This window comes from Miniopterus natalensis, chromosome 17 (assembly GCF_054644295.1).
Source record: "Miniopterus natalensis isolate mMinNat1 chromosome 17, mMinNat1.hap1, whole genome shotgun sequence".
NCBI classification, from domain to species: Eukaryota; Metazoa; Chordata; class Mammalia; order Chiroptera; family Miniopteridae; genus Miniopterus; species Miniopterus natalensis.
In genome coordinates, this window is record NC_142097.1 from 44255979 (window position 1) to 44394279 (window position 138301).

General features: G+C 62.5%; 2 protein-coding genes across 3 annotated transcripts; one reads left to right on the plus strand and one right to left on the minus strand.

Annotated features, from left to right (window-relative positions):
* The first annotated feature begins 1174 nt into the window (after window positions 1–1174).
* ENGASE (endo-beta-N-acetylglucosaminidase) lies at window positions 1175–9598 on the plus strand. The gene is made up of 14 exons (XM_087826390.1): window positions 1175–1257; window positions 2423–2490; window positions 2636–2837; window positions 3407–3555; window positions 3980–4137; window positions 4645–4793; window positions 5067–5232; window positions 6097–6200; window positions 6508–6616; window positions 6834–7024; window positions 7537–7685; window positions 8165–8270; window positions 8597–8711; window positions 8909–9598. The coding sequence occupies exons 1-14, from the start codon at window positions 1175–1177 to the stop codon at window positions 9317–9319; spliced, it is 2160 nt and encodes a 719-aa protein (XP_087682516.1). The 3' UTR covers window positions 9320–9598.
* A 5161-nt stretch (window positions 9599–14759) lies between these two features.
* On the minus strand, window positions 14760–105016 carry RBFOX3 (RNA binding fox-1 homolog 3). 2 transcript variants are annotated; one of them, XM_087825705.1, is made up of 13 exons: window positions 104950–105016; window positions 82505–82542; window positions 28600–28854; window positions 23765–23902; window positions 23002–23055; window positions 22171–22263; window positions 20612–20672; window positions 18814–18867; window positions 18499–18631; window positions 17869–18049; window positions 17111–17169; window positions 16434–16512; window positions 14760–14804 (listed from the first exon to the last, which is right to left on the minus strand). In XM_087825705.1, the coding sequence occupies exons 3-13, from the start codon at window positions 28819–28821 to the stop codon at window positions 14760–14762; spliced, it is 1119 nt and encodes a 372-aa protein (XP_087681831.1). In that variant the 5' UTR covers window positions 28822–28854; window positions 82505–82542; window positions 104950–105016. The 2 variants fall into 2 exon arrangements, with proteins under 2 accessions (XP_087681831.1, XP_087681830.1); XM_087825704.1 differs by lacking the exons at window positions 82505–82542; window positions 104950–105016 and adding an exon at window positions 62518–62622.
* Between the last annotated feature and the right edge of the window lie 33285 nt (window positions 105017–138301).

The window sequence follows — 138301 nt, forward strand, 5'->3', positions numbered from 1 at the left end:
GGGATCACTGTGCCCTGCTCCTGAGTGACTGGTCCTCAGGCTCCACGGCCAGGGCCCCTATTCCACAATCTTAGTCATCTTCCCATCTTCCCACGCTCGGGTTTATGGAAGCTTTGGGGCCTCGTAAAGCTCAAAGTCCACTCGACCTGGCTGGGGCGGCAGCTGGGACACTCCCAGTGGCAGAGCCCGTGGGGCTGGGTGAGGGGACACTGGGCCGGCCCAAGGGTGGCTCTGCGGGGCCTGGCAGGCCCTGTCCTCCTCTCTGCTCAGGCCCCCTTCTGTTGCCTTTACTGTGAACTCCTCTGTGCTCAAGATGTGGGGGCGATGCCACCTCTGAGATACTTCCAGCCGTGGGCGCTCGGGGGCCCTCAGCGCGCCCTGGGAAGCAATGCACCACGGACTCACCGCACACCCTTGCTCTTCTGTGAACCTAGCCTCTCCCTGTCTTTTTTACGAGGTGCAAACTCAGGTGTCCAGAGGTCCAGGGACCTCCCTCACCCCCACCCTGTGGAAAAACGAGTTACCCGTCTCAATATCCCTGATCTCGAAACCGATCTCTTTCTCGGTTGTCTTTTGAGCAGGTTATGACACGCCTGGTTCCTCTGCTAACAGGGGAAGGATGCCTTTCACACTCGTCCCTGTTCCTACCTAAGTGAGGATTACGGCCTCACCTTGTTGTGAAAATTACCTGTAAACAGGGGTGGGATGAACCGAGAGTTCAGATCTCGCCTCCATGGCTGTTTGCCTTCGTGACCTTCAAAAGCACGCTCACCTGGAGCAGCAGGCCCGGGACGACCGGGCTCGTGCAGAGGAGCCTCAGGTAACCTGGGCTCCGAGCCGCCCAGGCCCCGCCCCAGGCCCCGCCCCAGGCCCCGCCCCAGGCCCCGCCCCAGGCCCCGCCCCCAGGCCTCCCTCCGCTGGTAAGGTCGGGGCCGCGCGGCCATAAGCCCTCCCAGGCCCCGCCCCCAGGGCCCCGCCCCCAGGCCCCGCCCCAGGCCTCCCTTCGCCCGCAAAGTCCCGGCGGCGCGGCCACCAGCCCGCCCGGCCCGAGTCCGCGGGTCGGTCCGGGGGGGGGCGGGGGGCGCGGTCCCCATTGGCTGGAGGGCGGCCCCGGGGCGGGCCCGGGCCTGCGATTGGCCGGCGGCGGCCGTGGGTGGCGGCGCGCGGCGGTGTCATGGAGGCGCCCCGGGTGCGGCGCGAGCCCGGGCGGCGGGCGCGGGCGATCCCCGAGGAGCAGCGGGAGCCCAAGCGGAGCAGGTGTGCGGGCGGGCGGCGGGCGGCGCTGTGCGCGCCTGGCCCGGGCCCCGGGGGTGACCGGCAGGTGGGCTGGGGCGCAGGACGGCGGTCTGCGGACCCCCGCCTCCTGTCCACGCGGGTCTCGCACAGGAGCTGGCGCGGGACAGGCCCCGGGACCCGGGTGCGACGCGGGGCGGAGGGGCCCGCGGCTGCTTGTCCGCGAGATGAGCGCACCAGCGGCCTCCCCGGCCCGGGTCCCGGCTGCTGCCCCCGGGCCGGCTGGTGCACCCACGCCCGCGCTGGACGGGGAGGGGTGCTGGCCGGAGCGGGGCCTCTGCGCGGGATCTTTAGGAAGAGGGCGGGCCCAGCTGGAGGGACCACATGGACAAAGGCAGAGAGGCGTGAGCGGGACACCGGGACGGACATGCCCGTCTGGGCCGGGGCCTCCCTCCCTGTCCGGCCGCTTGCTGACCTGGCGGATGGGGTGGCCTTGGACGCTGTAGATTCAGAGAACCTCCGCTCTGAGGCCCAGGACCCATGAATGGCAGCGCAGTGTCCTCTCACTGCTGCCCTAAAAGGAATAATAATGATTTAAAAAACGAAAGCTGTTTAATTTACTTATCCAGCGTTTTCCAACTTAAGGCACCAAAGGTGTCCTTTTCCCCAGAGCGAACCTCCATGGCAACCCTAGGCTACACCCCTTTACAGCCCTCCCCTGGGGAGCTGGGGCTCCAGGGAACACACCTCGGGAAACCTGGACCGCAGAGAAAGCTTGGCCCCTGCTGTCCTAGGCCCTTAAACTTTCTAGTTCTTTGAGGTGCCCTGCTCCTTGGCTGTAGCAAAACCTGCGAGATTTTATGTATATATATCTACAGATACAGATATATCTGTAGATATATATACACCTTTGGGCTTTGCAGGGCGATATTTGGGCGGCTGTTGTGGAGGGTAAGGTGTTGGTTCACTGCGAGGGGAAGGGGTCACCCGCCTCACGGTCCAAGCCTGTTGCTGTCACAGGCTGCTGTCCTTGGTCTGATGCACTTTTCCACGGTTTGCCTTAAAAAAGTAAGCCGGAGACTCTCCCTCCACGTGTCTCGGTGGGGCCTGGCCCACGTGCTTCTGAGTGTTTTTCTGTACCCTTTTATTTGGGTGGGGGAATATGCCCCAAAACTCCCTCTTTGCTTAGAATGGAAGACAACCCACAGGAAGCAGTCTTCCGCGAGGTGGTGAGTTTCACCCCGGATCCTCTGCCAGGTAAGAAGCGCCGAGGCCCTCAGCACCGTCACCGAGCTCACTCCTGGGGCGGCCGGGCCAACCACTTCCTGCCTCAAGCTCTCTGAGTTATGGTCAGAGCGTCATGAATGACCCCACCATTTCCACTGCTCCCTCTCCTGACCAGCTAGATACTATGACAAGGACACCACCAAGCCCGTCAGCTTCTACTTCTCGTCGCTGGAGGAGCTCCTGGCGTGGACGCCCGCCGTGGAGGAAGGCTTTAATGTGGCCTTGGTGCCCGCCCAGTGTCGGCAGCCCCCCCTGAGCAGCCGGCGGCCCCGCACCTTGCTCTGCCATGACATGATGGGCGGGTACCTGGATGACAAGTGAGGACATTGCAAGGGCTTCGCCTGCTTTTCTTTTTGGCTTGTTTTCATTTGGTGGCTGGAGGGGAGGGGGAGGGAGGGGACCGCACGGCAGAAAGAGCCCTGGATGGGGTGGTGGGAGACAGGCAGAGAGCAGCTCTGTGCTCCACGTGGAAGAAAAGGGGGTGGGCCGGGGGTAGCCACGGCTCTGTCGGCTCTGAGACCTGGCCCGGAACTCGGCTCTTCCCCCGATACCTTGCTTTTCCTTCCTTACCTGGGCTCTGACTCCACCTCGGCCCCTGGCTCTGGCCTTGGATGCGTCAAGCTATCACAAGTCCCTCCCGCTCCCAGCCAGGGACATTTGCCCCTGAGTGGCACCCGTATCAGCTCACAGATCTCCACTGTCCAGAAAACAATCTTGGACAGACGGCGGGCAGGAAGGCTCGCGTCCGAGCTGGCCACCCAGGTGGAGGCGGAGGCGGCAGTGAAATCTCGGTGTCTTACGAGCGGGGCTTGCTGTCTCTACCTGGAGGTCACTGTGCCTCTGTTCTGCTCCGTGGGTCCTGACTTGGCTCTGCTTCTGTCCCCAGGTTTATTCAGGGCTCAGCGGCGCAGGACCCCTATGCCTTCTACCACTGGCAGTACATCGACATCTTTGTGTACTTCAGCCATCACATGGTCACCGTCCCCCCGGTGTGCTGGACCAACGCGGCGCACAGGCACGGGGTCTGCGTGCTGGGTAAGAGCCGAGAGGCGCCTCCCACTCGGCCACGCTCCTTCGCACCCCTGCCCGGTGACCCAGCGATGACAGGGCTGGAGAGCAGAGTAAACGTCTTGAGCTTTGCCGGCCACTGGGTCATAGTTTAGCTGCCGAGGAGACAGTAGCCTCCACAGACAACAGGCGAGCAAACGGTGGCTGCGTTCCAGTAAAATCGTGTTTACAAAACCAGGCGGGGGCTGACCCTGGGCGCAGCCGCGAGTCTCAAGCCCGCGCCTGCATCGGGTCCTTTACTGGCTTGGCTGACACCCACGCCGGCTCCACCCGGGTGTCTGATTCACAGCTGGCCCGGTGATGCCCGGCGCAGGGACCGCACGGCCGAGGCGGAGGCGGAGGTCAGAAGGGGACGTCCCCACACCCAACCTCCTGCTCTCCTGCCCCGCAGGCACCTTCATCACCGAGTGGAAAGAAGGCGGACAGCTGTGCGAGGCCTTCCTGGGGGGGGACGATCGCTCGTACCAGGCGGTGGCGGATCGGCTGGTCCTCATGGCTCAGTTTCTGCGCTTCGATGGCTGGCTGATCAACATTGAGAACTCCCTGAGTGTGAGCACTGCCTTTCTCGTGGCGCCGGTCCAGCCCAGCCCCTGCTGCCACGGGTGTCCCTCCACGGCGTCCTTGGCCTCGCCTCGCCTCGCCTGCACCCAGGCCCGCTCCCTGTTACAGCAGCTGGGGCCGCCTCTTGCTTCCCAGTGACAGCCAGCGCTTGCCTGCGTTACCTGGAGAGCCGTGTCCGGGAACCACGGGTGGCCAAGCTTTGCTCCTCTGACTCCTTTGAGGGGACACCTGTCCTCCGCCTCTGCTCGGCTTGGGCTGTGCGTGTAGCTTCCTCTCCTGGCGCACCCTCTTCCGTGGCGTTGATCTTTCCCCGACTGCTGTGCCCATGTCCTTCCCGCTTCAGAAAGGAGAGTCGGCACCTGGCTGGACCCCCAGTCAGTAGCTGTGGGGTTGAGAGGCTTCTGGGGCCACGGCTTTGTTTTTTTTTGTGGGACTCAGTGTCCTGTCTGTTCTGCACGGGACACTTGTGACAGACACCTTTGGGCCTCTCTCCAGGTGGCTGCCGTGGGGAACACGCCCCGTTTTCTGCAGTACCTGACCACTCAGCTCCATCAGCAGGTCCCGGGGGGCCTGGTGCTCTGGTACGACAGTGTGGTGAGCAGTGGGCAGCTCAAGTGGCAGAATGAACTCAACGAACACAACAGGTGAGCCCCCAGGACGGGCGCCACCTGCAGTGATGAGGGAGAAGGCAGAGTCCTCCGGTCACCTGGCCATTAGAGGTGGTTCGTGCCTGGTCACCGGGTGCTGTGCAGGGGCCTGTAGGTATGGGAACGGGCTGGGCCCCTGCTCTCGGTCCTGGAGGCAGCCCACGGCCTGTGGTCGTGAGTGGATGCAGGTGCTGGGAGGGGGAGGAAGGCTGAGACCACAGGACAGGCGCTCGGCCCCTCACCTGGGTCCCCACCCCTCGCCCCTCGCAGGGTCTTCTTTGATGCCTGCGACGGCATCTTCACCAACTATAACTGGGGGGAGGAGCACCTGGAGCGCATGCGGGGCCCGGCCGGGGAGCGCCTGGCCGACGTCTACGTGGGAGTGGACGTGTTCGCCCGGGGAAACGTCGTCGGGGGCCGGTTCGACACCAACAAGGTGAATGGTGGCCCCGGAGGCTGCGGTGTGGCCCAGCGGCCCATGCGCCTCCCACGAGAGGCCTCCTTTGCTGTGGGCCTTTCATCCCAACTCCCATCAAGGGAAAGAGGCGCCGTTATCCTTCCCAGAGTGGGGAAACTGAGGCACCAAGGAACATCAGTGATCTGCCCTGAGGCCAAGCTGTGCCCCAAAGTCCTAACATCCACCCATTTCTGCGGTCAGATGGTACTTCCTAGAGGTGCCAGTGCCCAACGTGGGTCTCTGCCTCCTTTTTGATGACACACTTCGGAGGACACTGAGCTGGCATCTTAAACCGTCGGGTGACTTCCTTTCACAGGCAGCTCAGGGCCAAGGACAGAGGTGGATCTCCAGCAGTTCGGGGGCTGCTAGTGCAGTGGCTACTGAGGTTTTCTGGCAAGTTGAGCCCCATTGGCAGCGAGGAGAGAGATGGGCCTGGGCTCCAGGGCTGGTGTACCTGTGTGGGATAAATGAGGAGTCACCCTGACTCCTGGGCTGTCGATCCTGCTCCTTGCGGGGGGCCACAGGGACATTCTCACTCGTTAGTGGAGCTTAAGTGATTAATTTAATCCAATAACTGAAGTCTCTTCACCCGCCATGAGTCTGACGGCATAGTGGGACGTGTAGTGACAGGTGGCTGTGAGCGCCCCACCTGCAGGCTCCTGCTTACCAGGCCCTTTCCTGCTGTAGTGCCCACTCTGGTCACCTGTGGGACCAAAGGGAGTCAACCTCAACTACCAGGCCAAGCTGGCAGGGAGAGGGCAGCCCTGGCCTCCTCTCTAGGCCCCGTCTGGACCCTGGTCCGTCCTGGTGTCCCCAGCATCCCCCTGACTGCTGTCTCCCCAGTCCCTGGAGCTGATTCGGAAGCACGGGTTCTCGGCGGCCCTGTTCGCGCCTGGATGGGTGTACGAGTGTTTGGAGAAGACAGATTTCTTCCAGAACCAGGACAAGTGAGTCCTGCCCGGCGGGGGCTTTTGAGTGTGGCTGATGGTGGCGAGAGGTCTCAGGCGACTACTCTGACTTCTTGAAGCAGCTCAGGCCTTGCTCTCCGGGGGGCTCAACCACCTTGCCTGCTTCCAGGGGGGAGGGTCCCAGAGACCCTGAGGGGCTGCATCCCACACGTGCGCCTCCCACACATCTGTGGTCTAGGGGTGCAGCCACTGCAGGCGGTGCGGGAGACCCGTGTCGGAGAGTTCGGGGTGGTCGAGCGCCCTCCGCTCCAGACTCCAGCTGCGGCCTCCACGTGTTTCTCTGTAGGTTCTGGAGTTTGCTGACTCGCTACCTGCCCACCCACAGCATCTGCTCCTTGCCCTTTGTCACCTCCTTCTGCCTGGGCATGGGAACTCGCAGAGTCTGCTATGGGCAGGTTTGTGGGCCACCAAGCTGGGTGATGGGGGCAGTGGGCTTCCTGACTGTGCCACGTGGTGGCAAAGGAGCTGCTTTTTCTCCGAGTCTTGGGGCCTTGCCTGGGAGAGGTGGGAGGGGCCTGGGTGCTCTGCGGGGACGACGGCGGCTCTGTTCTTCCTGTCACTTTTGTGCACTGTCTGCCCGCAGCTCACCTCCAATCCTGCCTCTCTCTCCAGGAGGAGGCGGTGGGGCCCTGGTCCCACCCCAGTGCCCAGGAACTGCAGCCCCTGTTTGGGGAGCACAGACTGGAGGGCACTGGGCAGGGCTGGGTGAAGACGCACAGCTCCCTGGCGGACGCCTGGCACGGGGGCAGCTCCCTGCTCATCCAGGGGGTGATTCCGCCCGAGGTCAGAGACGTGGCCGTGAGGTAGGTGCATGAGCCGGGACGGGGTGTGTGGGGGTCACCAGCTCTTCCCACTGTCCATGTCTGTCCGCTTGACTGGGCAGCGGAGGCCAGAGGATAGAACCACGATTTTTTTATTGCCATACAAAGCCGTGACACAGTTTATCGGCTCTGAGTGTACAGGAGTGTGAACTCCGCTTGCTGGTGTGAGCCTCCAGCACTTCTCATCCTGCACAACTGAAAGTGTCCCCAGTGGAAACCCGCCTACCCCAGCCCTGGCACCTCGCCCGCGCCCTGTCCTGTGACTGGACTACTTTAGCTTCCTCGTGTGTGGAGGATTTCAGAACTGAGACTTTTCAGCCACAGGGGGATCTGGCCTTGGGGGAAGGCTGTCCCCCACGTGGGCGGGACTGGGGCGTGGCAGCCTCTGCCACCTAAATTCCCCTTCCCTGGAGGGAGAGGGCGGCGGTGCAACCTGGCCACCTGGTGTCTGCTCGTGTCCCTGTGGCCTCTCATCCAGGACCTTCCTCCTCCAGGTTATTCACCCTGCATGTCCCGGTGCCCCCCAAGGTCTTCCTGTCGCTGGTGTACAAGCTGGAAGGGCCTTCAAGTGTCAGGGTGGCCTTGGAGCTCACCACGGGGGATGCGGGCAGCTGTCACGTTGGTGGCATCTCAGCACTGAATGGTGAGGGGACAGGGTGGCTCCTGCCTTCCTTCTAGGCCTCTCCCTTCTCAGGACACCTGGGGGGCAGGGGAATCCTGAAAGGTCTTTGGGGGGTGTGCAGTGTGGGCGGTGTTGGGCAGTTACGCCTCCGCAGTTGATGGCACCACTGTGGTCCGCTCTGGACAGGGAGGTTCGCTTCTCTGTCAAAACCTTTGGCTTGTAGTCCCCTTTGGGGAGCAGGCCTCCTGCCTGCCGTGGCGTTGACAAGGAGGATACCCCAGGGGTCAGGGAGGTGGCCAGTCCTGGGCATCCTTCTGCATACCCGCCTCCTCTCCATCCTGGTCTCCTTCCCCTGTGGCCTCAGCCTGTCCTGGACGGTCAAGTGCCTGGGCCACCAGGGAGTCTCGCCCAGCTCCCGGGCCCCTGCTCAGCGACTCCTTCTGGCGTGGCTTCCTGTGTATTGTTCTCTTTCTCAAGTCCTGTGTCCCCTTTCCCGGCAGAAACAAGCTCCAGGCATAGACCCCGGCCCCTCCGGGTGCCCCCTACCAAGCTGGCCAGATGGGCGGCCCGCTGTGGCCAGCAGCTCAGTGGGGGCTGGGTCCAGCGGTGAGTCCCTCTCCTTCCTGTCGAGTCGCCATGGGGGATGGCACTGTGCTGGGGATTGGGGAGTAAGGGGTCCTCTGTTGAGAAACCCCAGAACTGGAGGGATGGCGGGGCACGGGACTGAGCCCCAAGTTTCAGGCAGCTCCCACAAACTAGCTCAGGACACTGGGAGCAGTCACTGTCACTGAGCCTCAGGTCCGGAGTTCCTTACTGACCACAGGGTCCACTTTGGGATGGGTGCCTTCCCCCCACACTTGGCGCCTCTGACCAGCCAGCTTGATGGCTCCGAGCGGGGTGGCCCGTGACCAGCCCGTTCCATGTGCCTGCAGCTGCTACGAGCTGAGCCTGCGGGGCTGCCTCCTGCAGGACCTCTTCGTCAGCTTCTCCCGGCCTCCGGGCAGCCAGGGCGAGGAGACCTTCGTCTGTCGCCTTGGAGAGATCCAGGTTAGGTGCCCGGGAGACACCTCGTCCTCGCTGGGGCGTGGCTGGGGCGTCTGTCCCGCTGCCGAGCAGGCAGAACGCTGCCCGAGCTGGCACCCTTGTCCTCTCCCCTCTGGTTTAGGGAGGTGGGGTGGGGGCGTCCGGGGCGCACCTCGGGCCTCCGGGGCTTTCCGGCCATGCCGAGCCTTCTCTCCTGCCAGGTGGTGGACGCCGACAGCCTGCTGAGCCCCCTGCCCCAGGTGCAGTCCGTCGCCGTGTCCAGGGCGCGCTGGCAGCGGGCGGCCCCTGAGGGGGGCCTTGAGGCCGGGCTCCGGCTCAGCTGCACCCTGCACTGGTCCTACCACCTGCCCCAAGTGCGATGCTTCCGGATCCACTGCTGCCCGGGGACAGGAGGCGGCCCTCCTGGGGGGCCGGGGCTGGAGAAGCCCACGCTCCTGGGCCTGGCCTTTGTCAACCAGTACCGGGTCGTGGACCTGGCGGTGGCGGAGCCCGGGCCCGGCCAGGACGGCCGCGTGGAGTTCCTGGTGGAGCCCGTCCCCAGGGAGGGGTTCCTGGTGCCTCAGGCCGAGTGGGGCAGGGTGGCCGTGCTCTACTCCATGCCTAGCACGTGAGCGGACTCTGAAGTCGGTGCCCACCCCCTGGCTAGGGCGCCTTCCACGCTGGGGCGCAGACTGTGCAGATGGCAGCAGGAGACCCCAGGTCCTGTGGCTTTCGGGGCGGGAACATCGGTAACAGGCCAAGGAGTTGGTCTGCTGGGTGCTGATCCCCTGAGGTGCGCGGAGCCTCGTCTTTGTCTAATCCCTCTCTGTAGTACTCAGTCCCCAGGGAAAAGTGGAAGGATTGGGGAAAGTCGAGTCCAGAAAACTCCATAAAGGGCATTTCCTAACAGGCTAATGCTGAGAATGGTGACCTTTTTTTCTGCAGACGGAACAAATAGAAACGAGCTAAAATCATGGCAGGGAGGCTTTGGAGCAGGGCCTGGGGACATTCCTGCGGGTGCAGACAGCTAGCAGACGCCCCGTGGGGGTGCAGTGAGGGGGGTGCTGGGTACTCCAGATGGTACCTGGGGACCGGCCCGCTTCCCCTTAGCAGGGGGAGCCCAGTGCCAAGCCCCGTGAGCTGCACTTCCACCTGGGGAGGTGGGTTGCCGCCATCTGGACCACCTTGTGCTGTGGCTCTCCCAACTTACTGTCCCCCTGGGCCGGGAGCCTTCCCATTGGCCCATGTCCTGCTATCTCTCTCCAGGATTGTACATATGGGCGGAACTGGTGTGGAGCAGGCTGCACTGGGCTTGGCTTCTGTGGGGTGAGGGAGAGTCCAGGCTTGGGGAGCAGGGGGCCCAGGCGGGCCCAGGTGTGCAGCCGGCCCACAGCCTTCCTCGCCTCTCCAGGGAGGGTATGGGGTGGCAGCCTCTCTGCTGCTGTCTCCCAGCGCCTTCCTCCTCCCCTGAGTGCTGAGGGTGGCAGTGGCTCTGCTCGGGGAGGAGAGGGGGTGAGCCTGGAGGTGGCTTCTCCAGCCACACAGCTCCCCTGCTGGCCCCACTCCTGGGCCTCAGGTAATCCTCTCCAGTGCCCGAGAGGGGACAAAGGCCTGAAGTCCCTTGTTCTTGGGGTCTCTTACCCCAGGCCTCCTGGCAGTGCATCCCTGTTGTCCTCGACCCCTGCCACACGATGGGAGTGGTGCTAAGGACCAGGACACTGGTCACCTCCTAGCTGCCTGTGTCCAGGCTCCCAGTCCGCAGACCTGACTGCGCTGCAGTGAGGGGAGAGGCCACCAGGTGGCAGTGCAACCCCTGCCTCTCCCCCCAGCCCAAGGGCACCGGGAGGGGGGCAGGGGCGCAGGGTTGTGCAGGCAAAGTCAGAGCCTGCGGGACAGCCAGAGGGGGCGCTCAGGGCGACCGGGCTCCATCTCCACCTGCCCCGCCTCCCGGTGCCCACACCCCCCTTCCACAGCACAACACAGGAATCTTTCCCTGTCTTTCCCAATTGGGCACGTTCGCGTCTCAGGCCCCACACGCGTGGCCCAGCCAGCTCGGGGGCGGGGAGGGCTCCTGCGGGACAGAAAGACACCTGGGCGGGCTCGGCTTTTCTCGGGTTTGACAATTCCCCTGAGTGCTCTGGCCTCCCGTCCTTGACCGGGGCTCCTGGCCTTTGTCCCGACCTGGGAGCCTGCGGGCTGGGCGGGCCGGGCACCTGAAGCGGGCCACGCAGCTGGAACCTATCTCACGGAGCCCATTCTTTTTAAAGTGCGGGCTCCCCCGGATATTTTATGCAGAGGAGGGAAAATTTATAGTGGCAATTATTTTCACACAGTCTGGTGAGCAAGCAATTAGAAGCAGGGGCTCAGCCGAGCACCGCGCCGCAGAGGCGCACAGCCCTGCTCCCCAGGAGCGCGGTCCCTCCCGCCGCCGGGCAGGGCTGGAGCGCAGGATAATTAATACGTCGGCACTTAAGCCCGCCCCCGCCCCGTGGGTGTAACTGCTCCGAAATAAATTACCCGACCTCGTGAAGATGAAGAACTTGAGTCCGGGAGATGGGGCGCGGGTTCGGGGGGCGCCGCGGGCTCCGCAGTCTGGCCCTGTCCCAGGCCCCAAGCCCAAGGCGCGGAGCTCTTGGTCTGGTGTCTGCCGCTCCCCCTCCTGGCTCCCCCTCCTCTTCCGGGGCGGTGGGAGGGTGGTCATGCCCGTCTCCACGCCCAGCCCTCCAGGGACGGGGCTCACACGGGCTGGAGCCTCTAGAGGGCTACCCCAGAAGGGCCCCCCTGCCCGCAGCTCCACCCGCACACCAGCGGCGTGCGCTGTGGGCGGACCTTAGAGCCCTCAGGCCCCAGCGCTCCTGACAGTGCCCCTGACAGCGCCCAGAGCAGCCCACTCCCCGGGACACCCAGCTGGGCCTGGGGTGAGGGGTGGGAGAGGACGGTCTGGAGCAGAGGTCCGGACGCTAGAACCTTGCCCAAACTCCCCGCGGGCCACCGGGGGTCAGCGCGGGCAGGCTGTCTCCTGGGACAAGCTGCCTGCCCTCCAGGGCCCTCCACCCTTGTGCCCGGGAGCTGCCCAATCAGAGAGTTGTCCTGATTTGAAGAAAGAAATCTTTATTAATAATCTTAATAATAATACTGCGAATTTGAATGGTCACACCTGGGAAGCATACAGAATGGTAAGAAAGGAAGCCAGGGCCTAGCTGCAGTCCTGGGCTGGGGCGGACTCAGCGGCTGCGAGAAAAGGGGCCAGCTCCGCGGGGCTCTGTACAGGGGCGCGCTGGGCAGGGCTATGTACACGGGACTAGAAAAGGAGACTCGCTCCAGGAGCGGATGCAGATACAAAGTGAGGTGTCGGCCTTACTTCTGAAGTTTCACGAGACAGTAGTGGAGCCCTGTTGGGAGCCTGGGTTTGTTTGTGGTTTTTTTGCTGTTGCCCCGACTCCAGCTATCTGCCTGGCCAGGGGCTTTTCCCTGTTACTGCCGTCTGCTGCCCCCTCCCCCTGCGGCCCTCCTCCCCCTGCTCTGGTCTGGCCTCTAGACCCATAGCACCGTGACTCCCAAGCTTGCTGCGCAGCCAGGCGCCGGCCCGTCCCTTGGCTCCCTTGCGGCACTGGGCTCTCTGCAGGAGAGTGGCGGGGAGGGCTTGTCCAAGCAGGCACCATGAGGTCAGCTGTCCCTCCCACAGGCCAGGCTCAGGGCCTCCTCCAGAAAGGGAACCGGGCACGGCCAGTCCGAGCAAGTCATTGGCCTGGAGGCCCCCACCGTCCCACGTTCTTAGGTACAGGAGTCAGTCCTGGCTGGGAAGTCCGGGAGCCCCTTCCCGAGGAGGGAGGGATGCCTGGGTGCCCCCCCTAGTTCTGGAACCACATCAGCCCTTGGTGTTGGGGTTGGACCCCAGGGCTGCTGGTTGGACAGCCTTGGCGGCCTGCCAACGCCTTCCCTGGGTTTGCAGGACATGGGCGTTGTTGGCATGGAGTGAGGGTGAGCTGGGTCCCAGAGAGCGCGACACAGGGTGACTGGGCAGGGGCCGAAGCCAGAGCCCGGGAATGAAAAGCTGCCCCCCTCCCTGTGCCCACCCCGGCACAGCGTCCCCTCCACTGGCACAGTTGGCGACAAAGGTCAAGTCCTGCGGGCTGGCTCTTCCCTGCGAGGCCTGAGGCTCCCCCCCTCGGGCCCCACACCGCCTCTGGATTGGGGGCCAGGAAAGGAAGACTGTGTAGGAAGCCGAGGCCCTTTCCCCTCTCGCTCGCCCCCTGGCCCGGTCGGGAGGGGCGCGGCCGGCTCGCCTGGGCCTGGGCCCGAGCCTGGGCCGGGCGGACGTGCTCCTTGCTGCGGTGCCCTGGCACGCGAGACCTGGACGTGGCGGATGCGTCTTGGTTTGGTTGGTTTTGTTGCTTGGATCTTAACATCTTTTTTTGTTTTGTTTTTTGTTTTGTGATTTTTTTGTTTGTTTTTTTGTTTTTGCCCTTCGCGGTCCGAGAAGGAGACGGTGGAAGGTTTCACTACAACAGAAACAGAGAGGGTCTTGCACTTTCGCGGAAGCAACTGCTGGTGCGTTGGAAGGACAGGGCCCGAGACCCGCAGGCGGGCGCCAGGCATGCGCCCTGGGCCCCCCGGCCACCCACACCTGTCCCCCGCCCAGCTTTGGGGGCCCATAATCTCGCGTGAGCTGGAGTTGGAGGGGACATCTGCTCCCAGGGGCCCGAGGCCTGGCTGGCTCTGGCACTGGCAGGAGGGCCATGTGGGCGGGGTGGAGCGAGGCAGCTGGGAAGGAGGTGCTCCAGACCGCGGGGGGTGCGGGGCTGGCACCTGGGCCTGACCTGCCTACCCCACCAGCAAGGAACCTGCACCCTGTCTGGCGGGGGCCCACCCCTCCAGCTGGCCGGCAGCCCCGCGAGCCCAGCCCTGGCACCTTTGCTGCCACCCCAGGGCTTCCTTGGCCCGTGCCATTTTTTCCTGTAAGGTGCCTGTGGCAAGGACCTGGCCTGTCTGGGCAGATTCCTCCAGAGGCTCCTCGGCTGCAGCCCCAGCCAGCACCTCCTCCCAGAGCTACATGCCCTGGGAAGGGTGGGAGCAACGGGGCCGCAGCACTGAGCTCCGAGCGCCTCTGGATGAACGGCCAACGCCGAGCACTGTGCCCCAGCCTGGCCTGAAGTGGACGTCGCCCGCTCCCACCTGCTCTCCTGCTCAGGCCCTTCCCCTCTGAAACAGACCCTGGTTAAAAGGCCTTCCTAAGCTTGGGGAAAGGAAAAAGGTCCTGCGGCTCCAGTACCAACACCAGGGCCAGGCTGGCCAAGACCCCATCTCAGGGAGGACGGTGGGAGGTGGGCCTGCAGGGGAGGGGAAGCAGCTGTCTGGCCGCCAGGCCTCCTAGCGGGAAGATTCCTTCCTTCACTTTGGTTTCTTACATCAGAGGCTAGGAAACCTCTGAGGCTGGTGTGGCTCCTGCAGGACTAGCAGGAAAAGTCAATAAAATGTAATCAGCCATGTTAGTGTCAGCTGGGTGGGAGAGGCAGGTGGAGTCGCCACTCCTGGACCAGTTGGGTCCGGGAAACATTGGGGAACATTGTCCAGGCCTCAAACCCACGGACTGCCCCCAGCACCCCAGGGGAGGAACAAGGGCTGTGGCCGGGGCTGGCTCGGTGGCTTCCTGGGCGAGGCATCTTCCGTGGCTCTGTGGACCCCGGGGACGGGACGGAATGGGTCACCCTTGTGGGTGTGGCTCTATGGCTAGCGCTTGGGGAGGGGTCCTCTGCCCAGCCTAGCCCCTCCCCCTAAGCACATACCGTACCTGAAATGGCTGGGGTTTGGGGGGACACACAACATCAACAAAGTCAAAATAGGAACCAAGGTTTCAGACATACGGGGTAACCAGGGTCAGAGACACACACGCCCTCGTGGGGGGAGCCCGCCCGGCTGCTGGAGGTGAGACCTATGGACTCTAGCGTCGCAGGGGTCAGCGGTGTTGCTGACCGGGGCGCACTGTCCTCCTGTGGCTGTGCCTGGCTTTGGACTGCTGGGGCTGGTGGGTACTAGACAGCCTGTGAATGCTGTTAGGGGCTGGGCCTCTTGCTAGTAGGGGGTGAAGCGGCTGTACCCTCCTCGGCAGAGGCTAGCCTGCAACATCAAAGATGGAAAACAGCCAATCAGTACCACCTCTGGGTGGGGGGAAAGCAAAAAGGAAGAAAGTAAGGAAAAACAAGAGAAACCGCTAACTCCCGCTGTTTGCCCCACTCGTGGTTTGCCTTGGGGAGGATGGGGGGGGCTGTCGTGGCAGCGGGGGGGGGGGGTCGGGGTCTGTGGCCTTTGGAGTCCCGGATAACAACGGACTAGATGTCTCCTGGGGACGCTCTTGGCCCACTGGGCCCTTCACTGTACGCTTCTCCTTCATCTGAGTGAGAGCCCGGCCTCCTCAGCGCCCCAGGACCGCTGTGGGGCAGGACGGAGCCCCTCCAGGCACGGGGAGGGGGAAGGGACCTCCTGTCAGGGCTCCCCTGGCCTTGGCTCCGACAGGAGGGGCTGTGCCTGTTTGCCCAGCTCCAGCAGCCTTCAGGGTCACAGGGGCCCTGCTCCTGGTCCCTCGGAGTGGACAGCTCTCTGACATTCTTGTTGTCTCCGGCCCCAGGTCAGGGCGGCCTCCACAGGAACCTCCCACCCCACCCACCGGTTCTAGCAGAAAAGGCAAGAGAACGGCAAGCGCCAGAGAAGTTGGGGTGAAAAAATAGAAAATCTTAAAGAAAAAAGAAAAGAGGGAATCCTCTGTGAGTCCACGAGAGGGCCCTTCGCTAGCAGCTGTGTGGAGGGGCCCACGATCCGCTGCACCAGGGCCTCCATCCTGCGGGGGGTGGGCCCCCGAGAGGCCTCCCCCTGTGGCTGCGTGGGCGTGAGGCTTGTTAAAAAAAAAAAAAAAAAAAACACGAAACAAAAATCGGGAGGGAGGAATCAAAACCAAAGGAGATGAAAAAACATCCACGCTGGCTCTGAGTCTCCTCCCTCTTACCCCCAAACGTTTTCATCTTTGATGCTGGGCGCCAAGCTAGCTACAGACCCCGGGTGGGGCAGGGCTGGGCACAGGAAGGAGGGGTCCACTGGAAGCGGATTTTGGGGGACAGAGTGAGCTGGGCTGTATGTGCTGACAGCTGGACACATGGACGCACACACACACACACTGGCCTGTCAGGAGGGTGCCCCCTCTCCCCCTGGAAGCTGCCAGAGGGGGGGAGAGCAGCCCCATTTCCCCAGGAGAGGGGCTCCAGCCGGCAGCCAGAGGTGTAGGTGAGAAATGGGGCAGCCCTGGTCCCCACCTCAGTGGGAGCAAAGGTACAGCAGGGGGTGACAGGACACGGGGAGGGGGGAACCATGGCACAGACACACCCACACGAGGGGAGGGGAGGGGGCCCTGCCTGCCTCTGGAGCCTCTGCTGGGAAGGTCTGGCGGGTTTTCCTGGCGGGACGGGGGGCCGGGCTGGGCTTTAGCTCCACACCCGGACACTTCAGGGGACCAGATATCCTCACTGGGCAGCTGACTGTCCGGGCAGACCTGTCTCCTCCTGACCCCACGAGAGCACAAAGGGGCAGTCCCCTCCCCGCAGCTCAAATCCAGGCCTCGATCCTCCCAGCCTCCAGGCCCGGGGCGCTGGTCTGAGGTCTGGGGTGGTTTCTTACGGGCCCGCCCGCGCACCCCGGCCCAGTGCCATGCCCGCCTCCTCGCGCCGGCGCCCAGGGCCGGGCCGCCCGCCTCCTTACCATGGTTCCGATGCTGTAGGTCGCCGCGGGGCCGATGGTGTGGTGGTAGGGGTCGGCAGCCGCGTAGACTCGGCCGTAACTGGGGAGACAGCGCAGGGAGGGGGTGTGGGGCGGGGGGCAGGTGAGAGGTGGCAACAGGTCTCCCGCCTCCTCCCAGACACTTCCTGACTTCAGAGCACACCAGTGCCAGCCACTGGGCAGAAGCCACCGCTCTCCAGTGTCACGCACGCCCCAGTCCTATCGCACCCGAGAGGCGGCGATGGGCACAGTCCACGCCCTTCCTTCCCAGGGCCAGAGAGTCTCCGACCTGGGAGCTCTGAGAACAGCAGAGGCGCTCAGGGCCAAAGGGAAGCCTCGGGTTACTTCTCACTTGGGGCCTCCAGAGCTTGGCGGGGAGCTCTCTGCTCCCTGAGAACTGGGGGCCACAGCCTCCCCCCACTGTGCACGCAGGAAGTGATTACAGAACTGGGGGGGCTTGCTTGCTGTTCTGGGGTCTCCAAGCCCATTCAAACCCGCTCCCCCCTGTCCAGACCCTGCACCCACTAGGCGGAGCCATCCTCAGGCCCCGAGCCTTGGGTCAGGCCTCCCGTGTGTCTGAGCCCAGCCCTGCTGGCAGCAGCTGGTGGTCATCTCCCCACTTGGCTCCCTGCCCCAGGTGGCGGCTGTCCCCGTGGTACCTGTCGCTGTAGGCGGCTGCCGCGGCCGGCTGAGCGTATCTGTAGGCTGCATAGCCTCCCTGCAGGAGGAGGGGAGGGAGAGACGCACGGGGCTCAGTGGGGCGGGCACAGCCTCTCAACCTTGGCTGGTCAGCTGGGGAGGTCTGGGGGTGCCCAGCCAGCGGTCTAAAGGAGGTCTGAGGACTGCACACCGCCCAGCAGCAGGGTTCGAGGGTAGGTGGGGTGTCTGTTCCCTTTATTTGTTCATTCACTCCTCCACTCAGCCACACCCTGCTGCCCCATCACACAACGCCTTGCAAAACGGGGATACATGGCCCAGGTGGCGTGGCTCAGCGGTTGAGCGTTGGCCTAGGATCCAGGAGGTCACGGTTTGACTCCCGGTCAGGGCACAGGCCCCAGTTGTGGGCTCAATCCCCAGTCGGGGGCGTGCAGGAGGCAGCCGATCGAGGACTCTCTCATCATGGATGTTTCTCTCTCTCTCTCCCTCTCTGAAATCAATAATTAAAAAACATTAAAAAAAAATGGGAAGACATGCCTGTGGCTCACTGGGCTGTTAGGTGACCCCTTACTACTCTCAGCGTGTGCATGGGTCCCCCAGATTTGGCTGTGTGAGGTCCCAAAGGTGCAGTGCCCTGGCCCACGGGAGTGGTCGGGGGTAGTGAGTGGGGGGAGTGGGGCGGGGGTAGGAAGGACACTGACTGCTCCTGGAAGCGGACCAAGGCCTAGGTGCCACCCTCCCTCCCCGGGGCTGCACTTACGTAAATCTCGGCGCCATAAAAGCCATCCTGATACACGACCCTGGAAGCAAACGGACAAGAGAGTGGTGGGAAGGCTGGAGAGGCGGGGTAGGCCGGCTCCGGAGTCTGCTGAGGAGGGAGGGGGCAGGGTGCCAGCCCTGCCCATGGGACTGGCATTTTAACAAGCGTTTGCTCCAGTGCCCTGTTTTGGTATAACAATAGAGTAACACCCTTGCTGGTCAGCTCCTTTCTCCCACAAACCCAGGGGCCCAGAGGCCCATCTTGCTACCCTCCCCCCGCCCCCCCCAGGCAGCTGTCCCCCCACTGAGGTGGAGGAAGGCACAGCCCCAGGGAAATGGTCCGGCATGGGCTGAGAGGAGGCCCCCGCTGAACTCCAGGCCCAACGGGGATCCCATTTAAGCATTTGGCAGGGGCTTAAATGTCCCCTAAATGCCAGTGGCCTTTGGTCCCCTGTGGCAGGGTGGGGTTGGGGTACTGCAGAGCAAGATGTGACTGCAGTGCCAGATCTGGGGGTTCCCACAAGCCTCCCGCAGCCCTGGAAAGGCTGCCTAAGCCCTCTGGCTGCCCCAGGCCTCCCACACCCCCTGGGCCTTCTCCATGCCTCCCCACCCATGCTCCCCAGGTACTCACGCTCCGTAAGCTGGGATGGGGGGCGGGGGGGGCGCAGCCCGAAACGTGTTATACACGGCCCGGCCCCGGCCCCGTAGGTGCGCACCCCTGTAGGCAACGGCTGTGCCCGTGGTGGGGTAGGGGAAGCCCGTCACTGCAGGAGAGGGGACAGTGGGAGTGGGAAGGCAGAGGCAGGGTGAGGGCAGCCACACTGGCCTTGCCCATCTGGTCACACCCACCTTGGCCCCACCCCCACCCGCTTGACCGCAACACCTGCCTGGGCACACTAGCCCGGCCACCTCCCACCATCCCCGCTCCACCCCTCCAGCCTTTTACCTGCATAGAATTCGGGCCCGTAGACTGCGCCTACAACGGGGTTGAGCTTCCAGCCTAGATCAGAAGCAAAGGATCCCATCACCATCTTCCCACCACACACTACACCTGGGGACCGCCCTCCCCGTGACACTCCAAGGGCCTGGAGGAGGGGGGACACAGACCCTGGGCCCCTCTTCCAAAGCTGCAGCCTCACTGGCTGAGCTCTCTGCTTCCTAATCCCAGGGGCTGGATCACTTCCCACGCACTGGCTGGGTGTTTTCTCGATTCTTTCTAAATTGTGGCCCTCCCCAGCATGCCGGGAGGGCACCACCCCAGCACCCTGGGGTCTGAGATCTCCGCAGGAGCTTTAGGAAGGGAATGTGGGGCATGTTAGGTAAATGTGTGCCGCGCCCCCCCCCCCCCCCCCGCTGGGATGAGGGGTTCTGGTTGCAAGACAGAGCCCAGTCCTGGGAGTGTTGTCTCCTAGGGGCACTGGGCTGCCTTCCTGAGCACTTTACATGTACCACTTGTTTGGAACCTGCCCACTGAGGTCGGTGTCCGCCCTCCCACTTTACAGATGAATAAGTGGAGGCCGAGAGGCACAGCAGCCTCTCGTCCAGAGCTGGTGCGTGGCAGAGCCAGACCCAGGTTCCTGACCGGGCCCTGGCCCCAGCTGTAATCTGCACCGGCCTCTCCCTCTCTGTAGGTGGCTGCTCCAGGGCCAGCATTCCTCTCCCACCAGGGACCTCACAGTCTGATCCTCCGGGGGTGGAAACCAGCCGGCTTTGAGTGGGCTCTGGCCCCAGGCAGATAGTGTGTCCCACTGCAGGCAGGTGGCCTTGTTCCTCCAGGGCCCATTCTCCACACTCTCCACGAGCCTGGGGGCTGTCGTCACTGGTCCCCATCGCACCATCGCACAGGTGTTTGTGTCTGAATGCTGCTGCTGGGGTCAGGAATCTCAGGTGAGGAGGGAGGAAATGTTCGGTCTCCTGGGAGGACCTCCAGGCCCAAGAACAGAGTCTTCTGGGTGGTAATTCACGACGGAGCAGAGTCCCAGAGGAAATACCTGAGCCCGCCTCCCCAGCTTCTACCCCAGGGGCTCTTCTGGGTCCACTCTCAGATGGCTGGGCACCTCCACCTGCTGATTCTGGACTCCTGGGTGCCTCCACCTGCTGATTCTGGCGCAGGGCGCTGTCAGGGACCCCAGATCAGAGGCAGCTGGGGACCCACCTGGGCAGTCTCTTGTTTTCCATAAACAGTAACACCTGTTCCAACTCGGTGAGTTTGTTTTCCACAGTGAACTTCTCTCAACGTCTCTTTGCAACCAGCACTCAGCATACGCTGCTTCGTCCTCGAAGAGGACCGGCCACTTGTGCTGATGGTCAGGTGCACAGTGTGACAGCTCGGCCGGGCCAGCAGGACTCACTCTGGCGGCCGGACCTCCCAGTATTTCCAAGGCCTGGGGGACTGCCCCGCCCTCACTAAATCCTGAGCCTCTGGCCCAGGCCCTTTCTCAGCACTTGGAAATGAGAAATGCTCCAGGAAGTGGCCACTGGGCCACCATGCCTGGCCCGTCCTCGTGGCCTCCGGGTGTCACGTACGCATGGGAAAGCCCAGGAGTCTCGCCAACTATGCACGTGGGGGTGGGCAGCCCCGCTCTCCTTCTGCTGGCCAACCTGTCCCCCTCTGACAGGAGAGCTGGGACACTGGGGCACCCAGTGTCCAGGGAGGCCAGCCTCCGGCAGCCTGGGCTCCTCCAGGGCCTCCGTCCTGGCCGGTGGTGGACCCTACAGCCTCCCAGGGGTCCCGGGCCCCTTACCATTGGTGTAGGGGTTCGAAGTCTTCTTGTTGGTCATGACTCGGGCCGTGGCGTTGTTGACCTGCCCAGAGGGGAGAGGGGGAGGGGAGAGTGAGCCTCCTCAGGGGCCTGGGCTGCCCCAGTCCTGCCCTGCACTTCTCCATGGCCCCTCAGAGGCGGCGGCTGAGGTGGGGAGGGAGGTTCTGGGGCACCTAGGCAGAGGCGTGGGACAGCCTGGCCTCCACCCTGGCCTGCCCCCCTCTCTTGTCTGTGCCGCCTGCCTCCGGGAGCCTTGGCCGCCGCTGCTCCCAGCACTGGCCGGTGCCTGGCCTGGCCCCGGCCCTGGGCTCAGGCACTGCGTTCACACTCACTGGCTCTCGACCCTCACACGGCTGTTCTACAAACCAAACTCCACCCGGCTCTGGCAACCCAAGGTCGCTGGAGAGGCTGGCTGGTGGCCGCTCATCCAAGTGCTCTCACGCCAACTAACTGACCTGCCCCAAGACAGTCTCCACTCCGGGTGGCTGTAGGCAGAGACCTCCTAGCTGTAGGCACCGAAAGGGCTACCCTTCTGCCCCATTCCCCCCAGGCCAGATCTTTCTGATGTGCCCACAGGAGACCAGGCCAATGAGGGAGAGGCAGGCGGGTGCCATGGGGGTGAGTCCTACTCTCCAGACCTCTAGGCCCCTGGCCACTGCCCCGGGGGCCCGATGGGGTGGTAGGAAGGAGGGAAGAAAGAAGGCCTCTTTGGAAGAGAGCAGAGAACAGGGCAGGTGGCTGAACCCAAGGAAGGGGCCAGGGTAAGCCCCTGGGGCCTTGGGCCACAGCCTCAGGTGCCACCAAGTGCTGGGCCAGAGCCTGGCCAAGGTCAGTGCCTCCATTACTCTGCCCTTTGGGTACCCTCCCCTCAGACCTCTCCACTGCCCCTCCTGTGGGCTTCATGCCAGCCGCTGGCCCCCCTCCACTACCCCTGGCTGCCCTGCCATGGGGGAGCCCAGCTCCCAGGCACCCAGAGCCACCTCTGGCAAGGGATGTGCAGCCCTCTGGGGAAGGGACAGGGAGAAGGCAGGGGTGTTGGGGGGCCTGGCCTCCTTCTTGCTGCTCCTCTGGGCTGGGTGCCATTCTAGGCCCCGGTCACTTGCTGCTGGCCCTTTGGGGTGAGGGCAGGGGGGAAACCTCAGGCAGGCAGCATGGGGGGGTCAGGGGGCAGCTGCTGCTCCCTGTGAAAGGAATCAGGGGGGACCTATGGCCCCCTCCTAACTGGAGTACAGATTGGGCTGGCCACAGTCCTTGGAGCTCCCAAGCCTCAAACACACAATTTCCAGGGTCCTCCCAGAATCTGGCTGATGCCCCCAGCTGGGGGTTCTCCCTCAGGAAGGAGAGGAGAGGCAGGCGTGGGGGGTCCTTGGGCAGGCCTGAAGTCTAGACCCAGAGGGGTGGCAGGTGACGGGCTGGCTCTGCCCTGCCCCTGCCCAGCTTCCTGTTCTGGGGGCCTTGGCCTGGTGCTCTGCAGGGTGGTAGGGAGCTGGGTGGGGGACCCGGGGTGATGGGTGTCCCCGCCGCAGCACTTATCTGAGCACCTCAATTTTCCGTCCCTCTACGATCGTCCCATTCAGCTTCTCCCGGGCTCGGTCAGCATCTGAGCTAGTTTCAAAAGTTACAAACCCAAAGCCCTGTGAGCAGAGAAGGACAGACACGGAAAGAAAGACACAGGATGAGAGAAAGAAAAACAAGGAGGCATGGGGGGGGCAGGGCAATGGGGGGGAGAGAAAGGGGGGTTGAGTCAGCTGAGTTGAAGGAGAGGCTCAGGCAGCCCAGAGGTCTTCCCGGTGCCCTTGGCAAGGTGCCCAGGAGGGGTCCGGCCTTTGGCTTGGCCTCAGCCCGGCCTGAACTCCAAGGGGATAGTCAAGGCTGCCAGGGACATTGACCCTGCCAGGGTCCAGGACTGTTGCCCTAACGCCACCTGGGGGACCGGAGGCTGGGTTTCAGGACTTGAGGGAGGCAGCCCCACCCACCTTTGCCCTAGAAGCCTGGTTGGGGGGGTGGCAGTGTCTTCTTTTCCTAGAGTGGGAAGCAGGGCTCATCTTTGCGGGCACCTCCCAGCCGCCAGCCCCGCAGCCCCTCCCCCACGCCTCCGGGCTGACCCAGGAGGCCCCGGCCCGGGAGCGGCCCAGGCCCGGTGCAGAGAGGTCCCGGCAGCTCAGAGAGAAGGAAGCGTCAGCAGCAGCAGCAATGACAACGACACAGACAGTGGGGTGGGGTGGGGGGGGAGGAGGGGAGTACAAGCACCCGTGTAGCTCAGGGGTCCTCGGGCGCGAAGCTCTCCAGGAAGGAAACGCACATTTCACAGGTTAGCCTGGCGGGACCTACAGCCGGCGCTGTAATGGTGGCGGCCTCTGGGCGGCACCCACCTTGGAGCCCCGCTCGTTAAAAATGATCTCCACGTCTAAAATTTTTCCGAATTGCTGCAGAGACAGAGAGGAGATAGATGGTGGGTTAAGACTGTTGGCCTGGCAGCCTGCTCCTCGGACGCTCTCATCACTGGGTGGCACAGGGCAGGCAGGAGGGCGTCTGGGGTGACGGAGGGCAGGGAGGCGTGAACACGGGCCAGGCCCAGGTGTCCTCCGTGGCTGGGGCAGCCGGGAGCCAAAGGGCTCCACTGCTTTGGGCCGAATGCCTGGCTGCTGCCCACTCACCCACCAGGCAGCCCAGCGCCCTATAGGTGTCAGCACCTGCTGGGTGCTCAGTCAAGTGACAGAATGAAGTAACCACAGGACTAGAGGGCTCCCTGCAGCTCCCATGACAACCCCACAACTGGCCGGAACCCTACAGCACAAAACCTACACAGCAGGGGCAGGGGCTGGAGAGGCTGCTGGGTGGGGCAGGAGGCCGGCTGCCCCTCCCCAGGAGCTCTCCGAGGAGACAGGGGTCCTGGAGCCCTTGCCAGGGTCGGCAGCAGATTAATAACCTAACGGGCACTGACCTCGGCCTCCAGGGGACCCTGTGAAGCCTGAGGACAGGTGGTGGAGGTGGTGGGCTGCCCCGTCCATTCCTCCCTCCACCCCACAGGCTCAAGGGAGAGCTGGCTGGACCAGCAGGCAGGAGGCGGCCGGGGCAGGAAACCCAGGGGAGCCACCGTGGCACCTGGGCCGCGTGCCGGGGGCCAAGACTCACCCCGAACATTTGCCGCAGGTCGGGGTCCCTGAACCGGAAGGGGATGTTGGAGACGTGGAGCCGCTTGGGTTGCTGCTTCTCTGTGGGGTCGGAGGGGTGGAGCGGCTGGCTGTCCGTCTGTGCCGCTTCATCTGTCTGCTGTGGAGAGAGGGCTGCTCTCAGCTCCCATCCCATGGGGGTGGTGTCTAAAGACCAGGTTTCCGCACCTCTCGGACTCCCCTCCCAGGGCCGGGACCCGCCGGGGAGTCTGGGCTGAGAATGCTCACAGGACACGGCCCAGCAGCACCTCAGCCCCAGCGCTGCCGCCTCTGGGCCTCTGCCCAGCTGTGCCCGACGCCAGCGCGAGGCCCCCTGAATCCCTGCTCTCTGCTGCCTGGCCCAGGTCTGACCACGGTCCCCCAGCTCCAGGGACTGTCTGGTTCTTGAGGTCCCGAGTTTCCCCCTTTCCCCGATGGGGGACCATTCTGGCCTTCAAGGCCTGATGACAAAGTGGACATTTTTCAAACCCGCCACCTGGCACACACATCGATAGTGGTGTTGCCTCACCCCACGGCTACCCAGGGCTGCCTCTCACTCTAGCCCCACTCTGCTGCTCAGCACTTTGGGGGCCACACACAGGGTGACCAAGTCCCGTCCTTTATAGCTGGTCCTCATTTTAAACCCAAACACTCTCGAAAGAAATCTTGGGTCTCAAGAAACAGGGCTGCCACTAAGTAGGGACCTCACCCCCACCAGCCCCCCATGAAGACCGGACTTGGAAGAGGCCATGGGCAAGGCTCCTCAGGGGTGGAGCCCCTTCTCCAGGGACGGGCCACCAGCTCACCGCCAGGCTGGCCTTTAGCCTGTGCCAGTCCCTGAGGACTCTCCGATGCCAAAGGCCCGGGGCAGGTGTTCCATCAACGCTGGCTGGGTGATGACTGGTTGCTGACCCAGGTGTCTGGCCAGCTCACTGTGACTGTCCACCAGAGCCCGAGGCCCTCTGTATGCCACTTACAGGGACACCAGAGCCACCCACTGCCAGCCGGTGACCACTCTTCTGGCCTAACCCACTGGAGAGGTGAGTTGGAGCGTAAGTGTCCAGCAGCTGCCTTAGTTAGTGGTGGCAGACAGGGTGAGTGGACAGATGCCAGGCTCCCTGCCACAGGGCCCCTCTGCCCCCAGACCCTCAGTGGGGTTGAGCTCAATACCACGGGTATGAGACAAAAACAAAACTTCTATTTCCTCCTTCCTTCCCTGTTGGTTCCTGACTCCCCTCCCAAGGTTTTCTCTGGGTCACCTCCCCAGGACACTGCTTGGACACATCCTTGAATTAGAGTCGGCTCCCAGGACAAGACCCCAGCTGAAAGCATGGGGGGCCATGGCTCCAGCAAAGCTACCTGGTCCTTTCCGCTCTGCCTGGAGAGAGTGAGGGAGGAGAGTAGGTCCCCTGAGCCTGTGGCAGAATTGGCACAGATGGGTGGCCGTGGTGTCCCATGCAGCAGGGAGAGGGACATGCAGCGCTGACTTCCAGCCAGCAGAGGGCAGTGGTTAACTTGGCTCGTAGGCCTGGCTGTCACCCAGAGACGGGGGAGCTGTACATGGGGAGTGGGCGGAGGACCCCAGGAGACTGAGCCCACTGAGTGTCAACAAGATCCAGATCCCTCCAAAGGCCGAGGGTGAGCAGCCGAGGGTGAGGTGAGAGACATGGGGGTGAGGGGCCGGGGGGGGCGCTGAGGCTCACGTGGGGCCAGGACACCAGGAACGAAGGAGCCCTGGCCCCGAGCAGCTGCACACACAGGCAGATAAATGGGCTCAATGGCTGTAAAGTTGTAAGATGTGCTGAGCAACCCCAGAGTGTAATGGCACTGGCTGCCCGAGGGGCGGCGAGACCTTCCCGCCATTTATCATGGCTGCCCAGGCAGCCTGTGCTCCTTCGCCAGGGGCTCCCCGTTTTAAAAGCACTCTTTGCTTCAGTGCCTAAATGCACGAAACAGGAAACACCACCACGACACCCCTTCCTTCCCACAGCCAGTCTCGCTGGCTTTGCTTCTGCGCCTCCCCATCGCTGTGTCCCCTTAGCCATTCCCCCCTCCACACACACCCTCCCCCCTCCAAGGCCAGGAGCTGGCCTGCTCGGCCAGGCGTGGATGCCCTTCCTACCCTCTGAGGAGCCTGAAGCCCCCTCTGCCCAGGCCACCCCAAGCCCAGCAAAGGGAGAGGCCAAGAGGGCCCTGGGCAGGGGCCGTGGGCCCAGGGGCTCTCAGGTAGCAGACGAGGACCCCAGTGCTGGGATGCAGCCAAGGTTTGCTGGCGTGAGACAAGATGCAGTCTTGCCAATTCCTTTCTCTGCAGCCCTGTCTCCCCTCACCCCACCCCCTCAAAGCCTCCTGGGAACTTGCGTGATGGCCACCGGCCACTTGCCCGACACGGCTCACCCTGTGGGCAGCGGGGTGGCCTTGGAGGAAGCGTGTTCTGCCTGTGGCCTCCAGCCGTCCATTCGTGATGTCTTGTTCTAACCTGGGGGCACTGGGCAACCCCTCCTCAGGCAGAGCTGGGTGTCCACCATGGGCTCTGTTTGAACACCACCACCTTCCAGGTCTTAGGGGCCGCCGCACGCTGTGTGCCCCACGTTGCCTTTTGCCAGAAGAATGTAGGTGACAAGGGGATCCACACAGAGGAGAGGCCAGTCTGGACAAAAGCCAGGGGCTCGCACGGCCTGCGCCCTGGCATCCCCAATCCGAACACGGGCTGCCTGGGGTAGGCCCACGGAGGCTGGGTGAGCTGGTGGAGCAGCACTGAGGATGACAGGACAGCCGACCAGTGCGCAGGTGCTCAGCCTCCAGGTGGCAGCGCCAGTAGCTTCTCTGGAGGAGGCGGCGGCTCCTGGACTCTCAGAGCAGGACGGGTGTGGGTCACCCTCTCCGGCTCCGCCCGAGGTGGAAGGCTCCACTGGAATACTCAGGGCCAGAGTGCTCACGCCCAAGGCGGGGGCCAAGGCCTCACCGACAGCTCTGGGTCGCCTGCTAGCCAGTGATTTCCACCTGCATTGCTCATTCCGCCCAGGGGCTGGGGAAGCACGGCCTATCCTCCCGGTCCCCAGACAGGACCCTGAACAAGACTTGGAGACCTGAGCTGAAGGAAGAGAGGTCAGGCTGCCGCCCCCTAGGATGGGCGCTGTCCCTGGGAGCCTCTCACCGCTCTCTGTGGGGACTTCTTTCAGGGACTCTGGGGTCCCCTCAGAGCCCACGGACTCTCACAACCACAGAGGCCACGATTGACACCCTCAATTTTATGTCTTTGGCTGGCCAGACGCAATGGCCATCATGGGGCAGGGCCGGTCACCGCTCCTGTGTATTCAGTGCTGTCCAGTGCCTGGCGCACAGCAGGTGCCAACAGATATCTGCTGAGCGAAGGCAGACTTGCCACGTCGCGGTCAGGCTGCGCCTGGGCCTGGTGTCCAGGAGGCCTTGGCTCTTTCTGCCGCACAGGCGTCAGCTGTTGGCCCCACTCTGATCATCTGGTCTCCTAACAGTGCCACTTCCTGGGCATATCCGGGCGAATCCAGGCTCACCATCTGTGAGGTCATGAGCCTGACCAGAGGCCCCCTGGCCACCGCAGTCCATCAGAAAGGGACCAGCAGCTAGTGGCACATCCATGGCGTTCGCAGCAAGCCCCCTGGCTCCACCCACCTTTTCAGGGCGCGCAGGTCATGGGTTTGCGCATCAGAAGCAGCGGAAAGCACAGTTGGCTCCCAGGTCTGAGGCCATGAGCCTGGCTCTTTCCATCTGCAGAAACCCTGGGGGTGTCTGGGGGAGACACCGCACCCAGCACGGCAGGGCGGGGAGGAGTCTGATGGCTTCGAGAAGACTCGGGCTGGGCAGCACTCGGAGCAGGAAGGAAGGGCCCTGGCCGGCCCAGACCAGGGTCGGGCCCCTAGCTGGGTGGGCTGTCTCTCCAGAGGGCTTGGCTGATGCCGCCCACACGGGGAGGGAGGGCAATATTTGTATCCACGCAGCACCGTGGGAGTCCGGCTGGATTCGGGGGGAGGGCTGAGAGCCTGGTGGAGGGTGCACCCACTGGGAGCTGACAGGGCTGCGCTGCTCCTGGGCAGCTCGGAGCTGCTGGCCCCTTGCCCAGCCCAGGCAGCCAGCACTGGGGCAGAGCCAGCAGGGACGCTGGATGACCCCGGAGGCCCAGCGCAGAGGTGGGGTGGGCACCGGGAGCAGCACCGGGGCGCACAGATTGGGGCGGGCAGGCTGGGTTCTGGGCCTGGCCGCTGGGTCTCAGCCACTCCTTCCCACACTCCTTCCCAGCAGGAAAGTGCCAGGCTCAGCCCTTTCTCCTCGGAGCTGCATTACAACCACATAATTGAAGCTATCTGATTGGAGGGCAGCCAAGCAGGTAGATTACAAGTGATTAGAAATGATAGGCCCGCCTGCAACCGAGCCAGCTCGGAGGCCCCAGCCTCGCTCCCGCCGCCCCCCCTCGCCCCCTACACCAGGCCCCCAGGCCGCCGCCTCCGCCATTTCCCTTGCTGCCCATGAGTGGGTCACTGGTGGCCGGGGACACGCTCCACCTCCCAGAGGGGGTGAGAGTTTGGCTGAAGTCTGGCTCAGGAAGCGGGGGCAGCTGGAGGGGGTGGGCCTGCTGTGGGCGGGTCACCCTGCACCCCGCTGTGGCTGGCTGAGCAGGTGCCACTAGGAAGATGCCTGCTGTGAGATGATGAAGAGCGGCAAGGCTGGGACCCCCATCATGGCACCTGCCCCTCCACCCAGGGGCTCGCCTCGCTGCCCTCCTGAGCCACCCCCCTGGGTGAGCCCTGCTCCCTGAGGCTCTGGGCCGCAGGGGCCCCTTACCGGCACGGTCTGGGCGCCAGCAATGGGCTGTGAGCTGGCCTCGGTGCCCGGCTGCTCGGGGTGGGTCTGTGCTGGTGTGTACAGGGTCAGGCCGTGCTCCGGGGGCACTGGTGTCTGGCCCGAGTAGTCCTGCGTGGGGTGTGGCGGGGGCGGGGCGTACTCGGCTGGGATCCCGTTCTGTGGCGGAGGGGGATACTGGGCGGGGGGGTAGGGCTGAGCCATTGCTTCAGGCGGAGCCGTGGCGTCCTGACTGCCCTGTGGAGGGAGAGAGAAGGCTGGTTAGGCTCCAGGAAACCTGGACACGATCCCCTGGGAGCCGTCAGTGTGGACTCTCAGCATCCCCCCGACCTCCCCTGCTCCGCAGTCTGGGTGCTGCGGGAACCACCGATGTGGGGCATAAAAGCAGCCCTGGTGGAAGTCCTTCAGCCTCAGAGGAGGGACTGGGTGGTGGGTGGTGTTCTGGCTCTTCCCACTCCCCATCCCTCACCAGAGATGCTCGCCGAGGGCAGGCTCGCAGCAGCCCCTCTGAGCAGGTGAGGCACTCTCTGGCCTTCTGAGGATGTCCTAAGGCGACAGAGTGCCCCTCACCTGTAAGGACAGGTGCCAGCTCTCACTTGAGCAGCCTGGCTGCAGAAAGGACCCTCGCACAGGCATGGATAGTCAGACACTCATGACTGCTTTCCTCCCTGCGCCTCGGGAGGACCCCATGTGCGCTCCCAAGCTCCCCATCACACCGGGACTTGCTCTCTTCTAGCCTTTATTCAGTTGTGACTTACTCACCTGACACCTGTTCACGGGGAGGCTGGGGATCGGGGCGGGTAGCCCACCTCTGTGGGGTCTACAGTCCCGTGGGAGTATATTCAGTCAATTCCCCAGAAGTCGAATCAGCTGTTAGAGCTTGAGGTCCCCAGAGAGGCCTGGCCACCCCAGGGCGATGGTGAGTCAAAGACCCTGCGGATGCTCTGCCTTTGGGCCAGGCCCCCCCCCCCCCAACCGGCAGCCTGCCTGCCTCCCTTGTAGATGAAGGCCTGAGGCCAGCTCTGTGCCCAGGGCCCAGCCCCACCCTGCTCTCCAAACCCCCAATGCCAGCCTCCAGTATCTCAGTGCTGGACACCCCTGACTCCTAGGGTGACCCCTGACAGCCGGTAAGCAGAAGTCCTGTCCTTGTGTCCTTCCCTCTCTCTGCGGAAACTGGGACAGCGCTCGAGCTCCTGACAACCAGAGGGAACCAGAGGGCGGCCCAGGTGTGCACGCACACACATGCACTCCCCATGCAAAGCCCGTGACCCGCTGTTAGCAAACGTGTTGGCGATGCCCCCCAGCTCCCAGTTTAGAGAGAAGGGCGAGAGGCCCCTGGCAGGGGGAGCTGGTCGGGGTGGAGGGGCACCCGGGGTGGCGAGGAGGGAGGGGGCAGGAGAGCGGGGAGGAGACTGTGGGTGGGATGGCGAGGGGGAGGGAGAGGCGGCTCACGAGATCAATTAACTGATAAATATTTGATTAGAACCTTCACTAACTGAGGTCTCCCGGCGCCCCTCCTCCTGCCGCCTCCGAGGCTCCGCTCCCATCTGCCTCCTTCTCACCCCACCCCAACTTTTCCCAGTCCCCTCTTCCTGGGGTCCCCCTCGGGCTGAGTGACAGCTGCCAGTCACTCTCACTGGTGGAGCCTGGAGCCCAGCCTGCCAGGGAGCCTGTACACAACGCAAGGGGGGGTCACTCGGGTACTGGGTGTTGGCGTCCCAAGGGTCTGGGGTACGCACGAGGAACCGCGAGATGGGACAGCTGGGGACATCTGTGACGTGATAGACACCTGAGCACACCCCGCTGACTGCCCTCTGTGGGCAACAGGAGGGCCTGTCCGGCGCACCGGCCGCCTGCCTCGTGTCCCCTCCCGCCCCGGGGATGGACAGCCGCGCTCCGGTCCATGACCACCCGCCTCCACGGCAGACCGGGGCCCAGCCCTCTCCCCAGCACGTGCTCCCAGCTCAGCCGTCTCCCCGAGCAGGAAAACCCTCCTGGAGCCAGAGCCGCCAGCCCACGAACCCGCTGCACCGCCTCCCCGCAGAGCCAGGTTTCTCGAATGTGCTGCCTGGACCCTTGACCCCCCCCCCCCCCCCCCCGACTCCCATCCTCTTAAGCCCACTCCAGTTCCTGCGCGCCCTCCCGGGAATGCTCTGCAGGCTTCGGAGGGTGCCCCAGGGGCGGGACCAGGTCCGAGGGGAGCCAGCCGCTCGCTGGCCGGGAGGGGGCTGGAGGCTCCGAGGCTGGGGGGGAGAATCCCCCGAGCGCGCGCCCCTCCCGTCCCATCCGATCCATCCTGCTCCTGGCAGGCAGCTCGATATCTTTTATTAATTAGGGCTGTCGGGTGGCGTGTGAACCCCGTATTACTTCACTCGGGGACCGCGAGGTCATGTGTCCGGCAGCCTCTGGCCCCAGGTCCCTCTCCTCCTCCACGCGGGGTCTGGCGCCTGGGCTGCCCACAGACCGGAGGGCAACGGGGGGCTGCCTGTCTGCTCCCACTCCCACCTGAGACCTAGAGGGGCTCCAGGGGACCCCCAGGCAGAGCCCCGTGGGGGGGCAGGACCCAGAGTCGCCCAAGTGTACGATCCTCCACCGAGTGCTGTGTCCTGCTCTTCCTGTCGGTGACGAGGGGCAGGCGTGACCAGGCTCCTGATGCCTATCACCAGCTCCCCCCGAATCTTGAGTGTCCCCCACTTTTTTCGCCTTTTCCCCTGGGCCACAGCCCCTCATTTTCCCAGCTGGGCCTCAAGCCTCTGCCACACCGCGTGGGGTACCGGGCTGCTGGTGGGTGACAGGCTGCGTGGGTGGGTGAGGAGCCGGGTCACCCCAGCAACGAGCCTGCCCCGAGCACGGAGCCCTCTTCTCCAAACACAGAGCACACGGGGCGGCACCCGGGTCCCCACTGAGACCCCAACATGGGACCGGTCTCTTACGTTTTCAATCCTCACCTGAGGATATTTTTCCCATTGATTTTTTTCAGAGAGCGGAGGGAAGGGAGGAGGGAGAGAGAGAAACATCGATGTGAGAGAGACCCGTGGACTGGCTGCCTCCCGCACATCCCCTGACCGGGGCCTGCGATCAAACCTGCAACCCAGGCACATGCCCTTGACCAGGAATTGAACCCGAAACACTTTGGTCCACAGGGCGATGCTCTAACCACTGAGTCACACCGGCCAGGGCTGGGACCAGTCTCCTGACAGCTTCCTACCCGTGACCCCAGGGTGATCCCACCCAAGACCCTGTCACCAACGGAGACCTCAGGTCCTTCTGACTGTGCCCGGGCCACACACGCTCACCCCAACCCCCAACCCCGGCTGGCGAGCAGACCCAGCCTGGGCCTGGCTGTTTCACGCGTCAGTAAAGAAGCCACGGACATTTCACAGGCTCTCTCTTCTGATAAATGTATTTCAATAAAAATGGCTTTCTCTGTAATCCTGTGTAGTTTATTTTATGCATTTAATACCATTTTGGGGGAAGGGGTCCATGTGCTTCACCAGATGCTAAAGGGGTTCGAGGCATAAACAATGGTCAAAACCTCGGGTCCCCGATGGACCGCAGGGGCCCTCCCGCTCCAACAACCAGCTGAAGGATAGACACCCCAGGACGGAGCATTGCAGAGCCCACCCCCCTTCAGCCCCTTCCTGCATTGGCGGGGCTCGGATCTCTGCTGAAAAGCCCCAGGCAAGGGAACGGATTTCACACGATTAAGCCCTAACTCCCTCCAAGCTCACTGCACACACATAAATAACGTGGCCCCATAAATCCTGTCTCCCTCAGCCTCACCTCCCTGCCACTCTCCGACCTGCCCGAGGAAATCAGCAAGGAGCCACCTGCCTGATGGGACTGGGGAAGCAGGGGCCGGGGGTGCTGGGGAGCCGGCCCTCCTCCGCTGTCAACCAAGGGGAAGGAAATGCCACCACCAGGTCCACAGTCGCAGGCCCAGGCGGGGTCTCTGCAGGGCAGGTGGTGAAGCTGAGCTGGCTGGGGGCTGCCAAGGGAAGGGGTCAGGAAGAAGCCTGAGGACGCTTCGGAGACAGAGATGTAAGCTGGGGAGCCCGAGGGAGGGGGGCCCGGGCCCAGCCTCAAACCACCAGTCTCCCGGCGGCTCCCACGCGGCTCGGCTGGGCGTCACCTCCCCACTCCCCCATCAGGAGCTGTTTGCTGAGCACCTCCTGTGTCTGGGGCACCACAGTGCAGAACATGGCCCAGGCTGTGCTCACGGGCAGGCCCTGTGCAGGGATTCTCTGCTGTGAGTGGGCCTCTTCCCTCCTCCACTGGTATCCTCCACACTGGGAGTGCTCAAAACACCTCCTCTGGGAAGCCTTCCAGGATGCCCACACCCCGTGGTGTCCATCTCGCTCGGCCCCTCCATCTTCCCCCGAGGCTCGCTGAGATGTCACTGTGCGTTTCCAAGCAGGTGTACACAGGACACCAGGTTCCCACTCGGTGGGGTGGAGGGAACATCACCGGGGCCAAAGCTCCTTCCAAGGCCTGTGAGGACAGAGCTATGGACAGCTGTCAAGGTGACCCTGGAGCAGGAGTGCCACAAGAACCTATCCATCCTGACCACGAGGCTGGAGAGCAGCCCGCAGGGCACTGTTCCCCAGGGTCCAGGGCAGCTGGCTCTGCGCCCTGGGACAACCTCTGCCACCGGAAGCTGTCCCCTACATTTTCATTAAGAACTATTAGCATCATTAATGGCCCGTGGCCTCCATTTAGCAAATGGAACAGGGTATTAAGCATGGTGCCCAGGACATGAGGTGGGCAGGAGGGGGTGGGAATGGGGGGGGTAGAATGGGCACCAGGATTCATCCTTGGGTGCATCCCACGGTCTGTGCCCGGTGGCTTCGGGCTCCAGACGTCCCACCTCCCTCCTACGGTGCCCTTGTGGCTGCTGTGAACTCTGGGGAGGCGGATTCACATGGAAATCCATGGAATGTAATTAGGGAGGTAAATTTCCGGGCAACCAAGGTTACATAACTCGTCCCACAGTCAACGCCATGGGGGGGTGTCTGACTTGAGAACGGGGATCTATCCTTGTTTGCGGCCACTCCCCTGGTGGCCCCTTTCATGGGGGCGCTTGAGAGTTGGTGGTTGGGGCACTTGGTGAGGACAGAGCCTCTTGGTGGGACTGTCCCGTGTGGCTGCTCTGCAGCTGGACACAGTGGGGTTGTGGCAGTGGGCCTGGGGGCCAGCAGCATCCCTGGGTTCTACCCGCTAACGCCAGCAGCATCCCCCCAAGTTGCGACAGCGAAAAATGTCTCCCTGCACCGCCACACGTCCCCGCTAGGGGCAGGATCACCCTCGGTCGAGCCCTCTTGACCCCGACACTCCTGACACCACCCGTCACTGGAACCTGCCTCCACGTGACCGCGCTCACAGCACCCCCTCCACACGCCTCGCGCCCCAGCCCACCCGTGCCCGGCCTGGGCCCCTCTTCGCGCCCGCCGCTGGCGCCTGGCCCCAGGCTCCGGGGGAGGCCGCCGGCTTCGCTTCCCGCTTGGCGCCCGCCTGGCTCATGGCAGCGGCAAGCGTGGATCTAATCTTCAGCTGATTAAATGTCCCTCATTAATGAGTTTCTTTAATTAATGAAGTTTTTGGGTCTGCTCCACTTGCTTTATTCCAGCCACACTCTGCCTCCTCAGCACAAACGGCCGTTTCCTCCGGGTAATTGAGGGAGCCGCGGCCCTTCCTGCCGACGCTGCACTTTGCTGATTGCGCCTGTCAACTCGGGGCTGACAACTCCATTTTTAAACATTTCTTCTCCAGAATCCACGGGCACATGTGTGCTTGCAGAGACAGGCCGCAGCCGCCCTGGTCACGGCGGCACATGCATGCACATGCACACATGCAGGCACGCACGTGTGGCCCCGTGTCATCTCTGGGGACCCTGGGTGCACGTGGCTGAGCGCACACACCAGGCACACTCTCGTGTGGGGTACCCTGGAATGCACATGACATGCCTGCAGACCTGTGTGCAACACATCACACTCACAAGTGATGCCTGCACATAGCACGGGCCCTCACTCCGTGCACACTCACTCCTGAGGCCATGCACACCCACACACCACGTCACACTGTGTCCAGCGACCAAGCGGGCCCCACGCACACCTCGCCCACACGCACACACTCTCACAGTCCCGCCTGGGTGCATGCTCATGCCCACGTTCACATTCACGCCTCCCACGTGCAGTGTGCACACACCCGGGCCACACAGCGCCAGCGGGGGCCGGGAAAGCACAAACAGCAAACCTATGCCAGGCGACCCCTCCTGCCTCGCCACGGAAGAACACACCAGGTGGCCCCGGCCCCATGTCCACCTGTTGTCCCAGTGACCCCACCCGGTTGCCCCTGGGCTGCCGGCTCTGCTGTGACCAGGTCCTAGCTCTGGGCTCCGGGGCCTGGGAAGTGATTCACTCCCTTTCATCGGGTCAGGAAAAGCTTCCTGAATTAAAAACATTTATCTTCTCCTGCTGCCGAGAATGATGGTCGGTACCCATGAGGCTGGGCAGTCAGGGGTCACTGCTCTAGAGCCAGGGAGGGGGACGAGCTGCCCTCCTGACCTCCCTGTGGGTGGGGACAGGATGGGACAATTCTTTAGGACCAGGACTTGGCCCTCACAACCAGGTGAAAGCAGCAGACCCTCCCCCAAGGTGGAAATAGGACCTTCTGGGACCAGGCACCGGCCTGGAGAGGCTGTGGCCAGGGCGGGACCAGCGCTCTGCAGTGATGACGCCTGGGGGGGGAGGGGCGCACAGCCTGTGTCCCTCGAGGACATCTGACCAACTCTTTATCCCAGCTGGACAAGGTGGGTGTCATTGTCCCCACAGTACTGATGGGGAAACTGAGGCCTAGAGGAGCAGAGTAAGGGTCTCCTGGCCCTCTGCTGGTAGGTGGGGGTGGGCTCTGAGCCAGGCTAATCCTGAGTCCCCTGCCAGATTGCTCCACCTGGGGCCTCCCTGCGGGTCCTGGTCTCCCTGGAGGGAGGGGGCTCTCCCCACCCAGTTCTGACAGCCACGCACGTCCACGTACCAGATCCTTCCTGCCTCTATTTCACAGGCTCCTCACTACACTTGAGAGGCTCGCACCACTGCACCCATTGTACAGGTGAGTAAACTGAGGCTCGGTGAGTTTGAGACTTGCCCACAGTCCCACAGCTCCTACACGACTGAGCTTCCTGTCTCTCAGCCCCAGCGCTGGCCCCAGAGGGTGAGGTCAAGGTGCCAGGCACCAGGTGCACAGCTGTGTCCCCAATGTCTGAGTAGACCAGCAGTGGGGACCAGACATCGATTGGTTGCCTCCTGCACATGCACTGACTGGGGCCGGGGATCAAGCCTGCAACCGAGGCACGTGCCCTTGGCTGGAATCGAACCTGGGACCCTTCAGTCTGAGGACTGATGCTCTAACCACTGAGCAAAACCAGCCAGGGCGGTTTTATGATGCTTTTGAAATCCTGCCTGGATCAGGGAAATTAAATATTGCAGCTTTTAACTGCAGCCACATGGAAACACAAGCCGGCAGTAAATAAAACTCGGCTCACCACCAGGACACTTTCATTTAACAAAGCCCCGCGCGCCTCATTGTAATTATTCCCAAACTCGGTAAAGGACGGGCCCCTCCACGCCTGGGCCCCTCGATCCATCATTTCCCCTGAGGCTGGGCCCACGGGTGACGGTGGCTCTGTCCGGAGACGGGAGGGTCTAAGTGTGGCTCATTATGATTGAGATTAAACTGAAAAATCAATTTTTAATTGAATGTATTCTCTGAACAGGCCCTGCTGCCCATGGCTGAGCACTAATGGAATTTCCATCCTAGGCAGCCCCTTCTCTGTGACACCCCTCCCTGACCTGCTGACCCCTGAGGACTGACCAGGTGGCCAGATCTCCTGACACTAGGGCTGCAACCCGACAGCTTCAGAGGGCTAGGTGGCCAGACCATTCTCTGAGGAGTGTGCAGGTGGGGAGGGGTGTGCAGGTGGGGAGGGGTGTGCAGGTGGGAGGGGAGTGCAGGTGGGGAGGGGTGTGCAGGTGGGGAGGGGAGTGCAGGTGGGGAGGGGTGTGCAGGTGGGAGGGGAGTGCAGGTGGGGAGGGGTGTGCAGGTGGGGAGGGGTGTGCAGGTGGGGAGGGGAGTGCAGGTGGGGAGGGGTATGCAGGTGGGGAGGGGAGTGCAGGTGGGGAGGGGTGTGCAGGTGGGGAGGGGTGTGCAGGTGGGGAGGGGAGTGCAGGTGGGGAGGGGTGTGCAGGTGGGGAGGGGTGTGCAGGTGGGGAGGGGAGTGCAGGTGGGGAGGGGTGTGCAGGTGGGGAGGGGTGTGCAGGTGGGGAGGGGAGTGCAGGTGGGGAGGGGTGTGCAGGTGGGGAGGGGAGTGCAGGTGGGGAGGGGTGTGCAGGTGGGGAGGGGAGTGTAGGTGGGGAGGGGTGTGCAGGTGGGGAGGGGTGTGCAGGTGGGGAGGGGTGTGCAGGTGGGGAGGGGTGTGCAGGTGGGGAGGGGAGTGTAGGTGGGGAGGGGTGTGCAGGTGGGGAGGGGTGTGCAGGTGGGGAGGGGAGTGCAGGTGGGGAGGGGTGTGCAGGTGGGGAGGGGTGTGCAGGTGGGGCGGCTCTGGCTGGTGGAGAGCCTGCCTCTCCCACACAGACTGGCTGGTGGGGTTGCCTGGGGTCTCCTGAACAGGCCAAGAGCAGTCACTTCCTGACTCAGGCTGGGTCCCTCACAGTGGGGTCTGGGCACTGGGGGGAGGGCAGGGTTCTCACAGTGCTGGGTTCTGCCTCTGGACCCTCACCAAGGGGCAAGTACCAGGACAGGCGACAAAAGGGTCCCAGGGAACGCTGCCCCTCCCGGACCCTGCAGGCCCCCTTCCCTACATCTCAGCAAGAGCCTCCTCCCGGTTCCACAGAGTCTGGGCCTGGGCGGGGCGGCAGGGACACCTGGAGCAAAGGGGTCCCTGCCCCTGTCTACAGCGAATTCACAACACACCTCCCAGGACTAGCTCACGTCAGAGGGATGCAGCCCATTTATTTTCCTCTTTTAGGGCAGCTGGCTGGGTCTGGGATGGGCTGAGCCAGGACGTGGTCCCCGGGCCTGCACCTTGGAGAGTCCCACCTCCGAGTTGTTCCGAGGCTCCAAGTGAGAGGAGGTGAGCCCACCTGCGGAGACATGTGACCTGGGGACTCGGAGCTAGGATGTGAGCCCAAAGTCTGAAGCAGCTGTACAAGGTGGAAGGGCCGGTCCCCACCCCCTGGAGAACCTTCTCTGAGCTGTGCACCAGGAGAGGCCCGAGAGGTAGGCCCTGGCTTGAAATCAGGGAGCGCTCACCTGGGGACCCTGGGGCCCCCTCTCAGGTGAGGCTGGGGGGGGGGCACTTCTGCTCCTGCTCAGGTGGGAGGCAGGTTGGCAGACCCGGCAGCACTCAGGGCTACCGGCCAGCCCTCCACACCCCTGGCTCCGAGCCTGCGGGGGACCCTGTGTGCCACCCTACGTGGGTGTCCAGGTGGGGCCCCAAGCCCTGCCTGTGACAAGGGAGCAGCTCGTCCCCAGCTCTGACAAGTGCCTTCGATCCGGCCTCCCGCTCATGCTAATGATAGTCAACATGAAACACGGGCTGTGAAGGGGAAGAAAATTACTCCCTGAAAAGGAATTGACTGATCCCCATCATTTCTCAAGGAGTCACTGACCTGTGAATATTTCATTACCCAAAATGCTGCGCCGTCCATACAAAGCAGCCGCCACTGCGGCACAGCGGGCTGGGGCCGGGTGGGTGTGGCTGCTGGGACCACCCCCAGAGCCGCAGCCAGCTGGCACCTCCAGGAGCACATCCTCGGCAGAGAGGCGGGCAAGGCCTGCACGCAGTCAGCGGGGCTGCCCTCCGTCCAGGGAGCAGTGACCACCCACGCTCCTTGCCCTGTCCGCCTGCAGTCTCCACCCCCCCAGCTTCCCAGCCTGGGTCCCTCCCGAGCCTCACTCGGGCAGCCTCACTCTGAAGTGCTTTCCTGGTCTCGGGTGGGCCTGGTATAGATGATTCTAGACGCTCACGCTGCCAGCTCTCGGTCTCTGTGGCCCAGGGGTGGGGAGCAGCGCTTGGCCACGTGACCGCCGAGCCTCACTGGACTCTGAGGCCAGGACAGAGCTGTGGCAGGAGGACCCCTCAGCCCTGGCCCCTTCCGTGGGCCGCTCAACCTCTCTGGACTAAAAACTGAGCCCCCAGACAGGTGGCTGAAGGCGAAATAAGACACGAAATTTAATCACGGTGCCCAGGTGGACAAAGAGTCTGCCAACTGGAAGTGATTTTACCGGAGACACTGTACCAGGGGCTCAGGCGCAGGGTCTGAGGGCAGAGGGAGGGAGGGAAGACCGTCCCACTGCGCTCCCAGAACCTCTGGGGGCCTCCACAGGCTGGGAAGAGTGGACTCCCCAGAGGACGGGAAAGGATGGAACCCTCGGCTCCTGAGTTTTTAAGACCGTGGCAGGCAGAAGGGGCAGTCTGGGGCTTTCTCCAGGAATTTCAAGGGGCTAAAAAAAATTCATTTGAGAAACACTAACAAGAATCCCTCCCTCCTTGCTGCTCTGGGCTTTGGGAGGGTGGATCCCAAACATCTGGCCTGCGGACACCAGCTGGTGACAGGGCACCTTAAAGCACCAGAGGAGACTGGTCAGGGCTTGAGGCTTCCCAGCCCCAGGGAGGCTGCTGGGGGTGGGAGGGCTTGGCTGTTATGGAGGGGGCTACACTGGGGGGGGGTGTTCCGAATCCAGCCAACACTGAAAGGAGGTGGAGGCCTCCATCTGGGACTCAGAACAGGGAGGCAGGGCGCGGGCCCTCCGGGCGTCTGGCTGCAAGCCGCAGGCAGTGGGACGCTGGGTGGGGCTGGGTGGCTCCAGCTCAGCGTGGTGTGGGGACCCCACACCGGAGGGCTGGGCTCGGGGAAGGGAGCGGGGCAGGAGGGCTGGGCTCGGACTGCAGCTCGAGGGACGCAGGTTGTCTGCATGGAGGAGCTCGAGGCAGCGAGGCGTGTGAGACACTGGGAGGCGTGACTCGGGGGCGACCGTGGAAAATTTCTGCCGCAGAACCTCGCACAAGCCTCCTTCCCCTGCCAGCCAGGAAAACCCCCACACGCTCCAAGGGCTCTGGGCGCGGCCTTGTGCTCTCTGGAGCCTTCTCCCATCCGGCAGACTCCCAGCCCCAGCCCCCGGCCCGGGACACTGTGGGGTCGGGCGGCTCCCAGGAGAGGCCAATCCTGGAGGAAGAACTGGCACGACGGCTGCCATCTGTCACCATGCACGTAGTGTCCACTGGGCATCTCTGCAGGCCAGGCCACTGCAGGAGGGGGCGCCATGGTGGCGGGAAGCCGCTTTCTTAGGGGGAAGCCTGGCGGGGCGGTCATTTTCCAGTTGCTGGGGCCCCCGTGGGATGAGCAGGATCCTTCTGTGTTTCACATCCCACAAGGGCCTGCCCGCACCCCTGCACAGGTCGACAGAGACCCCGGGGGGCAGGAGGGGCAGAGGGAAGGGGAGGGAGGGGGAGGAAGGGAAGGAAACACGCGAGGCCCAGACAGAGGGAGCAGAGGGGAGGCGGGAGGGCTGCGGCAGGAGCTATGGAAACAGTAATGAAGTGAGCGAGGCGGGCATGGGGCAGAGCAGCGCGGGGGCTCAGGCTCCAGCTCCCCCCCTTGGCTGCTGTGGCCGCGCTCGCTCGCCTGCGTGTGATTTTGTGGGCCCCCTGCCCCTTGCGGCAGCCCCGCCGAGCTCAGGGATGCGCCTGGCCCTGCTCGGGAGGAGGGGCGGGAGGGGGTCCGTGGGTGACTGGGGTTGGGGGGGCCTGCTGCCCCACACACTGTACCCCTGCTGACTCTGCCCACGGGGGGCTCGCCCCTCCCTGTCCCCATCTCACCCCCACACCTTCAAACAGCTCCCGCTTCCTGCCCCTGTCCTGGAGCCCCTCCCGTTTTGCAGAGCTGTGCACACCCCAATCTGGAGCAGGCTGGGGTGGGGGGTGGGCACAGCAGGTGAGAGAAGGGCCATAAGCAGCAGACACCCCGGCACCCTGTTTCCCTGCACTCAGTCTGGCAGGGAGGTGCCGAGGGTGTGGTCGGGGGCGAGGGCCTTCTAGAACTTCAAGCCTAATTGAAAGAATTTCCAAACCCCCTCAGCTGGGAAGTTGTCTTTCTCCACAAGAGCTGGCGGGTGGGGCTCCCACAGGTGACTGAAGCCGACAGGCCCTGTGGGTCAGTGCTCCTGGGGAGCAGAGCCCAGAGAGGCCGAGGAGCTTGCCCTAAGACACACAGCAGCAACGAGCACAGGGGCCAGGCGCCCAGATTTCCCGTCCAGTGTTCTTTCCTTTTTGCTTCCTCCCCATCATCATTTGTAGCACAAACATTGCTAACACAGAGAAGAAAACGGAAAAGGGAAATAATCCCCTCTGGCCCAGAGCCTCGGCCTCAGCACACGGCTCTCCACCTCCTCCCGGGACCCACCTGTTTTCCGCCGAGCTGGGACTGTGGACGCTGACATTGTGTACCCACGGTTGGGGCGCTGCCCCCTCCCACCACACCCCTGCCCCGAGGGGCAGACACCTGCTTGCCTCCCTCTTTCCAAGCCCGCCTTGGGCACCTGGCTCCAGGCTCTGGGGCCTTCTTTCTGCTCTTTGAACACACCCAAGCTCCCTCTGCCTCAGGGCCTCTGTACATGCCACTCCTTGTGCCAATAATGCTGTTCCCTTTACTCTTTCCATGCCCAGCTCCTGCCAGTACTTCAGCTGAAAAGTCACCCCGTCTAAAGCAGGTCCCACCATTAGCCTTCATCTCGGGGCCCTGTTTTCACAGCACAGAGTCCAGCTTATAAATACTTTCCTGGTTTCTTTGTGTGCTGTTCCTGGGTCTCGGGAGACTGAAAGCCGCGTATATTGTTCTCGGCTGTAGCCTCAGTGCCGTCACCATGCCTGGCACCCGGCTGGAGCTCGATAAACGAGTGAATCAGTAATTGATGGGTAGAAGGGATGCTGGGTGAAGTAAGTCTGGCACCTGCACTGAAGGACCCAGGACCTGAGCAAGGAGGCCTCCTAGGGCCGAGGTGATGGGAAAGGACATCACAGTGTCCAGAGCACGTGGGGACAACAAGGAGGCATTTCTCCAGAGTCGCCACGTGGCCGAGAGCCTGGGGTGGGGCCCGGTGGGAGTCATGGCAGCTGTCCCATCGACCGGTCCCTGCTTTGATGAGGGAGGGCAGGCTGGGGGTGGGGACCCCGAGGGGTGGGGGCTTCACACTGCTCAGCTGGCAAGGGGCAGGGCCTCTCCCACGGCTTCCTCGGAGCACCCGCATACTTCCGTATCATCCGCACGCAGGTGCGAGCGTGTGCGTCCGCACACACACACGCACAGTCCGCCGCCCCTCTCCCAGCGGGCCCTGGCCAGCCCCAGCCAGTGCCGGAGCATTATGGGAAATCGGCCAGCGGGTGCCTGGGGTTCCCGCCCCTCCCCAGGGCTCTCTGCCAAGCTAAGATTTTATTCCAAATACTCAGCCCGCAAAGTGGGGGTGTGGCTGCCCCAGAGTAGCTCAGGGCCCACTCCACGTCCCCAAGCCCCCACAGCTCCCAACAACCACCGGACCCTTCGGCGTTAGTGTGGTGCCCCCTTCTCGGGTGACCCCAACTCGGCAGAGGGGCCAGCTCAGCCCACTCTCGGGCAGGAGACAAATGGGCAGGGAGGTCCCGGGCAGCGGGCTCCCAGCTCCATCAGATGGACACCTCGGAGCGAAGAAGCCAGCATGAAATATTCATGCAGTAAATGGTGCAGTTTTGTCTGCATTCTGCCAACTTCATGTATATTTCAGAGTATTATGAAATGATATCGTGCAACAGAGGCCCTGGGGCCGGGCGGGCCTGGAGGGGGGAGACTGGGGCGTGGGGGTGGTGAGGAAGAGAACGGGGGTACACACCAGCTCCCCAGTGGGAGGCAGAGAGGGCTGTCAGGCTGTGGGAGCCCCTGAGTGCTGCAGAACTGGGAAGGAGCCGGCCCACCCTCCACTCCCTGGGCAGAGGCTCCTAGGCACCCTCTTGTCCAATGGCTCCCCACTAACACCTCTCCCCTCCCTGGCCCCAGGAAGCTCTGGTTTCAGCCAATTCAGCATCAGCGGCTCCCGGGCGCACAGCAGCTGGCGCCTCTGGGGGTTTCAAGCTGGTCCTGCAAAGAGGCCCCAGTGTAGCCCCTCTGGGTCCACACCTCTCAGGACCTCCCCCATCTGGGTGACAGCAGAGCCAGGCCAAGCCCTCCTCTGGCCATGGTCTGATCTGGCAGCTGCTCTGGGGAGTGGCCGACTGTGCGCGACGTCTCAGAGGAGCATGCCTGGCTCACTGTACGGCTCTGAGACACTTCCCAGGCCCTCAGACTAGCTCTAGGCCGCAGAGAGCACCCAGGGAGAGAACAAAGTGTCTGTCTCCTAGGCCAGGGCTCAGGTTCGGGGTCCCACCGTGGCTGTCCTGGTCTCCACTCTTCATCCACCCAGGGCCAGTCTCCCTGGGTTGCTCACCAGAGGAAGAGCCCCTGGCTGGGAGACTCCCCATCCTAAGGGACAGAAACCACAGAGGGCTGGGGCCCCATGCCCTGCCAAGAGCAGGGCACACCCTCCCCTTAGCCCACTGGGTTGGTGACTGGGTTTCCGCCCCCCCCACCCCTTTTGGGCAGGCCTAGGGTACCAAGGTGGGTGGGACCAGGGGTTGACAAACTGGAGCCCATGGGACAAAGCTGGCCCCCTGCTTGTTTGTGTAAATAAAGTTTTATTGGAACCCAGCCACATCCATTCACTCACTGTCCATGGCTGTTTCTGAGCCGCAGCGGCAGAGCTGAGAAGCCGTGACAGAGACAGTCGGCTGGCCCAGCTTAACCCATGGACCTCCTGGCCCGTCACCTGATTAAGGTGCAGGTGCCTGACCCCACCTGGGCCCCTGTGCTGGGCCGCAGGACCAGGTGTGCTGGCTGGTGGGATCCCTCAGCTCCTGTGGATGGAAAATGGCCCTTCGACAGGAGCTGAGAGGACACAGGGCACTGGGCATGAGCAGGGACTCCGTGCCCTTGGCTGGCAGCGTCTGACTCCACTGTGGTCACTGGGTGAGAATGGATTTCATTCCTGGCGAACCACAGAGCCACACTGTCTGGTTTGCAGCCTCTGGGCAAGGGCAGCCTCCTCCCCTCCACGGGGGCCAGGGAGGTGGGGAGGGGGTGAAGGACACCAGCCCTGCAGGGCCCCCAGGACCTGGGGAGACCCTGTTCTGCCCATGGACACTCCCCTTCTTTCTCTCCAGCTCATGTCCAATCTTGGTCTGTTCTCACTCTCAGTCTCCATCCCACACCCCCGTCTGTCTGTCCTCACGCTCTTTCTCGGCTTCTGTCCTGGCCTGGCCGGGGCTGGTGCCCATTAGCACCTGGGCACTGTCCAGTCTGCAGTTGGCCCTTGCGGCTTCAGAGTCCACTGACTCCTGGCCAGGAGCTTTTCTGCTGGCTCTTGGCCAACAGAGTCCTCCACTGTGCCACCAGCCTGCCCCTCCTCCTCTCCAGGCTCCAAGAGGCCACCAAGCGCCCACTCACCCATTCTACACACAGGGACAGCACTGTCCCCCCACCCCGAGGCCGGAGGCACCCACATCAGAGACCCCGAGGGGACCCTACTGAAGTGCAGATCCCCGACCCCACCCAAGCTGATGGATCAAACTCAGAGTGAGAACCAGGTCGCGCCATTTAATGATGTCCCCGAGGACTCAGCACGGTAGCTTCTGAGGACCCGGTGCAGGAGGCTGTCCCTGAGGGCGCAGATGCACGGGGCCCAAGCCCCACGAGAGCTGTCTTCCAGGGGAGGCCATCCGGTGGCAGGGCAGAGGCAGGGCTAGGAGTGGTCCTACCCAGGCACTTGTCACGGGGCCAAGCTGTCCGCCTCCACCATCCCTGGAAGTTGAGGGCAGCCTTGCTTTCTCTTGCTGGGCACACCATGGCCAAGATGACCGAGGGCACCTCCACGCACCGGCCATCCAGCCCTGGACGTTTTTGACAATTATTGCTGGTTTTGATAATAACTGCACGACACGGGAGGCCGTGCACGGGGTGCCTCTGAGCTCCGGTGCCTTGCAGCCCCTCTGCCACTGCTCTGGGCTGAGCTGCATCCCCTCCAGTTCCAGGTGTTGGAGCCCCAAGCCCAGCGCCTCAGAAGGTGGCTGCATGTAGAGATGGGCTTTGAAGGAGCTAACTAAGGTTAAATGAGGTCACGGGGTGGCCCTCATCCAATCTGACGGGCGTCCTCGTGAGAAGAGGCGACCAGGACACAGACACGCACAGAGGGACGACGGAGTGAGGACCTGGGGACAGGACGGCCGTCCACAAGCCAAGGAGAGGCTGCACCTCAGAACGACCCTGCCGACACCTTCATCTCAAACCTCCAGCCTCCCGGCTGAGATGATCGGCTGCTGTTCAGGCTGCCTGGCCTGTGGGGAACCAATTTTACAGACACTGCCGGGCAGGCTGCTAGTGCCCCCCCCATGCCTGTCTCCTGGACTATAAATGGGGTGACAGGGTGCCCCCCTCGAGGGGCTGTGCAAGAGTTAAAAGGTGTAATAAAGGGCTCTGGCCAGGCAGGTACTGCTCTTCCCCCACCAGACTCCACGGCCTGGGCAGGGGCACCCAGCGCCTGCCTGTGGCTCTCACCCCCCGCAGGAGCCCCACAGAGCCCCTTTCTCAGGGCAGCCCCTGGCACTGAGGCTGGAGCCACTGTCTGCTGGCAGGAGAGCGTGAACTGTAAGTGAATAAAGGCTCCTGAGGCTGGCCGGGGGCGCGGCTTCAGGCCAGGACTCAGAAATTACCGAGCTTAGGTGGGAAGGCGCCTCGGCCCGGCACGCAGGGGCCTCTGCTCTAGCATCGCCCTGGGCTCCCAGGGCAGGCACCCAGGCACCTGGGGCAGATGATGAACATGGGGGGGGGGGGTGACGGTCCAAGGCTTCTCCATTTTCCACCTCGCAGACAGTGGCTGTGGTGGCCACGGACCTGCTGAGTCTGCACGTCCCAGGGTGGGGGTGGGGGTTTGGGGGAGAGGGGACAGAGGACAGGGGCAGACAAGTGCAGGAGGCAGGCGTGGAGAGGGGCAGTGGGAGTCCTTGCCCCGTGCCAGCAGCGGCTGCCGAGAGCAAGCCTGGGCCAGGGTCTCCTGGCCAAGGGCTGGGGGAGTCTCTCTACACGCCAGCCCGTAACAATGGGGACAGAGCCGGCCTGCCCCAGGACGGCCGCAGGCTCCGGGGGCTTTGCTCCAGCGAAACAAACACAGGCAGGAACGAACCTCCACTCCCAAGCCCACCCAGGGAGGCTCACACACGCGTCCTGGGCGCTGCGCCGTGGTGGGCCCTAGTCTGCCGTCGTTCGTGGAACCAAAGAAACAGAGGAACTAATGAGCCGACGGGACGGGACACGCCCCACGCCCAGCACTCAGAGCTCGCCTGGGGCCCACGTTGCCTGCTCCGCGGCCTGGGCGTGCATCACGCTGGACACCCTCTCTCACACTCACGTGGTGTGCAAGTCACTGCCATACGCACACCCAGACCCGCCACACGCACACCCCCACACACTCCGCGCCCGCACCCACCCCCACCCACGCGCCCAGGAAGGTGCAGGTGGGCCGCATCCCACCCCTCACGGAAGGGCTGACAAGCCCCGGTTCAGCCGCGGGGGCGCGTGTATTCACACGTGTGCCCGCGCTTCTGCGTGTCCGCAGCGGCCCGGCCCCCACGCCCGCTCTGCAGTCTGAGCAAACAGCTAATCCCCGGTGGCCCCAGCCTGGCCCTCGGGCGCCGCGTGAGTGGTGAGTGAGGGTCCAGCGCTGGCCCGGGGACTCTGCAGTCCGAGGCGGGCAGCTACAGCCGGGGATTAGGAAACGCGGTGCAGCGCCAGGCAGGAGAGCTCCGCGTGGGACACCCTGCCACCCCCTGGCCGCCCCGGCACACGTGAGGGACAGATGCAGAAGACGAACAAGTGAGCACGACGTGGGCACAGGGACCTCGGGCTGCAGGGGCCAGAGCGGGACGGACCCTCGGTTTCCTGGGCGGGCTCAGGCCTAGGTGCTCAAGTCTGGGCAGTCCCGGGGGCACTTACCCTGGAGCCAGGACTGCCCCCACCCAAGCCCCTTGCCTCCCACACACCGCTCCTCTTTGGAGACGGGGGGGGGGGGGGGGGGGCCCACGGACCAGTCAGCAGGGCAGAGGCGGAGAGCCCCCCAATTCACCCTTTTTATAAACATCTCTCGGGCGGGGCGCTGAAGACATCTGCTAGGCCCCTGCCCTACAGAACCTCACAGCTTAGACACAGGCCCTCTGCGGACAGCCTGCTGCTGCGGGGAGACAGGACGCACCCTGCTGCCACGGGGCGCTCAGGGTGGCTCCCTGGAAGGGCTGGCTCAGCCAGAGCTTTGAAGGGTGCACAGGAGTGCGCCAAGGAAGGAGCAACACAGGGACCGGCAGAAGTCACGGAGGTGAGGCCTAAAGATGTGCTCCTGGACCCAGAGTGCAGGTCAGGTTGGGGGAGGCCCCCAAGGAGCCCCGAGAAGCCGGTCCCTTGCTGCCAATGAGTGCAGGAGACCCCGAGAGAGGCCTGGACACACCCTATAGCCTGGCCCTTGCCCCACTCCTGTTCTATCAGAGCCAGGTGTGACCTCACCCCTTCTGGACAGGAGTCCTCCTGCACCCCAACCCCGCCTGGGGTGTGAGGGGGACAAACGGTTTTCTCCCCAAAGCTGAGCTTTGCTCTTCCGGCTGCAGGTATGGCCCCTCCCCCATCCACATGCACACTGGGGGGGACACACACGACAGGCCTCCTGCAGAGCTGACATCAGCCACAAGTCAAAACCCATAGCTGCCCAAGGACACAAGCCACCACACGGTGCGCCCTTTGGGGGCGGAGAGCGGAGGACATTCCCGGGACCAGGCAGATCAGAAATAACTCGCAGCCTCCTCCCCAGAGGCCCCCGCCGGGGACCGGAGCTGGCAGAACCGGGACGGACCTCGCCGCCGCTCCCGCTCCCACTCCGGCAGCCCCAGGCCCATGAAGCCAGCTGCACAGTCCCGGCTTCCCCTGGCAGAGCCGGGCATAATGGGGCATCAGCATGGAATTGAATTTCCCTTTAATTACAATGGCCCACAGATATTGTTTAATTTGTAATCGGGAGCTAATGTGGTTTTCCCTCCTGCAATCGGGGGGGCTGTCTGCACACACATGTTCTTCCCCTCGGGGACAGGGTGGGGCCGAGACCGGGACCCCACCTGAGGCCTGCCCTCCGCGGCGCCGACACAGGACGCGGGGCCTCCCGCCCGTCTCCAGCCAGCCCTCGGCCGAGCCCACCGCACGCAGGCGGACCGTGTGGCCGTCACATGCCACGCAGCTCGCACATGCATGAACTGTCCTAATAGGCAGACAGGAGTGTAATTTTTCCTCTAGTTACATATTCAGCACTTCTGAGAAAATGAGGTTTTAGTAATTCAATTGGACTGAGAAGCAGGGCTATAATAAAATGAAATTTGTAACAATCGTGCAGTTAAATTAGTTAAATGGAGAGGAAGGAGCTGTGGAAAATTGACCCCGCGATCTCCTAAGGACTAATCAGACATCCGAACTGAGTTGTGCTAACAGAGCCCTGGGGTGTTTCGGGTGGGGAGGGTGGGGCGCCACTGGGGCAGGCGCGGGGGCCAGGGCCCTGCAGGTGAGGCACGGCAGGGCAGGCGGGTGGACAGCAGGCCCGAGTGCCAGGCCATGCAGGAGGGCTGGGAGCAGAGCCGGGAAATGCAGGTGGCTGGAATGGAAAATCCCAACCGCCCACTTTCCGGATCTGGTGGTTCCCAAACTGCAGTGTTTCAGAGCGTCCCCTGGTGCCACCTGGAACAGGAGTCACCAAGGGGATCCTAGGCTCACGCAAGAGAGCTGGTGCAGGGCTGGCGGGGACTGGCAGAGGGAGAGACAGTCAGGGACGGAAATGGCAGGGTCCCCATGCTCCTCCAACCCCTGAACCCAGAGGCTCAAGCTGAGGGAGAGAGAAGCAAGGTCCCCTCCTGCCCAGCGCACCTCTGTTCCGCCTCTCCCCCCACCTCCCGGCCTCTCCAGACGCCTTGGCCCTCCTCAGAGCCCCTGCACCACTAGATCGGGAGTCAGACGTCTGGGTGGGGGGTGGTCAGGGGCTCCTTCGTTGAATACTGAGCTGCAGCCTTCCCTCCACCAGAGCCCAGGGTGAGTGGCTGCAAATGAGATTTTGTGCATTGGCCCTTTAAGAGGGTGCCAGTTGTCACTGAACTGGGGACACAGAGTTTTGAGGGGTAGCAGCAGGCCGGGGCCTTTCTGGGGGAGAGAGGACACCTGGCTTGGTCCTGTGGGTCAGAGCTGGGCGTGGACCTTCAGTGCCTCGGGGTGTCTAGACCAGGTGTTGACACCAAGCTTTCAGGGAACCCCAGATCCTGAAAACAAGGCTGCAAGTCTGCTCTGTGGGTTCGGGTGCAGCTCTGGGCGGGGTGGGAAGAGGTGGGGGCATCCCACAGACCCTCTGACCCTGACCAGAGCCCTCTGTTGTCAAACGCTACCACCCAGGGGAACAGCCTACGCGGAGGAACCCAGGCCAAATATTAAGTCACTGGAACACGAGAGGGGACAGTAGAGGGTTTGAACAGAAAGAAGGGAGCCCCTCAGCCCACTGGAGGGGCCAGCTCCTCCCTGCTCGCGCCCACATAGTGCTGGGCCCCTCAGTCCCTGTTGGCCAGCCCGTCGGGCCTGCTTCCCATCCAACTGATGCAAAAGCCTCGCAGACAGGGCGCCCCACTTTCCCCAGACTGCCGGGGACCCCAGATGCAGAGCCTGTCGCCCCGTGTTCAGCTGCTCCTCGCCCAGGTTGCTGCGAGTGGCTGCAGGCCAGATGGCGTCCAGACGAGTCCACCGCAGCCCACCCTGCCCGGCCTCCTCTGGGCTTTTGCCAAAGCCTGACCCTTCTGCTGAGCCATGCAAACGGGCAGGTGGGGGCGCAGGACCCCGAGGGCGGGTGGCACCTGTGACCTGCCCCCTGCCCCAGACCTGAGCATGGTCAAGACAGTCAGCAGAAGCAGCTTCCTGCTCCCCTCTGCTGGCAGGGCCACGGCGAGGCCCTCACCCTTCACTGGGATGGAGGCAGAGGGGAAGTCACTACGGAAGCTGGAGGCGGTGGCATCAGGAATGCCCCCGAGTCTGGTTCTGGCGAGGGTGAGACCGGGAGAAGGACAGAACTGGCCTGGGAGGGTGGGCTCAGCTACAATCCCCAGGTTACCCACCGGCTGGCCCTGCAGGCCCCGGGGCAGGGGCTACAGATGGAGAGCAGGCAGGGGGGTGTCCAAGCCAGGTCTAGGGGGGTAGGCAGGCCAGCTAGCAGCCCCTGGCCAAGCTTGTTGGGGGCAATACCACTTGACCTTCACATTCCCCCATACCTACATGCTGGCCAGCCCTGATCCCCTGGAAAGGCAGGCAGCTGGGGGCATGGCCCTTGGAGGAGGGCAGACAGAGCCCCCCTCCGCCTGGTCAGACACCTCCTGGGGGTGGGCAGCATTTCCCTTTTCAGTCTGGAGGGGCGGCTTTCAGTTCCCAGTGGAGGGCAGAAGGTGCTTAGAATCAGGGCCGCCTTTGGGAATGAATGGCCACCTTGGCCAAGCAAGGAAAATGGTGCTGGGGGGGGGGGCAGGGCAGGGGTCAAAACACAGATGGCACCTGGGCTAAGGGATGCGAGCCCATGGTGGGGGTGGGGGGGGGATGTGTGGGGTCAGGGCTGCATGAGGGTGGGGGTCTGGGAAGCAGGCAGGGGGCCAAGCGGATGGGCTGGGCTGGGCACGCCCTAAGTTCTCTCGTCCCTCGTCTTCCTGCACCCATCTCCCTCTGGGGACCCAGTGTCCTGCTCATGTTCCACGCCACGCTTGGCACCAGGAACCAAACGAGCATTACCCGCTAGGACCCGCCACACCCTGGAGCCAGAATGAAGGGTGCCCGGCAGACGGCGGGAGGGGCGGCACCCCACCCTCACCCCCAGGCTGCGGCAAACCACCCGAACATTCGAACATTCGCCCTTCCTTCGCTCTCCAAAAGGGGGACAGAGTGAGCAGCAGAGAGGGAGGGAGCAGGGAGAAACAGCCAAGTTCCTCATCTGAAAGTTAATTAGTCTAATTAGGTCCTAATTAAGAGCCCCCAACACAAGGCAGCTCACAAATGAACTTCAGTCTCCGTCTCCTGTGGCTCTCACTGCAGACTGAGTGCAGGGAAGCCTGGCGGGGGCTCCGAAGGCGCGGGGGACACGGGCGGGGCCCCTCTCTTGGGGCAGGGGCCTGGGGCCCACTGAGGCACAGGCGGGATGGGGCCTTCCCAGGGCGCGGTGGGCGTGTCTTGCCCACCACTCCCTTCTCGGTCTACTAGCCGGCTCGGGGTCCAGCAGGGATTCCGGCTTTGCCCAGGGGGTCCCTGGCCCTCCTTCGGCATCAGCAGGAGCCCTGCCTTCCCGGTGACTTGGGGGTTTGCACTCAGATATCCCCCTTCCCCTCCCAGGTTCTGCGGGCTTCCAGAAGACAGGCGAGGTCAGAAGGTCATCAGGGCTGAGTTCTGGCTTGGGGAGGAACCATGGCCACAGGGCTAGGTTTACAGACAGGGAAACTGAGGCCGGGGAGATGGTGAAACGTTGCAGGTCTCCGTACCCAGGGTGCACAGAGCTACAATGGCACTCTGGGTACCCTGGGCCACAGACCTGGCCTTTACCCACATCCCTGTCCTGCTCCTCAGACGGTGGACAAATCCTCACCCCAGACAGAATGTGGGAGACCCGCGGGGGCTGCACTCAGGAAAGGAGGTCAAGGCAGGTGCCGGGGGCCCGCCGGGAGGCGCTGGCCGCCCAGGGCTGCGGTGCAGCCCAGCAAGGCGGCAGCAGGAATGGCTGCAGGGGACGATTTCTAAGCCAAGATCAAAAGAATCAAGTAGGCTTACCCCCAGCCATGGGTGAAGGGGGGCCTGAAGCCACCCACGGGGAGCCAGGCTGCAGAAAGGGGTAGGGGGCTCTAAGGGGGCAACTGTACACCCCTGGGAAGTCACTGCCTCCCAGAGGCAGACTTCACGGCATGCAAATTACACCTCAACAAAGCTGTTAAAGACAGAAAAGGGAAAAGACTGCAGTCCTTGCCCCGTGGGAGCCTAGAAACGCCCTCAAAAAAGCGACCACGTGGGAACCTTGGGAGTCAAGCTTTGGGGAAGTGGGTTTGGGTGGGGACCCAGGGCCAGCTGTCCCTCAGGGAGGGTCTGGCTATGGCCACCTGGGCAAGATGGGCATGTCACCCTACCGAGTCTTAGCCTCTCTGTGCCTCAGTTTTTCTCTTCTGTAAAATGGGCAAGTAGCCTACATCTGGGGATGCTGGGAGACTCGCGTAAGGCCCTAGCAATTTCCAGGGAGGAGGGTAGAGGGAGGAGGAAGGTAATGACTCTCCGACTGAGGATGGGCAGGGTCCCTGGCTGGATGTGAGCCGGGAGGAGCTGGCTCTGCAGGAGGGATGGAGGCAGCAGCTGCCCACTGGCCTCAGACGTCTGGGATGGGGCACCCCCTCTGCTCGGGGCCACAGCGTTTGCTCACTGGGCAGCCATCACTGACCTGTGGCTCGCGTTATATCAGAAGCCACAGGGTCTGGGTGCCTCTTCCCACCCACCCTAGGCAGGGGCAAGGCTCGGAGTGAGATGCTAGGGTAGCAATAAGGAAACAGAGTTGGGGAAGGTGAGGGCCACCCCGGGCTGGGCAGGGGTCCCTTCTCTTCCTCCCCACCCTTCTCACCCGTCGGCCCTTTGACATGAGGCTGACCGTACATGGCACACCCGGCCCAGGACCAAGAAGCCCCTGCGTCCAGGTCTGCGGGCCTCTGAGGGCAGAGCGCACACCTCACAACTTCCCGCCAAGGGAGGCCACGCTGCAGGGCCCACGGAACTGTGGCCCCGTGTTGTAGGATCCCGTCTCCGTTACATGTCCAGGACAGGCGAGCCACAGAGACAGAGAGCAGATTGGTGGTGGCCTAGGGCTTGGGGGGAAGGGGAGTGACGGCTTAGTGCACGTGGAGCTTTTTGGGGGGATGAAACCATCTGGAATTAGATAGTGGTGGTGGCTGCACACCTTGTGACTCTATGAAAAACCACAGAGCTGCACCTTCATAAGGGTGTATTTTATGATACGTGAATTATATTTCAATAAAATGCCCACCGATATAAACTACACAGTTAAAAAAGGAGGGCAGGAAGATTCAGGGGACCCCCTGATTGACCTGTCATCCCCGAGCCCCTTTCTTCCCAACCCCCTTCCCCCGCCGGGCCCCAGGCCTAGACTAGCCCAGCCTCCTCCTGTGAGACCTTCCTCGGTGGTGCAGATGGGAGCCGACACCTCTCCCTGTGACCTCCCCACCCTCCCACAGATGCACCTGGTCCCCTCGCCTACCACCCAGGAGGCACTCACCAAGGCCACCTGCCTCTACCCTCTACCCTGGTGAGGTGTTAGTGAGAGTGGCTCAGGGATGCTGGGGCTGGGGCTGGGGAACCACCACCCCCTCTGGAGCAGGAGGGGGGCGGTTCTTATCCCATCTACCCTGCAAATGAGCTGTGGAGAGCTTTCACTTTGGGGACGGCGGGGCCCAGGAGGGGCTGCCTCGGCCGCAGCTCAGCTTGGACCAGATGTTAAGACACAACAAGAGGCGAAGGTGTTTAGCCTCCAGAAGGGTGTAGCCAGATGTGCACATCTGCTGGGGCACTTGCCCTGGTCCAGCCAAACAGGCTGGAAAGGAGGCCAGCGCAGGGGGCAGGACTGAGGGTCCCTGCTGGGCGTGCAGCCGGCCTGGTGCCCGTGGGAGGGCTCCCGGGCCAGCGGGGAGGGGGGGCCTTTTTCCACCAAGGAGCCGGGGCCAGGGTTGGGGCCACAGCCACCTGAGCAGCTCACCGGTCACAGGCCAGCTCCAACCTCAAACCAGAGATGACTGATTCCGCATGGACCCTCCTCCACACCCGGGGGACACCTCTTCTGCAGAACTGTAGCCATTTACCCCATCTTCCCCCAACTGCCCGCCCTGGGCAGGCCCCTTGAGCTCTTGTCCAGGCCTCTGTCTGGGCCGCTCCCTGGTCCGCAGTCTCCTTTTCCATCCCGGTTAATCTTCCTCACATGCAGATCTGATCTCCCACTGCCCTGCTCCAGGACCCTCCGTGGTCCCCACTGCCTACTGAGAAAAGTCTACATTTCTCAGCTTAGACCCCGAGACATCCGGTCACCACCCTCCCTCGCACCCCAGGTACCAGCTGATCCAGGAATCTGCCCTGAACCCACTCAACTCTAGGTCTCTCCATATAAGCTGCTGCCTCCCTGCAGGATGGTCCTGGCCACGGACTCCCCTGCCTCAGGGCGACGTCCAGCTCCTCCAGCCATCCCCCCGATCCCCCCTTCGGAACCAGCCCCATTCCTTCTAGACCGAGCAGCCGCCAGCCACACATGGCTCCTGAGCATTCAGAACGTGGCTGGTCCGATGCGCAAGGGGCCGCGAGTGGATTTCAAAGATTTTGCATGAAAAAAGAATGCCAAGCGCTTCCATCACCTTGAGAATGGTTGAGTGATGCAATGAAAAGATTTAGGGTTGGGTGAAGTAATAAATCGTTAAAATGCATCTCATCCATTTCTCTTCACTTCGGGAGGTGTGGCTGCTGGGAACCCAGTGTCACGCGTGGTCCCTGTCGCACCTCCGAGAACAGGGCTGCTCTGGGCCAGGGGTTTGCAAACCTTGCCCAGAAAGCTGGCAAACTCTCCCAGCAAATATTTGGGCTTTGTGGGCCATATGGTCTCTGTTGCAACAACTCCGCTCAGCCACTGCGGCGTGGAAGCCGCCACAGACGGCACGTGAGCGCACGAGTGTGGCCTTGCGCCAAGAAAACTTTTCATAAAAAACGGACCGTTTGGCCTAATGATCTCTGCGAGAGAGCACTGGGCCCAGGCTTCTATAAAACGCATTTTCAGGAAGAGGGAGGAAGGACAGTGATTCGAATCGCCAACCTTTTATTTTACCAAAGACGGACATTAAAGGAGGAACAGTGGGTATCACTGCCACTTAGCTAAAATGGACATTTCACACACACGACGTGAAAGGTTTCTCTTTAAGAAGAAAACGACCGCACTCGGGTTCTGAGCTTTCCCACTTGGCCGCGGTGGGCGAAGGCGGCGCCTGCAGCCCGGCGCCGGGGGCCAGCCCCTGCGGTCGGGAAGCATGTCGGGGCTCTGAGAGCCTCGGGCACAGGCGGGGTCTCAAGGCCACCCCGTTCACCCCCCCGACACACAGCATGTGACGCCCCCACTTTGAGGGGGAGGTTTGGGGAGCCCGAGGGCCTGCGTTTTGCTGGTTTTCTGCTGCTGCGCCTGCCGACTGGGCTCCGAGCAACAAGGCCTAGAGCCGCGTCGTCCAACAGAATTTTCTGCGACAATAGAAATGCTCTGGATCTGCCCAACTTCTCATCGCCACTCCGCCTGAGCCCACGCCAGGCTCAAAGACTCAGCACAGAAACAGGAGCGTGCCAGTTCCCATCAGCCGGCACGGCAACGTTTGGTCTGTACGGGGTTAAAGGAAATGGGCCCTTGAAATCAACCTCATCTGCTTTTCTTCACTTTTTTTAAGTGGCTACGAGAAAATTGAAACTTTCCTACTGGCTGGCACTATATTTTTATTCGACAGCATTGCTCTAATCTAGAGCCTCTGAGACAGAGACAGCCAGCCTCTATTGAATTCCTCCGGTAACGGGGAGCTCACCACCTCCCACAGTAACCAATATTACAGTTGGGAGATGACAGAAGACAGTCCGCAGGGATCTGGGTTGAAACCACCCTCGCCTAGTCATGGTGTGGTCTGTCAGGACCACCCTCTCCCGAAAATAGGACCCTGGAAAGACCCCTGGAACGGAAAACATCCCCACGCACACTCTGTATTTCTAACTCTACTTGCCAGCCTGGCCTGGCCCTGGCTCGCTCACTAATGGAGGAACGAGGCCCAGGAGGAAAGCGGCGCGTGGGGTGGAGCTGCGATCAGAACTCAAACATCCCTGAACCCCCTGCCCATTGTGGATCGGTACCCGGTACCCTCACTCTGCAGATGAGAACACAAAGGTCCCCAAAGACCAGGAGCACACTCTGGGCCACAGGGCTGGTCCCCAGAGGGCGCAGGACTGTCAGCCCCTCCCACCACACTCTGGGGGTGATGCTGTAGGACCCACAGCTGTCTGGGCTGGTGGGGGAGGACGCCTCTCAGGACCACCCTGTGTGGGTGTTGGCTGGAGTCAGCCCTGCTTGTCCCGAGTAGGAGCCATTCGTGACCTCAGGGCAGCCCTTGATGGAACCGCACAGCGATCTGACCACAGGCTGGCAGGCCACGGAGGGGCGGGGGGCCCCGCAGGCTGGCCGGAGCGCAGGGGTGAGGAGGGGCTGGAACCCCTGGGAGGAAGTCGGGGTGACGGGAAAAGCAGAGAGGAAATGAATGCGGGAGAGAAAGTAGGACAGGTGGGAAAGCAGGAGAGGCTGAGTAGCACAGAACCTTCCAGGGCCGACAGCTGACCCGCAGGCAGAAGCTAGAGGTGGAGGGCTCATCGGGAAGTAGAGACAAGTGCTGGAGGGGACAGGGACAGTGTCACTGGAGTCCCCAGAGCCTGGGGTGGTGGCCACGCCCCATCCCTGAGGAGCAGAGGGGGTCCCTTCTGCAGGCTCACAGCAGGGCCACTGCCCCCCAGGGCCTGGGTCAGACTCCACCTGATTACAAGGGGCCCCTGAGGCCCCCGTGGGTCCCACAGTGCCAGGAACGGTGACCTCCCTCCTGATGTCCTCCCTGCCCATGGGACCTCCGCTTGTGACCCAGGGGTGACAGACACCACCCAGAGCTGGCCTGAGGCCCTGCCAGGCTCCTGCCTTCCCCAGCAACCTGATCCTCTGCTCTGAGCAGCCTGCCAGTGGGCGTCCCAAGCTGAGGACAAGAGACAGAGGACACTGGGGCTGGGGCCTCGGCCTCGCCGCCTCCAAGGACCATGACACCGTGTGGTTCCTAAGTCGTGCTGCTTAGCACCTGCCCTGCGGGTGTGGTAGGCAGCGGGCACCTGGCTGTGCCCAGGGAGAGGGAGGCCACGGGCAGTCTGCCGGGCTGCGGGTTCTTCCCTGCCCTCTGCTGACCTCCCGGCACACCAACCGGCTGCGGGCTCAGCCCCATGCCCGCCATGCCTGCTCCTCTGCCCCCGGCCGGCCCACTCGGCACCCAAGTCCTCAGGTGGGAGGGCAGGTTTTCTCTGTACCCCACAAGGTCCCAGAGAGCCTCAGTGGAGGGGGGCCCACCTCCCAGACCTACTGGGGATCCCTGGGGCGGGGGTAGGAGGATGGCTGAGCCAACAAGTCACTCGTGTGTGATTCCGGGAAACAGGTATGTGACCCAAACCGTAGTCATCAGCCTTCACCCTGAGAAACGGAAGCAGCCTCCTTACAGGACCCGGGAAACCCCACCAGGGCTGCCCGGAAAAGAGTCCGCCGCTCCCCCCTGCGGGGAGGACTCGGACTGTCCCCCCCCAACCCTCCAGGCCCCCGTCATGCAGGTCAGGACTCAGAATGCAGCGGCTCAGGCTCAGGGGTGGACCCTGTCCCCAGCCCCACACACCCAACCTCCAGGCAGAGACGCCCACAGGGCAGCTGGGAGCCCGAGGTTGCTCCCCGACGTGCAGCCTCCAAGCTCTGCCAGGTCTCGGCGCAGAGCATCCTGCCGCCCTGCACGGAGCCCCCCTCCACCTGTGCCCAGAGCCGGAGCTGCCCCTCGGCCGCCACTCTGTGCCCTTCTTGTCGCCCGCGTTCATCATGTGTCCAGCCAGGTGATGCTCTAATTCCCGGCTACGCGGAGAAACCCACGCACCCCGCGGAACACGAATCGAGACAGGCCGCGAGGGTCCATCTGAAACACGGTGAGGTGTCGGGGACACACGGCTCACATCCCGCAGGGAAGCCGAGCGAGTGGCGGCCACGCGCGGGCTGTGGGGGAGCCACGTTTCCTTGGAGGACAGAAGCCGAGTCCCGCTCCCAGGAGGCGAGGACCTGAGCCTGCCGCCCGGGCCGCATCCAAGCTCCGCTCGCCGGCCGCCGTTAGTGTGTTACCTAGCCTCTCTGTGCCTCAGTTTCCTCAACTGTAACGTGTGCATGAGCAAACCCTCAGCAGACTCCAGGCCAAACATGAACCTCCAAGGAGCGAACACTGGGAAAGAACCCGAGGAACTAACCAAGTTGCTGTGGCAACGCAAACGCGGCAGGGTGTCGGGGTCTCCCGTAAGGACGGACAGACGGACATTCAAGGCACAGGCGGCTAACACAGTGCTGGTCCCTAAGGATTCCCGTGAGGTGGGGAGGGCTCCCGACCAGCTGGGTCAATTTAGAACGAGGGTTGTGTGACCTCAACTACTTATCTGGTTAAATTCTCTATTTCATAGAATAATTAAAAAAAATTTTTTTTTTGTTAATCTTCACCCAAGGATATTTTTTCCATTGACTTTTAGAGAGTGGAAGGGAGGGAGGGAGGGGGAGAGAGACACATTGATTGGTTGCCTTCAGCACTGGCCCCGACCGGGGGCCGGTAATCAAACCTCCAACCCAGGTACGTGCCCTCGATCAGGAATCAAACCCGAAACCCTTTGGTCCAAGGGCCAAGACCCTAACCACTGACCCCCACGGGCCAGAGCTCATCGGATGATTTTAAGGACAGGGCTTGGGACAATGGACCAGGCTGAGCAGCCTGGACTTCTGAAGGTGAGGGTGGGCCAACCGTGTTCTGTCGCTGTCCCTCCGTCAGGGTGCACTCACAAGCACCTTATGTCACCGAGGGACAGTGTGTCCCAGGCGGGGTTCCTGGGGTCACACCCCGGCGACACGCAGGTGCGCGTCCTTACGGAGGGCGTTACCTTCGCGGCTGTAATTAACCCGTATTGACCGGCCTGCGATGAGCAGCTCTGCTTCCCCGAAGCGCCGCCGTTAACAGGAGCAGAGCCTCCTAATGAGTCTCAGAACAGCCCCGAGAGTCCCGGCTCCCCGAGCCTCTGGGCCCCACACCCCGCGGGACCGCTTCTGCCTCCGAGGACTCCAAGGAACGATCCACCCCGCACCCCGAAACCGGATAGAAATGCCACAGCCTCCCAGAAACTGTGGTGACTGGGAACCAGGGCTACCCGAGCTTTCATCTTGATCAAGAACATAAAAATGACACGATCGACAGAACTCAGAACACAGCCCCCAGGGAGGCCCCAGGAGCTCACGTCTCCAGGGCCGGCGACCCCCTTTCTCCCCCACCAACCGACACTCCTTTCCACAAACTTCAGGCACTCGGCTCTCTCCCCTGGAGCAGCTTCCCGGCTTTCCGTGTAGGGATGAGATTCCCTTTTATAGGGCACTGCAGCTTAATAGTAAGTAATTACCGTGACAAAGCCCCGTGCTGTGGGCTTGGGGTTTTTTCTCCCATTCTCTACAACCGTCTCCCACTGGAGCCCAGGGAGGGCCTCACCGGGAGCCTTGTCCATGGTCTGGGTTTCCAGGCAAGGTCCCTCCTGCCTGGAAGGGTGACCAGCATCAGTCCTACTCCTCACTGGCCATAATGCAGCAGGGATAGCAGCTTCCCAAGTCCCCTCCTCCAGGGTCCCCCCGAGGGCCAGATGTGGGGGGACCGATAACCTGGGCTGCCCTGGAAAGGGGCCCAGGTACTCACAGGGAGCCTCGCCTCTAGGTGGGCGGGCAGGTGGGGAAACCAAGGCCGGGCCTTGCGGGGTGGGACCTGAGTGTAACCAGGGCCATTCTGGTGAGCTCGTAACGAAAGCCAGAATCCACACCGCAGTGATGCCCCCCGGCACTGGGGGACCCGAAGTCGTCCTGCCTACGGTTAGAACTCTGAAAAATACCAGCGTGGCTGAGTGGCCGAGAGGAGGCCGTGTGCGTGACGACACGCGCCTCTAATTAATTACAGAGCCGCAGTGTCTTGGGGGGACGCAGCCGGGTCTCCGCACCCTCGGGGTCCAGACCACACAGCAGGAGGTTGGTGCTTCCCCGGAGAAGATGGAATTCCACTGGCTGGCGTTTTATTTTCTAATTTCCAAAGACTCCATTTCCAAAGCTGGCCTGTCTCAACGCTGCGTCTCCCTGTGCCGCAAACCACGTCTCCTGTCTTGCTTGGTTTCCCGTCTCCTGCGCCTGCGACCAGGCTCGCTGTTGAGACGAACGCACAGCCTGCATCCAGCACCTGCCGCCCTCCCCAGGAGCCTGCCCGGGAGGGAAGCCCGATGCCAGGGCCCAGCGGGGGGGCCCCCCAGGCCCCCCTCTGTGCTGCCCACGTCCAGGTGACACGGAAGCCTCTGTCTCTCTCCAGAGGTGGTTTGGGATGGCCCAACTCCTGCACTATGTCACTGTCTGTTCTGTATTAGCCCTGGGCCACTGGAGCTGCATGTGCTCCTACACAATTGCGCCCTACGAAGAGCCAGGAAGCGGCTGCGTTCTAGAACTTTCCCACCCTGCGGAGACACACGGCACCCTGCAGACAGCGCAAGGAAACGAGGTGCTTCAAAGCCTGGCCCGATGGGCACGCGCCAGCTTTTCCAGAAGCAACTGTTCACGGTTGACTCCCAAATGGGATGGGGATGCTCCGAGTGCCACCCATTGGGGATGCATTCACCCAGCCCTGGAGGAATTGGGGTGCCCTCCCCAAGCATCCTGTTGGTGCCTCCACCCCAACCAAGGGCACTGACTCCATCAAGACAGCGGCACTGTCTGTCTGGCACTCTATGGAGGCTGTCGTCGGCTTCATCTGACCTCAGCCCTGCCGCTCGGTCCGGGAGGTCTGCAGGCTTCCGCCCTCTCTCAGAAAGGGAATTGACTTGCCTAAGACGGCACAGCCGATATACTGGGGGTCAGTCCCCAGTCCAAACTCTGCCAGGGGACCTGGAGCCTCTTCCAGCAGCCCAGGCATTCCTGCCGGGTGGGGGTGGGGCACACCCAGCTCCACTGACTTCACCTGGGAGCCTGTCAGGAATGCAGATCTCCAGTTCCCACCCCTGACACCCCCACATGATCCTTGCAATTGTGGACATCTGGGAGGTGCCAGAAAGCAGACCTGCGGCGAGGTGCACCCCGACTGTCTGCAACTCAAATGGCAACGGGGAATTCTGGGAGTCAGCCTGGCTCAGTGGGTCTGGGGCCCCTTAGTCGCTCTTGCTGCCACCGAGCTGTGTCCAGGACTGCCCAAATGTCACAGGTGGTCCTGGGGACAGTGAGACCAAGGGCTCTGGGTTGCCGGCCACTCCTGGCCACCCCTGCTCCTGTCGTGCAGTCCCCTGGACCTGCCTCTGCAGTTGCTGACATGTTTGGCAATTCTGCTGCGTGAGTCCTTGTAACGGGCGAACCAAACGCTGGGGCCCTGGCTCAGCGCTGAGGGCCCATCTTTGTCCACAGCTCCTCCTGAGCTGCCTCCCGTGGTTCCTTCTTTTTGGGTTTTATGGAGTCCTCAAGGGGCATCAGAAGATAAGAACCCACCACCCAAAGGCCCAGCCTCACCTGGAACCTCTCATCGCCTCCAAAAAACACACTCTGCCTGCGTTCCTTCCTCCCAACCTCCACACAGGGAGAGGTGGAGCAGAGACACGACCACCTAGACCACCAGGCCCGGCCTGACCCTGACCATCAGCCTCAGGGTGGCACCCTACCTCCCATCTCCATGCCCAGCCCAGGGCACAGGCCAGTCCTACGGGAGCATCCCTGCTGGGCCGGGCAGGCCCCAGGACAGTCCATGTGAAGCTCTCTGGCCTCGATGTTTTCCCCCTTCAGACTCCAGGCCTCCCCAAGTAGCCCGCAGCCCCTGCAGACCCACGCAGAGGTTGAAGGCGCTAAAGATAGAGGAGGCAGCCCCACAGCCCAGAAGGGAGGGAGGGAGGGAGGGAGGGGGGACAGGCCAGGAGGGTGGGCAGCCAGGGTACTGCAGCCCCCGCAGGCTCTGGCAAACCTAGCACCGGGAACGCAGACCCAAGAGGCCAAGGGGCCTGGGGAAGGCGAAGCCATCCCTGGTCCGTCCCCAGCTCAGGCCTAGGGCCACACTAATTCTGCACTGGGTGGGATGGCAGGGCCCCCGCCCCCCACACCCGGCCAGCAGGCAGGCGGCAGCCGATGCTCTGTGCGCACCTCCCCGTGGAGCATCCTGGGGATGTGGGGGCTCAGAGTCGCCGGGTTTCCTGCCCTCCTGGCCGGCCGAGCTTCATGCGCAGCCCCCGCACAGCCCCGCATATTGCAAAAGTCCGGCCCCAGCCCCCTTCCCTCTGGAGCTCCCCGGGCCTCCCTCGCCAGCACCACCAGGCGGGTGGCCCGCCTCCCCGTAGGCCCAACGCGCAGTTCCCGCTGCAGCAGAGCTCGGCGTCCCCGCCGCAGCCGCCGCCGCCTCCGTCTCCGTCCACCCCTGGCCTTCCCCGCTCCGCTGGAGAGGGGCCGTGCTCCCCACCCCGCCCCCCCCGGCCGACGCGAAGTTCCCCAAAGTGACCAGGGCGCCGAGAACGCCCTCCCCCTCCCCTCCGGCTTCCCCGGAGACTCCGCCCGCCACCCCCTCCCGCGCCTTCAGAAAAGTTGCAAGCGAAGCCCCAAACTCCGGTCCCCCAGCCCTGCGCAGTGCGAGCCCCGGGCGACCCCCACGCCCGGCCGCGGCGCAGGGGCGCAGCTTCCCCCACGGGGACCCAGCGCCATGACGCGGGAAGCGCAGCAGGGGCCCAGCGCGCCGTGGGGACCGAGTGCGGGTGTGGGCGGCGGGGCCGGGCGCACGTGCGCGGGGCGGGGGGCGCGCGGGGGCGCTGGGCCCCCCGGGCCGGGGGCGCTTACCTGTTGGAGGTAGAGGAAGGTGGGCGGGCAGGGCACGGAGTGCGGGAGCATGCTGCCGGAGTTGGACAGCAGGAGGCAGCCGGAGTTCGCCATGGAGCACAGCATGGGGCGGCAGGGGGGCGCCCCGCGGCGGAGGCGGCTCTGCGCTCGCTGCGCGGCTCGCACCCTCGGCGCGTCCCTCGGCGTGTGCGCGCGCCCTGCCTCCCCGGCGCCCTCGCGGGCTCGGTCTCCTCCTCTTCCTCCCCCGGCCCGCCCCTCCCCCTCGCGGCGCGCCTTCGGAGGCGGGCACGGCGGGGAAGCCGCGCGCCCTGCCCGGTGCTCCCCTGCCCGGGCGGGGAGGCTGGGGAGAGCGCGCGCGAGAATATGGCAAGAGAGGATCCACGCGCGAGAGGACGGGCGCGGGGAGCGGGGGAGGGAGTCCGTCACTTCGGAGCGCCCGGAGCCCCGTCTGCAAAGAGTGGTGCGTGTGCGAGTGCGCGCGTGTGCGCGCGTGTGTAGCGGTGGGAGGGGGAGTCCCCGGCGGACTCCAACAGCGCACGGAGCCCCGCGCGCCCCGGGGAGAGCCCCCGGAACGACGGCACGACAGCTGAGCCCACGCTTAACCCCTTGCCCGCTGGCGCCTGGGCGCCGGCCTCGCCCCCTCCCGCGGCCGCGCCGCCCTCCCCCTCCTGGGAACCCCGCGCCGGCTCTGGGGTGCGGGGTCTGGAATCTGCCTTTGCGCCCTCCCCCCGTTCCCTGGCCACTGCGGAGAGGAGCTGCTCTGCCTGGTCTGGGCGTTGGGAGAAGCTCCTCTCCTACGGGAGGCCGGCCTGGTGGCGGGTATGTCGGTGATGTAATGAGGCCATCTACGCAGAGGCTTCCGCGCGGGCCCCTTCTCCCGCTGTCCGGGGCTTGGAAACCCAACTGGAGCTCCTGGGCATCTCCCCAGACCCCCGTTAGGCACCCTGCCTGCCACAGGCACATGGTCTTGTGGATCCTTAATATGGGGGAGGGGGCAAGGGGCGCTGGCTACAGTGCATCCCCCCCTCCCCACACTCAAACACACTGGACCTGTGTGCACACATCCACCCAGCAGGAGTGCAGGGGTACCCACCCCTGAGTCCTGATAGCGCTTGGCACAGGTCTTGGCTGTCCCTATACACCACTGTGGCAGGTGTGTGTGTGTGTGTGTGTGTCCACAAACATCTGCAGCTTCACAAGCCACACCCCCCCCATGGGCCTGCCATGCAGTGACACCTGCCAGATGCCCACTGGCCAAGCTTGGTTGACCAGGCCCAGCCACAGGTGAGCTTGGCTGTGGGCTGTGAGGGGGACGGTCTGCCACTCGCCGTGGTTAGAGGCAGAGACATGGAGAACACACCCAGCCTCTCGCCCCACTTATGCACACATCTCCCAGGAAAGGGGCGAATCTCAGGTGCCCAGCAGCAATTCCGGACTCGCCTGTCCTACCTAGAGGCACCTGGGATTCCCCTCTTCTCACTTTGAAGAGCAGGCCCTGCCCTGGAGGGAGGTAGGGCTGGAACCCACTGGTAATGGGCAGACCCCCCGCCTTGGAGTCCCATGGAGGCCCCCTCGTGTGCTGTGTGATCTTAGGAAAGCCGCTGTGCTCCCTGGACTTTGGTTTCTGCACCCAACTGAGAGACCACGTCTGAAATGCCCCATGACCCTCCCTGCAGGCCACGTGGATGCTGCCACTCAGGAAGGAGCAGAGAGGAGGGCAGCGAGGGTCTGTCCGTGGCTCACTGTAGACCCGGGCGGGCAGGTGCGTGCCCCCTGGATGCCCTCCTCTCAGGACCCCACGTCTCTCAAACAAGGCCGCTCCCAGTTCACCTTTCTCTTGGAGGGAGAGGGGTGCTGTCGGGCAGGAGGCGGATAGAAGGGACAAGAGTCAAGGGAGAGACCGCAGGGGGAGAGCTGACCGCCTGGCCACAGTGATGGCACGGCACACAGCGGGGGTGGGGACGCCTGACTGTGGGCCGGGGAGGCCTTCCCCTGCCTTCAGGTTCACGGGTTATAACCTGGTCACTCAGAGGAGGTGCCCCTACAGCCTAAGACGCCCCTACAGCCTAAGACGCCCCTCCCCTCCAGCTGTGCAGCCTCCCCCCTTCCTTCCCGTCGCAGCCCCCGTCAGTCATGGCTGTTCCTGCCCCGGAGGACACTGTGGAATTTGGGGAAACGTTCGCCCTCAGCCCCGGCTCCCAGTCCGCCCTGCCCGGGAGTCGCTCACTCACTCGCTGGCTGCCCGCTGTACCTGCACATCTACTGAGACCCAGGCTGTACCCTCCCGCCAGAGGCCTCGGGAGCGCACCCCGAACAGTGCCCGACACAGCTTCTTGTTGAAAACCCACTGTGTGCAGACACTGTACTGGGGTGAGCACGGTCAGGTGGGGAAACCAAGCCAGCACACCAAGACTGCAGCCTGCTCTGCTGGGAGCTACAACAGTCAGGAGAGTGGGAGCTCAGATATGGGGTGTGGTCAGGGGAGGTCTCCTAGAGGGGACCCCTGAACTCAGCCACTGGCCCCGAAACGGCCAGAGGAGTGGCTAACGCCAGATCGGTTTCGGCACCTGGTCATCTGCGGGCCTCTCAGCCCAGCCACCTGCCTTCAAGTCTCACCTCCGGAGAGTGTCAGGCCCAGGAGCATGTCTGGACACCTGCCTCCATCAGCAGCTAATCACACCCAGGCTCCAGGGAGACCGAGAACAGCAAAACAGAAGGGAAAGAAAACCTCTTGAACAGCGTGTGTGTCTGGCTGATTTCTCAGGACGGGGGCCGCTGCCTCCGTGGTGTGTCTGGATTTATGACTTCCACTAGGAGCCAATTCCTAAATGGCAGAGCGAGGGAGGCCTCAGTCCACTGGGAGGCATCTCTGGTGGGTCAGGCCGTGGCACAGCTCAACTGCAGCCCATCTGGACTCCTCTTGGTCTCCCCTCCAAGAGTCCGCGTGTCAAGAGGGAGCAGGGCTCGCTGGCTGGCCCACAGTGTCACCCGGTGCCTGGCACAGCTCCTGGCAGGGGCACGAGTGGCTGGGCCTGTCCTCCAGTTTGTCCCAATGGTGAGCTGGCCGCTGCCGGAGGGTCCAGGAGGCTCAGGCACTGAGGCGGTGCCGTGGCAAGAAGATCAGCCCCTGGGGTAGACGTCCTGATGCCTGGGTGTCAGGACCACCCCCTCCTGCATGGACTGGGCAGAAAGGAGAGTGCTGAGTGCTCCTCCAACAGTGCTCCCAGGCACGCCCCAGGGGCTCGGCTCTGTTTTCCGTGAGTGTTTCTGTGTCTGTCCATCCTCAAGGCCAGGAACCTTGTCCTCACCTGGACCTCCAGTGCCTGGCACAGGAGTGGCACATTAGGCCGTGGGGTACAGTAGTCTCAGCCCCCCTTCCCCCCCGCCCCAGCCCTCTAGAGACCCTGGTGCCTCCTGGGCCAGGTGGGCAGCCTGAGCGGCAGGTGGGGAAGCCGGGGCCCGGGGCGCTGCGGCCCCCGCTTCTGGGGTGAAGGAAGGCTGTGAGGGGAGCCGGGAGGAGCTGTCATCCAGCACTAATATTCACCACTTAAAAAAAGAGCCAGGGGAGAAAATACCCCGTTCACCCTGAATTTGAGAAGGGCCTTGTTAGGAGGCAGGAACCGAGCTGCAATTATTTCTACGCTCCTGGGCACCACTATAAATACCAGCCAAGGAGCGCCTCACACGGCCCAGCTGCTTCCAAGGCTTCCGAGAGCTCCTGGAAACTTCCTGCCCCACCCCTGTCACCTTCCTTCCCTGCAGGAGTCTGATGGGTGCAGGCACAGCCGCCCACCCTGCCCCTTGAAGGGCAAGGGCAAGGCCTGGCTTTCCCGCCCTCCCTGGGCGAGCCTGCCCGGGAGACCCAGGCCCACGGAGCTGTGCACACACCTTCCGCCTCTCTGGTGTGCACTTCTGTGACATGACACAGGAGACCCCGGGAAGAATATGGGCCAGAAAGTGTTTAAATGGCCTATGATTAAAAAAAAAAAAAAAAAAAAGTTGGCAATTCTGTGGCCAAATGACTTGGGGGAGTGTTGCCTCTGACGACACCCCACCCCACCCTTTGGAAATTCCCAGGCTGTACACTGACAGCTTCCAGCGGGAAACAGGAGGCTCTGCGGCCCCTTCAGGGGAGGCCGGGGGGGGGGGGCTGAGTTACTCATGGTCCTGCTCCTTCCTGTTCTGAGTGCCCAGGCTGCCATCCTTGGGCTTCGCCAGGCTGAGAGGACAGCATGGGGCCTGGCAAAGGCTTGCCAGGACAAGGGGTGAGCTCACCGTCTCCGGTTGCAGCTGGGCTAAGATCTACAGATACACTGTGCTCCCGGCTTCCCGCAGAGCCAGGCCTCCTGCCCAGCTCCAGGGTATTTGGCGCAGGCTAGGGACAAGCCCTGGGGGACCAGGGAGGGGACAGTGGCGGAACTGCAAGTGTTATCTCCACGGGGGCCAGGCTGGGGTGGGCACAGCTCATTGCACATGTGTGAGGGGGTGTGGGGTGACCCCAGAAACCTCTATTATGTGAACCAACCAGACACCCCCACCACCAACTGCACACTCTCTGGGGAGCTCATGCCCCAATTCCACAGTGAAGGGGAAAGGAGCGGAGCGAGGAGGAAGCGGGGTTCTCGGGGTGCCTCCCACAGACACAATGAGGGAGAGGTCAGGTTGAGGACAGGGAGAGCTCTGGCCTTCTTGAAAAATATAGGGACCCCTCAGACCCCCGCAGGCGGTGGCTCCCTTATCTTGGGAGTGGGGGGCTTTTCTGCTTCACCCTGGTGTGTCTAATTCCCCCAGAAGAGCAGGGGAGTTGGCCAGGGAGTCCCTGCAAGGAGAACTGTGGACAGGACGGGAGTGAGTGGTCCAGCAGGGGGCCCACCCACACCCCCAGGGCCTCCCCTTGGAGTTCAGGCCTGGGAGGAGCGGGTACTGGGGGCGCTCCCCACCCCCGGGCCCTGGTGCATCCCTGAGACACCAAGTGCTCATCAAGGTGGAGCGGAAGCCAGGCCCGGCCCAGGCTGCCGGGGCTGTTCCACCCTGCTCTTCCCTGCAGCGCCGACGCTGTCCCTATGGCCCCAGCCCACGTCGCAGCAAAAGTAAAAATCGGCGAGAAAGGAAGTTTATTTATCTGTTTAATTAAGAGGCGTTTGCTTCGGATCCATCCGTCTCACTTACAACCATGTCCCAGCAAAATTAAACATAATAAATACCGGAAGACTGAAAGCAAAGGGCAGGCCCGAGATTACGGGCAGACCAGGACTGCCCAGGCTGCAGCTGTAAGTCCACCTTCCCCTGGCAAGTCCCTCTCCCCGGGCCCGGGAGCTGGGCAAACGTACTCAGGAGAGCCACGGGTGCTGTTCCACCCTGCTCTTCCACGCGGCGCCGATGCCAAGCTTTATTTATTTTCAACGAGCCCCAGGACTTCTCCCTTCTCCTGGAGACAGGAGCAAGCCCAGCACAGAGCACAAAGAGCCTCTGAGACGAGCGGCCGGTGCGGTGCCGCTCGGCCGGTGGGCGAGAAGCCTCGGCAGCCGCCGCCCTGGAAAGCTCTCTGAGGGCTCCAGCTGCATCTGGGCCACGAGCTGCTGGCGAGGAGGCGGCACGGCCGGGAGAGCCACGGAGAGGCAGAGCTGAGCACTTGGGTGCCAGCTGTGGCCAAGCCGCCATTCGGGATCCTGGCCCCAGGACCCACGGGGGCCAGAGGAGGAAGGGGGCAGACTTTGACAATTTTTTATTATTTTTAAAATACGTCTTTATTGATTTCAGAGAGAGGAAGGGAGAGGGAGAAAGACAGAGACAGGAATGATGAGAGTCATTGATCGGCTGCCTCCTGCACGCCCCCAACGGGGGGTCGAGCCTGCAGCCCTGACGGGAATCGAACAGCCATCTCCTGGTTCATAGGTCGATGCTCAACCACTGAGACACACCGGCCAGGCGGGAGGGACTTTTCTCAGAGCCTCAGAAGCCGGACTGTTTGCTTAAACTTCACAGGAGGGACAGTGTGTGGGGGGAGGAACCGGCCACTTGGGACCCTTACCGCCTGCTAACTGGCAGCACCGAGCGCCGCTCGCCGCTCTCCTAACCTTCCCAGCCCCACCGAGCGCGCTTCGTCTCGCTCAGTCCTCTCCAGGTAGATGGGGAAGGTAGAGGGATGACACTCTGAGGGTCACAGAGGCGGCCCGAGGTCACACGTGAGCGAGGGGCAGAGTTTAGGCTACAGAACACGCCCGGCTCACAGGCTCACGTGACTTTCCACGTTGCTTCCTGCCACCGCTGTGCGTGGCCGCTGTGTCCGGGGAGGCACCCCCGCCGTTAGCCCTTGGCTCCCTCTCTGAGCAGGATCGGCCTGAAGCCCAACCTGTCCGCGTCATCGGGGTTCGCGACAGCTCGGGCACCTGCGGGCCCCATCGATGACCGTGAATTCCCTCAGTGGGAGGCTGGAGAGCGCAGCAGGGCTGCCGGCCGGTGGCGGGGCCGCGGGGGGAAGCTGCCGCCGCAGTGAGGACGCCCTTCTGCGGGGCTCCTCGTGGATCCGCCACGAGGTCCTCAGTTCCTGGCTCCTCAGCCCACACTCTGAGCCTGGCCCACCCCCGGGAGCGCTCCTGTCCCACCCACATTTGTGCGTGTCTCCGTGGCATCCCGGGGCACCACAAATGACCACGAAAAAGAAAAGAGTCCTGAGAGGCACAGGAGTCGGCATATCGATCTGGAGGTGGCGCTTCGAGCCGTGACCGGCTCACAGATGAAATGCCCTTAATGTGCGACCATGACTGGTGGCAGCCACGGCCCACGCCAGCGCAGGCCTCATGTTACAGGTTTATCGCTGGCAGAGGTTGTGGGGCCACGGAAAACCCACGTAACTCACTGCTCCGCGTGGCCCACCGAGGGGGCACCTTGAGCACTAAAATTGACCTTGGCCCCCCCTCGCTGGCTGAATGCCAGCTCCAGGGACAGCTCCAGCCACTCGCCTCTCTCCGGTCACCCCTCCTGGCCCGCAGGGGACGAGAGCAGCCACGGGGCACTGGCAATGGGACGGAAGGAGATCTGGGGTCACACTGTCCAGCCCCATGCCTCCTGCCTTCCCGCCGGCAGTCACTAGCCTTCGGGGACAGGCGCTGTCTCTTTTTTCCTAGAAGCACTCCGCCGAGAGAGACCCTGGCATCTCCCTGGGGAGCCCATTCAGGTTTTTATCAACCTGACTGTCAAGAAATTCCGCCTCGTGTCTCACACAAACCTTTTCCATCTTCATTTTATTCAAAGGGGAAAAGCCTCGAAGGAGCCCCAAGGGGGAACTTGGACCCGCAGCTGGAGGCACTGTCACTCCCGGGGGGGCGGGGGTCACCCCCAGAACCCGCAGAACAAAGCGGGGGCTCCAGGGGAGGGGCCCAACAACAGCCCCGCACGCCTCAGGGTGTCAGAGGGGGAGGACCGTACGTATGATGTGGCGGCTTGGGACTCGCCCGGCGCTGTGACCAGCATGAATTTGTGTCAAGTTCGGTTAGAACCAAACTGGAGAAGCAGAGCCTTCGGGGCCCCTAAGCGGGAAGGGCTCAGGCCTGTTCTTCCACCCACAGGCGCCCGGGCCCAGCTGCCTGGGGAGGGCAGGAAGCACCCACCGCCGTGTGTCCCGTCTCCACAAAGACGGCAACGGAAACAATTGGCCTCTCAGCTCTGCCGTCAATTAAAATGAATCTCACTTAACAGAGAAACCAACATGCCTCCCTTCAGCCTTGGGCGAGGAGAGGCCACAAAGGGACAGACCCAGGGCAGCCCCATAGAGAGGGAGTGACGGCCGAGCGGTGGCCCAGGCCCAAGGACGTGAAAGTCAGGTCCTCCCGACGCTGAGCCAGTTTGGACAACTCGGGATCAGGCATCTGCGTACAGCCCCAGCCCCCAGCACCCAGCCCCCAGCACCCAGCACCCAGCGAGTTAAAAGGCAACCTCAATTCCCCGGGAAAACCAACGTTAGGGGGCTGGCCCCCAGGGCCTCCCCTGCCCCTTCACGGCCCTAACACCAAGGCATCGGCTCATTAAAAGCTCATTAGGAGCCCAAGGCAACAGAGCCCAGAGGGACAGTGCTGTCCCAGTGAAGACCATGGCCCTGAGGAGGTGGGTGCCCTGTGCCAGGTGGCCAGTGCCAAGCCGCGGACAGGAGCTGAGCCCCGGAGCAGGGAGATGGCGGGAGGTGGGAGTCGGAGGCTCCTGATGAAGCCTCGTGGGAACCCAGCTTATCGCAGGGCTCAGAGGGGCCGGGACCAGCCTGTCTGCCAGGAAGCCAAGGGACAGACATTTACCTGCTAACTCACCTCCCCACGTCCCCAGGACAAGGGGACCCAAAGGAGCCCCTTTCTTTCTCGGCTTTGAGGGGAGTGAGCCGGGGCATGGAAGAGAGAGGGGCCGGCGGGACCCCGGCTGGCACCAGCCCTGCCCAGCGGCTGTGACGCGCCAGGGAAGCCGGTGGATTGCAGCCCACTGGGCGTGCAGCGCAGGAAGGGGCAGGGACGCTGTTGGGTGTCTTAGGCTCCCTACAGCCTGCCGAGGGCGGGGGAGCCAGGTGTCTCTGGTGGGGGTTCAGGGCCCCCACCACACTCCTGCTCCCTCTGGTCCTGGGGAGGGCGAGAGCCCTTCTCTCTCCTGACCCACCCTAGCCCTGGGGTCCGGCGCCGTTTTGGCACCAACGCAACTCTCCGGCTCCCAGGCATGAGGTTTCTGAGAATTCACTGGCAAGGAGGCCTGGGCAGAGCTGGCAGGGGCTGAGGGCCCTGCGCCGCCTCAGCCTCTCCCAGCCCTTCCTCCTGCTGGGAGTTGCTGCATCAGGACGGGAGGAGCCGTCTGTTCCTTTCCTCACTTCCCCGGGATGCGGCGACTTCTGATTCCTGCTTGATTAATACACAGCCAACAGAAACTGTACTTAAGGCAGCTTTAATTCTCTCAGGTCGCCCAACTCGGGAGCGGGAACGCGGCAAGGAGCCGGCCCGGCCGCAGATCAAACACGGGGACCTTCGCGTCGCTCCGTGGCCCGATTTCTCATCGCTGCTGCTGCCCAGTAACCCTCCCTTTCCCAGGGGAGTGGGGTGGGGACGGCGGCCGACCGTGGGTGCCTGTGGCTGAAACCCACCGGGCAGCCGGGAGCAAGAGCTGGAGGGACTGGGCGTCAGCCCCGCACGCTCGAGTCCTTCAGCACCAGGGACAGCTCCGGCCAGCCCCGGCCTCCAGCACCTGGCACATCCCCTCCTGTCTGAGCCAAAGCCAGACGGGTGTCAGTGACCTCACTGTCTCGCTGGAGGTGCCAGCGGCTAGCCCTGCTGATGGCCAGCTTTCACCCAAATGTCCCCCAAGCCGAGGGAGCCCTGCACGCCCTGGCCAGCCGCCTCTGGGTGGCCGTCTCTCCATGGAGCTTTTTCACGCTGGGACCCGGGACGTCCCCGGTGAGAAGCAGGCTGCTCTTGGGGCTCCCTGGCCGTCTCCCTGCCCAGCCCCGGTGCCTGCAGCTTCTGCGGGTCCAACAGTTTCCCTCCGGGCTGAATCTCATCCCTCCCCACGTGCCTCATTAGCATCTCCTGAAAGGGGGCTGGGTGTTCCTTGCCTGGCTGGGGGTGGGTGTTGGGGGAGAGCGATGCCTGGGCGGCTGCCATTTCCTCGGAAGCCTCTTTTATAGACCTGGTCGGTGTTGCAACTCCGGAGGCGCCGAGAGCGGCAGGACCCGGGGGGTTACCCCAGGAAGCCGGCCTGTCAATTCCTCCCGGTGGGGGCAGGGCACGCGCCCGGGAGGGAGAACCCAGCGCGCAAAGCCGGTGGCATCTCAGAGCAGGATCTTCCCGGACCAGGCTCCGATCAATCCCCGCTGCCACCAGCACGCGGTCTATTAGGAAGAAATGTCCTGACGGCAGTCGAAGGAAGCCCCGGACGCGCCTGCTCACGCTCCCCCTTGGTGCCTTTTTTATTAGGGTATCCCTTAGACCTCACCCCGCCGGATCGATCACCCCCCCACTCTGCCTCTATCCGCTTAAATATATCGTCTATAGATTTTTCAAATGATTGCTACACTTTCTCAGGGAAGGATGCAGTGGTTAAAATTAACGGCAAATTTATAGGAATCCTATACGGCAATTATAGAATTATAATGAAGCGACTGCCACCCGGCCGAGGGCGGGTAATTGGAAATCCACGCTGGGAGGCCGGAGCCCGCGCTGCGCTGGAATCGTATTTTTGAGAGCAAACGCCGTGGAGAGGGTCAGCGGAGGCTTGAGCTGGCCGGGTGCTTCTGGAGGGAAGGGTGGTTCGATGTCCGCTTGGAGGCGGTTTCAAAGGACTATCACTCCCTGGCTGGTGCGGCCCAGTGGGCTGGGGCGCCGGCCCATGCACCCCAAGGCGTCGGGCTCAGTCCCCGGTCAGGGGACATGCCCAGGTTGTGGCTCAGCCCCCGATCGGGGCACGGACAGTAAGCAGCTGGTCGGCGTTTCTCTCTCACATCGATGTTTCTCTCGCTTCCCCTCTCTCCAATTAAAATGAATAAATAAATAAGAGGAAAGCCGCCTAAGCTGCCACTCAGGCAGGTGGCAGGTGGTGACCGGGGCAGGCAGTGTCCTGGGCTAGGGGGCAGCCCTGGTGTGGGGAAGGCAGGGAGCGTGTGGGGGGAGGACTGCGGTTACCTGCAGAGGGGGAGGGTGGAGATGGACATGGACAGGAGCAGCCGGACAAGCCCGGGGTTCTCCCTGTCCAGGGGGTCAGTTCTCCTCGCAAAAAAAAATTGGTAAAAAAAAAATCGGCTTTGTTGGTACAGACACCGACTTCGTCCGTATTTCACACGGTGCGGCCTGCGTTCCTGCAGCTGCCACGGAGAAACAGGCGTGGGCAGCTTGGCAGCTTTCTCCTCTTAGGGACCCCGGTCGCCCCGACGGCCCAAGGGGACCTGCAGTGAGGACACTCTGGTGCCGAGGAAGGGAGTTCTGCCGGGGATCCAGGCACAAACTGCCTCCTGGTTCTTCCGGAGTTTTCTGCAGACCCGACACCGTCCAACCCAGGAGCCACTGGCTCCCGTGTGTGCCAAACACAAGCTTGGTTTCAAAGACTTGGTGGAATAGGCTGGAAAATAATTCGTGTATTTTGGATATATTGGGTTAAACCAAGTAGGTTGTTAAAACTAATCTCATCCGTTTCTCTTTGCCACGTTTCCCACGTGGCTGCTGAAAGGCAGGCGTGGGCACGTGGCCGCTCGGGTCTCCAGCACCAGGACGTCTTCACACTTGGCCTCGGCACTATGTTCTCACTGTCGTCACCACTGCCTGCGACAGCGCCTGGCCTGTGGTGACCTAGTGAGAAGGGACCCAGAGGAACAGCCAGTTGGGTCTCTCCTCATGGTGGGGCCCCGAGGACTCAGGTCTGGGCTGGCGGGAAGCGCCCCGGATTCCCTATCAACACAGACGTCCATCGGCGGGTCTGCCCCATGTCAGTCCATCTGTGTGGCTCCGTTTCTGTTTGCTCTGTCCTGCTCTCAAGCCCAGGGGTGCTGGGGGGTGGGCTGGCTTTCCTTCTTGCTCTCCCCTCCTGCCCAGAGCCGGCCAAGGGCACCAGGACTCCGAGCGCCGCTCAGCTCTGGGCCCAGCTCACAGCTGTCGCTTCTGCCTCTGAACCTGCACCCGGAGAACACATCCCAGCAGCCAGCTCCCAGGATGCTCAACTAGTTTGCATTTGGCTCTCGGGTGAGTTATTGATTTTTGTCTCTGGTGTAGAGGGAGAGGCCTCGGAAATTCCATCCCAGTGACCCAGGGCTCGGCAACAACGATCGCCATCCTCACAGCACTGGGGACTGGCCGGGTCTCAGGCACCAGACACCCTCAGCCTCGGTCTGCACCCAGCCCTCCCGGAGGCGGGGAGAAGTGATGAGGAGGGTGCAGGTCATTTTCTCGTTTCATCAGAGGGAGAAGCAGAGGTGGCCCAGGGTGGGCACTGGAGCCCGAGTCCTGGGGTCCGAGTCCTTGCCCCGTTCTACTTGGGCGCAGAGAGAGCCGAGCCTGTCTGAAGACTAATCCCAGGCCTCTGCCTTGCACCGCACCCACGTGGCCACCTCCAGACCCTCCACCGGTAGGAAGTGGTGCCTCCACAGGCTCTGGGTCACCCCAACCTAGAGGCAAGCCCGTTTCTGCCCTGAGTACCCATGGGACTCAGAGTGAGCGGCTGGACACCGTCAGCTCTACTCGCTGCATCTCTCGGAACAGGATGGCGACACCTCCCTCCGGGGCTGGGGGGACTCAGAGATCCCAGACACAGAGGAGCTGGCATGTAGTAGATGCTCAATAAATCGTGTTAATGAATTCGCCCCACATCTACAGAGCGCCTCCACACGCCAGGCTTCATTCTCGGTCTCTTCTCTCTTCAGGGGCCAGACGAGGCACCCGGCATGGTCTCCCTTCTCTCCTCCTGGACGGACAGAACCTGCCCCATTCTCCAGGTCTCCCTACAGAAAGTACCACTAATTATCTATGCAAATGGGTGGAATGTCCCCGGGCCTTTAGAAAGAGCGGAGCCTCCACAGACGGCTCTTCCTGGAATCTGAAATGCAGGATGACGCTTATTTCTGCCTCCGAGTTAACGTCCTGACCACTGCTTGTCTGGCTTATGCCCCAACCTGCTCGCATTCTCAGAACCCAGGCCGATCGGGGGCGAGGGGGGTGCCCTAGATGTACGCCGGGCCCAGCAGCCGCAGGTCACCCCCGGGGGTGGACGACACCCTCCGAAAAGGAAGCAGTGGGCGCCGGGCTCCTTCTGGATAATGTCCCCCAGGGGGACCCGCAGAGGACGCCTGCATTTCTGCTTCAAGGCTCTGCCTGTGGGGGCGGCCGGGCATGGGTGGGCTAAGTGGAGGCCTGGGGGCCGTGCTGGCTCCGAGGAGCCGTGATTTCTGTCCCCCGGAGGCGGGCGCGGGGATGTGTGCCCACGGCAGCCCTCCCTGGGGAGCGTCCGCGCTTTGATCTGTCTCTCGCCGGCTCCTCTCTGCGTCTCTCTCCGTGTCTCGCTGTCTGTGTGAGTCTCTCCATCACTTCCGTTGCTCCCTCCACTGGCTCTATTTCTATTTCGAGTGCTCTCATCCCCAGGGCAAACCAGGAAACAGATATTTCTTTCGACAGACACGTCTTCCAGGCAGCTGGGGCTGGGGCGGGGGAAACCCAGCTTCCCTCTAGAATTATGAGCTTTGGTGGCCACGGGGGTTGCGTGGAATGGGACACCCCTCTTCATGGCCACCCCGTTTCCTGCTGTGGGACAGGGAGGGAAGGAGAAAACATGAACCCACCTCTCTGCGCCCTGTCTCTTCCCCACGCCCCAACTTACACCGAAATCTCCAGGTACGGGGGGTGGTCCTGCCCAGACCCTCCGCAACTAAGGCCATGTGTGCCCGTGACTGTCAGGTGCCTGGTTTCTTCGGGCCGCCAACTGATTTTGCCCCCTTGGGGCCTTGCCCTGTCGGGAGAGTATGGGCCGGCTGGCACCTTAATGCTGCGGCGGAACTCGGGGCCATTCTCCCCGCTGGGCCGAGTGGCTGTGCCTCCTGGGAGCTCCCGCCCTGGTCCACGACCCGCCTCCTCCCCGTCCACACGGCGATGCCTCCGGCACAGGTGCACCAGGCGGGGGGGGGGGGGGGGATGACCCCAGTGTCCTTCCAGCTCTGAAGGGCCCCAGCGCCAAGGCCACAGTGAGACACCGGCACCTGTGTCCCACATGCCAGCTCATGACACACATTCCAATCTGTAACCCGGTGTCCCTCACACGACCCAGCGAGACGGATGGGTATCGTGGGGGAGACCGAGGCTCGGAGAAGTGCAGGGACTCCCCAAAACCCACCGTCCAGGCCTCTCGCCGCTACACTATGGTTGTCAGGGGTGCCAGAGCCCCCTCCGTGCTCCAAGCTTTTCAAGCCCAGCATCCTGCCGGCTGCCAGAGATGCTGAGAACAGAAGCTGAGTGTCACCTGCAGCCCTGCTGTGGGCCCGGGAGCTGGGCGCTGGGTTCGGGGGAGCAGGGCTGTGCGCATCTCGCGGCCTCCCTCGCTCCTTCCCGCCGCCTCCTCTCTCCTGCACGTTCCTGACTCCCCGGCGGGCGGCGGGGGGAGGCTGACGGAGAGCCCAGGGCAGACAAGGGCAAACTTCCTCAAAAGTTAGCTCAACTTCCAGGCCCCTCTCCCCAGCCGCCGCCTGCAGCCCACGACCCGCTCGGTTTCCCACCGACGCCTCCCCGACGGCGCTGTCTCCTGCAGCCGGTTCCCTCAGAGCTGTCAGAGTCCCGGGTGACGCACATCTCTGTAACATCAGCACCTTACGGGGAGAAGGGCCGGGGTCCCCTGGGTGCTCCGGGAGACACTGAGAAGGAGTCCCTGACATGGGGGTGCAGCGGGGAGACTCCGGGGGGAGCAGCCCAGGCCCTGGGGTGCATCTGGAATGCACTGTGCTCCTCCTGCTGAGCCATGTACACAGACTTCGGGGAGAGACCCGGGGACTGGAGCACGACCGGGGAGGGGCAGCCCCAGGAGAACGCCGGGGCTGCATCCAGGGCGCCCGCCTCATGCACTGACTGCAAATCCCTGCACCCAGCTGAGCTTGCCGGCCTTCAAAGCTCTGGCCACCACCATCTCCTGTGATCCACAAGCACACACCCCGTGGACGTTCGCCAGAGAGCCCCGTGCCTGGGAAGGGGGCACACACAGACTCTGAGGGCTGTAGGGCACGCGGGCAGGGCTGACGTGGACACTGCTGAAGCCGGAACCCCCTTTAGAGGGGAGCTTATGGGAAGCCAAGTACATGACATCCTGACCCAAGTCCACCCTACGGCGGGCCCGGTGGGCCCGCGGACCAACCTGTGGTCCGTTCTCTCCTATCTGAGCACATAATGTGGACAGATGCACTTAGCAGTGGGCACAGCCCTCATATTGGCTCTCAGGTCAGGGAAAATAATTACGCCCACCCCAGGAAAGCCGCGGAGGTCAGACCCACCATCCAGACGTGAAGGAGGCAGGGGTGGGGTCCCCATCGCGTCAACGTTCAATTACCCCATGAGGACCCCATGAATCCCGGCGGCTGCGGGTGGGCGGCTGTGAACTTGACATCGACCCCAGGGCTTATTTACCGGAACCGATCAGCGCAGCCTCATGAGCCCCAAGTCCCTCCACGGCAGATGCTCCCAGCCCGCCCAGGGCGCACCAACCACGCACACCGGGAGACTGGACAGCCCGGCGACCGGGTGGCCAACGGGTGTAGATGGGCTATGAGGACGGCCTCTCCCCCTGAGTTCCCCCCCTCCAGATGCCACCATAACAATGTGTGTGCCCCGCGGACGGAAGGGCAGCAGGAGTCCTAGCCTGACACTGTAACGGCCACACCCTGCACACAAGCCCGGCTGCCCCCGTTTCCCCATCATTTTTCACCTGGCACTGCCTGGGGCCAGGACCTGCAGAGACTGAGGAAGCTATGACCGGGCATGCTGCCCACTCCCAGGGCTGCCAGCACCCGAGACGCCCAGCAGGCCCACTGCTGTTTGTGAGAGTGCCCACGGAGCACCCTGTGCACCCGCTGAGCCTGGCACACAGTGGGCGCTCCCGCAAACGTCATCGAGGGAAGGCGGGTTCCTTCCCTGAGAGCCCGAGACGCTCCGCTGGGTGTTAGGGCCCTGATGGCGTCGCCCCTCCGGCGGTGCGTGGGGCCGTCTGACCCCACGGCCACTCACCATGGGCACATGGCGCCCAGTGTCACTTTGCTTAATGATTTTTAATAAAAGCGACATCGCCCTGGAGGCCTGCACGTGGGGGGAGCAGGTGGGGCCCGGCATCTACCTGAGGGGAGAGAGCGTGGGAGGCGCCGGCAGGTGAGGCGGATTGAGTCCTGGGGGTGCCCGTCCTGAGAGCCCAGGAGAGAGCAGGCTGGACGCCCAGGGGGCCCTGGATCCTCGGCCCCAGGAAAGAAGAACCCTAAATCCTCATGATTAGGCTTTTTCATGCACAGACAGGATATTAGCTTGCGTTCAAACAGCTTCGATTACCCCCGGGCAAACTTTAGAAAACATAATATTTATAGAAAACCTCGTTCAACCCTGTTTGCTCTTTATTTCTCCAGCAATTACTGCTAATTTGGAGACGGTTTGCGTTGGCATCTCCGCCTGGTGCCAGTCAATTACGAAGCCACCCACTGCCCGATCTAGAGGCAGAGGAGGCTGGGGTGCCCGTGACGGGGGCCCTGTCCCCACTCCCCGTTCCTGCTCCCCGTGCTCAGGGCAAAGGCCCCGCCCGGCCCCTGCAGGTGCTCACACACCTGGGCCACTGCTCGGTCTCCCCGGGCCACCTGTCCGCCCTCGGCCTGTGGTCTGCTGGCCCATTTCCCCGAGGTGTGGCCGCGGGGCCGTGGGAGGGAGGGCTCGCCCTGCTCTGCCCCACGGAGGCTCTAGGACGGGCCTCGTCTGCCCGTGACTGCCCCGCGCCCGGCTGAGCCCAGCGGTGCCGGCCCGGGGTGAGGCCAGAGGATCCTCTGTCTGCTCTGGGCTGCAGCCCATCAGCCACAGAGATGCGCTGCACCCAGGTGGTGACATCTGCCGCAAATTCAATCCGCGGCCCTGCAGACGGGGGGCCTGGGACGTGGAGAGGGTACAGCGTCCTCGGGGTGGCGCGCCAGGGGTTATGAATGAATAATGACTGGGGAGAAGGAAGGGGCGGGGCAGGGAGCAGCTCCCCCGCCAAGGGGCCGGGGAGGGGACCCTGAGGGCAGCCGAGCCTCTCCTGGCCTGCGACACATCCCTGGCTCGGCTCTCTGCACTGTCCCTCCTGCTCCGCAATAAAGCAAACCCCACTCTCAATAATTCAGCAGAGGAGAGGGGCCGGGAGGGACGCCCACCCCAGCGCCTGAGGGAGGGCAGGAGGAGAGGGGAAGGTGGGTGGAGGGAGGGCAGGGTTGAGCTCGCCTCCCGCACACCTGCCGGCTCTGCCGTGTCCTGATTTAAGAGGTGCTTGCAGGTTCTCTGTCCCCAACGGTGACTTATGGCAGCCGCCGAGCGCTGCCTCCACCCAGAGCCTGCGAAGTCCCCTGGCCCTCCCTCCGGACATAAGCGACCCCTCTGCAGAGTCCACGGATGGGAGGGAGCTCAGGCAGCCCACCCATCCGTCACCGGCCGGCTGTCACTGCCGGGAAGTCCTTCCTTTGGGCAGCCTCTGAAACCGCCTCCAGGACTCCTCTCGCTAACCTTAGCCGACCTGCGGTCACGCAGAGTGAGCCACCAGTGCCTTCTGCAGGCCCGGCCCTTGAATCCCCTAGGACACATCCTCTGGCCGCCCAGACTTGCCTCCTCTGGGCAAACAGCTCCCATCTCATCGTGAGATGTTCCAGGAAAGTCCCCCTGGTGCGCAGTGGGCGCCTCCAAGGTGACCCCAGCATTCCAGGGTGGCCCCCACCAGCTCCTGCCTTCTACAACCTCGGGATGTACCTTTACTCACACAATCCGAATAAAATTGGCTTTCAAAGGCAGCACCTGTTTTTAGGGTGACTACACCTCCGCTTGCCAGGGACACTCCTGGTTGACACCGTAATTAGTCATGGCACCTCCGGTTTGGATGACACTTTATTTGGTGACCGTCATGCATCGAGTGTGTCCCTACAAATTCACGTGTTGAGATACCCCCAGTGTGACGGTACTTGGAGGCGGGGCCTTCGAGAAGAGATTAGGGCAAGATGTGGTCATGAGGCTGGGGCCCCCTGGTGGGATTAGTGCCCTTTGAGGAGCCACGAGAAACCTTGCCTCCTGCCACATAAGGACACGAGAAGGCTGTGGCCGGGAAGAGAGCCCTCAGCTGGCACCCAGATCTCGGACGTTCCGCCTCCAGAAGCGCCAGAAAGCAAATTCTGTTGTTTTATAAGCGCTCGGTCTAAACGCCGAGCAGCCTGGACCTGGACGGAGGAGGACAGCCACCCTCATGACACTGAACTTACCACCAGCTAAACCGCTTTTTAAGCCACCGGCTGGGATAGAGGCTGTGCTCTCTGCAACCTCCCGGTGAGGCCCACAGCCCACTGGCCTCCGCCGGGCTCGGCAGCAAAAGGAATGAGGAGCGGCGGCCGGGCCGGCCGGCTGTGCGCAGCTCCGCCCTGCTCTGGACCGCAGGCAGGTGTCGGAGGGGACGGGAGACGGGCGGTGTCTCCCCCCGGCCACGCACGGGCGCGGCCTCTCCATTACCGGTTCTGTCTCGCGCGGTCCTGCGGGGGCCTCACTATTTCCCTCCCCTCCCGGCCCCGCCCGAGCCCCCCCTGCCGCCCCTGGCGCACGCTGGGAGCAAAGCTGCCCCCCCGAGAGGTGGGGCGGCCGCGGAGTCTGCGGGAGGGATGTGCGTCCTGTTCCCTGCACCGTGACCCGCCTCCCGCTCCCCGAAACCGGATGATAAATTACTCCGGCCAAGCAGAACACGCCCGGACAAGCCTCCTCTCCAACTGTAATTAATACCCCGGGGAAAACACAGGCTCGGGGTTTTATACTTTCGCACAAACGCGCGCACACACGGGCTCCGCTCTCTGCCACGCTCTAATCCCGGCTCCAATGTTTCGTGGCCTGCTTCCCTCACGGGCAGCACGAACCACAGCCGGACAGATCCCGAACCCAGGGAGGCGGCGGGACCCCGTCCTGTCCCTGTGACGGGGAACTAACAGTTTGGGAGCTGGTTTTCCCGCAAGCAGTGCCCAGGTTGCTGGTGCAATGCAGCTCTGGCCTTAGAATAAACGGCCATGGGTTTGGGGGAACATTTGGGGGCCCCTCCCCCACCCTTCTCGTCTCCACCACGACAGCCTACGTGATGCACTGGTCCAAGCACACATGTGGGTATACACCAGAGCTCTCCTGACACCTGATATTCCCGAAAAAGCTGTGCAATGCGTCACACGGTCCCAGGACACTGGACAGACACCCACCCTGACAGTGGACACGCTTTCTCAAAGGATGTGAGAGCTGTCCGGGGCCAAGAAGCGGCCAGTTCCTGGGTCACACACTGGTCAGCCGGCTCCTTTGGTGTGGCCGGAGGAGGCGCGGATGGGAAGGGCCCAGAAACCCACGCTCAAGAAATCCACGCTCCAGCCCCGCCGCTGTGGCTCAGCGGTTGAGCGTCAACCATGAACCAAGAGGTCCCTGGTTCGATTCCCGGGCAGGGCCCATGCCCGGGTTGCGGGCTCGATCCCCACTAGGGGGCAGGCGGGAGGCAGCCGATCAATATTTCTCTCTCATCAATGTTTCTACCTCTCTCTCCTCCCTTCCTCTCTCTACAGTCAATTTAAAAAAACCACGTGAGAAAAAGAAATCCGCGCTCCAGCCGCACAGGGACACTCTCAGCTCCTGGGGCAATGGGTCGATCGCTCAGAGGGTCGTGCCTTAGCACTGGGATCATCAGACGGGGACGAAACACGGCCCGGGTTCCATCTAACAAACCTTAAAATAAGATCCGAGAGGACCGGGTAACTTAGCTCCTCCCAGAACGAAGCACAAGAATATCTGTGGGAATAAAAGTATCCAGCACCCAACACGCTAATGCTACAACGTCCAGCATCTAATCAAAGACCCTCAAGACGCCGGGAAAACGTCACCAAAGCGAGGACAGAAAACGAACCATTTAAAACGGACCCAGAATCGACACAGAGTTAGAATTAGCAGACGAAGGCATTAAAACAATTATCACGCTATTCCCTTCGGTCCAAAAGTCAAGTGGAGACATTGTTGCAAAACATGCATCTGATAAATGACCTGTATCCGGTACACAGGAGAAACCCCCCAAACTCAAGGACTCAACAGCAAGAAAGCAAACACCCCAATAAAACAGATGCACGTTCTGCGTGTGCTAAGCCGGCTAAACCTTCCCACCTCACCCCCGCCCCCAGCGGAGGGACCCCCCGGGAACCCCACATTCACTGTCCACAGCTCCCGAGGCGTCCAACATGCTCACATCTGCCGAAGACTATTCAGGAGGAAAAAAGAAAGTCTTTTACCTGTTGTGCCGCCAACGTCCCCCGAGGCACTGTGGGCCCTGGGAAGAGAGAGAGGAGAGGGTGTTAGGGTGATAACGGGGCGCCCTGTCCTCGCAGGCCTGGGGGGCTCCTCTCCCTGGGCGGCAGGGGGACCCGCCCAGGTTAAAGCCTCGCGCTGTCCGTCTGCACCCAGCGTGGCTGGGGGCCCCGTCTTCCTTCACAGGCCAGACAAAGGGGAACAGGACACCCGGGTCGGGTCGCCCTGCAGACCTAACGTGAGTGGAAGGTAAGCGACAGAAGCTGCTCACGGAGGGACAGGCTCCAAGACCCCGAAACGCAGGGCACAGGAGCGGCCTGCGTGTCGTCTGGGATCCTGCGCAGCTTCCAGGAGCAGCTCGGCTGACGCGGCCCCGCCGGGCCCGTGCCTGCGGGTCTCACACCTGGGGCCCGGCCGGGGAGGCCCGGGCACAGAGCTGACTTCAGGGCCCGCACCCGCGTCGGCGCCCCGAGCCCCCCCCTTCTCCGGAGGTTAGAAATGCGTGTGGGCAGCTTTGAAAACCTGTCTCCTGGGGTTTCACCGAGTGTCCACTTTGTGTTCTCTCTCTGAGGGGACCTGGAGGTGAAGGGCTCCATCTTATAAATAAAAAATTAACGGTGGGTGGGTGGCTTAAACGCAACGTGGATGGTGATCGTGACGGCAGGACCACTTTAATTTAAAGTTTCCTTCTGTAAAGAAATTCAGCTGAGAGAGGCGAGGAGGGAGGGGAGGGCAGGGGAGGGGATGGGACCCTTGGTTTCAGGCTTCTGGCCTCCAGAACTGAGAGAGAGAACACATTTCCGCTGCTTTAAGCCGCCCAGTGTGTGTAAATCTGTTCCGGCAGCCCCAGGCCTTAGCCCATTTAGTGGGGTCTGTCCCACCCTTGCCTGCACCCCTCTTGCCCTGGCCTGGAGCAGCGGGGTTCCCAGACCTGGGCGGCCCCCTCCTCCCTCCTCCTCAGGGCAACCCTCCAGGACATTATTCCGACCATGACACCCCTGTAATGTCACCCCTCCCAGAGCCGATCTCTTACACGAACTTGAGGGACACGGAGCCACAGCTGTTGTCCACGGGACAGGACTCTGCACGTCACGTGGTGTCAGAGAAACGGGCCCCGAGAAACACCTTTCAGAGCGAAGGACCCAGGAAACCGCTGCTCCCTGGAAGGGTCGTCTGAATCCGCATTTTTATTTGTTTGGGGTTTTTGTTTGTTTGAGTTTTTTCATTGTGGTAAAATACACATAACATAAAATTTCCAGTTTTAACGGTTTTTAGGTGCCCAGTTAAGTACCTTCATGTTGTTGGGCAGCTATCACCACCACCCATTTCCAGAACTTTCTCCCCTTAGAGTAAAACTCTGTCTCCATGAAACACCAGCCCCCCCCCCGCCACGACCCTTTGGGGTTCTGTCCCTACGAACGGGATGACTCTGGGTCCCTCGCATGAGTGGGACCACACGGTGTCAGTCCTTCTGCGTCTGGCTTATCTCACTCAGCGTAACGGCTCCAGGTCCATCCACAGGGAGCAGGTGTCGGGGCTCCGCACCCTCTAAAGGCGGCGTGACGCCCTGTTGGACGGACAGGCCACACTCTGTGTATCCTTTCGTCTGTCCAACATCTGGGTCTTAAGCCACTTTTGAGGACAAGAATCGTCTAAGTGGCCACGTTTCCCACGTGGCTTCCGCCGCCAGCAAGTTCAGGGAAACAAACCACGCCCCCCCCCGCCACACTCCCGAGCCCGGGCCAGTGTCTTCCCTGCTCCCTGGCCTTGCCATCTACTGACCCATGTCCCTGTTATTTTATGTGGTGACGGAAATGGACCCCAAACCGCCTCTAGAGTGCAGTGACACAGGCCACACACCACCAGTCTCATCTCAAGCTGTTCTCCCCCTAGTTCCTCCCAAAGAGGGTCCCCAACGTTACAGCCCCCAGTGTCGCAGGCTGTTCATTCAACACGGATGGCGTCCAGCAGGAGGGGCTCGGCGGTGCCGTCCTGGCCCCGTAGGTGCTACAGACGGGGCCCCCTGACCGCCTGGCCCCTGGTCCCTTCCCTGGCCGGTGTCTGATTGCGCTGAGCAGGCTGTTCTCTCTAATGCAAACGAAAGGGCCACGGAGGCCGTGCGGTCCCCACGGAGCGCCGAGCCGCACGCCGCGTTCTCCCCAACGCTCAGCTGAAATGGAGCCGGGCCGCGGCGAGGCGGGCGGCCGGCCAGTCCCCGCTTGGCTGCGGTGCCTGGCTCCCGGCCCTTCTCTTTCTTTAAAAGCTGGCTGCTCTGGAGTTCGGGGAGCCAGCCCGGGCGGGGCTCACGGCCACAGCCACGGGCCTCGAGGCCCGTCCCACATACCCCGAGGGGTGCCCCTTGAAACGCAAAGACGGCCCGCCCCGGGAGAGGGGCGGGTCTGGGCCGGGGCAGCGGGCTCCCGGCAGAGGCGGTGCGGGGGTGCTGGTGGGCGGCACTGCCCAGCGGCGACTCAGCAGCACCGGGGGGGGGGGGGGGGGGGCGGCGGGGAGCGCGGGGAGCCAGACGGCACGTGGGGCAGACGGCACCACGCGGCACGCAGACGATCCGCTCCTCAGATGAGCATGTTTTGCCATCAATAATTCAGACCTGCCCTTTCTCCTCTGGGAAATGGGCAAAATCTCATTTCCTGAGCAAATCCCCTAAGAAACCAAACTGTTCGTTCCTCTAAGACTTTCAGAAATGTGTCTCCATCAACCTCCTCACAAAATAAAAGCAGATCGTGGGCGGAGAGGGCTGGGAGCTGGGTGCTGGCACCGCCGCCTGCAGGGTCCTTGGAGCGGCAGGGGTCCCGGGGTCGCCCCGGGCGGTGGGGCCCCGGGGTCGCCCCGGGCGGTGGGGTCCGGGGTCGCCCCGGGCGGTGGGAAGCCCCACCTGCCGCCGCATCCCCCGCTGGCTGCCGTGAGGGGCAGACTCACAGGGAGCCGCGCTGAGCCGTGTGGAGTCAACTCAACAGCTGGAAAATCACTAGTAGAAACAGAGAAACGCAATGCAGACATTTCTGTTTTGGGAAGAGGCGTGGGCCGGGGGACCCGTGGCTTTTTCCAGCTCTTCTTCCCGGGGAGGGAAGACCCCGGCTGTGCAGGCCGCTTACGGCAGGGGGTTAGCCCGCCACCCCAGCCAGCCTGGCATGGCCGTCGCGCCCTCTGAGAGCTACCCGCCCGCCAAGTGCCTCGGTTTCCTCATCTGTAAAGCGGGGTGGTGACCGCACCTTCCGCTTGGTGCCCTCACGAGGGTGAGAGGGGATGGAGCCTCAGCGTGACACCAGGACTGTTACTGGGGGATGTGGCCGGTCGGGGCGGGAAGGGCGGGTGATGAGTCTTAAAACACAAACAAGAGCAACTCCCGTTTATTGAGCGGGTGTTGTGTTCTCCGCGGGTCGGGAGCCCTTTCCACAAATTATCAAAAGTCCGCCCCGTGGGCCGTACAGATGGGTGCCTCTGTCCCTGGGCACAGGCTGGGAGGCCGGGCTGCTCGCGGCGGCGTTCCTACGTGGCTCGTGGCCTCACGTGGGACCTGTGGCTGTGTTGGGCAACGTGGTGAAGGGGGGATTAAGGTTGCAGGTGGAATCAAGGGTGCTAACGAGCTGACCTTGAAGTAGGGAGCGTGTCCTGCACTCTGCAGGTGGCCCAGTGTCGCCACAGGGTCCTCAGATGCGGGAAAGGGAGGCAGGAGAGGAGGTCAGGGTGATGGGACCTGCTGTGAGAGACGCTCAGCCGGCCACTGCTGGCTTTGAAGGGGCAGGAAGGGACTGGATGCCTCTAGAAGCCGAAACCGAGGAGACAGATGGTCCCCTCGAGCCCCCAGAAGGAACGCGGCCCGGCAGGCACCAGGACCACGGCGACTTCTCCCCACAGACTGTCAGGTGAGACATCTGCATGGGTTAAGTCACTAAGTTTGTTACAGCAGCAACAGGAAACTAATACCCTCCTCTTAGGGAAGGGGCCCCGACCCACAGGACCCCGCCTCTGTTCACCACGCCCGGCCTCCCCCTCTCCCCGCCCCTTTCTGCCTTTTTAAGCATTTATGCGCACAGAGAGCCAGGCACGTATCCAGCCTCTCCAACGTTGCTCAAAATAAGAGCCGTTGATTCACGGAGGGACCCGAAGGTCTTGGAGCCTCCCGACCCCGATTCCTCCCTCCCGGGGGGAAGAGCGGGGGCCCCGGCCCAGCCTGTGGGAGCCCCCTGGCCTCCTCCCGTGGCTGCCCTGCTCCGAGGGGAGCGGGAGCGCAGCAAACTTGCTCTCTGAGTGGCCTCTGCCTCCGGGCCAAGGCCTCGGGCTGCCGACCAGCCGTGGGGGCGCCGTTTGGGAAGGGAGCCAGGAACCATGGAAACCGAAGCCTGGACAGGCCCAAGTGGGACCTTGTGGCGGGTGACAGACACCTCAGAGGGTGACGCCGTGTCTCCTTCCTGACCCAACACTGAGTGTTTCCCAAAGACAGTTAAAGCCAGAGGCGACCCCCCCCCAGCTGGTGGGGGGGGGCAGGGGACAGAAGCAATTTAACTTTTAATTACAGTCACTTAATGAGATTATCCAGCTGAGGTTAGGAAAAGTCTGCCTCCCCGACGAAAAAGCCCTCTCTCCGTCTATTTATATCCCGTATATACATAACCAGAAACGAGCATTTCTTTATGGACCATTAAAGGTTTAATGTTTAATTTATAGCCGCTTTCTCTGGCGGGGTGTCCAGGCACGACGTCAACATTTTTAATTAAATGAAATTTCTTTTTATCACAAAGAAAGATATAGATTTTAAAGCCACATCTGAACCAGCAAGTGGCCGCCTCGATGCGCCGCCCTGGGATCGTCACTGGGGGAGAGGGGCTGAGGGGGGGCGGCTCTGGAATTTCAGGTCACAGCCGGGTGGTCTCTGTCCAGCCAGGGAAGCTGCCACTGCCACAAAGGTGCCACGAAGGTCCAGCGGTGTGGCAGATCGAGGGAGCCTCCCGGCAGTTTGTTGAGCACCTACTGTGTGCCAGCCACTGTCCAAGATGATTTACACGCTGGTGCTCCTTTAATTACCCCAACTATGTCAGGCAGGGCGGGATTATGGTTGACAAAGCTCAGAGAGGTTGAGTACCCTGCACAAGGCCACACAGCAGACGTAAGTGGGTGAGGGGCTCACACGTAAATTGAGCTGGATTCCCAGACCCCAGCTCTGCCCTCTCCCCACTCAGCTCGCAGAGAATGGACTGGAGAAGGAGCCTTCTCCCCACTGGTGTCAAGACTGTTTCCAGGTCCTTGGTGACTAAAGGAAGTGGCCTGGACGCCAGGGCCTGGGCAAGTGGGACCTGGGAGGCAAGTTCTCTGTTGGGTCCCTGATGCCCAGGCCCAGGAGGCTCCCAGGAGTCATTCAGTACGTTTGGAAGTTCATGAGAGTGACTGTGACGTTCCGGGAGGGGCTCATGTGTCCTGCGTGGGTTCCTTCTGTGTTTGGGGCCACGTCTTGGCTGGGCCATGATGCCTGGATGTACCAGAAACCCGGGCGATGGCCACTCTGGGCCTCCCACAGGCTAGATGTTCTGGGGAAACGGCTGGGCCTGCAGGTGACGTGATGTATGGGGTAACACCTGCCCCCAGGCCCCACCCATCCCTGCTGTGGCTCTAGGTAGGGGCTGGATGAGACCTGTGTCCCCAGGGCTGTCTGCCCTCGGCAGGAACCGTCACCCCGGCCAGAGGGCAGATGGCTTTTCCGTGGGCCCCCTATGCCTGTCTGCTTGACTCTCCCCTCCTTAGCCGACCCCTCTGAAACTTGACCCCTGACCAGGGCTTTCCTGTGGGTCCTGCCCAAGCCCTCCCCCCTCCCAGCCAGTCGGGTCCAGGTCCTGACCTGAGAGAGGACATGGGCAACCGGGGGGCATGTTGGGGGTGGGGCGAGAGGGGGCACAGCTGTCCAGTCAGGGAGTCAGAGGTGAGGTGCCTCAGGCCTGAATGCGAGGCCCCGCCCAGCCAGTGGCCAGCCGCTCATGATGCTTTGAGTGACATGTGGGTACCCCAACCTCTGTCCCGCTACAGCTGTTTAAAGCAACCTCACGGGCACGGCCGCGCTCCCCCACCCCCCACGCAGGAGCCTTGTCCCCGCCGGCTGCACTCAGGGCAAGGCCGCGTTCATTTGGACCACGGGTGGGAGCGAGGCGGCCGGAAGCTGAGGCTGGCAGAGCCGGCGGCCTCTAACGGCACTTCATCTTCCCCGGCGGTGGCACCTCCTGGGAAGGACTGGGGAAGACGCCGAGTCAGCACCTGCAGGGCGGGGGGCTCGGGGTCCGGCAGCCGGCACCTGGCCTGGCTCCGGGCCGCTGGTGTCCACCCCAGGGCCACCGGGGGCTCAACGGCAGCGTCCCTGGGTTTCTCCGCCCCCTTCTGCAACCTCCCCTCCAGAGAACCCCGGGATAGAAAGCCCCCGCTGGGCACCCCGGGGCAGCGGAGCAGCTGGGGTGGACGCCGAGTCCAAACCAAGCCCCCGCCTTTCTCTCTGCCTCCACCGGGGCGCCTGCACCCCCCACATGCCGCGCCCAGCGTGGACGGGCGGGTTCAGCTGCCATCCCAGCTGCCCCCCCGGCTCTTCCAACCTGGGGCTGAGGTTCTGGCACCCCACAAACTCCTGGTCACCGTCCTCTAGGAATCTGGGGAGCAGCTTTCCAATGCCATGAACTTCCGCGGTACAGAGAAAGGGGCTGGCGGCGGCCCCCCGAACCCTCCGGCCCCGAGGGCTCTCCTCCCACCTGCCCCCACCCGCATCAGCCGCGAGGTCAGGGACCTGGGCGCTCTGCTCTCCTGCAGGGAGGCGAGCTGCCGTCTCTGGAGCTTCTATTCCCATAAACCGACCCCTCATTTCTCATGTGAATCCACTTTAATTACAAATCTAAATAACGAGAAGGAAATATTAAAATGAAAAAAAAAAAAACAAACACAAAAAACCCCACACAGAGCAAGTCTGCCTGTGCCGGCCACCGGCTGGCGGAGCCAAGGCCCCCGGTGAGGATGGCACCACGCCACTCACTAAAAGCATGAGTGTCACTAAATCAATAATTCATTTACTTTAATGAGATAAGTACTTTGAAAACTAATTGCAAACCTGCTCCATTTACTCCGACCTGCTATAGCCCTTAATGTAAATCGCAGAGCCCTGGCTGTGGGAAGGAGAGCGTCTCCGGGTGGAAGACACCGTGTCATCTCCCCACCTTTCTTCTAAGAAAGAGAAGGCGTTCTCCTGGGGGTGGGAGGAGGGCGGGGAGCCCATGCACTCCACGTTGCCATCCAGCCGGGGCTGAGGAAGCGGGGCGCCCCCACGCCGCCCTGCGAGCCCGAGGGCCCACTCGCCCCTTCCATGGCGAGAGGGGAATCACTGGGGAAGGGGAATTTTGCAGCCACACACGCTCTCGCTGACGCCGGACGCCGGGGAGGGGCCTCTGGAGACCTTGGCCGTCTAAGTGTGTCCTGACCTGGCAGCTGACGCCTGGGTTACCTTGAGCCCGACCAGGTTGACCGGGTTCGCACAGCCCACCTGCCAGGCAAGGAGAGAGCGGCCGCTCCGTGCCACGTCCAAAGACACATCCCAGCACGAGTAGCCCCCAGACCCATGTCCCCAGCACTGTTTGGGGGAAGCTGCCCTTTCTAAGTGGCCGCAGCCCTAAGTCGCTGCTCAAAACCAGAAACGTCAAAGTTCTCTCTCTCGTCAACTCCACCCACCGGCCTGAGCAAATGTGGAGCAGAACCGGGCGCGGCGTGTCGAGGGCCGTGTCCCGAGGCAGGCCCCCTCCCAGAGCACTGGCTGGCAGGCGCCCAGGGCAGCCAATGGCACTGCCCACCCCGCAGACGGCACCCGGGGCCGAGCTCTCCTCCGGTTGAGGGGCTGCAGGGGGGCGGGTGCAGAGCCCATCCTGAGAGGAGTCCGCCCCCTCGCCCCCCAGTAGGACCTGCCATCTGTGTGGGGAGGTGTTCTGGGTGCCCAGCCCCTCCAGGCCCAGGGTAGCCGCTTGGAACAGAGGCTAATGGGAAAGGTCACAGCAGGGACAGAAGGTCACCATCTAGAAAGAGCAGATATACTGCAAATTAGTCTCTTCTGGCAGGTGATGCATGGGGGGTGGGGGAGGAGTGCTTTTAGGGGCCGAGAGGCCGCTTTGCAACTTGGGAGGGAGGCGCTCTCAGTGGACAGACACGGGAGGACCTGGGAGGGGGCAGAGCAGGGATGTGTTAGCATCGGTCTCGGTCCCCTGTGCTCCCTGATTGCCGAGGAGAAGCGGGACCTGGGCTCTGCAGTGAGCCTGACCTGCTCTGGCCACACGGGCCCAGATGGCCCGTGCACACTGGCAGCAGGAACCCAGCTCAACGGGTCCACACACATCACGGTGAGCCTGCCAGGCCCTTCCCGTCCGTTGCCAGCTCTCTGGTGCTGCACCCACCCCAAGCTGGGGCCAAGGGTCAGCAAGGCAGGTGGCCTAAGTGGTCACCGGCTCTGGGAGGGAGACAAGTCTTCCGAGCTGGGCAGTGCTGGGCCAACCCACAGAGCTTTAGCCAAAGAGCTCATTAGTGGGAGGAAGGCTGCCAGCCGAGCTGGTGGCCTCTGGAGGTGGTGACAGGAGCCAGAGGGGTCATCCCCGACCTCAACCCCTTGACAGAACTGTGAGTGTCAGAGGCTGGAGACCTGAGCAAGCAGGTGAGACAAGCCATCGCCCTTCCTGGACCTGCCAGCACCCGCAGCGGGAGGTCATACTGAGAGTTGACCCAGACCTGATTGCAAAGCCTGGGTGAGGCCTCTGGACAGAGCTGCCAAGCAAGGACCAGACACCAGGGGCTCAAACCAAGGCCCCAGCACACAGGCTGCATGACCCCAGCAAGCCACAGCCTCGCTGCCCCTGGTTTCCCCCCACACACGCCAAGGCCAGTAGCAGCCACGTGGACGTGGCACCGGGCACTACAGACTCCATTATTACAACAGACTGTCATTCCCAAGGGACAGAAAGAGTCCCACGTGCCTTCAGCCATGAGGGAACAGCCAGACAGCTGTGTCCAGACCTTGGCCGGGGAGCCCCTGCTCTAGCCGCCTTCCCCTCCTTTCATCTCAGGGGCCCTGGCTGCGGAAGCCGAGTGCGTGCAGCAGGTGCACAGGTGCGGTCCGCGGGTAAGGCTGCCACCGGTGGGGCACTAGCTGCCACCCCACGAGAACGTGCCCTTGGCTGCTCGGGGTGGCTGCCGCTTGGCCGAGCGGGCTCGGGCCCTGAGCTCAGGGAGGGTGACCTGCTCGGGGCTAGTAAGGCGCTCAGAGTCTCAAGGGCTGTCCCTGGCGGGGCCTTCTCCTGCCGTGAGTGACCGCAGCCTCAGGAGGCCGAGGGCTCTGGAGCACGCGGGCTGGAGCGAGGGCGGCTGCTTCACGGCTCCTTCCCTGCTCCTCTCTCCCAGCTCAGCACTTTGGAAGGGGGCCAGCACTTTTAAGGAGCAATCCAAGTGAATGTGGGGATTTTATGGGCACTTTGTAAATTCCGTAGCTCTTTAAATTTATGTTATTTGTTCAGAACACTGGAGAGGCACAGGGGTTTTCTGCTGACGCGGGTGCCCTCCCTTCCCGGCCAGGTTTTACCTGTTCGCAGCAGGGCTCGGCGCCGGCGCAGCATCTCCCACGCCCCGCGGCAGCCCAGCCGGAGCTGCGGGAGGAAGCGGAGGCCGAGGCCGCTCCGGGGCTCAGTGAGCCACCCCTGCCTTCTTTCCAGGTGAGGCCCGCCTCGGAGGCAGACCAAAGATGCCAAATGCTACACTCCCCCCCAGAACCAAGGCCCCAGGGGATCGAAGGCACTGCCAACTGTCGCCCGAATCTCCAGCACATGGAATGGCTCTCAACACGCTGAGGAACTCGGCACTGTGGATGGATGAAGGCACACAGCTGCGGCCGGGAGAAAGATGCTCCCCACGAAATGCGTCTGAGGCCCAACCCTCAGAGCCTGCACATGGCACCTTATTTGGAAAATGGGTCTTTGCAGATGCGATTAAATTGGGGATATCAAGATGAGATCAGCCTGGATTTAGGGTGGGACATACATCTGATGACACATGTCCTTAAAAGAGAAGGGAGGGCCCCAGCCAGCGTGGCTCAGCGGTTGAGCATTAACCCATGAACCAGGAGATCACGGTTCGATTCCCGGTCAGGGCACCTGCCTGGGCTGCAGGCTCGATCCCCAGTAGGGGGCACGCAGGAGGCAGCTGATCAATGACTCTCATCATTGATGTTTCTATCTCTCCCTCTCCTTCTCTTTAAAATCAATAAAAATAATTTTTTTTTTAAAGGAGAGAGAAGGGAGGGAGATCTGGACACAGACGCACAGGGAGGAGGCCCAGTGAAGACAGACACGGGCAGAGACGAGTGACGCAGCCACAAGCCACGGAGGGCCAGGGCCACTGGAAGAAACAAGGAGGGACCAACCCCTACAGACCTGGGGGTGGGGGAGCGGCCGTGCCTACACCTCGCTTCCAGACTCCCGGGCTCTAGAAAGGGAGAGAATAAGCCTCCCTCGTTGTCAGCACCTGGTTTGGGACACTGTTACAGCAGCTACGGGAAGCTCACACGCGCTCTGGCCCGAGCTTGGCCCTGGCCGGGCTCCTCCTTGAGCTTCCCCAGCTCTCCCCGCCCGGCCCTCCGGGTGCTGCTCCCTGGCCCTCGGCAAGTCCAGGCCCCGAGTACGGTTTTCCAGTTGGTAAGTTATGTGCTTGTTTCTGGAGTGGGCAAGCTCTCGGGACAGGCGGGGCCGGCTGTCACCGCTGCCCTAGGGGACCCTTGTCCGGGAGAGGGCAGATCTGTGGCCGTGAATAAAAACAGCAGTGAGCCTGTCCGGAAAGCAACCCGTGTGCGAAGGGCCAAGAGCGGAGCCAGGAGCTCCAACGAGCAAAACCGCCGCCCTTCGCCCGTGGGAGAGCTCCCAGCGAAACCGGCTCCCCGGGCGGCCGTTGGGGTTTTCAATTGAACGGCGGTTTCTCCCCCAAAGCTGGCCCTGGGGGTCACAATTATTAGCTGTCTTCAGGTGGTTCTGGGAGCAGCTGGCCCCAGGACTCAGAGCCTCCCACTTAATGAGGGTTTAACTCGAAGAGACACTGTCCTCTCTCCCTGGTCCCCTTCCTGGGGGTCTCGCAGGAAGGACTCATCAAAAGCCATTTGAAACCTCGATTTCCAAGGTCCCTGGGCCGATGTTGGCGACTTTCCAATTTCCAAAAAGGGCTCATTTCCGAATCCTTTTCAAGATCCCCAGTATTTTCCATTTTCTAATTCCATTAGGTGAATCCGCTCCCACCCCGGAGATTTCCCAGGTGAGCCTCTAAACTGCTTCCCTGGGCAGGTCGGGTGCACCTGAGGCTCCAGGTGACTCAGAACTGGCTTGAGGCAGGGCCCCCGATACGGCCCGGCATCCAGACTGCTGAGGCCGGACAGAAGCTTGGCTGCCACACACGCTGCACAACCAGGGGGCAGCGTGGCCGGTTCTCCACCAGGGCTGCACGCCCGTGACCGGCGGGGGCCGTCTCTGTAAACTTCTGCTGGGATGTCCCCCCTCCTTCCTGCAGGGCCGACCTTCATTTTACTGTGGACAGTGCCCCGGACAGTGCCAGGGCAGAAACAACCAGCCGATGTGGGAGCCTGGGAGCCCCGGTCCTGTGGTGGCGAGGGCATGGGTGGGGGGGCCATGTGGCTCAGCCATGCTGGGACTGAGGCTGGAGGGCCAAGGGCACAGGGCAGCTGCAGGGTCCCAGGGCCAGGAACCAGCTTCTTAGCAAAAACAGTCCAGGCGACAGACAGGTCCAGAGACAGAAAGAGGGGGGCTGCAGGGGTCCCTGCCTCCAAGAGTGGAGAGAGACGCCTCCTGCCGCGGTGCGGCCTGGCCCTGCCTGGCCAGTGGGGAGCTGACCCGTCTCCTGGCCGCACGGTGTTCCTGTGGACACGTCTCTTCCAGGGCTAGTGACTCAGCACAGGTGTGCCCCAGATTCACGGCCGGCACCACGGTGGCCTCAAGCAGAGACGGTCGGGTGTCAGCGGGGCCCGCAGGCACAGCTGGCCCGGCCTCGCCGTCAGCGTCCATCTGTCTGACAATGTTTCCCCGCCAATGAATCCTCCTCAAGGAATTTGGGGGACTGGGAATGGGTGTAGGGTTTCTTGGGGGGTGATAAAAATGTTCTGAGGTTGACTGTGGTGATGGCTGCACAGCTCTGGGGTGACACCCAAAACCCCCTGTACACACGAGATGGGTGAATTGTGTGGTAAGTGAATTCTATGTCGATAAAGACATCATTTTTATTAAAAAGGGGAAACTGAGGCACAGACAGTATACCTGCCCAGCTCGCGGGGCTAGTGAGGGGCAGGGGCAGGGGTCACAAGCGGGTCTGTGTGGCTCTGGGACCTGCGCCCGCGAGCCCGCGGCGAGGCCGACCCCACCTTCACACACTGGGCTTCCAGCGGTTCGCCAGGGGCCAGAGGAAGCTGTGGGTGCCCGGCCATGCTGCCCTGCGCCTCCAGGCACCACCCACCCGGCTCCCCGGGGCTGCCCGCCTGCTCAGGGCCCCGGGTTTCAGCTTGGTGGGACCCCCACCCCGCACCGCCCTGTCCGGGTCCTGAACCACTCGGAGGCCTCCCAGACTCCAGGGCTGGGGGCGGGGGGGGGGGGCGCTACAGCTCATTCCGCACCTTGTACTGTAAATACAGATACAAGTGTTACAATCCAGTTTAATATTTAATATAACCGGGTTAATACGCATCCCTGGCTCATAAATACTCATTAGCCGAGGGTTCTAATAGTGCTGGTGGGATCCGGCTCATGACTAATTTAAGGGCCAGGAGATATTCCCAGACCCAGCTCCCTGAAACAGCGTAAATTAACCCACAGTCCCATCTCCGTAGTTAGAAACAATGGGGTGCACCTCGGAGGGGACAAGCTGAGTCACCCCGGCACATGGCCTGGTGGGAGGGGGGCTGGCAGGCTACCCTGTGGGGCCTCGGAAACCCCTCTGGGCAAAGTCAGCTGCTGAGGGTCAAGTCTGGGGGGTGGCTGGCTGGGGTGGGGGTGGGGGTGGCCTGGAAATGGGCAGTCTGCAGAGGACAGTGGGCAGGTCTGTAGGAAACACCTGTTTCCAGACTCACGGGTCACTGTGTGCAAGTCCAGAGCCCTGGCACTATCCACCTGGCAGCCACAGGCCCTGCCCACCCCCACCGCGGGCAGGACACTCCAGAAGAGCCTGTCCCAGCAGCGCTCTGGGTGCCGTGCCCCCTGCAGGCTCCGAGTTTCCACCCAAGCAAACCGAGGGCATCCCTGCGGAGGGGTGGGGATGACAGGGTCCGAACCCAGCTCAGGGCAGCAGCCTGGAAAGGACAGCCTGGGATGCAGACACGCACAATCCAACCTCAGGGGCTGTGGCAATACTGAGTGTCACAGGTGAAACGGGGAGTCCCAGAGGGTCTAAGGCATGGGCCGGCTGTGCTCCAGGGGTTCCATCCCCACCGATCCCAGCTTCCCCTCCAGCCTGAGGCCGGACACAGAGCACGGAGCCAGGGCAGGCTCTCTGCGGGTGGGGTCCTCACGTCTAGCGTGTATTACTTGGTACATTCCAGAAGAACCCTCCATCAACCAGGAGTGGGCAGGGAGAGGCAGGGACCCAGCAGCCGAGTGGATGGAAGGGTTGGGGGTGGGGAGTGAGAGGCATCGTGTTGGGGATTTTCCAGGAGCCTGGGCGACCAGGGGCCTGTGTGGCTGTGTGGCCTGTCACGCTGGGCCGGCCGGCTGGCCGTGTTGGGACATCCCTACTGCCCTTTCACACAGCGCCCACAGCCCTGTGAGCTGCAGTCCTGCTCAGGACCCACCCTAGGGGATCCTGCTGGGTGGGGCTCACGCCTGGTGGTTCCCGGTTTAACTGCCCTCCTCCAGGGCTTTTAACACACCAAAGGGTGTTAAAATCAGTAAGTGGCCTGAGTGTTTTTTAAGTAAGTGTCTGCACAGGCTTTCACTGGTCAAGCCCCGAGGCTGGCCAGCTCGGGCGCTCAGGGACCCTAATGAGCAGAGCGGCCACCAGGGAAATAAACAGCCATTAGGTTAAAACAGACACGTCAACACGGCACAGCCCATTAATCTGATCTCCGTTGAGCAAGCCCTGGACTTTGCTGAGACAAATACATCTGGAAAGAAAACACTGGGGGCTTGGGGGGGGCAGGACGACAGGAGAGTGACATCGTGCAGAGGCTGTCCTGGGCTCTTTATTGGTTTCTTGAGACGGGGCTGCCCGAATGCCCTGCAGTGTATTCCTGACCCCGGCGGTAATGAAGGGGCCGGGGCTGGGACACGGGACACGGGACACAGGACACAGGACACGGGAGTGGGGGCCGGCTTTCCCCCAGTACAACCACGGGGGGGGTGACAGGAAGCAGAGAGGAGAGGGGAGGGGAGCCCCTGAACGGAGCCGGGCAAGCTTCCGTGTCCAACGCGTCCCCTACGGGATGCGCCGATGCTGGTCCTTTTCAGAAACAGGTTCTCTTCTGCTCTCGGAGCTTCATTTCATTCGGATGAAAAATGACTGAATGGACGGGAGCAGCGGCTCGGACCTGGCCATATCCGGTGGCCCAATGCACCCCACGTTTATTTAGCCGGAAGCCGAACTTTCCTGGCGGGAGCAGGAGAGGGGTGGAGCCGGAGGGCCCTGCGCAGGTGTGTGGGTGCCCGGGCAGGGGCTCCTGCCGGTCCAGCGGCGCGAGGCAGGTCCAAAGTGCCGGGGGGGGGGGGGGGGGGGGGGGCGGTAGGCAGCCCTCGGGCGCAGTGGAGGCTGCAGGAAGCGGGGGCTGCCCTGCGGGACCCTGGAGAGCCACACTGACCCCCGGCTCCGCCCGGCGCAGGCCAGCACCAGCATCTGAGTAGATGCATGTCCGGGGGCCCCGGCAGGCAGCCCTCCCCTTAACTGTACGAGAACCAGAACCAACCGGAACCAGAGACACAGGCAGAGTCCTGTGCGCCCAGGTACAGGGCAAGTTTTCATTTGCAGGAAGGACATCGAGGCGGGGGGGGGGTGGGCCCACCTGCCCCCAGGGGTGGCAGAGGGTCAGGGAGAAGATGCTGAAAACCAACCACCGCCCGGGGGCAGGCACGTGGTAAAGAGCAGCTGACCCGCTCTGGGGCTCCCCCCCCCAGGTCCCGCATCAAAAAGCTCATCTACCTCCGCGTTTCAGCCCCCCCATATAATGACCCCAAATCGGCACATCTGACCCTACACCTTCCCTGATGTCAGCGTTCATCAGAGAGGTGGTGGGAGTAGAATGTTCTAGACAGCAGTGAGGCCCCCAGGGCACCCCCGTCTTTTCTGTGGAACCCACCACTTCCTGTCTCTTCCTCTCAGTGCTGGGGACGGCCGAGGGGTCGTGCTTCTCCACGGGCAGTTCTGACCCCATGACCCAGCTCAGAGGACCGGCCCCGGGGACCTCCCGGCGTGCAGTCCCCTTTAAAGCTGCTCCCAGCTCTTGGCCTCTGGTTCCGAGCTTACCCCGGAAAGCGGCGTATTTTATCTTTATGTGTCAGAATTTATATAAAAAGGGGATAGTTCAACTCTAAATGTAATGAGTTGGAAGAACAGCTCTCCGGTGGTTTTCTCCGGTGAACCAGGCGTCAATAACATTGATCGCTAAAAATAACTAATAACACGGGGCGGGGGGGGGGGGGCAGGGACACTCCAGCCCCGCCTGCAGAGGGATGCAAAGAAAGCCAGGCTCACCCCCAACACAGGTGCCTCCAACAGGTGAGGTCCTGGAGGAACAGCCAGAGCAGGTGGGAGAAGCAAACCCCCAGGACCTTCCAAGGCACTGGAGGTGAGGTGCGGGGTGAGGCCGGGGGGGGGGGGGGTGAGCCTCAGTTTCCTCGCCTGGAAAACGGAGATTTGTGGCTCTCACGCTGGGCCAGCATTGTAGGATTCTTGTGGGGACACAGGTACATGGCCCACGGGGGGGGTCTCAGCCTCGGGCCGGGCACGCAGGGGTCACAGGGAAGGGGGGTGGAAGTCCAGGCACAAGCAGTTAGCAAGCGGACTCCGGGATAGACACCAATGACCCTCGCTCAGGGCCTTTGGAGGTCAGGCCCAGGGAAGTCAGTGATGTCTGGGATTAAGGTTCACCCACATCAGAGAAGCCGTGGGGTTTGCAGGGTGGACGGACGAGCGGAGATTCTGTGCATCTCACTGACTTCCAGAGGCTTCTCTGTGCTTGAAGACGGGGGTGGAGAGGCTCCCCAACATGCACAATCGGTTTTTCCTGCCCAAAGCTCTGGCTGACCCGCCCTCGAAGCGGCCACCACCTTCTCCCAGAGACGGCCGGGTGCCTGGGGGCAGTCTCCGCCAGGGCGAGGCAGACTCCTGGGGGCAGGTCAGCTCGGCCCGGGTGGCTTTCTGGAAGGATTTGCTTGCCAGCCCCCTCCTCATGCTGCTGGCCCCTCCTGGGACTTGGGGAGAGCAAATTTAAGAGGTGTTGAGGGCGGAGGAGGGGAGGGCCAGCCCGCAGTTCAGGAAGAGAGCTACTGAGCTGCCCCACGCGGCTCTACGTTGATAGAGAAGAAACACGTGTTTTAAAAGGAGCAGCGTAACCGTCGGCTCCGAAGGCCGGGGGATTTAAGCGTGTGGCTACTGGAGCACCTTTTCCAAGGGTCCCTTTCTGTCTCGCCGGTGCCTGGGTGCCACGGCTCCCCCTGCAATGCCGAATGCTGGATTCTGGGCGACTTTACCCGTGGAGTGGGGGCCTGGGAGATAAGAAAGCTGCTGGGGCTGCGTTAAGCTAGCCGGCCCCGGGGGTTGGAACTGGACGGAGGGGGATTTGCAGGCCTCCGGGGCAAGTGTGTCTGGGGCGGCCACGCACCCGGGAAGCTCCGCGCTGGGGGCACGGCCCTGGCTTATCTCTGCCCCGCGCCTAGGAGCACCTGGCATTCGCCCATCACCTGGAACCAGTAGCCAGAACTCAGGAAGGCTCACGTCACTGCTGACCTGCCTTCGTCAAACTGAAGCACGACTGCTTGTCACTGGTTTTCACCCATTTTCACGCCAGCCCTCTATTCTAACACCTCCCTCAAGTTCTGTTCTTCCCGAGGAAGAGTCGCCCAGGCGGCGGGGGGGACTGAGGTTTGTACGGGACAGACAGTGCCCGACCCAGCCCGATTTTTCCACTGAGACGAGGGGCGTGAGCTGTGCTCGGAGCCGGGTCGCCCGTCCAACCCCACCTGGCTCTTGTCAGAGGCTCCGTGGGAGAGACAGCGGCCGCCACGGACGCGCTCAGCTCTGGGGACCTTCTCGGAGGCTATGGTTTTTATCTGGCACCGGTGGCTGGGGCCCGGGAGATGAGCAGTATGCAGATAAATTCTGCCGCGTGTGCGCACTAAATCCACCGCTAGAAATGCATTTGGAGGCAGCCCTGCCTGCCCGCAGCACATTTTCCAGATCCTGGCAATTGGAGCATGTTAAGGACTCAACACAGCTGCCGGGACTGATTTCTTAAATCAAGATTCGTTTTGTGGGGAGGGCGGGGGAAGGAAATAATGCTCAACCTGGCGAGGGGGGAGGGCTGCCTGCCGCACGGCCTCTGCGTCCTGAGTGGGAGCCGAGTCCTTTCCAGCAAGTGGCTTCCAGCTCAGGGGAAGGCGGCTTCCCGTGGGCGGCCTGGGACATGCTTGCCTGACCCCGAACTCAAAACTACGGGGTCTGAGCGTGAGGCAGGGATGGTGCTGACTGAAGGACCAGGAGTTATTGGTTTACCTTTTGTGTTATTTATTTTCCTCCAAGTTTTCAATCGTTCTCGCCATTTCACACGCAGTTTCCTGCCCTGCCCCCAACTCCCGGCCTCCCCAAGCCCATCATCCCCGAGGGAAACCGTGGGCCGAGGGGCTGCTCAGGGCACAGCTCGGGGGGTGACCCGGCCGGGAGGGATGGACAGTGTGAGGACAGCGAGCATGTCTGCGCTGACCAGGAGACACTCCTTTATCAGAGTGCTGGGGAGTGAGGGGTGCGTGGGCACGTTGGGGGTGCCTGTCCATCTGTTTGTGGCAGGACCGTGGAAAAGTGCAGCTCTCTGTAAGTAATCCTGAATTACTGAGGTGTCACATAACAAATAAGCTTGAGTCATTCCTGATCGGAATGGCCATCTCTATTCCCACTTTTCAATGACAGCATGTGGGGGGGGGTCTGGGGGGACAAGAAGGGGGAGGCAGAAACGAGGTGAATTAGAGAGACTTTTGTCGCGTTTAATATCAATTCATTTCACAGACTGCTGACACGGCCAGATTCCTCAGCTCAGAATTTATGGGGCTCCCCCGTGCGCAGATTCAAAAAGAAAATACTAAAGAACTTTTCAAAAAATGACCTGCCACCAGCAAGATATTTTTAAAATGTTTACCCCCCAAGAAAGTCACCATTGTCCACACACACACACAGTCCGATTTTGATTTTACTTGGTTTAGGGCCTTTAGTCCCATTACGTAATAACTGCATCATGTCCCGTGACTTTATGGGTAGACTTTACATTAGACATACACCCCAAAATGATTAGTGTAATGAGACTGTCAAGAAGAGGAATGTCCTGCAGACAGGGTGTGGCCCCCTGACCAGTGATCCCCGAGTGTCCCCTCCCCAGGGAGCTGGGCTCCCAGGAAAGTGCCCGTGGATGACTATGCCCAGGCCGGGCGGTGGGCCTCCTCCACAGCCAAGCTGCCATCAGCCCCCCCCCCCACCAGCTGCGGTTCTCTCCTGATCTCGGACAGTGTCTCTCTCTGTTCATTTCTGCAAGTGCTCCAAGGCCCGCAGCCTTCGTCTGGAGCTCCATGGAGCCCCCTTCCCCCTGAGCAGCCACGCTCGGGTCTGAGGCCCCCCGAGTTGGGGTCATGTCAGAGCTGAATGAGAGGCTTGCAGCAGACCCCTGACCCCCGGACTCCAGCTGCACCTTCCACGGCTGTCCTAGGCTCCAGGGGCCTCCCATCAATGCCTCATCTGCAGTCAAGGTGCCCTTTGTCCATCTGGGAGCCACCCCTTGGATGTAAAGGGAACCTCAGTGCTGGAGTGGCACGTCCTGGGCCAGCCCCAGAGGGGAAGTAGAATCTGTCTCGCCCGGTCAGGTGACCTCCTGGGGCCATCACCACGGCATCACTGAGACCCTTTGTAATCATCTGCAGCAACCCCGGGGGTCCTTGCGAGCAGAACAGACTCTGGCCGCCATGAGGGACAAGGTGGCACAGGATGAACACCTGGTGACCTGGCAGAGATGTCAACTGGCTTAGTGCCAGCCAATGAGCGGCGGCCACAGGACACGGGGAATGTGTCCTGTCCAGGGCAGAGAGGTCAGGCCAACAGACCAGCCAACCAGCGTGCAGATTCTGGCCTGCCCCAGGCGGCCTTAGAAAGCTGAGCCTTCGCAGCAGGGACACAGCAGGGATAGGGTGACATGGTGGCCCACGACGCGGTCAGTCCTCGCACATGGCACATTCAGGGTGAGCTTGGAAGGATGAGACCCCCCTCTTCACGTTTCTGTGGCACATTTTTGCACCCTGAGTGTGGGGGGTTGGAGGTCTTTGTGGGGGCTGCAGGTCACTCCATCTGATGCCACAGAGCCGCGACCTTGTGGCAGGGGAGGCAGGCGCGAGCAGCCTGTCCTGGTGACGGGGTCGATTGGAGGCGGGTGGCTGTGTGAGGCCAGCGTCCTGCTGGCTGCCACTCCGGCAGGAGGGCAGCCGGCTGTAACCGGAGAGCTTTGTTCGGATTCAGCATTGTCCAGAGCTCCCCAGCAGCAGATGCCGCTGAACGGGGGAGACGCGGACCCAGAAATCGAGCTGATAGGTAAAAGGCGGAGTGCGGGATGGAGGGGGCTGGCGATACAGACGCCAGAGAGAGCACGACGTTGGCGGCGGGTGGGGCACCACTGCCGGATGCAAACTCAGCAGGACGGTGCTGGCTCCCCCAGGCTCGATGCTGGACCCCCTCGGCTCTGTCCTGGGCTGACCTGCGTCCCCCGAATCCAGATGTTGCAGCCCTAGCCCCCAGCTCCTCCAAGTGTGACTGTATTTGGAGAGAGGGTCCTTAAGGGGGTGCATTCATTAAAATGAGGTCACTGGCATAGGCCCTGACCCCAGCATGACTGGTGTCCTTATGAGAAGTGGAGACATCAGGAGACACACACACAGAGGGGTGACCCTGTGAGGACACAGGGAGGGGTCAGCCGTCTACATGCCAAGGAGAGAGGCCTCAGGAGGAGCCAGCCCGCAAACCCACAGGCAGGGGCTTGGGGTTCTCACACCTGGATTTATCGAAAGTTCCCTAAGTATTTTCTCTTCGAGGGTTTACCCGTCCCGTGGAGTCACAGGGCGCATGTCTGGGAGCATGGCGCTGCCCATCAGCGGCCGCTTCCCTCTGCCTGCGAGAGCAGGTAGCCGACTCCCCAGTAACGGCTGCAGGGAGCCCACAGCCGGACAGAGGTGATTATTCATGAACTGAATTAAGCCCACCTTTCAGCCAACAATAGGGAGAAATGTCCAAATACTGTGTGTAACTGTATGTGTGCGCATGTGTATCATGTGTGCGTACACACGTGTGCGTGCATGTGCCGCGTGTGCACACGCCCCCACGAACTTCCCCTTGACCTGGGAGCGCCGCAGGCAAGGAGTCGGAGTCGATACATTGTAGCGCTTCAGCCCGGCAGGGCCCGTTTCTCAAAGCAGCTCCTCCGCAGGCGCCCTGCTAACTCGGGTTTGGGAAATGAACCTTCCGGATTCTTACAGCGAGGCACAGGGTTTTGGAACAGGGTCAGCGGCTGGTGCCCGTTTTAGTACTGGGAAACATACCCGAAGGGGGCCCGTTAAGTAAATTAGGTACTTCTACGCAATGAAACAATATTCGATCATTAAATACGAGGTGAGCGCCGGCCTGGAAACACACCCCTGCAAAATACTGCTCAGCAGCAGCAGAACCCGGGTTACGAACCAATAAACACGGCACGAGTCCACTTTTGCAAAACGTGCGTCCTTCATTTTTTCCTGTCCGTCTCTCCTACCTCCAGCACCTGCTGCCTGAGTCAATGAAAAGGTTCTGGGCTCTGACTCCGCATTTTCCGCAGGTGGCCCTGGGCCTGCGGCAACGAGGTCGCCCGGGAGTCTGGATACCATTCTGGGGGTGATGTGCTCCCGCAGGGAAACCCAGTCCCTCCCTCTCCCGTGTGGCTCCCCTCACACCATTTCTTGACGGGTCCCACACTCATTCCACGGACACTGAGCGAGCCCCCCCCCCCGTGCTCGGGGCGGGTGCCGGCCCCACGTGGCCTTGCTGTCGGTCGGCTGCTGCTGAGTCAGCAGGGCCCGGCCGGGATGAGGCCCAGCTGGGGCAGGAGGCACAGGGCTGGCTGTTGTTAATCAATCATCAACCCCTCCCCAGGCAGACAAGGCTCCGGGCCTCTGACCTCACCCACGTGTCTCCAGGGACACGTGGGCCCCTGTGGACTCAACTCACACTCCACCTATCGGGCCCCACGTGCCCGAAGGCCACACCTGAGCCCTATCCACCGCCCCACGCCAGCACCTCCTCCACCCTCCGTGGAAACCTGAGAGCCTGTCTCTGCCAGCCTGGCCACCGTAGGTCCTCAGACCCACCGGCTGGGCGCTGGGACTCCGGGAAGACCAGGAGTTGGGGGAACGGGGAGCCCCGCACCCCATCTGGGCCTGTCAACCACACTCTTGGAGCGTCCGGGACAGAGTTTGGCCCCAGGCCCTCTTGAGGGACTTTTTTTTATATTTATTAACCCACTTTCTCTCCTGGCATTCCAAGCGAGGAGGGAACCTCAGCCAAGGCTCTTCATAGGCCAGGTCATCCCTCGGGAGGACGGTGAGCTCATCCCCACGAGCAGGTGCCAAGCATAACGTTTCCTAAGTCCACCTAAGTGTAGGCCGTGTGTGTCGGGGCGGAGGTGGGCTTGGGGGAGCTAAGCAGACCCGCTTAGTCTCTGCCAACCCCAACACTCACGCCACCGGAGCCGGGCCGTCACACAGCGTTTCCAGCCCGGGTCAGGCCTGGCGGGAGACACCGAGGCAGCGGGGGAGGGACGTGCAGAAATGACAAGCAGTATAAACGACTCCTATAAGCAGAGTTTAATAAAAAGGCAGTGAGGGAATTCATGGGCAACCCAAGGGTAATTAAAATTATTTATCTCTTCACCTCCCTTGCTGGCTGATCAGTCTATTAATTATCTATCACACACTCACTGATTTGCATTTTATGTGAAAAGAGCGACGGATCCAGGAACCAAGGGGTGGGCAGGTGTGGACCCTCCACTTTCCCAGCAGGGTCCCCCAACACCTCCAGGCCACAGTCCCGCCCCAGCCCGGCCTCTGAGCAGCCTGGATCTGAGAACCAGCTCAGGTGGAGAGAAGGCGCCAGGAAAGACACTCACCTGTCGCAGAGCGGCTCCCAGGACGGGTCCCCGCCGAGGGCCCGCAGACCAGCTCCGGGGAAGGCGGGCGGCTCCTTCGTCTCGCGGCTGGCTTGAGGCTGCGCTGTGAGGGGAAAACACAAGAATGAAGCATTTCGATCTCAGGCTCTCCCGCACTCTTGATTAAAAGTGTCACAGGACGGAGTGTCGCGGGAACAGAGTCTTTGAAAGCACAAATGAAAAACGTTAGGCGGCCTTGCTCACCACTTGTGGCAACAGATGCCAAGCTCTGCCACCCCCAGCGGTGGGACTCCTTGTCCAAACGGATGCAGGGGCACCAGCAAAGGGCACCAATGGACCAGCAATGACCACACAGATGACAGTGGGACAGCGATGTCACCGGTCCCCAGCACGGCCCCATTCGTCTCTCCAGTCAACAGACCCTTGTTGGGGGTAAAGTTCAGCATCTCCCCATTACCGGTTTGGGGTCCCTCCCCAGCTCCCTGCTGGATCCCAGGGCTGAGGGCTGACCAGGACCTGCGGTGGGTGCACCTGGCAGTTTCTCAGGCACTTAACCTCTTCTCAAACCTGCCGGCCTTGCCACACCCAGCCACGTGAGCCCACTCCTTACGATAAACCTCTTTAATCTGTCTACCTACCTACCTACCTACCTACCTAATCTACTGTCCATCTATCTATCTTCCTACCTACCTACCTGTGTATCTCATGACAGCCAGGTATGTATGTGCAGGAAGATCGACCGACAGATCCTGTGGGTCGGCTGCTCTGAGAACTCCTACTGACTCAGGGTCTCTCCAGCTTGCACTCCATGAACAGAACCATAAATGCCATTGCCCCACCCCCACCCCATGCTCTGCCCAGCACGCAGATCCTGCTGGGCGGGGAGGAGCTGTGCCCCCCAGTGGCATGGAAGGGTTGGGGAAGGAGGCAGGGAGGGAATGCACTGCCCCCCACCGAGTCTGTGAAGAGACCCCCGGGGCCCAGCCCGGCTTCCACTTGGGCCTCAAAATCCCTGTCTCGCTCTGAGAGCCACGGTCCCGCCGGCAGGCCAGCCGTCCCTACCCCTCCCTTCCTGACCGTCGCTTCTCAGTGCTGATGTGTCAATAGCTGGGAAGCAAATGCCACGGTGAGCAGCGCTGCTGAGTGTAGCTAATCGCTCTCGGAATCGATTCCAGGGCTGGCGTGCAGGGAGGCGGGCCGTGCCAGAGCCACTGCAGCCCCGGGATTAGGCACCCCAGGAAAAGTCCCAGGAGATGTCGAAGAGGGTGGGAAAGGAGAGGAGAGCCCAGGCAGATTTTTTTAAAGGGGGGTGGGCTGGAGATTCTCAGTGACACAGGGAGCACGTCCTGAGTCCAGGCCGGGTAAAGGCGGGAAGGGAGGGAAGGGGCCTCAGCCTGAGAGCCTCGGACGGGGCAAGGTGGGCGGGAGGTCATGGCCAGAGCCTCCATGAGGGCAGGGGCCGGTGTTGGGGGGGCTCTCAGATGACAGGAACCTTCCTGGGATGGGGACACCCCCCGTCCCAGGCAGCACACAAGACATGGGCCAGTAAACCCTCAGCTCCCCTGAACACAGGAAGACCTCGGGTCTCTGGGGCCAGTGTACCTAAGATTTTATTGGCTTAACAACCTGTGCTGGGGTTGTCACGGAGTCTTCCTCGGGCCAGAGCACACGCAAGGATGGGGGTAGGAGGGAAGGCCAGGAGCGTAGGATAGTAAAGTCTCTCCGAACCGTCTTCCGTGCTGTGACTCGTGAACCCTTCCGGTGATGCCGGGGGAAACTCAGGCACAAACCTGAAGGTCCTGCCTGAGGTGAACACCCTGCACATGGGCAGAGCTTGGAACCGAACTCGGGTACCCTGGCTCCAGAGCTTGGCTCATGACTACCACACTGTCCTCTTGCCAAGGTTGGCCAATGGTGACTCAGTTTCCCCATCTGCAATGTGAACTCTTGCACAGACCTGGGAACCCCTCAGCAGCCCCCCTTGGGCAGGACCAGCCATGGAGGAGCAGGTGTTTGCCCAGCTAGAGCGAGCCACGGCTGGCAGGGGGGGTGCCCAGATAGAGCAAGCCACAGCAGGCAGGGGGTGCCTGGCTAGAGAGAGCCACGGTGGGCAGGGGGTGCCCGGCTAGAGCGAGCCACGGATGGCAGGGGGTACCCAGCTAGAGCAAGCCACAGCGGGCAGGGGGGGTGCCCAGCTAGAGAGAGCCACGGTGGGCAGGGGGTGCCCGGCTAGAGAGAGCCACAGAAGACAGGTGCGTGCTCAGCTCTGGCTCTGATCTCACACGGTCACACTTGCCATGTTACAAGCTAATAAAAGCCACATGATCAAATTCCAGGTCATTACTCAGGGAACGGGACCCCTCGGTGGTCGACAACGACAGTTTCAAACCAATTAAAATAAGCCTGGCGTTTCCGCGGGCTGCCGCCCGCCCGCCACCCGGAGGTCTCCGAGGGCCCGCGCTCGCGACGAGCGAGATGCGCGAAATGTTAATGGAGGCGCTTAAATGCCAAGCCGAGGGGATTCTGGTAAATAAGGGCACGCAGAGGGGGCCGGGGAGAAGTCTCCCGAGCTAACCCTGGGGAGAACTTCAATAAAAACGAGATTGGATTGGAAACAATTCACTGCTCGGGGTGGGTCCGCTGGCAGAGGGGGAGGGGTCTTCAGGGGGAAGCTGCTTCGCTCCTCTGCTGAGATGCGCCCTGCTGGTGGCACCAGAGCCTGCCAGGCCGCCAGCACCCACCGAGCAGCGGGAGGCACTGCGTGGAACCCTCCAAGTAAAAATCGAAGAGGGCTGGGGGCTGCCGAACAGACAAGGGGGAGGGAGGCTAGGACAGGACTGTGGGGTGCTGGGCCCGAGAAGGAGGGGTTGCAGCTGTCTGGCAGCTGCTCCGAGCTCTGTTGGGTCCTGTTTCAGGGAGATCAACTGTCACCCATGGAATGGGTGAGGTTCAGAGCCCACCACCCAGTGCTCAGGGCAGGGAGGAGGTGGAGCCCGGCAGGCAGACCCCAGGGGTGCTGGGCGGCCCAGCGCAGACTCGGGGCAGCCCCGCGTGGCCGAGGCTGGGGCTGCTGCTTTGTTCCCAGCCAGCGCAGTGCGAGCGGCTCACCTCTGCCCCACGCAATCGAGGGACCTCCAAAAACAAGAGGTGACCTGGCCAGAGACTCAAGGAGCGTGGGCTTGGCGAGCTTGGCCAAGCAGACTGGGGCCCTTCCCCACACAGCCCCCGCCCCAGCGCCACCACGGCCCGGTCCCGCACCTGCGCCCATCGACCTCGCCTGACGACTGAAATGAACCGCGGTCCAGGGGGGCTGTCAGGGTTAGCAAATAACATCATCAGAGGCCCAGGTAAATTTCAAACAGCGAAGGACAGTTTACATGTTTTCGTGTAAGTGTGCAGCAGGCAATATTTGGGATGTAGTGATACTAACAATTATTCACTGTTAACCTGAAATTAGAATTTAACCAGGCACCCTGTGTTTTTACTTGGCAATCCTAGCTTCAAGCTCTCTGATTGCCCAATGTAAACACACACACATATGCACACACACATGCACACAGGAACACACAGGCACACACACAGGCACACACTGGCAAGCACACACATCCTTCAAATAAAAGAAAGGAGCTAACACCTACAGAGGCCGGTGCTTCCCTCTGCTTTCTCCCCGCACTCCCCTCCCACCCCCACCCCACTGCCGCCCCATCATTCAGACAGAGGGACTGTGGCTCCGGGACTGTCCCCATCCGAGGCCTCCGTCGCATGCAGCCTGAAACTGCAGACCCAGGTCATTCACATTCCAATGTCTGCGCTCTACCCACTAAACCAGACCCAATGCATCAAATTTAGATGTTTATTTCCAAACAAAATGGCCATAAGGAAGTTGCTATTGATTCCGCAGTCAAGTCCATGGACAAGCTTTGAGGCCTTGGCCCGGGCCCAGGGCAGCCTCAGAACGAGAGCCATTTCCAACGGAGTGAGGCCGGGGCCGGGCTGCGGGCAGGGTGAGTGGTGAGCACCCCCGGTTCCCTCGGGGGCCGGGCCGGCCACCCTGCAGCGTTCTCCCGGCAGCCACGTCCCCAGCAGGTGTGGAAAGCACGTGGCGTCTATGGCAGGCGGGGCGACCTGGGAAAGGGCATGCATGTTTCTCCCCGGGACACCCAGTGGGGTCGGCACTGTGCCTTCCGGGGGAACAAGGTAAACCTGACCGTCTGCAGACTGGCGAGGACCCTGGGCCCTGGACTCCTCCTCCTCAACTAGCTGCTTCCCAGGCGACCGGCAGCTGGTCTAGACACTTGCTCTATGGTTAGAATCACGGTCTTAAAAAAATAAAAGAGAATTCCACCTTTGGCGAGGCCAAGGCGAGCCCCGGGCAGCGTGTCTCCCCCTCCACCTGGCCATCCCCTCGGCGGGGAGATTAGATCTGGTGGACAAATCTTGCCCTTTATGTCAACGAGACGGTGGTCACCCAGACACGGACGTCTGTGTCTCCATCGGCGGGTTTCTTGGTGACCCTCCAGGAATGGGAGTTCAGCTCACCATTCTGTCACTTCCAGAGGTGCCCCTCCCCCCTTTACAAACACGCATCCCGGGGCTGCCCCCCGCGTGGTCAGTCGGTCATCCTCTCGCCAGCCGCTCGCCTGCTGTCCGTAGTTCCTGAGGACACGGAAGCTTCTCTCTGACAACTGCCAGCCCCGCCCTTGCGAGGCCCGAGGTGAGTTCCTCCCGCAGGTGACACGAAAGTGCCCGGGCCTGATAACCTGGACGCCCCATGTTAGCTGCTTACCCCGTGGCCAAGGGGTGGAGGGGGCCACGTGGGAGAGGGTCCGGCGCGGATGCCCCAGCCACGTGATAAAATCCAGAAAGCACACCTGCAGGGGAGGCCCGCCAAGAGGAGCCAGGGGGACGCCTCCTTTCACGTTCCCATTACCGCCTGCACCCCGCCTGCTCCCCCCGATGCTCCAGCGACGAGCCGCCTGAGCACTGACGTGGGGCTGTTATTTACTGTTATTCACCTGATGGGGTTTTACTGGGAAATCCTGTGCTAAGAGTTGCATTTTGGGATTTCCCACGGAAGGAGGGAAGGCCTGGGGCGGGGTGGGGGCTGACCCGAGTCACCCACCGAGGAGAGGGGCTGCCCTCCTCACGGGCAGATGGTGGTGATTCGGGTGACCTGCCGCCCGGACGGTTTTCCCTGCGTTTGCTTTTCTGCCATAAAGTTTTGACGAACTGCAACCGGGAAGGAAGGGAGAAGTTACTAAAAGCTGACCCCGCGCAGAGAGCCTGCGAGCTGGGGACCGGCGGGCGCCAAGAAACAGAATCGGGGCCCGGCCTTCAGGAATCCGTGTCCCAGCTCAGGAGCTGAAACCAAAGCCTCCCTCCTCTGACTCGGCCCCGACTTTCCATGAGCGTCTATGACGATTGAAGAAATGCAAAAAGTGACGTGGAAACGTGTCAGGGTACAGAGAGAAGAGGTGGGTGCAGACGGAGACACGCAGGCAGGGGTGGGCTCTGAGCTGGGCTCTGGGGGCACTGACACCGACAGCGACAAGGCGGGGGGCGGGAGCGGCCCCGCAGAGCAGCCCGCGGGCGGCGGAGGCTGGGCGGCTGTGGTCTCAGGTCTCAGCGAGACCGCGGTGCTGAAGGGCTGGGAAGAGTGTGCCAGGCCGTTAAACGAGACGGGCAGGCAGCGTGCCCAGGCACCATGCCCAGCACAGAGCCCGGCACCCAGCCGGCCCCTCATCAAAGTCAGTTCGCTCCTCTCCCTTTCGCGCGTGGAGCGTGACGGATTTGGGGCAGCGGCTTCTCAGAGGGGCTCGTTTTCCCAGGACTCACGAGACGCGTGCCCCGGGGCCGGCGTGCAGAAGTGGCCCAGGTGCCCGGCACCGAGACAGGTAGAGCCCCACGGCCCGTAGAGCCCCGTCACCCCTGCGCAGACACACAACTTCTGGGGGACAACGTCCGGAGTCGCCTTTGGGCCCTCACAGGGGATCTCCGACATTTGGTGGCTGCAACGGCGCCGCAGTTTCCAAAGTCTCCGGCCTGAAAGCCCCTTCCCAGCGCCGGCACCGCCGGCATTCGCAGCCCAACTCAGAGCGCCCAGAGAAGCCCACGGGGCGGGCCAGCACGGGGGCAGGCGGCCGGGCCACGGTCACGAGCCCCAGGCATCAGTCGGAAAATGAGAGCCGGTGTCGGGCTGGAGGGAGGGTCGAGCGCGGGGCCCCAGCAGGTCCAAGTTCCACTTCCCGCACTGCCTAGGGGTCCCTGGACGTGCGGCTCCCCGACGCGTGGCGCTGACCCCATCCCATCATAAACACCGTGCGTGGCAGGTGCCAGCACAGGCGTGTCCCGCAGACCGGCTCCCGTGTCCTGTGCAGTCAAGGCCTCAGAGGCACCGGCGTGTGCGGAACTGATCCAGGGGCCCCGCCACGTGCACTGGAGAACTGTGGAGCCCCGAGAGCCGGGAACCGAGTCTTTCAGCCCCAGTCCTAGTCCACGCGGGCGACGGCGAGGCAGCGGATTCTGCAGCCGAGAGGAGGCCTGTGCTGGCAGCTGAGGCCGCCAACAGAGGCTGGGCACCCCGTGGCCGCACCGGCCCGCCCTCCTGGACCCTCCCCGACCTTCCTATCGCCCGGCGCCTGATGCTGCCAGGACCGCAGAGGAGGCGGCAGCCCTGCTCGGTGCTCCTCCGCCCCGGCCGGCGCTGCGGCTGCCGAGAGGTGGCAAGAGAGGCCCGCTCGCCCGCGGCCCCCCGGGCACGAGCCCGGAGCCGGCTCGCTGCTGCAGGCGGGTGAAGGGAGACCGACCGCTCGGGCAGGCAGCTTGTGCCGAGCCGACCAGGCGGGGGAACTCAGGGTTCCGCATTTCCAGGCTGTTTGCGAATCTTCGGGTGCCTGGTCCTAGGAGCTGAACCCCTTGAGGGCTTCTGGGTGCTGGGGTGCAGCCCGGGGGAGATGGGGGCTGCCTGCTGGTGCTGCGCAGCTTGTCCCTCCCCTGCGCTGTGCCCACCACGCGCTGGTGTGCGGGCGTGGCCCGGGGACTGGCATGCGACCGGGCATCCCTGCCATCCTCTCTGGGCCTCCCTGCAGGGGCAGAGGGCTGAGAGCAGAGGGGAGCAAATGGCTCACAGCCCCCCCGGCTGTGGGGCTTGGGGGGACCTGGCTGTGGGGCTTGGGTGGCTCTCACACCACAGGGGCAGCTCGAAGCACATCCTCTGCTTCCCGAGCGTCCAGCGTGGGCCAGTGGCGGCCCTGGAACCAGCTGACATCTTGTAACAAGTGGGGGGCCCTGCTTCAGCTTCCAGGGTGTGCGCTCCACTCCGGGGCCCTGGGCGTAGGGAAGCCCCCATGGTGAGCCCCATTCCCAAGGGTGCAGGGGAGGTGCAGCGGCCCCGGGCCCTGCCCAACGGCTCCCCTGCCGCGTCCGTGGGGAGGCCTCTCGGGTGGGCGGCAGGCGAGTGTTTCTGCAGATGGACCAGCCGGTGTCTGGCCTGTGACCCCCCAACCCCCAGCTCTGCTGCTCAGAAAGCCTCCCGCACCTGGAGTCAGAGGAGCCCATTCCCGGGGGGAGGGAGGGAGGGCGGCCCTCAGAGGGGGTGCAGGCGGCCCTCCCGCCGCCAGCTACAGGGCACCACCTGGCAGAGGGAGCTGCACCTGCAAGAGGCAGACGCTCGTTCATCAACCTCGCAACCCAGCCCTCCCCCTGCCTCTGGGCAGGGAGAGAAGATGGGGGGGGGGGGGGGGCTGCGTGGCCTTGAGATGCTGCCTGCAGGCCAGGCAGGGTCCCGGCCCCCAGGACTGTCCTCTGGGAGCAGGGAGAGAAGGATCAGAGAAGGGAGGTCTGCAGGAATGTGGTGAGCTCACCGGGCAGGCACACGGTTCTCTGCAGATAATGGGGAAGCCACTGAGGCCTGGACCCCCCCGAGCCCGGGAGCAGCACCCCCACCACCCCTGACGTGTGTGTTGAACAAGAGTGGCCACAGGTGAGCTGTTCCCACCTGAGCCTCTCCCCGGAGACAGTGAGGGGCTCATTCCTGGGAACCACACAAGTGGGTCTGGGCCGCCTGTGGGGCGGGGCCTCCCTGGGCCCACGCCTGGCAGGAATTTTGGAGACAACCTGGGCCGTCCCACCAGAATATGTAGCTTTAGCTCAGAGGGATCGTCCAATGAGCCCAGTAAGACTGGGGAATCTATCCCTAGATGTCAACTACCCGGCCATCTACACCCCCCAACCAAATGGCCCCTTGACCTCAGTCCTTCCCATGTCCTTGGGATGGAGGCAGCTCCTTACAAAGGTCACACAAGACTCACCCCTTCCCGGGACATTACCACCTGCTGTCCCTCAAAAATAAAAAGAACAGAATGTGATTACGGCCGCCTGGCGCCCCTCTCTTGCCTGCCGGCTCTGAGCTCCGGCCTCGGGGATATTTATGGCCGCCCCCCCAAACCGCGCGGGCCGGGCCTCACACTCCATCAGGAGAGGCCGCGAGCCGGGGCTCCGTTTAGCTCGCGGAGAAGGAGCCTCTCAGGAGAAACCCACCCGGGAGCCGTCCGCCGCCGGACTGCGCGTGATGGACGGTTATGGACCATCTGCACTTCCAGAGGGGGACAGATTTACGAGCGGGCGACAGCCAGGAGGGTGTCCATTACTGTAACTCACGGCTCTTCAGAGGTATTGTAATCAGGCGGCCGCTCCTCCCGAAAGCCGCGTCAGGAACCGGGAGGGGGATCGATGCGACCTTCCCTGGGTGGCGTCCCTGCCGCTCCCGCAGGGCACAGCTGCCCCAGGTGTTGGCGGCAGGGACACCGGGGCCCTTGGCCGGGCGAGCGGGTTCCCGTCGGCGTTTCCCCACCACCCACCTTCTCACACGGGCGTGGAGGCTGAAGGTGCCACACGGTCCCCCCTCCAGCCCCGCACAGTCCGGGGGGGTTACCGACGACCAGACTCAAGCAGAGAAACGCAGCAGCCACTCCGGTCCCCCGGGGGCCGAGCCATTCGCTCTGCGCCTGGGGCCTCTGCATGATTTCCATCTAGGGTTCTGGGTGGGTTTTTTTCATGAGTGAGTCTTGTCTCATTAACTAACCTGTATACTTATATATACATATTCCTTTTTTAATTAAAAATTGTTTTAAGCTTACATCTGTAGCCCCCGGGCCCTAACCTCTATTTCCAACCATCTCCTGGGCCTCCTGCCCCCCCAACCCAGACGACTCGACCTGACACATTCACGAAGCGGGGCCTCGTTCATGGGTCCCCGTGCCTGTTCGTGACAACCGCCTTCCCCAGCCTCGGGGACGTGGAGTCCTGCTCTCACACCTCCTCCTGGGGTCGGCCTCGGTGTCCTCTTTGTGTTTTTACCTTCAAGCCCACTGTCCTCACAGGTGGGCCCTGGTCCCCACGGTGGCCTGGCCAGGCTTTCTAACTCATGTCCCTCCCGCCTCTGTAGTCACCCCGCATGGACAGTGTCCCCACCCAGAGCCTTGGACGGGCTTCCCTGCTGAGTCAGAGCCATAACCCTCAGAGGCGGGTGCAAGGCCCACCCCACGCTGGCCCCAGGGGCCCAATGCAAACGTCTCCCTGTCCCTTCCTGGGCCCCAGAGAGGCCGATGCTGCAGCCGGAGGTCCCCCAGGCACCAGCCAGCACTTCTGGGCATTTCCACAGATGCAGGTCCCTGATCTCCAGAGACGAGAAGCTCCCAGAGGCCAGGTGTGACGTCGCGTCTTTCTGAACTGAGTTCGAGCTGTCGCTTGCCCCACTGTTCATAGGGTCCCCTGGTCTGCGTGCTGGAGACCACACACGCCTTCCCAAGGCCCTTCGTTGGCACTGCAGGAAGATCCTGGAATCCAGTTTCATGTTAACTGTCCTCATGCCCATGGAAGCAAGGAGGGTCCTCCCCAGCCTGGCCTGGCCCCTCCTCAGTGATGCCCCACCCCCCACTGACAGTCACCCCCACCCCCACCGCCTGGGATGGTTCCGTTTTCAGTCCCAGCTCAGGTTGGACGCTCGTGTGCCCAGATGGGGGTACAGGTGGGAGGGACGCCCCTCCCCACGGCTGCTCCGGGAGCAGGCGCAGGGCTCCGGGCACCGGGCACAGCCGCTCTGGCCCCGCCCCCAGTGGCCAGGGGACGCGTGGTCACCCGAAGGCCAGAGCAGGTGAGAACTGCAGCTCCCAGCCCCGGCCTGTCCCTGCCACGCCCTCATCCTCATCTGCCGCATCTGGGCTTGGCTTCTGTTTCCAAGTTGGAAATCAGTCCAGCTGCTCAGGACTGGAATCTGAGCCCGAGGAGGGAAGGAGCCATTTGTAGCTCTTTTATTTTATTTTTTTATGCTGCTGAGCAAAGCAGGGACTGGGCTGAGCACAGCTGTCAGGGAGGCACCGTGATAAATCAATACGCTGCCCGGGGCGGGAGGGGAGGCGGGGAGGCGGGAGCCTTAGGATGCTGGGTCCTGGCTTTGCCCTCACACGGGGGCCTCAGGCGAGTCGCTCAAGCATCTCCCCGTCCCGAGTCCCCTTTTTTTCGTGTATGGAGTGAGTGGGCTGGGTTGTAGGAGGGTGAGGGTGCTTCACAGCCCCTATGTCCTAGGATGCTGGGCACTGGGGACACCGGGCAGAAATGGGTCCGGGGCTAACAGCTGCTGGGGGAAGCAGAACCCTGACTCACTGCCCCCCTTCTTCCACCGGCCTTCACACCTTCTTCCCCTGCTGATGGGAAACCTGAGCACACCCCAAGCTCAGTCTCCCAGAAATTCAATCCTGTTTGTGTCTCTCTGGGGGGGGGGGCCAGTGTCACCCGCTGGAGCCTGGCCTGTCCCCACCCCTCGTGTGCACCCCTGCATGTCGCCCCAGCTGGACGGGGCGGTGTGACTTTGCCGCATGTCTCAACACATCTGAAAAGTGGCACAATTCAGGGTGATGGAAGGGAACCCACGGTTTGATGAGCGTGTGATTGTTGGCGCTTCGTGACACAGGCCGGGCGCTCAAACACCTGGAGACGGGGGCCCTGATGCCTGACTCTGTTTGATGAATGAAAAAAAAATAAGGGAAAGAAAGAGATGAAAACATCTGTAATGAACATCTGGGCTTCGTTGCCAACCATGAAAGCAAACCCCTGGAGTCAGCACGCTGGCGAGGGCCGGGAAGGGTCTTTATAAACAGCCGTTCGCTGAAATGGGAGAAAATGCCCCCCACGCGGCGGCCTCTGCGTGAGGACCTCTCGGACGGGCGGGCGTTGTGCTCGGTTCCGGGTCTGAGCGACGGGAACCCGCCGCACCTGCTGGGGACTCGACGCGGCGTAATGACAGCCTCCGGGTCTCGGCAGTTGGTTTCCCCAAAAAAGTCACTTGATCAGAGGATTTAAATGTTATCTCTGAGCGTCTGTGGTGTGCACACGGGAGCGCTGGCATGGCCACACGGCTACACACACACGTGCACTGCGTAGCCATGGACACGGGAACGCAGGCGTGCACACATGCACGTGTGTGTGTGGAGAGTCATGCGCACAGCACTGTGGGCATCTGTACATGTGCACGTGTGGGCTCCTGCACAGTTACCCACACGGGGGTCCAGGCGTGTGCCTGTGGAGGTGTGTGTGTGCTCACGCGTGCATGCACATGCACATGGACATGCACACGCACATGCACAGAAACGCCCGGATAAAAGCTCCCACGCTGCAGGCTGCTTCTCTTGCGGCTTCCCCACCTCACCTCACGCTGTTCCGCACCGAGAGGACCCCCCCGACGGGTAAACCCTCCCCGCGCTCTGCCCCCGTCGTGTGTAACTGCTGTGACTTAGTTGCGCCCGGGCGTCCGGCCTTTAGGGCAAGCAGGCAGGGAGGGAGCCAGGAGGCCGGGGGGACGGTGTGCCCCCGCCCTGGCCCTCGCCGCGCATCCTGCAGGCCACCTGAGCGGCGCAGGCGACGCACTGAGGCTCCTTCTCGGCCTCCCGGTGCCTGGGGACAGAGCCAGGAGGCGGCCTCTGCCCTGTCCCTGTCCAGGTCCCGGCTCTCTGCGTAACCGGCTCAGCAGGCAGAGTGGGGGCCCCGCCTGCTCGCTCGGGGATGCTGCCCAGGGACCCCGGCCGGGGCCCCGGGAAACTGATCTGCAGCCGGCGGCTCCAGATGTATGGAAATGTCGACATCGGTGGGGGCAGGTGACACCCTCCTATGCGAAGAGATGGAAGAGATGGAATTCATTTGGAAAATGTCTCCTTTGGCCCCGAGCTGGGCTGGGCGGCATCCTGGGTCCGGCCCCTCCCCGCGCCCCCCGAGCCGCGAGCGAGTGGGCGGTGTTGCCACACCTGTCACCTGCCATCCGGCCACCGGAGCCCCTCACTGCCCCGCCCGCGCGCAGCGTGTGCCAGGGCTCCTGCTGGACCGGGTCTGCCTCGTGTAATATTCATCACGCCGGCTGATGCACGGCCGGGCGGGACGCCGGGTTTCCGGCCTCGTGAATGAAACATTAGCCTTTGCGCCCGGCGGGCGAGGCGTCGGCCAGAACTGCCCCTCCTTGCTCCCGACCGCTGCTCCTTCAGCGACATTTATTTGGGTTTTCTTGGGCGTTTGTTGGTGTTTCTCTCCTCTCGGCCGGGGGCTGCTGGTCGGAGGGGCTCCTCTCTCCTCTGCTGAGCCCGGGACACGTCGGGCAGGGCGAGGCGGCGCCGGGATGCGCTGGGCGAGAGCTTGAGGCCCGGCTGCAGGAGACCTGCCTGCTCGGTCCATCCCTCAGGCCTGAGTGACACCGTCCCCAACCCCAACACGCCTGCCAGTGAACCGGGGACTCTGCTCATGGAAAAAAGAGGGAGCCAAATGTGGCCGAGAGGCACCGCAGGGGACCCCGACACGGCTTCCTGCGCAAAGGCGGTGGGAGGGGCATCGAAAATCCCCATGGGAGACACAGAGGAGACAGTCCCAACACGTTAAAAAAAAAGCCAACTATGGCCTTCGGCAAAGTGTAAATAAGAAAACCCACGGTGTCCGACGGGTGCTGGGCTTGTCCGGGGACCACTTTGTAAGTCACGCAAATGTCCGATGAAATCGCTCTGTTGCACCCCGGAAACTAACACAATGTTGTACGTCAACTGTCACTGAAATTTCTTAAAATGTAATAAGTACATAAGAAAAGGGGGGTGGAGTGACTCCCTTTACAACAGGATTGTCATAAGATTTCTCTAGTAATTCCTCTAAGTGCGTTTAAATGTTGATTATTTACAGGACTTGTCAAGTTCTATTTTTTTAAAAATAAAGGAAGGGGAGGGAGGGAGGGAAGAAGGAAGACAGGAGGAAGGACGGACGCAGAAGGAAACGGGAGGGGGCGGGCTGAGCTCCTCTTTCTTTCCTTCGGGAAATCACGCAGGGGGCGTGGAAGACGGCCTCCATCCCTAAAACCGCAGCCAGCGCCGTGTCTTTCCCAGGGGCCCCGGCTCGGCCACCCCTCTATGAAGCGAGACCCAGGCCGTGGCCGTCCCACCGCAGCACGGAGGCGGTGGCTCTTCCCAAGCTGGAGGAATAAAGTTCGACGTGCATTGGGCAAGACTCCCCGCCGGACCCAGGACGCCGGCCTCCCTCCCGTTTCTCCCGGCACCCAGTGTCGGGGCTCACGGCAATCTGCCCCTAATAGATTTGGGGTGTTTACCCTCCCAAAGGACGGGCTCGCTAACCCTCCCCTCAAATGCTGCCCGGGGCGTCTGGATGCGCTTCCCCCGGTGCAACGTCTCTTCTTGCGCCTGCTGGTTACACGTCAACTTTTGCATGAAATTCCCGCCTGTCTTCTGCCTTTTTCTCTACAGCGGCTACTTTGTACTTTTCTTCCTGTTTTTGTAACATTTCTTTCCAGGTTCCTGATATAAACCTTTCGTCAGTTTTGCGTGTGGCTAATATTTTCTTCTAGTTTCCACTTTTTAAAAACCAGTCAGCATATATATTTTTTAAAGCTCTTAACCTTTCCTTACTCTTAACAGAGTCAATACTTTTCATTCTCACTTTTATTGTCTCGCTAAGACCTTTCTCCCCTAACCCAAGATCCACCTGCACTTTCCTCAACATTTAACTCCTCCATACGACGTGGTTGATTGAAATACGGTGTGAGGTAGGGATCTGCAGTCATGCTCCCCCCCCGCCCCCCCAATTCTCTTTATTCAACAGCCCCTCCTTTCACTGGTGACCTGAAATGCTACCTGTGCCATGAACAGGAATTCCACGAGTCCACGGACCTGGGAATCCTGGGAATCCTGGGAATCCCGGGAATCCCGGGAATCCCGGGAATCGGTCAACTGGTCAACCCTTGTGATACGACCACAGTCTTAGTTACTGGACGTCAACTAGGTTGTTTGTTTTTTGATGTGCAGGAAGGTGCCCCCTCTGTGCTCTTCTCTTTGGCTGTTCTAGTCCCTGACCCTTTGGTAAGGCCGCCTTGCCAAATCCCATGAAAAAAGCTCTGTTTGGATGTTGACGGGAATTCCATCGGCTGGAGTCAATATAGCTCAACATGGGGAAAATGGCATTTTAATGACATAAACTCTTCCTACCCATTTCTCAAAGATCCTTTACTTACGCTTGGTAAAGGTTTATCATTTTTGCCTGTATTAAACATTTAAAAATTTTTATTGCCATGTATTGGACATTTTCTGAGGTCATTATTAATGGTCTTTTCTCATTAATTATGTTTTCTAGGTTGTTTGTTTTTTGCTGCTGGTATTATAGACCATCACGGATTTTTGTGTATGAATCTTATATCAGCCCTACTCTCCAGTTTCTGAAAGATGATCTGTGGATGCTTTGGGGGCTTTCTCTGTAAATGGCCATCTCGTCTGAAAATGATCATTTCCCTTCCTTGCCAGCCCTGGCACCTCTAGTTTCTGTTTCTTCCTTTATCACACCACCCAGGACAGAGGATCATGGAAATCTGGCCACGGCGTCACATCTGAATGACTACTGGCCGCACCTAAAATTCTACGCTGAGTTCTTTCTCTTGTTCTTGCAAATCCCGCCGTTTCCCCTGCACCTGCCATCGATATGAAAACCCCTGACGGTCACAGGACTCTTGCTCTTCACATGTGATCTTCTCTCCTCTCTGGAAATTCTTTGTTTTTTCCCCCAATTTCATCGTGTGTAGGTTTAACTTTTCCCCCTCAGCTGTCCTCTTAGACCCATTAAGACCCTTTTCACCTGGAGCCATTCATTTTTTTTTTTTTTTAATGGCAGACGTTTTACTCTCACATTTTCTTCAAATGCATCTTCTCCTGCACTTTCATGTTCCTCTCTCTGTCGGGCTGTTATAATTACTGTTACTTCCGTAAGACCGGCGGTTGCTCGACGGGCTCTGCATCCCTGCATGGGGGTCCTCAGTCTTCCCCAAGTCAAACGAAGGGATATAATTAGCTCATTTCACAGAGAGTTGGGCTCGGTTTGCTCTCACCAGTGGCTCGTCTGCCCCTCTAACCAGGATTATTAATGGATGTCCTTGCCGACAGCCCGCCCTTCCGATGAAGGGGCTTCCCGGCCGGCCTCCCCTCTTTCTGTCCCCAGACGGGGTCATTCTGCTCCGTGGAACCCACTTCTCACATCCTTCCTCCTGGTCTAAAACAGGACCCCGCGATGAACGTAGCCTATTTTTCGGGTGGAAATATACCAAGTAACGACTCAGGGAACGCAGATGTGGCGGGAAAGTGGTGCTGGGAGGGAGTGGAAGGGCCCCGTTTGGACCAGACCCTTCCTAATGATAACGTGGCACCAGTGGGGGGGCACTGGGGGCCTGGCAGCAGGAAAAGCGTGACTTTCCCCAGGACACTCCACATGCTTCGGGTCATAGGCTGTTTGCAAGCAGGTTGAGTTGTTTCCAGGAGCCTGCACGACTGCTACTGACTTCCCCAGGTAGGCTTTCCTCGCTGCTGGGGGTGCCCACCCCTCGTTTCTCTGCTTGAATTGAAGCCCAGGGGCCCTGGGGCCACAGAGGAGGCGGGGCCCTCCCTGCAGGTCCCCAGATACTGCTGGCTGAGCAGCGGGGCTCCCGGACCACTGGTTTCAACGCACGATAGAAACAGAAGAGCTGAATATGCCCGAGTCGGCTGTTTATTTTTAAATCGTCTTTCTGGGAGCGCGAGGAAAATTCCAACCCCGCTCAGCGTCTGACAGGAGGGGGAACGCGGTTATGTAACGTGTGACCCGGGCGGTTTCCCGTGGTCCAGCTCCAGATGTTACCCGGTCTTCGTAAACCCCCCCCCCCCAGCCCAAACTGGAGTGTGAACTCGGGGAGACAGCCTTGGGGTGATCCCCCAGCTCAGAGCCAAACTCAAGCATCTGCGTTCTCGACTTTCTGTAAGAACTTGAGCGAGATGCCTGTCGGGTCTGCGGCCCAAACACTGGTGTGTGTGTGTGTGTGTGTGTATGTGCAAGTATGTGCATGCATGCACGAGCACATGTGCGCACGTGGAATGAGAAAACAATTAAGAGCGGGGAGAAAAGAGTGAGGTGCTTTCAGTAAATTTTTAAAAAGAGAGGAATCATTTATTAGCTCCATAGGTTGTTTTTTTTAACTTTTGTTTTCTGATTCAATAAAAGTGTTTATTGATTCATTTCATTTTAAAAATGGCTACACTGAGGATTGTTTCCTTCTGTATTTTAGCAACTCCCACTTGCCAGTTTCCAAACAAGCTATTTTTTCTCCAGCGGGATTTCAGGACAGACCGGGAGGGGACGTCCTGAGTCAGACGTGTCCTTCCTCCCACTGGGTGGTTCGCCGTTTGGATAACCCGCCCCCCATCCTCTACATACGGCCTTCGCCTCCCACTCAAAATCCTGCCTGTTCCATGCAACTGTCCTGACCTCCTGTCTTCACCGGCCCCCTTTCTGAGCTCCAATCGCATATTATTTCCATCCCACAGTCCAGCCTCCTCACCAAGGCCCAAGAGCAGCTTGGAGACAGGAGAGAATCTGCCCTTGCCCCGTCCCCAAGCACCCGGAGGGTGCCAGACCCTCCCCACCCGCCCAGACAGCGCCACGCCCGGGGCTCCCGTGGGCCGGGCACTGCGAGGGTACCCGGGCCGGGCCGTGGCAGGTCCTCTGGATGCCGCATCCCCGGGGAGCTAAACCCACAGCACCAGCCTCAGAGATGATGGAACGGCACCAGCTGCCAGTGGAGGGTTCCTGGCTCGGACCAAACCCCTATTACAGAGTCAAACCATCCCGGGGGCGCGAGGAAGACGCCGGGGGTCCCCACCTCCGTCTGCGTTCGGTTATAGGGTCACTGGTGTCAGCCACTGAGAGTGCGATTCTCTCACAGCCGCACTCGGGAGACTCTGCCTCAGAAACTCCGACACGGGATCGCAGATTTTAACAGAGGAAAACTGCTCGGGATCAAATTCCTTGATTTTTGGGGGTTTTTTTTTAAGAAACTAATGATATAGGGGGAGGCTGAGGGGCCGTATGAGTTTTAAATGAGTTGTGATAAACGGCGGAGTGAAGGTCAATCGTGCGTACTGTGAGTAGTCCCTGGGAGCCGGCAGCCTGGCTGTGCTGTTCCCACTGTCAGAAGGTCAGGTTCGGCCACGGAGGCTCCTTTCTCAGGGGAAGGACAGGAAACGGGCAAAGGGAGGAACCCCCACGTCAGAAAACACCCAGCTTTGGCTCCTACGGTTTGGAAGAGGGTGACCCCCACCCGCCCCCTCCTCAGGGGCCACCCCGAGGACAGCTTATCGCTGGGCCTCGCTTGTTTGCTGAGTCCCCCGAGCTGGGGCGCGGCCGGTTCCCGCCTCTTCACTTCGATCCGGGCATCTTTACACGGCTCGTGAGGCAAGTGCAGATTTGTTTTTTTATCTGTTCATTAAAACTTCAACAAACACGTTCTAAAAATGTCCTATCTGGGCAGTTAACTGCCATTTCCATGTCAATATGCAAGGGTGCTGGCTCTCCCTCGAGGTTCCCGAGTCCGTAAATAGCGCAGCCGCCTTGGACGGTGTCCCCCGCCCACGGCGCACTCAGTCACGGAGCGCACACGTGGCCGCCACGTGGCCGGGTCTGTTAGGCAAGGCGGAGCAGCCTGGAACTTTCCATGGTTCGCAGATATTCCCCGAACTTCAGGAAAACCCGCCTGTCGCTCAGGCTTTCTCTGAAGCCAGAGCTGTCAGCCCATCCCCGGTTTAAACGAGGCGCTTGGGACTTGGCCAGGACCCCCAGCCCCGAGGCGGACCGTGGGAAGGCAGCGTCCCTGGGAGACAAGCAGGCCCCGCGCTGCGAGCTGCGAGGCGCAGGGAGCGGGTGGCCGACGGGACGGGAGGGGGAGCCGGGGAAGGCCAGGGCGTGGGGGGCACGGCAGCACCTGCGCCGGCCCAGGAGACGGGCTGGGGGCAGCGCCAGGCTGCGGGTGCACAGGCCCGTGCATGCCAGCTGGGCGCTCTGGTTCGCTGCGGGGCACGGGAGCCTCTGTCCCGCACGCGGAGGGGCCCCGAGGCCTCTTTCCGAGGCCTGAAATAACGGGCTCTCCTGGACAGCGAGAGTCAGCCTCCCGGGTGACGGCTCCGTGCCTGGGCCGCGTCCCCTCCACCAGCTCCGAGATGAAGACAAGGGGACCCTGAGAAGCCGAACACCCGCCCTGACGCACGGGACGGAGGCCTGTGAGCCCTGGCCTTCAACTGGCTCTGAGGGGCGCCTCTGGCAAATGCAGAAACACCGGGGGAACGTCAGAGGCCCGTGCCGGGCGTGGGCATGCCCCTGACACGAGACCGGCAGCGGCACCGGGGCCCTGAGAGCAGGCTGGGCATGCGGGCACCTCGCCAGGCAAGGCCACTGCCCACTCACGGGGCGCTGAGGGCTGCGGGTGGTGAAACCCGCCCGGGGGGCCGAAACCACGCAGGCCATGGGTGAGCTGCCAGGGGATGCGGTCGGGTGGGAGCACCTCCCAGCCACCCCCCGCCCCGCAGGGTCCTCCCAGCCTTCATGCGGCCCCCCGGCTCCCCTGGAAGGACACGGCCCCTTCCTCTCTCCGTGCGAGCCAGGACTCCCGGGGGCTCTGTCCTGTTCTGAGCTCACACCACCCGGGACGCCTCCTCCGCCAGCCGGTCCCAGGGCGAGAAGGGGCTCAGGGCAGGAGACAGGGGAAGAGAGGGGAGGCCCGGGCCCCGGACCCAGGGGCCAGCTTCCCCCTGGGGTGGGCTCTGCGCCCAAGTAGAGAGGGCTGAGCCCCTCCCCTGGAAAGGACGAGTCTCCCACACAGAGGCTGGGTTTCTAATAGAGGGAGAGAGGCAGGCTCATTAAGCTAATTGGCTGCTGCAGGAGACTCGGGCCGGCAAATAAAACCTGGAGGGGGCGGGGCCCCTGGCATCGGGTTTAGTTTAAATTGAACTGCGCTGCGAGGAGGAGATGCCGGGAGCAGGGGCCACGTGCGCACACGCGTCGCCCGCCCCTCCCTTTCGCAGGCGTTTTTCTCTGTTTCTCCAGCTTAGGAGCCAGCGACCTGCTGTAGCAACTCCGTGTGAAGACAGTGAATTGGAGACGGTGCTTCGTGTCCAACACGAGGGCTGTTTTCTGGAAAAGATTCCTGGGGAGGTCTCTTTATGGACCGAGCCGCGCCTGGTGCGTTAAACTGAGATTCGGTACCGAAAAACTGTTTATGCTCCGCGTTCGGCGGCCCGAGGCCTCCCTCCAGGGGGACCCCGCCCCCATCCTCCAGGCCACCCCCTTGGAAGCCCTAAGGGCACCATCCCAGCTCCCAGTTCAACCAGCTCCCCAGACCACCCTCCTGCTCAGAAGGTCACAGAACTGAAGCAGCTCCAGGTGAAACACCCGGTGCCCCCACAGGTGCCGCTCGGGGTGACTGCAGTGGCTACAGCCTGGGTGCCCGCCTGCCCTGCCCCGCTGTGTGACCTCAGCAAGTTGCTTACCCTCTCTGGGCCTGTGTTTCCTGAGCTGTAACCCGGGGCTGAGGTTGTGCTTCCCACTGCGTGGGTGAGGGCGCAGGGAGGGTGCTGTGTGAGCGTTAGGAGCTCGCCTAGCACACGGCGAGGGGATGGGACGCGGTAACTAGGGTCACCACCCGATTATCCGCGGACGTGGAGTCGGAATGTCCGGAGCCCGGCCGTCCCCCACCCCAGCAGGGTCCGCCCTCTGCTCCACCTGCACACACACCTCCCTGTTTCCTCCGAGATCCCGGCCGCAGCGGCGAGTCCTGGGGCTCTGATCTGAGCGCCGCGCTCCATCCCCACGGTTTATTTGGGGAGGAAAGAAAGACCCAGTTTCCATTTCCAAGCTGCCTGTCTGGTCCCTCAGCGAGCCAGCCAGCGAGGCCAGGGTTCGGGTGGACCGGGGGGAGGGGCCGGGGAGGCTACAGGGCCGCCCCCTGGCGCAGGCTGGGGAGACCCGAGCTGCGGACAGGGGAGGAGGCCGGGCCTTGGCCGACAGGAGCCTCCTGCCCCCGACGCTCACTCAACGCCAAGCGTTTAGCTGAATTCTTTTTCAAATATTGTACGAGAAGTAATATTCCACCGCGAACAAATTGGCTCAATTCAATTACCGGCGGCCTCAGTGGCCCAGCCGGCTGTGTTCGCTCAGTCATCTCGCTCCAGCCAGGAGCGGGCACGCTGAGGACAGACCGCGCCGGGGGCTCAGAGCAGGGCCCGACGCCTCCCCCCCGCCGTCCCTCCACTGCGGGCAGAGCCGGCTCGTCTGCACAGGGTCCACAGGCCCGTTTCCACGTCCCGGGACCCCGCGGCGGGGGAGCTTTCTAGTGACCACGGGGACCTCTCAGCCCCAACCCAAACCTCGAGCCCAGGCCCCTGCACAGATACCAGCACACGCCTTGTGCTCAGCGACATCACCTCTGAGTCCCGCTGCTCCGTGGAGCCCACTTTCCCGGGAAGAAGGCCGAGGCCCTGGGGCCTGGGGCTGCCCCGTAACTTAGAAGGCAGTGGCCAACCCAAGCGGGAAGCTCCACCTGGGCAGTAACTTCCGGGCGCGGGGGGCACCCAGGTTCCGTGTATGCGGTGAAACGGGCAGGGACCCAGCATCCATCCACTCAGTCCCTTCAGGATTCTGCAGAACTGGAGACACCCAGGCCCGTGTCCCGCGTGGGGAAGGCTCTCGGCTGACCCTCCCACCCTGAGGAGCTCCAGCTTCCACACGGAGCACCCTGCGAGCCCAGGGTCGCCCCCTGGTGGACAGGGCCGCTGGGCAGTGACTCCTGGCTGCGGGGACTCCAGCGCCCCCAAGGGAGGGCACAGCTCTTGCCCTTCAGGCCCAGGAGGCTCAGCAACAGGGCCCACGAAAATGTTCGGATTTCTTTTAAAATAAAAAAATATAGGAACTTCTAGATCAAAGAAGATGTTTTAATACGTAATATATTTGTCTTAAACGATAACTTTTAATATTTGTGGAGGAGGAGCCACGAGGCCCCAGTGGCCAGGGTCCTGGTGCGTCCTCATGAGCACAGGGCACGTGGGAGCTGCGCTGGGGCCCCTTGAACGCCTGAGCCCTGAGCCCTGGAGAGCATCCTGCCTCCCGTAGGGGCTCAGCTTCCGTCCCCCCCCCCCAATGCAACGACAGCTCCGCCCCGAAGGCCAGAAACGGGCTCAGGCGGGCGTGATGGAGCGGCTGGCTCCCTTCCCGGAGCAAGGCCTGGACAGAGGCGGCGGGACCCAGCAGGAGGCCTCCCTGTGCTAATCTGTGATGTGGACGAGGCTGCCCAGCCTCTAATATTTCTCCCAAGAACAGGCGGGGAAGATACTAAAATACTATAACAGGTAGCCCTTAAAAATGCTGCACATGCCGAGGTGTCGGGCTCACTGGGACGCGACCTGCCCCTTTGGGATGGCGCAGGCCCTGGACTGGCTTCCATGCCTCAGGGGCTGAGGCCCTGGACCCCGAGTTTGCAGGAACTGGAGGCCAGCAGGGAGGCAGGAACTCGGGAAGGTGTGTCCCTCCTGTCGCCGGCCTCCCCACAGCTATGCGTGGTGTTCATGTAGTTTTTTATACAATTACCCAAGTGCTTCAGGGCCGGGGCCTGATACCTTTGCTAATTGCAGAGCCTCGACTCTCGCTGATGGTGGGAGGCGGAGCCTGGAGGACAGGCTGATGACCCTCAGGCTGGTGGCCTCTGCTCCCTGCCCCGGTTCCCAAACCTCGGAAACCTGCCCGTCCCTGGCCCTCAGTCTGACTCCTGGGGCACCAAACTCAGGGGTGGGTACAGCCCCTCCCCTGCGTCACCCCAGACCGACCTCCGGCCCATCCGGTGTGTGACCACTGCCCCCCACAGCACGCGGCTCCCTGAGGCATCTCCTCTGATCTGCTTGTGTCCGTCTGGCCCTCAGGGACGGGGCTGTCTGTGGCTCCCCGACGTGTCCCCAGTGCTTGGAGGGGCTGGCGGGTCACAGTCAGGACCACGGTCTCCGGGCCCGGCCTCAGGGACAGACACCGCGGATGAGCTGCCTGCCCCCCAGGGGTTACCAGACCTCGGTCCGAAACAGAGCGGCTAAGAGGTGCCTGTTCCAATCCTGCCCCTTTACGCTTATTTTTGTTTTTTTTGTCTCAAAATCCCTCCGTCTCCACACTTTTCTCAATTTTCCAGATTCTACAAGAAGCAGGTGATGTTCTAAGCAGACAGGCACCACGTGGTTTAACCGGAGACAATGACACCCCTGCTTTCAGAGATGGGGGGAGCCGGGACCCAGCGTGGAGAGGGGGGCAGTAGTCAATGCTGGCTCCATCACTGCTCTGGGGGTCCCCTGCAGGAACCTGTTTGCTCCCCGCAAGGCGGACGTCCAGGCCCAGGTCCCGATGTGGGATGTTTCCTGACTTCAGGCCACCAGCTGCCATCCTGGCCCGAACATGTGACCAGGCTCCCCTTTATCTACCCTCCAGCGTCACAGAACAGCTCTCAGGCCAGTGGGCACCTGGGCAGCAGCTTGGACACCTCTCCCTCCTCTTGTTGAAGCTCCCGTGGCTCCCCCGCGCCCCCAGCCCTGTCTCACTGCCTCTCTGTTCAAATCCTTGCCCTCGCCCGAGTCCCTGCGCCAGCCCACCCTCAGCAGCCCCTTCCCCTCCTCTCCCAAGACCCCACTGCCGGCATCTGTAACTGCCCCCCCCAATTCTGAGCACCCATCCTCTGCCGGCACCCCACCCCCCCCGGCTGCCGACCATCCCCGGGCTCGGGCTGATCTCGCAGCAGGAAGATTTAATTGCATGTCAAAATTAAATCTCTTCTGATGAAGAACAGTCCAGCGACGGTCCCACTAATCGAATTAACAAAGTCTTTTTTGATTTTCAATTATATTCTTCACGGACACACTTTATCCGAGGCTCCCTCGCTGGCGCTGACGGGCGGCGCATCCACAATGAGGGCCCCGCACCTGGACCTGCGGCCCTGGGCCCGGGCGGCTGGCTCCCCACCTGGGACAGAGCTGCACCGCCCCGAGGCGGCCAGGAGCCCAAGCCGGGGGCTGCCCGGGACACCCCTGGCCACCCCTGGCCACCAGACTCGCTTCCTCCAAGGCAGCAGCGATGCCAGCCATGGGGCCCGTCCCATCAAGAGGGGCAAACTCTGCCCCAACACTCAGCTCCAAGCCGCAGGCAGAAAGCAGCCGGGGCTTTTGATCCCGCCGGCCTCGGGGTGGGGGTGGGGGGCCTGGGGAAGGTTACTGACGCCTCTGAGCCTCATTTCCTCATTTAAAAAAATATATCTGTTGATTTCAGAGAGAGGAAGGGAGAGGGAGAGAGAGAAACATCCATGATGAGAGTCACCGATCGGCTGCCTCCTGACCGCCCCCTGCTGGGGTTTGAGCAGCAACCCGGGCCTGTGCCCCAACCGGGAATCGAACCTGGATCTCCTGGCTCCCAGGGCGATGCTCAACCGCTGAGCCACACTGGCCGGGCTCATTGCCTCATCTTCATGGCGGGTATTCTGATGCCTCCCTTTCACTGTCACTTACAGCGTCCTGTCTGCCCACCTGAGCGTCACCACCTGTTTCAGCCGGGCTGGGTGCTAGCACCCAGGGGTGGGGTGGATTTGGAAGTGAGGCCCAGGCTGAGCGGCCTGCGTGTGTGTGTTGGAAGGGGGGAGGGCGTGCAGGGAGCAGGGGCCACTGGGTCCTGCGTGACCACCAGAGCGCACATGTTTGGGGCGGGAAACCCCCTTTCTGGGCCTCGGTGTCTTTATTTGTAAAAGGCGAGGTGGGATGGAAGCCCCCAGCCCCGCCCCGGGTCCCCAGCGCGCCCGGCAGGTGTTTTGCGAGAGGGCACTGCTGCCACCTGGTGGGAGAAGCGTGCATAGCACCGCCCGCGGGGTCAGCGGATCCCAGGCTTCCTGCTGCCATGGCAACGTGCTGACCAGCGTTGGCCTCCCCAGGTGCATCTGTCCGTTGGCTTCCCCCGCCTCTCCGCCGTGTTTTTAAACACTCCTCTGTCCGACTGCACCCTCCTCTTCTACATCGGTCACCTCGATCCTCGTGAGCGCGAGAAAGGACGCCCGCGGTGGGTAAACCGAGGTAGCAGGCACCTGGTGGCCCCACTGCCCTTCTCCTCCCACGGGCCGGTCACGTCACCGTTTCCCAAATGCAAACTCGGGGAGTGGCGAGGGCGGCTCTGTGCACAGACCTTGTAGCCACACAGCCTGAAACTCTGCCCCCTGCCACGTGCCAGTGGTGGGACCCTGAGCGAGTTATTTCACCCTGGCTTTCGTGGTGGCCACTGCCGGGCCCAGCGCAGGGCTGCCCCTCCCGTCCCCTCGCCATCCGTGACTGGGTTCAGGCACTGGCGAGGGGGAGGGAGGAGGGAGCCGTGTGCACGGCGTCTCTTTGCCGTGAGCCTGCGTCCTGGGGTTTGGCGACATCGACCCAGAGCCACCCCAGCGACCCAAGACACAGTGTGAGCCAGAAGCAAACTGGATTTGTCACGGAATTCGATTCAGCGTCTCTGTTTCCGAGCATAACCCGGCGTGTTCCTGCCACGTAATGACGCCTCTGAGCTTCTGGGAAGAAACGGCCCCCTCGCCTGCCTACAGGCTTGTTAAGCCCCAGGTATGAATTCAGGGGCACACGCTTCCTCTTCTGAAATTAGGCTACCAAGCAACAGTGCCGGTGAAACTTGCAACTCAAAGACATCCTCAAGCGTGATGGGACCAAGAGATGACGCAAAACAGCCCCACGGCGTTTTTTTCCTTGAAAACCTTTACGAAGACGGGTCTTGGCTTTCAGAATTCGGTCCTAGTGTCACCTGTGAGACCACCTGCCAACAGCAGGGAGGCACAGGCCTCGGGGGCGCCTCCTCCACCAACGACACCCCCACCGACCCACCTGACTGGGTTATTAGGAGACAAAATGGTCGGTGGTCCGCACCTGTCAGGAAGGCGACGCGGGAACAGGCCAGGTGAGCATCCGCATCCCGGGAGGCCTGCGCTCTCCGCTGCGTCCTCGGCGCCACCTCGTGGTGCCGGCTGGTACTGCAGGGCCCGTTCCGCGCACCTGCACCCCCTCCGCCCCTAAACCCCAGGCCTCCCCTGGCACCTGCGGCCCTGGCATCCGAGCCGACAGGGCAGAGGCCCAGGATGCGAAATAACGAGTGGCCCGAGGGTGACACATCACCCAGGGGTCACAAACTGCTCTCTGCCAGGAACCGGTCACTCGGACAGCCCTGCAACGCAGAGGGGACCCTGACCACCAGGATGGGGGCCCGTGGACCCAATTCCAGGCCCCTCCAAGCGCAGGTGGGGTTCCTCTGGCCACCTGGAAACAGAGCCCAGTGTGATATCCGACCTTCCCCCGGCTGCCACCTCAGTGCTGGGCCGTGGTCCTCTGCTGTCCACTCTGCAGCCACAGACCCCGGAGACAAGTAAGTAAAGGAGACGAGCTGGAGGCAGGTCCTCGGGGACTCGCCCACGCACGCCGGGCTGGGAACGCGTCGCCTCGGCCTCTCCTGCTCACACCGCTGACCAGGGCAAGTGTGCACAGAGCTCTCCTCCAAGAACAAACTACAACAGGAAAACACTCTAAAAGCCCATACTTTCTAAACTAATCTGGGCGCGGCCGCTTTTACACCCGCAGGCGAGAAGCCTCTTAAAATGCTGTGTTCACAGCAGCCCCCCGACCGGGTTCACCCGGGGCTGGTTCTGGAACGATGCCCAGGGAAGCTGGGGGCACCTTGGGAACTGTTCTTCCCCCGCCCCAGGCGGCTCACCCGCACCACCAGGTGGGCGAACGTAGGAACTTCAGCTCGAATCAGGTCACTAACTTTTAACCAAAATAGGAAGAAAGGGCAGAAAGGTCAAGAAAACACAGTCCCGAAGGATGGGACAGAGCGCAGAGCAGGTCTGGGGTCGTGGCCCGTGGCCCGTGGGCACGTGCAGTCAACAGCCAATCAACCAATCAATCAGGGACACCACCCTGAGACAGTCAACGAGCGTTTTTCTCACGCTGATTAACCGTTTTTGCGAGATTCGGGGCCTCCGTGCCTGCAGAGGGCGTGTTCCCAGGTCCCCTGCCCGCCCGCCGCCTGCCTCGGGGCGCGGGGCTGGGGGCTCAGGGCCCCAGGTGTCGCCTGTGGGCTGTGGAGTTCCCCACCTGTAGCCGCCCAGAAGTGCCTGAGATGAGGTGGCCTGGAGGAAGGGGCCAGGCTGCGGGCCTTGCACAGGCGAAGAGCCTCAGGGGCCCTGAAGGTGCTCGGGTGCCGAGCGCCTGGTGGATGCAGCTGCCTGCAGGGGACAGGTTTTAGCTCCCCTAGGGGTTGAATCATGTTCTCTACCCTCCTCCAAAAGATCTGTCATGGTTCTGACCCCGGGCGGGGCCTGTGAGTGGGAAAGAGGGTCTCCGCAGGAGTGATTAACGTAGGGTCCCCAGAGATCACCCTGGATCACATGGAGCCTGGATCCAGTGACAGGGACAGAGGAAGGAGGGGTGTGTGACACACGGGGACAGAGGTGAAGTGACATTCTACAGGCCAAGGGTCCTTGGCCACCCTCAGATGCCGGAGGAGGCAGGAAGGATCCTCCCGAGACACTAGGGGGCGACATGGCCCCGTCCACACCTGGACTTCAGAATCCTGGCCCCCAGAATCGTGAAATGACAAAGTTCTGTGGTTTTTAAAGTCACCCAGTTTGGGGTCATTTGTTTGGTCAGCCACAGGACACTCCTACAGGTGTCCTTCAGGTGACACCTATGCTACCTGGGACCCAGGTGCCGGCAAAGAGCAGAAGCAGGTGCCACCAGAGGCCCGGCCCTGGAGCCTGGTAGAGGCCCTGGTGGAGCTCGTGCCTGGGGGCTGCCGTGTGTGGGTGCCCACGTGGGTGCCGGCAGCCCCGCTCAGCACCAAGCTGGTCTGGGGGGGGGGGGGGAGAAAGACCCACTTGGCAGCTGCTCAGACTGAGTTTGCACCTCCTTTGCCAGAGCAGAGCAAACAAACGACCTGCGAACGAATGAGAAGCGGTGATTCATTAGCCCTGATGTGCGGTGATGGCTTAATTATTTTCCTAACGGGAGAGCGGCTCTGACAGCAGGTGCGAATGAATTCTCGCTGTTTGAGGGAGCGACGGGCCCAGGACAGGCAGGGAGCTGGAAAACCTAATTACAGCGGGATTCTTGTGAAATAAATGGAGCGGGGAGTCTGTTTGCGCGTGAGGAGGGGCTGTGAGGTGCTGCCGATGGGCCTGGGGGCGCCGAGGAGGGGCCCATGGGTGAGGCAGACCCCAGGGGCGGCACAGGAGAAGGTGGTCTGGGCCTGGGCCCCCTTCTGTGATCCGGGAGGCCAGATGGCGGGGAGGAGAGGACGGCTACGGGCCGGCGGACGGGACAGGGCCAGGAAGCACCTTGCAGCTGAGCGCAGAGCAGGTTTGGGGTCGTGGCCGCAGGTCAGGCCCAGCACACCTCTGGCTCTGACCCGGACCCAGCTCTCTCGGCCTCTCAGAGCCTCAGTTTCTTCATCTCTAACCCAGGGACACGAGCAGCCCCACCCTCCGGGATGTCACAGGGCTGCCTCGAGGTAACACCTGCAAAGCCCCCAGGGGATGGGCTCCCCAGGATGGGCAATCTCGCAGGTGTGCAGGCCTCCCTTCATTCTGCTGTTTAAAGGGCTGACGTCCAGCCCCAGGGCCCCGCTCCCCACCCCGAGGCACTGGCCTGGCAGAGAAGGAAAGTGGCTGGGTCATCCCCCCGGAGCCCCACTCAGACCCCCATCCTTGCCTCTGTCTAGTGGAAATCAGGACCCTTGCCCACGCATCCTCTAGGCTCACCTGTCCTGAGGACCTGGTGGCTGTCAACCCGGGTGCCAGACCCCCCAGGAGGCCCTCAGCTGGCAAGGCCAGGGGTAGCCAGGGCCCCAGAGCAGGGCACCCCCATCCCAAACAGTCCCTGTGCAAAACGGGTCAGTGTCCTCATGGAAAGACACGCCAGAGCCCTCCCTGCCGAGCGAGGGCACACAGCGACCACAGCTGTGCACCAGCCGGGACAGGGCTCCCGCCAGAACCCACCCGCTCGACCCCGGGCTCCAGCCTCCAGAACCGTGACGAGCAGGCCGCCCCGCCCGAGACGTCCCGTTGCAGCAGCCCGCGCAGGGCCCGGCAGCCAGTGCTGAGTGTCCACCAGGTGCCCACGGCCCGCGGGCACATCCTGGGGACGCACAGAGATGCAGGATGCAGCTGGGTTTTCTGGAAGCCTGTAGAAGCCACCAAGGAAGACCTGCGGATGGTCCACGGCGGGATGTCCGAGAGCGACCGTCGGGCGCCAGCGCGAGTTACAGAGCCAGGGACGCTCACCCGCGTCCCTGCGGGTTTGCAGGCACCTGGCAAAGGCAGGGGCACACACCTCTCGCACGAACAAGCATGTGGCTCGAGGAGACAGTGCAGGTTTGGCTCGTCTGTCCTGCGTCCTGCTGTCAGGGGGGCTGCCCCAGCGGGGGCGGGAGGGGCGCGTGTTCGCTTGACGGCCCCGTGCCCAGGAGGGTGCGGTGAGCTTGTCCTGCCTTCTCCCCAGGCCTGTAATTCCGCTGGAGACACGAGATGGAAACACACAATCACTCACAACACGAGGCGTCAATCAGGCCCCACGCGGGGCTCGGGTTCCAACCAGGCGGCGGGAGTTGTTTGGAAGACGGGACGTTCGGGGGCCTGGGGGGACCAGGAGGAGGGCGGACTCCTGCAGAGTCGCAAAGGAGGCGGCGGGAAAGGCGAGGTTCCCCCGGGGGTGGGGCGATGGCACTGGCCGCCCCGGGCCGCCCCGGGGGGATTGGCTGCCACGCCTGCCACGTGCCGAGCAGACCCGTCCTGGGCAACCACGCAGTGGCGGTGGCTGTCCCCAAACGGTCCCTCTCACGGTGGTGAGATGGGCCCCAGCGCAGCAGCCGGGCTGAGCAGCACCAGGAGCCCTGATCTCCCGCCTGGCGCTGGTCCCAGGTCACTGGGCGGCTTCAGAGCCTGCGACCTCCCAAACCACAGGCGCCACGGGCTCGTCTCCCAGGTCCCTGGCTCAGGGCTCCCGGGCCGAGGGCCCCTGGACGGCGCTAAGGAGGCGCTCGCTGTCGGATTCCACTCTGGGAAACGGACGGTTAACACACGTTTACCACCGAGGCCCGAACTCATCTGACGACGGTAACAGCCGGGGTGACAGCCACGGTTAACCTTCGCTGATCAGTTACCGCCAGCATTTTACTCCCGTTAATGGTCTCTCCCGCCAAGTAATTCTTTTAATTTACTGAAGTGAAATTCACGTAACACAAAGCTAACCACTTTAAGTGGACAGTTTGGTGGCATTTAGCGACCTCACACCGAGCCACAGCGTGACCTCTGTCCAGTCAGGGCCTTTTCCACCACGCGGGGAGATTTCCCGGTCACCTCCCCCGTCCTCTGGCCCCGCCCCGGTGATCTACTGTCTCTCTGTGCATCTGCCTGCTTTCGGGGGAGGGGGGACAACTGTCCCAGTATGGGGGCCCCCAGACCCCTGGGCACCCCAAGCCCCAGGCTCCCCCAGCCGCACCCCGGAAAGCGAGTCACCTCCTCCCTCTCCCCGCCACGCCCAGGAAACCGGGCATTTTCCCCAAGGCTCTGCTGCTTTAACACAACGTGGGGAACGAGAACTGCCTGAAAGCGCCACCCGCGGGCGGAATCTTAGGAAGGCGAGAGCGACCGAAACCGGAGGCCGGAGCCGGGCCGAGCGCCCCCCTGGGGAGAGGCTGCTGCGGGCACAGCCCTGCCCGTGTGTCGTCAGACGTCTCCTCACCCCGGGGACGACTGGCTGTGGCTGTGGCGGCTTCGCCCTCTCACCTCCTCCACTTAGAGACCAAATTGTCCAAAAAGGGCCCAAGCTCAGAGCGGACAGCCAGCCACGGGCCTGGCTCCCCTGCAAGGACCAGCTGCAGGCCCGGCCGGCGTGGCCTAGTGGCTGAGCGTCCACCCAACCAAGAGGTCACGGGTTCGATTCCCTGGGTTGCAGGCTCCTTCCCCGGCAGGGGGCGTGCCGGGGGCAGCCGATGGATGTTTCTGTCTCATCAATGTTTCTCTCTCTCCCTCCCTAAAAAAATCAATTAAAACATATTTTAAAAAAAAAAAAAAAGGACCGGCTGCATCCAGACGGCGTTCTGAACCCGTGTGGCCCAAAGTGGTTTGAGGGGCGCAGGGAGGGACTAAAGCACCAAATGATGCCCCGCCCGCCGGGGCTCCAAGGGCCGGACGGCGCAGGAGCCTGCAGGACGCCGTGGGCCACCCGTCTCCCGCCCGGCACCGAGCCCCCAGGCGTCCTGCTCCCCCGTGGCCCGAGCACACCGGAGCGTGGCTCGTCCACGGCCAGGGCCGGGGGAGAGGCTCCAGGTGCTGGCCGCCCCGCAGCCGGGGACCGACCCCAGCTCCCGTCCCCTTTGGCAGGCCCACAGCTGGGCGGCGGCGGCCAGCGGCAAGCCCACCGGGGCCCAGCCCGCACCGCCGTCCCCCCGGCCCGGCCCGGCCCGGCCCGCGGCCGCTCACCTCGGCTTCCGTGGGGCACTCAGCTGCCCCGCCATCGTGGCACAGCCGGTGGCCCTGGGCGCTGGGCCCTCGGCCGGCGGCCCCTGGCCTCGCGTGTGCTGGACGCGGAGACGCCGGGACCCGCTCGGCTGCCCCGAGCAAGGAGGGGACCCTGGGGCGTGGGGGTGGCAGGCACGGAGGGTGGGGCGAGACCGTGCCCTCGCAGGGGTGGGTGCAGGACGGGCTCCGGGGCCCCTGGGCTGGGTTCGGGCGGCTGGAAGGACGCCTCGTGCCCCGCTCCCGCCGGGCAGCATCCCCAAAGCCTCTCCCCGCCCCCCGGGTCCCACTTCTGTCCACGTCAGGGACGTGGCAGCCGCTGTTTCTAATAAAATGTAAGTCAGCGACCACCTTGCGGAAAAGGGGAAAACTCCCCGTGAACAACGTCTCTGTCGCCATGGAGACGATTGAAAATAGCCTGCGCGCCCCACCCCGTGTGCGAGGGGCAGGTGCAGCGAGGTCCCGTCTCACCGCGTTGCTATTGCTCTTTAGTTGTGAGCAACTCCCCGCCTCCCACAGGAGGACGGGTCAGGCACCGGACGTCCCAGGCGAAGCCTCGCGCTAGGACGGTTTCAGCGAGTGAGGGGGGCGGCCGGCCTGCCGCCCGCGCGTGTCCCAGCTAACGCCTGTCCCCCGGGGCCCTCCGTCCGTCTGCCTGTCTGTCTGCTCCACGGGGTCACACCTTGGATTCTGAGGGGCCTCGGAGTCCTTGAGGGCCGGAAGGTGGCGGGAGCGTCCCCGGGGTCGCTGGACGTGGCTTCCTTCCTCCTCAAGCCACACTAACTGCAGCTTCCCGGGAGACCTGATCCTGCTTCAGAACATCGACGGGGAGAGACCTGTGTCTCCTGAGACGGCTCGCGGGGCTTGTGAGGCCGCGGGGTCGGGAGGGCCAGGCGCGCGGGGGCCCCGGGGAAGCAGCGACACTCGGAGGATGGCTGTCCCGCTCCAGGCACACTCTGGTCCGAGCACGGGAGAAACGGGCCTTCGAACTCGAAAGGCACCTGTGTCCACGTGCAAAGGTGAGGAGGAAGGTGGCCTCTCTGTGAGCCCACGTTTCTCTTCTGCAAAAGGACAGGAAGGCCCCCCGGGGTTTTATCCAGCTGGGGACCCCCCGCAGCTGGTCCCACCAGAGCTGCGCTTGGACCGGCCTCCCCCACCTGGCCAGGTGAGGGTGGCATCGTAAAAGTAACCGCTTTCCCCTGAGGGTGACACCCGCCCTCCAGGGCTGGAAGGATGGCAGGAGACACCCTCCCTGGGTAAGACATGCCCGAGCCTTGGACCATCTCCTCTGGCCACCTGGGGAAACTGGCTGGGCTCGGAAGCCCCCTCTCCCTGGAGATGGCCTGTGGCAGGGGACTCGAGCCACGCACCAGCCTCACTTGACCTCCCTGGGGAAGGAAGGTGGCGTGGCGCCCGCCTCATCGGGGTGGCTGTGGGTTAAGTGGGTCAACTCAAGGAATGTGCTCGGCGCGGTGCCCGGCACAGCGCGCGGATGAGCGCCGGCCCTCCGCAGGCCCCGGTCCCCTCCGGCTCGCGGGCGTCGGCACCCACACTGGCCCCTGCCTGCTGACAGCCCTCTGCACAGGCGGCTCCGTGTCCCCGGCGCGTGGCGCCTCCCGGAGCCTCAGCTCCCGAGTGCCTTCTCCCTGCCACCTCGAGCATCCCCTGCCGCCTCCTCCCACGCCCCGCTCCCTGCACTTGGGAATGCAAAACAATTTTAACATTGTTCTAAGCCAAACGTAATTAGGAAGGTAAATCTACAACAACAGCCAAATCACACAGTGCATTCCAAACCCAGGGACGCGTCACCGGGGGACGTCCCGGGGTCTCGGATGCTCCGAGGCATGGAAGTGACAATCACGCTCTCCCCGGCGGTGCCCCCTGCTCCCAGCGCCCTCCCCGGAGGCCTGTGGGGGAGCAGAGCTGGCTCCTGGCTTCCCCGGGGCCAACTCGGAGTTCTCCATGCCGGGTGGGTGCACGCGGCAGATGGGTCTCCCAGGACTGTGGGCGGCTGCTCAGTCAGCAGGCGGCCGCGAGGCATCTGCCACGTGTGGGCACTGCGGAGACGAGGGGGCACGGTGCTGCCCAGGACGCCCAGCTCCGGAGGGGCGGGCAGATCAGCAGCAGCAGCCCCCCCCCCCCGTGCGGGGCAGGGGGAGGGGGCAGTTATCTGAAATGTGCACTCGGCCTTGGGCATCCCCAGAGGAAGGGGGGGTCCGAGAGGGGGCCTGGTGGCAGAGGGCACCCTCCAAGTCCAGCCTCCGTCCTGGTTCGAAGCAGCTGGTCCATTTGGGATGGTCAAGTTCTCCAGCTCCCTTTGCTGCCCCACTGCCTCCCCCCAGCTCCTATCCAGGGCCTGTGACGCTTCTGCCTCCCAGGGGACAGGGACAGGAGGAG

What these genes read in the sequence shown, in the direction of transcription:
- RBFOX3 (XM_087825704.1), bottom strand. Translation starts at nt 62,622, where the DNA reads ATGCTGTGCTCCATGGCGAACTCCGGCTGCCTCCTGCTGTCCAACTCC. An exon ending in CCTTCCTCTACCTCCAACAG is followed by an intron (nt 28,855 to 62,517) that starts GTAAGCGCCCCC and finishes CTCCCTCCACAG; the next exon opens with GGCAGTCAGGACGCCACGGC. An exon ending in CGGGCCCGAATTCTATGCAG is followed by an intron (nt 18,632 to 18,813) that starts GTAAAAGGCTGG and finishes CCTCTCCTGCAG; the next exon opens with TGACGGGCTTCCCCTACCCC.
- ENGASE (XM_087826390.1), top strand. Translation starts at nt 1,175, where the DNA reads ATGGAGGCGCCCCGGGTGCGGCGCGAGCCCGGGCGGCGGGCGCGGGCG. An exon ending in CGGGAGCCCAAGCGGAGCAG is followed by an intron (nt 1,258 to 2,422) that starts GTGTGCGGGCGG and finishes CTCTTTGCTTAG; the next exon opens with AATGGAAGACAACCCACAGG. An exon ending in AGTGGGGGCTGGGTCCAGCG is followed by an intron (nt 8,271 to 8,596) that starts GTGAGTCCCTCT and finishes ATGTGCCTGCAG; the next exon opens with CTGCTACGAGCTGAGCCTGC.